The 144,179-nt window shown below is 43.9% G+C and overlaps 4 protein-coding genes across 5 annotated transcripts; 2 read left to right on the top strand and 2 right to left on the bottom strand.

Annotated features, from left to right (window-relative positions):
* Positions 1-70,660: 70,660 nt before the first annotated feature.
* On the bottom strand, positions 70,661-77,466 carry LSM3 (LSM3 homolog, U6 small nuclear RNA and mRNA degradation associated). The gene is made up of 4 exons (XM_065407942.1): positions 77,387-77,466; positions 74,837-74,947; positions 71,434-71,529; positions 70,661-71,075 (listed from the first exon to the last, which is right to left on the bottom strand). Exons 1-4 carry the CDS (start codon positions 77,405-77,407, stop codon positions 70,995-70,997), a joined length of 309 nt encoding a protein of 102 aa, XP_065264014.1. The 5' UTR covers positions 77,408-77,466; the 3' UTR covers positions 70,661-70,994.
* Positions 77,467-78,358: 892 nt separating this feature from the next.
* On the top strand, positions 78,359-97,943 carry XPC (XPC complex subunit, DNA damage recognition and repair factor). The gene is made up of 16 exons (XM_065407819.1): positions 78,359-78,676; positions 82,222-82,429; positions 83,503-83,621; positions 85,218-85,341; positions 86,728-86,812; positions 88,317-88,474; positions 88,696-88,816; positions 90,452-90,541; positions 91,375-92,268; positions 92,777-92,937; positions 93,074-93,155; positions 93,651-93,785; positions 94,470-94,639; positions 95,036-95,129; positions 95,923-96,012; positions 97,731-97,943. The coding sequence occupies exons 1-16, from the start codon at positions 78,562-78,564 to the stop codon at positions 97,941-97,943; spliced, it is 2,859 nt and encodes a 952-aa protein (XP_065263891.1). The 5' UTR covers positions 78,359-78,561.
* Positions 97,944-102,319: 4,376 nt separating this feature from the next.
* Positions 102,320-117,960, bottom strand: TMEM43 (transmembrane protein 43). Of its 2 annotated transcripts, XM_065407631.1 has the most exons (13): positions 117,914-117,960; positions 116,824-116,973; positions 114,960-115,094; positions 113,939-114,033; positions 111,446-111,495; positions 111,186-111,188; positions 109,980-110,049; positions 107,829-107,899; positions 107,491-107,612; positions 106,660-106,734; positions 106,466-106,567; positions 104,560-104,677; positions 102,320-103,162 (listed from the first exon to the last, which is right to left on the bottom strand). In XM_065407631.1, the coding sequence occupies exons 1-13, from the start codon at positions 117,923-117,925 to the stop codon at positions 102,960-102,962; spliced, it is 1,206 nt and encodes a 401-aa protein (XP_065263703.1). In that variant the 5' UTR covers positions 117,926-117,960; the 3' UTR covers positions 102,320-102,959. The 2 variants fall into 2 exon arrangements, with proteins under 2 accessions (XP_065263703.1, XP_065263702.1); XM_065407630.1 differs by lacking the exon at positions 111,186-111,188.
* A 594-nt stretch (positions 117,961-118,554) lies between these two features.
* On the top strand, positions 118,555-140,693 carry CHCHD4 (coiled-coil-helix-coiled-coil-helix domain containing 4). Its single transcript, XM_065407639.1, has 3 exons — positions 118,555-118,699; positions 127,813-127,911; positions 139,523-140,693. The coding sequence occupies exons 1-3, from the start codon at positions 118,678-118,680 to the stop codon at positions 139,813-139,815; spliced, it is 414 nt and encodes a 137-aa protein (XP_065263711.1). The 5' UTR covers positions 118,555-118,677; the 3' UTR covers positions 139,816-140,693.
* The last annotated feature ends 3,486 nt before the right edge of the window (positions 140,694-144,179 follow it).

Below are 144,179 nucleotides of genomic sequence, written 5' to 3'. Positions count from 1 at the left end.
TAAAAGATATGATCGTAACTACAGAATTCTCTTGTAATTCTCTCCTACGCTGGGAATAAATGCGCATTTTGATAACTCAGTTCAGCAGTTAAAGACTTAAAATCAAAACCTGTAAAAGAGGGGTTGGGGGGGGGGGGAGATTTTGAGCCCAACCTGCAACTGTTAGACACACAATTAACCTTATTCAAGCAGATAATCCCATTGAAATCATCGTATCAAATCCTGAGGTTCTTAATTAGTTTTACTAAGTCCTTATTCAGACATAACTCCCAATGACTTGTATATTCATTGGGCCAGATTTGGATCTTTGTTAAACCAATGAAAATCCAGGCTAACCTTCAATGAAGTTGCTGTTGATCTAAACCAGCATAAACGGAGATGAGAATTTGGCCCATTGACTACAGGGAAAACTTGCCTGAGAAAGAACTGATAAAAGCAAAGTGGACCCAATGAACGTTACACACAAGTAAAATTGGCAGGATCAGCTCTTTTGTTTTCCTGGCACTAGTTTAATAATTTGCAGTTGAAAAAGAATCAGAAAACAAACCTTTCCAGTGCAACTGGCCTTGAGCCAGTTATAGTTTCTTTACAAAAAAAAATGGTGTTTATCCAATTGTCATGGGCAATGAACAGTTACATGAATGCTGATACAAGATGTTTTCTTTAATCCAAAGAAAATTCAAACACTGCACATCTCTACAGACAAGAAGTGCAGAGACAGCCTTGCACATTCTGGCTCGAATAGCACAAGGAAGGCCAAATGTATTCAGTGAGTTCCCAGTGTTTTAGAAACCAAACCTCACTACTTTTGAGCTCACTGATTCTGATGGATCCTAGCATGCAAACAGAGTCACCAAGTATCCCAGTGTGCTTCAGAACTCCGATTGACAAGCACTGCCACACCAAGTAGCTACTGATCAGAACTGAGGTTGACCCAGTCTCCATATGCAGCCTTCTGTTTCTACAAAGCATTAGGTTTCCTCCTCTACTAAAATGTAGCCATCTCCAAAATGGAACCTAGTAACTCTTTCAAAGCATACAGCAACACAACAAAGCTGTCCAGGACAGAAGGTGAAGGATACTGTACCCAACTGAAACTTGAGGGGAGTTTAAGCAGGCAGAATGTAATTAACCACTTGGGATTAGCCCAAAACACAGCAGTTTGATTCAATTTGCTACCAATCACAGTGGGCCAACCCCTAGATCCTATTGAAGTCAATGCATATTTCCCATTGACTTCAGTGGAAGCAGAATGTTATTTATTTGTTGCAATTCATAATATCTAAAAAGGAGTCCATTTGCTCTTCTAGCATGACACTCTTTAAAACAACAATACAGAAAATCCAACAGCAACTCACCCAGACAAATTCCAACAGAACTTTATCCCAGTACAACCCAGTAGACAAAAACTTTACCTTCCAAACAAACAATCAACCTATATTAGGCTCTAACCTCTTCAACCACCTGGCCAAAAAGATGAGCCTAGCAGCACATCCTGAAGGTCAATAATCCCTGATTATTTTGCACAAATTAGGCTCAGTGAGGCTAATAAGAATATCATATACACATTTGTAAACTCCAGGCAGTGGACAAACAAAACAGAAATCACCAAAATTAGATCCTGGGCAGTAATGAGTGAATCTTAAGTTTGCAAGTTCAGTTCAGAGAACACCTAAAATTCTTGGGGCCAGCTCCTCAACTGGCATAAATAGGCATCGCACCACAGCCCTGGAGGCTTATCTAAAAGTCACTGGGACTGGTTTGTGTAGAATCCTACAAGATTATGGGATTGCTACTGATAAACTAGATAGACAGATATTGCAAATCAGTCTAGGCTCTTTGGATGAAAGGCACTACATAAGTGATGGTCATTATTTGCTACCTGCTAAACACAGCAGGATATACAAGGACATGACAGGAGGCATGCCCTTCCCCGTGGTGTGAGCAGACAAAGCTGACATGCTATAAATACACAGATGTATTTTTACATTTGTTATTGCAAAGCCAGGATGGTCGTTGGGATGCAGCAATGTTGCTGAGTTTTTTTTTCTAGTTATAATTAGACTCCATTACTGTCCTAATGTAATAGCTGGTGATACAGTCATGTGCATTTGGTTTAAAATTACATGTACTTGAGCCTAAAATCCTGCCCCAAACCTGAATAATTAATCTGACTTTGGAGTGACAGTGGAGCCATACTCCATTTACTGTTACTATACTCTAATGGCTGGAGCAGCCTTCATGGTTCACGTCCTCATCCCTTCCTTGGGAAGATGCTCCTTGTCAGGGATCCTCCGGCATCACGAGCCTCTGCAGAGCTATTTTCTGTGGTATGTAAGGGAGGGCATTCGCCCTGCAAGGGCTCTTGGCTTGCTGACTCCCTACCCCTACACCACGGTTCTACGATGTCTGGGGTTTTCTGCACCTGAGGAGATTAGGGCAGGATTTACCGAGACCAAATGTGATGGGAATGCTTTCAAAATCTAAAAATAAATTACACCTGTCGTTATAAATGATTAGAAGAAGCTTCTAAGCTTAAATCTTGACTGAGCATGGAATTTTTTAAAGGTTTCTTTGCTGGCACTAACCGTCTACATTCCGTGAGCAACAGCATGGGAACCATCCCAAACAAACTGCTAAGAGCTTTTCTCAGGAGAACGGTGACATTGGGCTCTGGGTGTGAAGCTGACAGGCACATAATCATACAAGGGGACTTGCTGGAGCAGTTCCTCACTACAAATCCACAAGAAAGTGGAATTAAATGATTGGAAGTGACAGCTAGGGAGAATCATGCCTGTCTCTGTTTAATCTTCCTGGGAGGATAATGTAACCAAGACAAGGACAGGGAACAGCTTATACTGCTCACCGCTTTGATACAGCTCTTTGGGCAGGGCATTTTTTTGTGGGGGGGGAGAGGAAGGGGATCTTGCATAGTGCCAAGGACATTGCTGATGTTAAACAAATAATAAGCTCACTGCAGTTTAGTACCCATATCTCTCACATTGTTGTTGTTTTAGCCACATCTTCAGCCAATATGCGCCATGATCAGGAAGGCAAACTCTCGCAAAGAAAGAAAGCTGGTTGGTGCGCATTCAACTCTATCAAGGACGTCCTCCAAGGAAAAATCGACAAGGCAACATGCGCCAAGCTCTTGATCTCAACAGTACTGCTGCCATGTTGTACAGCATCAAAACATGGGCGCTGACGAGGATAGAGAAGCAACAGCTGTCTGTCACAGAGAAGGTGATGGAAAGAAGAATTCTGGGGATTTCAATCCATGACCGAGTCCCCTATGAAGTGATCAGATAGCAGAGTGGAGTGCAGGATGTCGTTGTTGAAAGCAGGCACAGTAAAATGCGATGGGCCGGACATATAGCTAGGCTCACTGACAATCAATGGACTGCAGCTGTCGCCAAGTGGTACCCACAGGAACTGAAATGACCACTCGGTCAACCTCCAAAGAGATGGGAAGATTTTATTGTGAAAAAGCATGGCCCCACATGGAGAAGGAAGGCCAGGATAAGAGAAGAATGGAAAATGTGTTGTGATCGGTGTGATCTATACGAGCAGAGGCGTAGCGAGCGCCCTCCGTACCCTCCGACCGGAGGGGGCCCCGCAAGGAAGGGGGCCCCTAAAAGTGGCAAAATAAATACTGCATTCCAGTTTCTGCATTGTAAGGGGCCCCGCCCGGACATATGCTCGGAGGGGGCCACCGTTCGGAGGGGGCCACCTTCTTTGTTGCTACGGCCCTGTATACGAGGACTGAAGGACCGATCGATCAAGGTGACCTCTCACTTGCACACAGAAGCCCTGATTTTTGGTCCCCAGGTTCCAACAATGCTTGTGCAATTTCTCTCTCTCTCTGTCTCACACACACACACACACACACACACAGGTACTTTTGTAAGAGCATGCACAGATAGAAGATTCTAACATCTGCACATCAGTGATGTAATATTCTCATGGAAACCCCACTTGCCCGTGGTGAGGTCCCACTGCAAATCAAATGTAGAAATGTAAAGTCCATTGCCTCTTCAGACCTCACTCCCTTTACTGAGCTAATTTGTTAGAACTCATTAGGATTTTACTCATTCATTCATTGAAAATTTGGAGAGGGTCCAGAGAAGAGCCAAGAGAATGATTAAAGGATTAGAAAACCTGTTTTATAGCTCTAGACCTACAGAACTCAATCTATTTAGCTTAACAAAGAGAAGGTTAAGAAGTGTCTTGATTACAGTCTATAAGTACCTGCACAGGGTATAAATCTTTAATAATGGGCTCTTCAATATAGCTGAGAAAGGAATAATATGATCCAATAGCTGGAAGATGAAGCAAGACCAATTCAGACTGGAAATAAGACAATTTTTTTTAACAATTAGAGTAATTAACCATTGGAAAAATGTACTAAGGGTCGTGATGGATTCTCCATCACTGTCAATTTTTAAATCAAGATTCAATGTTTTTCTAAAGATCTTCTCTAGAAATTATTTGGTGGAAGTTCTTTGGCCTGTGTTATAAAGGAGGTCAGACTTGATGATCACGGTAGTCCCTTCTGACCTCGGAATCTATTAATCTATGAATTAGAATCTTGTTTTCAGTTTTGATCTGAATGGACCACTCCATTGAATCATAGACTGAAAAGGCTGTCTGGGTCATCTAGTTCATTTCCTAATCTATTCCAGATCATTTCCTACAGTATCTTCATGACTGTAAGATGACGGGCTAACTGACCAAGCTCTTTTGCCCAGTCTCTTATAGAGGAACTCAAGGAAAGTGATGAAAGCCCAATCCCTTAGCAAACTATAGTATTCATTTCCTAATCCATTCCAGATCATTTCCTACAGTATCTTCATGACTGTAAGATGACGGGCTAACTGACCAAGCTCTTTTGCCCAGTCTCTTATAGAGGAACTCAAGGAAAGTGATGAAAGCCCAATCCCTTAGCAAACTATAGTATTCCACAGTTAAACTGATTTTATTGCTAGGAAATGTTACCAATGGCTAGCCTAGGTTTTTCTTTGCTCAGCATCATCCCTGACTTCTAGTTTTGCTTCCCGCAACAATTCTTTCCCTTCTTTAATGATGATGCCATTCAGATATTTGTAGACTGTTTTCAAATCACTTCTTAATAATCTTTTAGAGTCTGGCAGTATACGTTTAGCTCCATTAACCTTACTTTCTTTAGCTGCTACTCTGCAAGGTTAGACTCGCCCATCAGATCACTCTCCATCCTGTCCCCATGGTATCTAAACATAAAATTACCATACAACCTAGAAGACACTGCGTAGTCCCTAGGGGCACTTCACTAAAGTCAATGGGCGGACATCAGGAATGAGTCTGGCCCATTGTGAGGAAATCAACTTTGCAATGTAGCACAATGCAGGGGAACAAGCCTAAAGAGATGTTTTTGCTTTTTAGAGAATGACTATCACCAGCAATAGTCAGTTTGCCCAGCCATGCTGCCAGTATTTTCTCTTTGAAACAATTTCTGTAGAGGTATCCCTCAGGAATCATGGCTTTTTCATTCTGATGCCCAAAAAGATTCCTCTGAATTAATTTTTGTAGAATGAAAAGGCTTTTTTCTACTCTCCAATCTCTACTCCTGATATACAGTCTCCATTTTTCTTTTTATATTGTGCTTTTGAAGGATGTTTTCTTTCAAAGGTTAAAAAAATTGACTACACGAGAATGTCACCTTCTTAATAGGGAAGTCTGCTACCAATTTCCCTCCATTGCTATCATCAGTTCAGCTCCACCCGTGTTAACATTGAGAAAGTGTCCCTAGTGGTGATAGAACCAAAGCCAAAATTACTGGGTGAGGTTCTTTGGCCTGTGTTATGTAGGAGGTCAGACTAGATGGTCATAATGGTCCTTTCAGGCAGGCCTTCAAATTGAGGACTCTATGAAAGCCACTCTGACTCAGTGGAAGCTATTGTTACTTTCTGTCTGTCTCCCCTGGTGTTTGCCTAGCTCTTCTTTGTTAACACAACCCTTTGCTGTAACCAAAATGCAGTGAAAACACATGCACAGAGGATAGCAGTAGTTCTTTTCTACATCTGGAGGAGCAGAGGCAGTTTTGTATGCTTGAGGCACAGACAGGTGTGCGTTCTCTTCCTGGGATCAATGTAACTAACAAATTCTATTTGCTTCTCTTGTGAATACACAAATTAAGATAATTGACTCTTTGCTTTGTACTTCTATTTTTATTTGGACTGAGACCAAAGGCCACATATGGGTGTGACCTGAACTCAGTCTCCCTTGATAAACTGCTTTTTATGCCATTCCCGTAATGAATTTAAGACATCAGCTGTTAATACTGCTGTGGCCTGACTGTTTCCTTCCTGGTGTTAAAAAAAGAATTCAGAGAACCCGGTTAATACTCGCAGCTCTATCCAATTTAAGAGGAGGATTTCAGGGCTCAATTACGTCACTTATTGGCTGATTCTGAGCCGGGACTGTAAACTGTGTCAGAACCTTTTGGGTCAGGTGGAATAAAATGATACATATCAGAACATTCATACAAAAGCTCTTATTTACTTTACATGTAATTTTCTGCATTCTCTGTGCTGCCATTGCAAACACCTGCTTTTGTATAGGAATTTGCCACCTAACAATGCAGTTTCTTCTATCTGATCCCAATGTAAAGGCATATTAACAATACTTTGTAGTTCTATAGCGCCTTTCCTCTGAGGATCTAAAAGCACTTCACAAGGTTTAATAATAAATCCATTTTAATGGATGGAAAACTAAGACTCAGAAAGGGAACTTTCCAAAGAAATCTGTGGGAGAGACAGAAATAGAACCTACGAATCTTGATTGCCAGCTTCCTGATGTAAACACAGACCCATTCCCATCCCACAGCAGAGAATAGAGTACAGGAGTCCTGATTCTCAATCCCCTCCTCTAACCAGTAAACAATTTCTGCCAAATGGCATTGTGCTTCTGATAGCGCAGTCTGTTACCAAGGGAGTTGCAGTTCAGCACCCTGGACCAGATTCACCTCTCAGTTATGACAATGCAAACCCTGAGCGACTCCATTGAAGTGAATGGCACTATTCTAGATTTGCAGAGGTGCAACTGAAGGCAGAATTTGCTCCTCTGAATTTAGTGCAAGATCAAGCAGGAGAAGAAGATGGTCTCAGAGAGGAAAAAAAACCACAAATCATATCTTGACAAAAATAGCTTCGATAATTAGCAGAAGGGACAAGGGAAATCACGAGGAAGGCACAAAAGGGAAATTCAAGCATTTCATTAGTGGATAAGGAATCGTGGGGCCTGATTCTGATCATTATTATTTGTATCACAGTAGCGCCAACCAAGAGCAGTGCTTCAGGGTGCTATGCAAACACATGGCAAGAGACAGTCCCTGCCCCCAAAGATCTTATGCTCTAATAGAGAAAGGGCATGAGAAAGGGAGTTTATTGTCCTAACTTCTGAGGCTCAGAGGGACTAAATGATTTGCTCACACAGGACAGCTGTGGCAGAATGAGAAATTGAACCTCCACCTCCTAAATGCTAGACTATAGCCTTACCCACAAGACTATCCTTCCTCTCACATGGGTGTCATTTGGGAGTAATCCCTTGATGTCAGTGGAATGACACAGGTAATAGCCGTGTAAGTGAGAGCAGAATCAGGCCCACGTGCTTCAGAAATGGAAAGTGGAAATGACCAGTTTGGTGATCTTCTGCATCTCCCTGGCCCATACAGGATTGTGTCCTTTAGTATATTTGCTAGGGCTTTACCCACTCTAGTTTGATGTGGATCTTTCACGTGATGTGTGATGGTAAAATATCTTCTTCCTAATGGGAGGTAGAGGGAGAGTCTGGATAAGTGGATGCTATTTCAAGCAATTAGAAGAGGTACTGGAATTATTCCGGTTATATCGACATCATCTCCACTCTGAGATTGCTCAGGGACATGCTATTGGTTTTTGTGGATCCCAAACATTTATAATTCAGAGTTAGTTTAACTGCTTATGAATTTGTACCCAAACTCTCACAGCAGCTGACCACATCTTTTACATTTTTTTTCTGAGCCATCAGGACGAACACTTACATTTGGTCAGCTGGATTAAGCCTTATAAGGAGGTGTCATCACTGAGGTATAAGGAGGTGTCATCACTGAAGTATATTTGATGCAGATTTGCAGTGAAGCATTCTTTGACCCTCTTGAATATCTGAAAAAGCCTGTGTATTGGTGAGTGGCAAGGTTTGGCACCACCTGCTGTTCTTTAATGCAAAGAGGCATGCAAAGGCCTGAGCTGTATTTGTATGTTCACACTGCAGTGGCCATTCCTTGGTTTTGCAGGAATAAGGCTCATCAGGAAATGACTCCAGACATTTTCAGAGCTTGGAACACGCTGAAGTCTATTTTGGATGATTTGAGCGAACCGCGGCCACTGGGAGCTGCAGGCGGCCGTGCCGGTCAATGTAAACAAACTGTCTCGCGGCCCACCAGCTGATTACTGTCCCCTCTCAGTCTTCTCTTCTCCAGACTAAACAAACCCAATTTTTTCCATCTTCCCTCATAGGTCATGTTTTCTAGACCTTTAAATTATTTTTGTTGCTCTTCTCTGGACTTTCTCCAATGTGTCCACATCTTTCCTGAAATGTGGTGCCCAGAACTGGACATGATACTTCAATTGAGGCCTAATCAGCATGGAGTAGAGCGAAATAATTGCTTCTCATGTCTTGTTTACAACACTCCTGCTAATACATCCCAGAATGAGGTTGGTTTTTTTGCAACAGTGTTACACTTGTGATACAGTGGGAGAGGGGAAATATATAAGCCCTCAGCTAATTAAGGCGTTGTTCCCTGTAGACTAGGGTGGGTTGCTACAGGTTAATTGGAGCACCTGTGTCAATTAAGGCCCTGTCAGGAACCTAATAAACCCCCCTGCTTCAGGCAGTCAGGGTGTGTGAGGAAGGAGAGAGGACTGGAGTTTGGAAAGGTGTTGCTGGGACTTGAAAGACCAGAGAACCGAAGGAAGGGAGACTCCCTCCCCCAGTGTCAAGGCCTGAGGGTACCCTACCCAAGGGGGAAGAGGGTAAGAAACCCACAGGGTGGAGAGGGGCTGGGGCTCAGGGTGAGGAGCAAACCCAGACCCCTCCCCTGCTTCCCTCCTCTACCACCTTCCCGGGCCACTAGCAGGGCCCTCGGTGTCCCAAGAGCAGGGGCAAGGGGTGGCATCTTAGCCCCCCACCAGGAAAAGCGTGGGACCCACCATCTGCCATTTTGTCACACACTGTTTACTCATATTTAGCTTGTGATCCACTATGACACCCAGATCTCTTTCTGCAGTGCGCCTTCCTGGGCAGTCATTTCCCATCTTGTATGTGTGCAACTGATTGTTCCTTCCTAAGTGGAGTACTTTGCATTTGTCCTTATTGAATGTCATGGGCTGATGTAGTATGGCAATTCCTATTTCCTAAGATCAAGAATAAAGATTGTTTGGGTCCCTTTATCATCATCATCATCATCATCGTTTTGATGTTAAAAATACGTCATGATATGAGGGGAGAAGATGACCAGAAATTCACAAATCCTCCTATCTCAGCCATGCCTAAGCACGAGGCCTGTAACCTAAGTTCCCTCTAAGCTGCACAGCCGCCTATTAAGCCCTGCGCAGGGGCTCAGGGCTGCAGCAGGGAGAGATGCCTCTGCCACAGCACGGACCTGCCACGGCAGGGAGAGGCGCCTCTCCCCCCCCACAGCCCATGTGCTGCTGTGGGGGGAGAGAGCTGTGGGGAGTCCTCTCTCCCTGCTGTAGCCCCCAGGCAGCCTGCACCCCAAACCCCTCATCCCCATCCCAGAGTCACACCCCCATCTGGAGCCCTCACCCCCCCCCCGCACCCCAATCTTCTGCCCCAGCCCTGAGTCCTCCTCCCACACTCCAAACCCCTCGGCTCCACCCCCACCACATGAATTTTGTTGTGTCACACATCACCTCCATATTGGTGCACATAACAAAATTCATTCTGTACGTGTGGGAAAAATTAGAGGAAACCTGCATAACTCATCATTTCAGTTCAAAATATACCACCAGACATTATCCCACTGTTTGTTGCCACCAATGGAAGTTGGAAATTGACATTGGAAATGCTGAAACAGGAACTGAAGTTAAAGAAAGCTTTGCAAATGCAGAAGGTATTGCAAGATGCAACTGTGATCCTCCTGTGAAAAGCACTCACCCAAATAGTTCTATTGATGTGAACTGGCAGCCCATATATCCAGTACAGCTTGCCATTGTTGACATTCTGAGACCCTGCCTGGTGCAATTTACAATTCTTTTGGCACCATATTTGCTTCCTTTTTTCTGTCTATAAAAGGAATCCCATAGCAGAGATGTATTAGAGGTAAAACTCTGAGCACAGAAGGGTGGGAGTTAAAAATGACGTGCCAATTAGGACGTATATGCCAACAGGTTTGCATAAATGAAGTTCACTTCTGAAAGTCAAAAATGCATGGCATATTATGAGATGAGTTCCTGTTTACATCTCTAGGCAACAAAATAGACAAAGCAAAACCAAGCACAGATTAACCAGGTTCTAACTACATCCATTCCAGCTAAAGCTGGCAAATCATAAAAAAGAGTATATTCAATTTCCATATTTTAGCATTTTTGTAACTTATCTGAGCTAGTCAATTCCATGTTTAATTTTTCTCAAATGAAAAAGGGACATGTTGTTTGGACACAAACGGACACATGCTGGGGTCATGGCATTAGCCTTCTGCGTCTGAGGACCTTAGTTCAAATGCCATCATAGTTCCCGTGGGAAGTGAGTTTCTTAGGGGACACAATGTGGCCTAGAAGACAGAGCACTGGACTAGAACCCAGGAAACCTGCCCCGTATTCCTGGCTCCCCCACTGACCTGCTGTGTGACTTTGAGCCAGTCATTTTGCTTTCTGTGATTTGGTTTTCCCACCGGTAAAATGGGGGTAATGGTACTCAGGGCCGGCTCCAGGCACCAGCTTAACAAGCAGGTGCTTGGGGCGGCCAAGGGAGAGGGGCGGCACCTGCGGCAATTCGGGGGCGGTAGGTCCCTCACTCCCTCTAGGAGCAAAGGACCTGCCGCTGAACTGCCGCCGCCGATCGCGGCTTTTTTTTTTTTTCCCTCTCTTCTAATTGCTGCCGCCGATCGCGATCACGGCTTTTTTTTTTTTTTTTTTGGTTGGGGCGGCAGAAATGCTGGAGACGGCCCTGATGGTACTTACCTCCTTTGTAGAGCACTTGGAGATCTACGAATTGAAAGCACTGGATTAGAGCCAGATGTTGGTATTCTTAGTCTCAACCTAGTCCCCAGTGGACAGTCTTTCACACTACAAAAATCACTCACTGGTTTGCCTCCTTGTGGCAGCTGCCAGTGCAGAAACTCGCTGACTTAGGCACCAAATACAAAAAGGCAACATAGTGGGCATCCCAAGGGCATCTCCTTACGAGATGTGGGCAACGTTTCTTACCCCCTGGGGGGCAAATGAGAACCAGTGGCTGGGACGCTACCTTGGGGGGACCGCTGCACCAATGTGCTTGACAGCAGGGCTGGCTGGGGGACAAGGTCCCCTTTCACCTCAACCTCCGAAAAGGAGACGGATACTAGCAGGCGAATGAAGGCACTCAGAGAACCTCCTAGTGTGATGATTAGCTCCCCTTGCAGTGGGAGCCCACAAGAATTGGCAAAGGATCAATGGGCTCTGAGTGACTGCACTGGGCTGCTCCCTGATGGGAACCTTGGACGTAATTTGAGCACTAAAGTTACATCCTGGATTAAACCCATACCCTGTGTCCTTGCCTTCTTCCGTGTGATGAGCACACCAGTTTGGTGAGAACTGCAGCCTAGGACTGGCATATCAGAGTGCAGTGCAGGTCAGGACTGAAGTGCATGGGTAGAGTTGTGCGAGTTCCGGGGTTAGACTAGCAGGTGGCACTGTGAGACTAGGTTGAGCTGCATTGGCAGAACTATGGAAGAAGGCACCACAGAGCTGGACTATGCAGGAGTATTACAAGTTGGGGTTGAGGTACATTGGTTACAGGGGCAGCGCAGGGTGGCCCTTGTGGGGACTTTAGCCACCCCAAAATTTGCCTTAGCCCTCCCATAGTCATCCCATAGCAGCTGCCGCAATCTGGCCCCCCAGCTCCAATGGCAGAGCAGAGAGAGCTGTGGCTGCTGGCTAGGTGCCCAGCTTTGAAGGCAGCGCTGCCACCAGCAGCAGCGCAGGAGTAAACCCAGGCGGGGGGGGGGGGGAGCAACCCCCAGCCTGTGTCCCCACCCACTGGGGTGCATCACCCAGGGCAGGTGGAGGGTCCAAGGCTCCCCACAGCGGCCCAGACTGACCTGCTGCATCCTGGGCTCCTGCCCCCCGCTGTTGCTGTTGCCTGATAGCTCTGCTAGCCCCAGAGCCGGGTCCCTCCACCAGGGCATTTGTTACCAGCTGCAAACAGTCAAAGGGTGGTGGGGAGCTGAGGAGCAGCTGCAGCCCCGGGGCCTTGGGCAGCAGCAGAAGGAGATGGGGGAGCACTGTGGCTGCCCACACCATGGCATCAGCTACTTCAGCAGCCGCCCTGCACTGCCCAGCTCCAGCTTCCGGCCTTCAACCTGGCAAAGGGGCAGGGCCTTGTGGTGGTGGGGGCACAGCCCCCTCAATTTTTTGCCTAACCCGCTTCAGCCTCCCCACCCCACTGGGGAGAGGCTGGCGCTGCCCCTGATTGGTTCTGTGGATGAAATGAAGCTGGCACTGGGCCTGGCCACACTCAGCCTCACTCTAAATTTCAGGTACTTCCAGGGAGGAAGGGCATTCTTGTGGTAAAGGGACTAGCCTGGAACTCTGGATTCAATTCCCAGCTCTGTCACAGATTTCCTGGGCAAATCACTGAATCTCTGTGTGCCTCAGTTCCCCACCCATTAAACAGGGATATTAACACTCCCTATCTCACAGGAGTCTTGCCAGGATAGATCCATTAAGTTTGTAAGGTCGTCAGACACTACGGGCCATATATGGTAAGTATCTAAGTAGATCAGAAATGGGAAGTACCATGTCACGAGCACTCAGATTTACAAGCTGCACACAAAGAATGAAGCAAAGAAACGAATGGCAGAAAAAGCAGAAGCTAAAAAGTGAATGATCAAAATAGCACAAGAATTACATTAAAACCCAAACCTAGTGATGAAATGACAGAACTACCACAGCATGCAGCAGCCTCTCCCCTGCATTATTCTGTCTTTTGTGCATGGTCTGACCTACTTGGTATATTTTCCCCCACACTAAGGCCCTACCACTAAGTATCTTAGAACCCTCAAATAGCATTCCAGATTTATAATGGCAAAGCAGCTGTCAGCTTTGAGTCCTGCCATCGTATCCCTCCCATCTGTTCATCTATATAGCATTACTGCCAATGAGAGCAGGAAGGCTGAAACTGTATCACATGGGAGGATAGCAACTTGCTGGACATCCTCAGGACCCACAGGGCCAGATGAGATCATTTGCATTTCCAAGGGCCTTGGAATCTTCCCTGTTCTTGAAGAACAGTGGGCAAAAGCCCAACCAGAAGAAGGGACAAAGGCAAAAGTTCAGTGGTGCGACTGTGGCATCTGAGTTAAACAACACAGACATACCCAGTTTTGTCGGGAAGTGGACATTTGACTCCAGCTGGGGCTCAGGATCACTCGAGACCTCCTTAGAGAGGCAAAAGCTGAAACTGTAGCTTTCCCAGAACACTCCCTCCGCCTCCAACCTTGATGTGCTATTAGGTATCAGCCATATCAGTCAACCTTGGCGGTTTTAAATCCATAGGGTGAAATCAACTCAGCTGAAACACAAACTAGCTGAGCAGAAGCAGAGGCTTCTCCTGAATACGTTAATTTGTTAATATTTGTATAGTGCTTTGAAGATGAAAAGGGCTACATTCGAGTTAAGTAGTAGCTCTGGGCACAACCTTGAAGTCTTTACTCAGTACTTACACTGGCAAAACTCCAAATGGAAGTTAATGGCTTGTTTGCCTAAGTAAGGATCGAGTAAGTATGGGGTGGGGGCTTCAGGGTTTGGCTCCAAATGAACACTACTACCTTGCACTTACAGAACACCAAAAGGTATAGGTCTCCTTTCACCAAGGATCTGAAATCACTTTACAAAGATGGGGAAGCAGATACGGAGAAGTTAAGGCTATGTCTACCCTACAGACCTTTCAGGGGCACCGTTGCAGCTGTGCTGGTGTAAGGCCTCCTGTGTAGTTGCTCTATGCCAGCAGGAGAGAGCTCTCCCTGGCATAATTAAACTAACAAGCAGGGGTAGCTATGTCGGCAGGAGAGCGTCTCCTACCGACACAGCACTGTCCACACCAGCGCTTTTGTCAGTAAAACTTTTGTCTGGCAGGGCGATGTTTTTTTCACACCCCAAACCGACAAAAGTTTTACCGACATAAGTGCTAGTGTAGATATAGCCTGTCTTGCCCAGGTTCACAGAGTCTGTAGCTCAGTTGCAAATAGAATCCAGATCTCCTGACTCCTCGTCCCTTGAGCCAACCGCTTGATTCCCATGGTCCCCTTCTCATTTGGAAACCACTGGCAAGGATTAAAAATAAAGAAATTTGTAGTTAGCAAAGTTGGCAGCATCACACATAAGTCTGGGTCAGGACCAGAGTGTGGGAAGAACCCCTGGGATTCCCACTTCTTGGGACCAAGGACATCAGATAAGGAGGCAAATCCATTAGGTGTCTGCGTGGGTGTGACTGGTGCTCTGTCTCCTGCTAGTTCGTTCATGATACAAGTGGAGGAGGCTGCAGATGGGGAAATGACAAGCAGTCGACAGTTGCTGAGGGAATTAGAAGGAGCAGAGGAAATTCCCGTTCTCTACCCTAATGAAACTGTAGAGGCATGACATTACTAAAGCTGAATGGTTTGACGGGGCAAAGGTGCAGCCAGATCCAAGCTCACGTAGGCCTCTTGCCAACAGACTGTGTCCTTAAGAAATAGATGCTTGGCATTCTCAGGGTCCGTTCCCTTACCACCACCACCACCCCCATTACACCAACTGGTCTGCTCCTCCTCTACCCTGCAGCTTCTGCCTCTGGGGGTAGATATGACCAAAGAACCTGAAAACTCTTCCAGGGGTGGGGGGGGGATGAGGGCTGGCAGCAAAAAACTCTTCAGGCTTCATGACTAATCCATCCGATACGCATCCGAAGCCCAGATCCCAGTTCCATCACCCATGCCATAGACACACACACACAATGACTCTGAACTCAGCCTCCCATCCCATGCTCAGTATTTTGATGCTCTAGGACATGCATTTCCAGCAGTTCCTGGAGTTGCTATCTGCTTGTCTTGGACCACATGAAAACTCCTAGTGCCAGTGTAACACATTCTCACAAATTCTTTTTCTGGCAGAACATGGACAATGGAAGGCAGAGATGCTCCAATCAGTCCATACTGAATGCCAGCCCAGAGAACCCAAACTTCTTAAAAGCACACGATACATGCATCACAAGCAGCTGCTCTCTCAACTCCCAGGGTCCATCTGATGTGTGGGCAGCTGCACGATCAGCAGTTGGGGCAGAGGTGACTATGACGCATGATGCTATTTCTGGATTTTGTATTTAACCTCTAGACCTTTGTTTTCTGCAGACCAAATCCTTTCTTGGGGAAAGCTATCACTGAGGTCAATAAGCCAAATCACATAATCTTTGGGCAGTCAAATTCCCTTTGACTTCAGTGGCAGCTTTGTCTGAGGGCTTTTCTACACTGAGGCCTGGTCTACACTATGAGTTTAATTCGAATTTAGCAGCGTTAAATCGAATTAACCCTGCACCCGTCCACACAACGAAGCAATTTATTTCGAAATAAAGGGCTCTTAAAATCGATTTCTGTACTCCTCCCCGACGAGCGGAGTAGTGCCAAAATCGATATTGTCATTTTGAATTAGGGTTAGTGTGGCCGCAATTCGATGGTATTGGCCTCCGGGAGCTATCCCACAGTGCACCATTGTGACCACTCTGGACAGCAATCTGAACTCGGATGCACTGGCCAGGTAGACATTAAGGAGACAGAGGTGGCCGTTCCTACTGGGCTGTTTGCCTGTGGCTGAAAAGAAATCCTTCCCTGCAGTTAGCCAAGCGCGGGGGAGGAGGGGGGGAAATTGGCGCTGAGCTTTTCGCCTTTGGCTAGCAGGGATCTTCCCTGATACCAGCCATGTGGTGGGGGGAGGGGTACAGCGATCATCCCAGATAATTCATGGAGGGCGGGGGGGGGGCGGGGGGTTAGTTTGGTTTCTGCAGGGATCTTCCCTGATACCAGCCACGCGGTGCGGGGAGGGATAAAGCGATCATCCCAGGGAACTGGATGGGGGGGGGGGGGAGAGTTTGTTTTCTGCTGCTGAAGGTTAACAGGAAAACCGCAGCAGTCAACGGGCTTTGCTTGGTATGTGGGAAAGGAGGGCGCAGAAGCCGAAAGACAATGGCTTACCATGGCCGCATGCAAGCCGAATTCTGTTGCCCGGACCTGCGTCTGTGATCTCTAACACCAAAGCCACAGGCACTCAATATTAAGATGGAAAATGTGACCTTGTACTGAAATCACATGTGCTATGTAATGTGAATAGTGTTTTTCACCGTGAAAGAGTATAAGCACTGTTCTGTAAAATGTATCTTTTTAAAAACTTCTCTCCCTTTTTCCATCCCTCCAGTAGCTGCAAATTTTTCAAGCCTCCCTCCTCCGTCCCAAAGGCTATCTCAGATAAGGCGGCAGAGAAAGAGGACGTGAGACGAGATGTTCTCGAAAATAATGGAATGCACCCGCAATGAAAGAGCTCATTTGAATGAGTGGAAGGACACGGTATCTAAGTACAGGAAAGATGCCAGTGAACGTGAGGTCATGAGGGACGCTTGAGATGAGAGGTGGCAGGCTGCAACGCTGGGGCCGCTGCGTGATCAAACGGACATGCTCCGGCGTCTGGTGGAGCTTCAGGAACGGCAGCAGGATAACAGAGTGCCGCTGCAGCCACTGTATAACCTCCCTCCCCCCTCACCATGTTACATAGCCTCCTCACCCAGACGTGTAAGAACGCGGCGGGGGAGGCTTCATGCACCCTCCCACTCCACCCCAGTGGACAGCCCAACCAAAAGGCTGTCATTATATTGCATTTTTTCAGTGGCCTTTTACTTCCCTCCTATCCTCCTCCCAAACCTCATCCGGGTTACCTTGTCGGTTCTCTCCCTAAGTTTATAATCAATTAATAAAGAATACATGATTTTTAAACGATAGTGACTTTATTTGTTTAAAAGCAAGCTGTGATTTAAGGGGGGGAGGGTGGTTTGCTTACAGGGAATGAGTCAATCAAGGGGGCGGGTTTTCAACAAACAGAACTTTCACACCGTAGCCTGGCCAGTCATGAAACTGGTTTTCAAAGCTTCTCTGATGCGCAGCGCTTCCTGGTGTGATCTTCTAATCGCCCTGGTGTCTGGCTGCGCATAATCAGCAGCCAAGCGATTTGCCTCAGCCTCCCACCCTGCCATAAAGGTCTCCCCCTTACTCTCACAGAGATTGTGGAGCACACAGCAAGCAGCAATAACAATGGGGATATTGGTTTGGCTGAGGTCTGACCGAGTCAGTAATGAGCGCCAGCGACCTTTTAAATGGCCAAATGCACATTCTACCACCATTCTGCACTTGCTCAGCCTGTAGTTGAACAGCTCCTGACTCCTGTCCAGGCTGCCTGTGTATGGCTTCATGAGCCATGGCATTAAGGGGTAGGCTGGGTCCCCAAGGATAACTATAGGCATTTCAACATCCCCAACGGTTATTTTCTGGTCCGGGAAGTAAGTCCCTTGCTGCAGCCGTTTAAACAGAGTAGTGTTCCTGAAGATGCGAGTGTCATGAACCCTTCCCGGCCAGCCCACATTGATGTTGGTGAAACATCCCTTGTGATCCACAAGTGCTTGCAGCACCATTGAAAAGTACCCTTGCGGTTTATGTACTGGGTACCCTGGTGCTCCGGTGCCAAGATAGGGATATGGGTTCCATCTATCGCCCTACCACAGTTAGGGAATCCCATTGCAGCAAAGCCATCCACTATGACCTGCACATTTCCCAGAGTCACTACCTTTCGTAGCAGCAGCTCAGTGATTGCTTTGGCTACTTGCATCACAGCAGCCCCCACAGTAGATTTGCCCACTCCAAATTGATTCCCGACTGACCGGTAGCTGTCTGGCATTGCAAGCTTTCACAGGGCTATCGCCACTCGCTTCTCAACTGTGAGGGCTGCTCTCATCTTGGTATTCTGGCACTTCAGGCAGGGGAAAGCAAGTCACAAAGTTCCATGAAAGTGCCCTTACGCATGCGAAAGTTTCGCAGCCACTGGGAATTGTCCCACACCTGCAACACTATGCGGTCCCACCAGTCTGTGCTTGTTTCCCGGGCCCAGAATCGGCGTTCCACGGCTATAACCTGCCCCATTAACAGCATGATCTCCAAAGCACCGGGGCCCGCGGTTTGATAGAATTCCATGTCCATGTCCTCATCACTCTCGCTGCCGTAGCCTACTCCTCGCCGCCTGGTTTTGCAGGTTCTGGTTCAGTATAAACTGCACGATAACGCGCGAGGTGTTTACAACTGACAGTTCATGACTGCTGTTTTGAGCTGAGCGGGCTCCATGCTTGCCGTGGTATGGCGTCTGCACTGTTCACCCAGGAAAAAGGCGCGAAACGGTTGTCTGCCATTGCTTCCCTGGAGAGGGGGGGGGATGTACCCAGAACCACCCGCGACAATGTTTTTGGCCCCATCAGGCATTGGGATCTCAACCCAGAATTCCAATGGAGACTGCGGGAACTATGGGATAGCTATGGGATAGCTACCCACAGTGCAATGCTCCGGAAATCGACGCTAGCCCCGGTACATGGACGCATACCGCCGAATTAATGTGCTTAGTGTGGCCGCATACATTCGACTTTATACAATCTGTTTCCAAAATTCGAATTAATCCTGAGGGTATGTCTACACAGCAGAAAAACCCAGGGCTGCATAGTAATCCACCTCCCTAAGAGACAGTAGCTAGGTCAATGGGAGAATTCTCCCGTCAACCTAGCGCTGTCTACACCAGGATTAGGTTAATTTAACTGCATCATTCAGAGGTGTGAATTTTTCACATCCCTGAGTAACACAGTTATACCGACCTAATTTCCTAGTGTAGACCAGCCCACAGACAAAGGAATGTGTATTTGATTCTCTGATAGTCAAGCAAAGACAATGATGGTCCAAATTTACAGGTAAGTAGTAAACAGGATCATCAAGACAGCAAAGGTGTGGATAGCAGGGAATAGAACAATTTGCATTTTAGCAAACACAAGTGGTGGGGGGGGGGGGGAGAGTATGGAGCCTCCTTCACCACCAGACTCCATGCTTCTTCCCTGTTTGAATAAACTTTACTTTGAGGGGTAACCCTCAGAAGAATTCATGTCAAAGGTTTACTAGTCTATAAAGACAGGAGACCTGAATATCAAGTGATGAACAATTGAATCAACTGATTGTATACAATATTACTGTATTATAAAAGTGTATAGAATGAGGTCTTTTCTGAACGCTAATGACAGACGTGATTAAAATCATTGTGAAAGGTATATAGTACACTGCATAAGGATTTATAGAATCTCATTCATATTGGGCTGTACAGTCTACCCAGACAGAAGGGAAGGTCACAGCTATCTACCTGTCTTCTATGTAAATTAATCATGGTGAAATCAGAAACAACAGAAGCCCTATTTACATAGAAATCATACAGGGGGATGGGGAAGCCCACAGGAAGGGAAGAACAACATGAGTTGATCCTGCTTTTTGAAACAAGTTCACTGAACTTTGGAACATATAAGCAAGGACAGAAGCCATCTTTGGCATCCATCAGACAGACAGACACCATGGAACAGAGATCCTGAAAGCTAAGAAAGATGGCTCCTTCAACCAAGGGGGGGTGGGGCAGTTTGAAGTTTCTGGAACAGAATATAGGAGAGAAACCTCCTTAGGCAAAGAAGACAAGGGAAGCCAGCATCTTGTACTTTTGTGGAAGGTCCTGGCTGAGGGAAAGATAGCCATGGCTGAGAAGAAGAATGACTGAGGAGAGAAGCCATCTTGAACAAAGCCTGTATCTTGCTAGATTAAGTTACAGACTTTTAGATGCATATTTGGTTTTATGTTACTTGTAACTCTTTCTATATCCATTCCTTACACTTGAACTCACTTAACCCTATGTATATTTTGTTAATAAATTTATTTCATTTTTACCTTAAACCAACTCAGTGCTGTGTTTAAAGGGAAGGGTGTATTTACCCCAGTTAAGTTATCAAGCTGTGATGTGTTTTGTCTCTTTAGAGCAGTGTTTCCCAAACTTGGGATGCTGCTTGTGCAGGGAAAGCCCCTGGTGGGCTGGGCCGGTTTGTTTACCTGCCGCGTCCGCAGGTCCGGCTGATCGTGGCTCCCACTGGCCACGGTTCGCTGCTCCAGGCCAATGGGAGCTGCTGGAAGCAGCGCGGGCCGAGGGACTTACTGATCGCTTTCAGGATCTCTCCTCAGTCATTCTTCTTCTCAGCCATGGCTATCTTTCCCTCAGCCAGGACCTTCCACAAAAGTACAAGATGCTGGCTTCCCTTGTCTTCTTTGCCTAAGGAGGTTTCTCTCCTATATTCCGTTCCAGAGACTTCAAACTGCCCCCCCCACCTTGGTTGAAGCATTGCAAAACACCCAAGGTTGCAGGGCAGCCAGTGACAAAATGCCTCACTGGTTTGGATAGCACCCCAGAATGTAACAGTGTCATCTGAAAATTTTAAAAGCATTCTCTCTACTCCATTATCCAAGCCATAAATGAAAATATTGAATAGTCCCAGATTCAGGACTGACCCCTGTGGGACCTCACTAGATATTCCTTCTCAGTTCGACAGTGAACCATGGATAACTACTCTCTTTCAACCAGTTGTGTGTGCACCTTATAGTAATTCTATCTAGACCACATTTTCCTAGTTTGCTTATAACACTGTTATGTAGGACTCTGTTAAAAGCCTTAAAAATCAAGATATATCACATCTGCAGCTTTTCCCTTATCCACTAGGCCAGTCACCGTGTCAAAGAAGGAAATTAGGTTGGTTTGGCATGATTTATTCTTGACAAATCCATGCTGCCTATTCCTTATAACCCTGTTATCCTCCAGATGCTTACAAATTGATTGGTTAATTTGTTCCAGCATCTTTCCAGGTATCGAAGTTAAGCTGACTGGTCTATAATTCCCTAAGTCCTCTTTGTTCCCATTTTTAAAGATAGATATTATGTTTGCCCTTCTCCAGTCCTCTGGGACCTCACTCAGCCTCCACAAGTTCCTGAAGATAATTGCTAATGGTTACAAGATTGCTTCAGCTAGTTCCTTAAGTACCCTAGGATGAATTTCATCAGACCCTGCTGACTTGAATACATCTAATTTATCTAAATATTCTTTAATCTATTCTGTCCCTATTTTGACTTGCATTCCTTACCCCTTGTTGTTAATATTGATTACCTATTAATTACCCATAACTCACTCAATCTGGGGGGCAGGAGGGGGAGGAAGGGAAGTTACTCTCCTTTTCCTCACATGCCTGAAAAGTCTGTGCCTAATGTGAATATTTTGCTGCACAGTGTTTCAAGGTCCTGTTCTGGGCTTGATTAAGTCACAGAAAATGGAATAGAAAATGCTCCTACCCTCCTTAGCCTTTGACACAAAAGGTTTGTTTTGCTTCCAATCTCCCAGCACATACAGTAGATAACACAGAAAACACTCAATATAGTTGGAGTTCATTGCAAGGGGAACGGAGGAGAGGATTAGTGCATAGCGAAACAAAAGCTCACTTGCAACTGTTCCTTCTGCATTGCTTGGTATGTGCTATTTCTCAGCCAGAGTAGGGGGGAAATCATGCGATTAATCGTCCAATACTGGAGTTCAGTGCACAGGGCAAACCCACCTCTGGTGGCCAGACCAGCAATAAGTGGGTTAATATCCAACTCCATTTCCTTTCATCCCTACCTCATCTGCATACTGCTAATCAAAGGGGATGACAGCCTTTCTCCCAGACCGATATAGGCACACATCCACACAGGTGCACTCCCACAGAAGCACACTTACACAACCAGTCATTGGTGTCCACTCCCGCCTGAAGGTACAGGATCCCGCAGGAACACAGATCTCCCTGGGAGATTGTGAATTTAGAGCAAAAGCTGTAAACACAGAGTGCAGACGAATAGTAATGGTCCTGCAGGAGTACTCTGGTATTAATGGTGACAAATGACCAACACAAGGGACCTAATTTTGTCCTCAGATACCTGGTTGTAATCCTTATTGAAACCAATGAAAGCTGCACCTTTGTATCGGAGGGTAGAACTGGGCTACTGAGTTAAAACCCGTGTTTCTATGGGTATATCTGTGCCCAGTATTCGGAAGTCTGTGCTAGAGAATTTAGGCTCAAAAGTTGCATCACTTTCAGAGTGTCATTTTCCATGAGACTTTGCAGGTTACACAATTCCTGCCGACTCTGCACATCTCCTGCGACTCCCTCATGGATCTCAGCAAGGGCCAGATCCTACATTCCTTATGAACCATGAAACTCCCATTCGCTTCAAAGGAGATTTGTGGTGTGCATAATTGGATCCACAATCTGCACCCCTTACATGCACGTATATTCATATAACACTCATATGCGTGCAAACACATGTACACACACACACACACACACACACACACACACAAACATACACTTCACTAGCCCCTTCACTGAATAATGCAGAATTCCCAGGGCTCACAGTTCATTCAGCCTGTTTGGTGAAGCTTACAGTAGCTGTCTTTTCTCTACATGCATTTAGGGCCTGATCCTACAGGCTTAATTCACCCAAGTGGCCCCATCGACTTTACTGGGGCCACTTTTCTATGAGTCAGAGCTCTAGGCTGGGCTCCCACTGGGAACGTACTGTAGGTCTCTTGCAGCCGCAGGAGGGGAAGGAAGATTGTACTCATTCCAAATACTAATTGCACCCTGGTGATTCCTGACTGCAGTTCTTCTGTGCTTGCAAGTTCTCATTTCTTTTTTTCCAAACAGACAATTTAATTTGCCTGAGGGAACCTTTTGACAGTGTATCCGTCTGTAACAAGCTCCTGCTGGGAGCAGCTGGACTTGTACACAAGGATTGGAAAGGCAGACCTTTCCCTTCAGAGAAAGCCAGGAAACAGAAGGTTACTAGCTCAGGACAGGGAGTTCAGGCTGAACTTGGCATTGATCTACGGAGCAGCGGCAGCATCTCTCCACCCTTCCCTCATATTTGGCCTTCAAACCTTCTGGGCTGTTGCTCACTGCCTGAGATGTCATCATGGATGAGTATAACTCTCAGAGCTTGTGCAATTAAATTGCTGCCCTGAATTTGCTGAGCCTACGACACACCTTCTGTGCATGTAAGGCAGGCCGGAGAATCCATCCAAGAAAGAAATCTAATGGAGCTGCTTCACACAGCGAACCAACTTTGGCGCTATAAGAGTAAATATTGCCTGCCCTGTGCTGATGGGCTAGAGCGGGGGAGGGGGGAGGATGGATGACAGGACACACAGGCATCCTTCCCCATCAGTGTACACATAAGGCAGCTATAATTTGGCCCCCAAAGCTCCAGTGCATGAGGAGAGTGGAAGGTCAGCTAGAGCCGACCAAACCAAAGGGGGAGTGTCTGCATGTGGCTGGGCATAGCTAGACCCCAGCACCCTGACCAGCACCCTAAGTGTGGCAAGAATTATCTCACTTTCCCCAGCACCTAGAAGGGTTTACATAGGTACTGCTGCTCAGACAGCAAACTCCAACTCCCGACCAGCCCAGCTCTGCCTCTTACGTGGCATAATTTAGCCCAGTGGTTCTCAAACCATCAGTCATCCTCAGAGCCTGGCCTGGAGGTGGGGTCACAGGATGAACCCAAGCAGTGGGGAGCTGGTGTGTTTGGGTGCAGATATCTATGGGAAGGTCTCTCTCTTACAAAATTGTTCACGTACTTTGAACCTACAGACTCAGCTGAATTCAGCCCCCTGTATCATCAATTTAAGCTCCAGTGTTTTCTGAACTAGCATACAGACCCTTCCCTACCCCCTATGACAATTTGACCTGTCTCTTAGGGTTTCCAAAAGCTGTGATGTGCCAGCACCTGGGTTTCTTATGTAGGTCTGCCACCTGGCTGTCAGAGGGATTAATCAGACTCAGTTTGACCCCTCTGGAGAGAGAGGCTCCATCTGCCCTTGCTGTGACCTTTTAATGACTTGGGCACCAGGCCCAAGTATTTTTGTTCTAGCTTCAAGTGGGTTTATTCATGGCTGATTAAATAATCACGCAAAGTGTTGCTGGTTTAAATAAACATTTTTAGGCCTCTCCTGAATGTGTTCACTGAGTGGATAATAATGATCAGAATACTTTATGCTAATATTGCACCTTTCATCCAATGCCACCAAAATGCTTCACAATCGTGGAACTCATTATTAATATCTTTGTTTTTAGAGAAGGGGAAATGAAGGCACGTAGAGGTGAAGAGATTCAAGCTAAAGGCTCATGAGTCATTGGCAGAGCAAAGAACAGATCCCAGCACTCCTGACGGCCAGTCCTTGGCTCTAATAACCGGACAACGTCACATGCAGAAGCAACAATAGAGCCGCTCAGTCCCCGACTCTGAACTTGGAGCTCCCTGCCTCCCAGGCAATTCCCTTCACTCTCCCTCATCCCTTTTGCTGTCCCACAAAGAGGGACTTTGTCTGTGTTTGGAAGACTGGTGAATAAGGTGACTGGACATTCTGATATTATTGGGACCGTCCCGATATTAGAGGCTGTGTCTTTTATAGGCAACTATCTCACTCTTCCCCCCCCGTCCCCGCCCCCCGGAAAAAAAAAGTGTCCCAATTTTTCGCACTTGCTATTTGGTCACCTTACTGGAGGTGGTGATGTCACATGGGGCATAAATGGGGTAGAGAGACAGCTGCATGACCCTAGATCCTTCCTAGCCCCCAGGGTAAACATACTCTTGTGAGTTAAGCTGTACTGGGTTCCTTGAAAGCTACCTACCATCCTCCCTGCTCCCATGCGCACTGCAGTGGGCAGCAGGAGCTGTTCGAAGGTACAGAGCTGCATGGTCAGGGCATAGCATGGGGGATCAAGCTTCTCTGCTCCCACTGTACTCACATCAGTCAGGAGAGTTCAGTCAATCCGGCCCCATGCAGCAGCCATTGGATGACCTTCCCCAAGCCAAGCAGCACATAGCTTTATGGTGAGTAAAGGAACAGGGAGAGGGTCACAGAAGAACAAGGGTAAAGTCAAAGAAGAATAAAAAAGTAGATAAAAATACATAGGAAAAGAAAGGAATCAAAGAGCAGATACACAAGGATGGGAGGGAGACTCAGAACAGAAATGGTAGCAACTGCCAGGCATTGCATAAAGCGACTCTGGGGGCTGGCCTTTGCCAATCCCTCACAAAGGAGATCTAATAAAAACAAGACAGGGAACCACTGCCTTGGATGTAACCTTGTTTATTCTTTAAAAGACCCATCAATGCTCTTCTTATGCTGAAACTATCACCAGATGATCTCCAAAAATGTCATTTTCCATGAGACCCTGCATAGACAAAGTTGGAGAATTTGTAACTTGCCAGTGTGGGGGGTCTAGGGCCAGGCAGGAGACCCTCGGGACAGCAAAGATCAGACACCTCATGAGCGGGAGCAGGAAAGGTGGCACACTGGGACTGTGACCCTTGTCAGGTTTATAAAATGGTATTGTAAACTGTAGATGTTGATATTGGTGCCAATCAGCTGTCATGAAGGGAGTTAGAGAAGATGTGCACAGCTGTAAGAAGGTGGCATTGATTTTACTTGGTGGAAGCTCAGCATGATGTTCAAGCATTGCATGCTTTGGGGTCTAGCTTGTTATATTATCTTGCCGGAAAAAAAAAAAAAAAAGAGACTGAAGACTTTCTCCTGCAAACAAACCCCAGCTGAGATGGTGGTTTTGCATGTTCTCCATTAACGTAGTCTCATGAGAGGCAGCAGTGTCTGATGGATGCTGAATTTTGTTTCTTCTGCACTGAAAATTGCCTGTGTGTTTTTTTGTCCATAGCTGTGGACACACTTTCACTCATTGGTTAGCTTAAAGCTCTGACATAATGCTAGCTTTGAAAAAAGATACATAAAAAAAAAATTGGTCCTGTCTGACTTCTATGCGATGGCCAGGGTGGGGGTATTCAGTAAATACCAGAAGCCTAATCTGAAGAGACCATTCTGATTAGTCTCAGATCATCCAGCCAAATTCTTTGCTGCACAGTTGGAAAATTAGAAGGAATCCAAGTTTGAAAAGCACAAAGGACTGCAGGGTTTGTGTGTGCTCTATAGACCAGTGTTTCTCAATGACCAGTCTGTGGACCGGCACCAATTCCTGAGATTTTCCTGACATGGTTTAGGGCAGCAACAAGCCGGTCTCTGGTATCAAAAAGGTTGAGAAACACTGCTGGAGACTATAGTGGTGCATTAGCACCAAAACATAAACCATTCAGCATCCTGAAAACCTATCATAATTGTGCATTTTGAGGAAGGGGAAGAGGGAAAGTTGGCATCAGTTCCCTTTTTATGAAACCCAAAGATATTTTATTTTAAATAGGAATGGATATAGAATAATTTGGGTTGAAAAGAATGTCTGGTTTTTGTTCTGTGTTTGTATAGCATCTGGTCTTGACTAAGAGTTCTAGATGCCACAGTAATACAAATAAATAAAAACAAAGTGGGTCATCTAGTATATACCACTGCTTCATGCACAGCAGGAGTGATTTCTTTATCCCACAATCCTCTCTACTATATAGGTGTCTAGTCTAGTCTATCTTTGATCTCCAATTATGCCGATTCCACAATCTCCCTTGGCAGCTTGCTCCATAGACTAATTGTTCTAACAGAAAGGTTTAACATTTAACCCATATTACCTTGCTACAACTTAAGCTGATTTCGTCTTGTTCTCTCCTCATTGGCTAACGAGTACAATTGATCCCACACTTCTTTTGCTCTTTTCAGGAATAATAGAAGGTTGTATATACGGTTTTCCAACTTGCAAAATAATGGACTAACTAGATATTAAATCAAGATTTAATTACAAGATTAATAATTAAATTAAATTAAAGTGAACAATGACTATTAATGCTCTGTGAAGGTTGGGAAATCAAACACCAATGAATCAGGAAATCCTAAAGGGAAGATGCCAAATTCTGCTCTCAATCACTGCACTGTAAAACTGGAGTAACTCCATTGGCTTCAACGAATGGGTGGATTTATAGTGAAGGCATGGCAGCTGGTAGATCTGGATTATATCCCTGGCTGTGGTACAGAGTAACAAAGCCTTATGTCAGGAAGTTATTCATTCAACAAGCCTTTGCTTAGTCATCATTAGCTGTGACATGTTTGTTAGTTTAATTCTCTAAGTCAATGCAGGGCACTCTGAAACCGATTTAAGCAAGTCCACAAAAGGGTGTTGCATCAATATAACTAAATCAACTTAGAAAAATGAGGTCATTAAATTGGTGCAATTTCTGTGTGTAGACTGGGTCTTGGTGAAAATGAGAATGAGGCTCAATGGCTCAGATCTCATGGAAAGGACTCTTTGCGTTCCCCACATACAGTTTCTTCCAATGTCTTCCTTTGGGACAGCAGGTTTGCTCCCTCTCCCCCAAGGTAAGAAGCAAGGGCATCAGCCCCCAGAACTTGGGGAATCCGGCCCAGGCCAAGACCAAGGCTATCCATAACGAGGGGCTGTGTTCTATGGTGCCACTTAGGCCCACTGGTTGTCCCTAGGTTCCTTGCCAGAATGGTACTGGTGGAACCTTGTTGATATGATTCCCCCCAGCTGTTTGCTGCCCCATACAAGAGTGGGGGAGAGTTCTGCAGCATAGAGGGGATGTTTGTTAGATATTAGTCCTCAGGATGTTCATTCCCTCAAAAGGATTAAGTGTGATGATATCCAGATAACTTTTTTAAACAATAATTAAAAACCCCACTGAATTAGGACTTTAATAAATTTGGGCACGTGGACAGCTAACAAGTCTGCATCAATCCAACTTCAGACAAAACTGAGATCAGAATCTGGACTCCCATCGCCAGTGTACATCAGCTTCCATTGCTAATCTATTTCCACACTAATCCTGTGAAGCCAGAAAGAGAATACTTCCATGTCTTAAATCAATCAGATTAAATGTAAAGTAGAGAGATCGAAATTTGTTTTTATCCCTAGAAAAAATGCAATCAGTTGACATGACTACAGACCTCTTGATATAATTTTCTGTTGCTGCTATTCTTTATAGCAAGACGCAAACTAGCTCACACTGCCGTCCCCAGATTTAATATCAATAGCTACTGGAAAGCAGAAATAGACCCAAGTATGACCTGGGATCTGAACATGCCTGAAATTTGGACCTGGCTATGAACTTTCCGGCCATGGTAGTTGGAGTGGCATGCTGCAATGTGGAACAATATAAGACAAAGTCCCAAAATGAGGGACAAAAAAGAATTATTCATGCAGGAATCATAAAATGCTGAGGGATTCCTTCCTCTTCAGTAAAGAGTTCCTTCTACAATATCAGCACAGTGAGTCTTATTTTTTATGTAAATACTCAGCAATAAATATAATATGAGAGCACATCAGATTTGCCTGGAAGGTAGTAACTTTGTGTCTAAAATGAGTGTCATCCCCTGAAATGTAGGACAGCTGAGAAGTAGATTTTGCAGCTCAGGCCCGTCTCTGCAATGGAGGGAGACAGTGTTGATTAGGGCGGATGAATGGATCGCTGTGAACAGATTTCTTAGCAAGCTTCAGCCTTGCAGGAGCTAAGACTGATGTGCTGAGCAAAGCAGGATTACGATGTGCTGTCAATTTTGGGGGTGGGGGTGGTACTTTAATTGAACTATGGTTGTAAATAAGCCAATAATGCTTGAAATCAGTGGTTTTCAACCTTTTTTCATTTGTGGACCCTTAAAAAATTTCAAATGGAGATGCAGAGCCCTTTGGAAATATTAGACAGTCTGAGGACTCCCAGGGGTCCACAGACCACAAGTTGAAAAGCCACTGCTTTAAACTATAGTGCCATTGCTAATTGCCATCTTTGTACTAACGAAACAGGTACTAGACGCATCTACAGACTTTAATAGCCTCTTATAGGTCACATGACAGAAGACATTGCTTATGAATTATTAAAATAAATAGTTCGAGTTTATTTCAAGATCATATAATTGAAAAACTGAATTGTGGGTTCTGAAATCCAGATCCAAATCCAAATCTCAGCTACCCTAGGGACTTGTGTTTGTTCGGGCCCATTTCAGAGTTAGCAGTTAGCCAGGATGATTAGATCCGAGGCCAAACTTTGGCAGTCTGGATATGAATCTCCACAAAGTTTGGAGTGTGGGGGTGGGGGTGGACCCAAAGTTCCGTTTTGAGTCGTCTCTAATCATATCCAGGGAAATTGCATAAAAGAAAGTAATTCCCCTAATTATGCACTTAATCCTCAACCCAGCTCTGGTTGCTTTGTGCTATAAAGAGTAAACAGCTGAGAACTTCCTGGAGAGAGCCATGCATTTCCCACCTCTTCCACCGCCCTCTGACTGCCCCCACCCCTATCCACACCCCCAGCCCCCCCTGCCCTCTATCCAATCCCCCTCCCCCACTCCCTGCCCCCTTACCGCACTGTCTGCTGCACCGGTGGCTGGCGGCACGGCTGCACCAGGACAGGCAGCCCCGCCGCCCGGCTGGAGCCAGCCACGCACCGCGCAGCACAGAGCGCCGGGTCAGGCCGGGCTCTGCAGCTGCGCTGCCCCAGGAGCTCGCAACCCCGCTGCCCCGCACAGTGAGCTGAGGCTGCAGGGGAGGGGAAAAACAGCAGGGGAGGGGCCGGGGGCTAGCCTCCCAGGCCAGGAACTCAGGGGCCAGGGAGAATGGTCCCACAGGCCGGATGTGGCCTGCGGGCCGTAGTTTGCCCACCTCTGCTCTAGGAGATCACTGCAATCACCCACTAGAACTAACGCAGCCCTTCTGGGAACTGGAAAGGTGTCTTACAGCCAACCTCCTCACTGTCTCTCTTGAGCTGTGCGGAGTGAAAACTCAGTGCAGCTGAGGATCTGTTCTGTGTCTATTGTTTGAGCCTTCTCTGCCTCAAACAATTTTCTCATCATTATCTAATGACCTTATTCAGTCTCAATTCATTGGTATAGAAATGGTTTTCCCATGGAATCTCACACCCAAATTGTATTGTCGCAGGTCTCTGCGGACTTGCATTGAAATAGTTTTTCCATGTAAACTGACATTGCAATCCCATTGTCACTTGGCCCGGAAGGTTTGCAGTGAAATAATTTCTCTATTATATCTCACATATTAATGCCATTGGTCCCCATAGATTGCACAGGAACAGTTTCCCATGTGCACTCTTACTTTTTAATGCCATTGTCTTTACAGACTAGTATTGAAATGGTTTTCCCATATAATTTCACACTCAAATATAGCATCATTGCAGGTCCCTGCAGACTTGCATTAAAATAGCTTTCCCATTATAACGACATTACATAGGGGACATTATTGTTGTTGCTGCTGTATAAATGTCAGAGGCAATTTACACTTTTCAGTGCATAGAAAGTCCCAGTCATGGTAAGAGACTGTGTCATTTACGACAAGCACCAATGGTCAAAATATTGACCCTCCGAAAATAGCACCAAGCCCCACTTGTCGTAAACCTTAGCTAAAGCAGCATGGCTGCAACAGCTCCACTTACAATGCAGAGGTGTCAGGCGGTATCTCTAAATGTTCTCATCTTTACCACTCTGATTTCCACCCCCTTCTCATCTCTCTCCTTCTCTCCCCTACTCTGGCAAGCGTTCTCCCTCTCTCTGCAGTCTTTGTTCTCTCTGTTTCTTCCAAGCCTCTCCTCCTCAGTAATTTCTTGTTCTCCACTCAGCTACTAAAACGTTATTCTAAAGGCTTAATACAGCATCTACCAGTTCATTTGCCCATGTTGCTTCTTGCCCTCCAAAAGAAAAGTTGAGGTTAGCAGGCTAAACCACAATGCAACCAACCCCAAGTGGTCAAAATTCTAGAGTCAGCCCTCAAAAATTCATGAGATTGGTTTAAAAATCATGAAATTGTAAATAAAAATAAACAATATTTGAGTTCTTCTGGGTTTTGAGCCATTGAGGAGTCATGTTTTCTAGCTTTTCTCTGCAATCAAAGGGCTAGAAACTTTTCTTAAATGAAAGCTGAGATTCTTACAAAATAACACTACTCCAGGAGCTGGGGCTTTAAGAAAGAGACCAAATATCATGAGACTCATGGTAAAATGCAAGAACTGACCAGACTGAAATGATAACTGTCATTCAGATTGCCCCTCCTCCTCATTCCCTATTCTATCACCTCATCTCAACTCCTCTAAATGAACAAAACGCAAGTGTTGGATAGCTTTCTCTCATTTCCTCCCCATGAAACTCAAGAGGATTTTCCTAGCTCTTAGTTTGCCACCTCTCTTCAGAGATGCTGTAGAACTACAGAATTCAGTTATGCTTCCCACAGAATGTAGCCCCAATTAACCTGAGAGGAGGAACAATGGAATGGGCTTGTCTGTGGCTGGAAAGCTGGCTAACCTTTAGTCAGTGCGATAAGTCTGATAAAATCTGCATTTCCTCCCTACAATCAGCACTCAGCACCCCTGTGTCAAGGTGAATAAAACATCTGACTGCATCATCCAGAACATATTTTGTCATGATACAATGGCATCTACTGGCCTTTTCCTCAGAGAGTTGTAAGGGGAAAGGTTCCTGCTGAGGCCCATAGCAACTGGTAGCTGCTAATACATTTTGTACTACATGAAGCACACAAGGGACCAAAGCCACAAAGCTCAGAGGCAGATCAAGATTTTGGATCCAGGTTTTTTTTTCAATCCATTAGCGAGATGTCCAAGACGTAAAGTTTGGATCTGTATTTGAACATTCCCAAATTCCAGTGAGGTTCTTGTCTGGAGTTCTAGTTAGTAACAGTAATTGTATTATTATTTGTGTTGTAATGACCATCAGCATTTGTTCATCAGCAGGATTTTAACCTAAGACCATAAGATCCACATTGCAGATCTCTGCCACTTAAAACTACAGGAGTAACTCTGTTAGCTGGTAGCAATAGTTGGCTGTTATCCATTAGTGGACTAGCAATAAGGGAGGGCAGTAACACATAATTTGCCCGGATGTTACAATAGCACCCAAAGCACTCCACTCAGAAGCAGGGTCCCATTGTGGTGAGCACTGTATAAGCACTTAGTAAGACATGGTCCATGTCCCAAAGAGCTTATAATCTAATTTAAAACAAGATGCAATAAGCAAAGACAACAAACAATAGGAGAAGGAAGAGGGTAATGGTTAGGGTTGGCTGGAAAACAATAATTCAGTTTCATGAAAAACTTCTTGTAAGGATGATTAAGCACTGGAATAAATTGCCCAGGGAGGTTGTGGAATCTCCATCATTGGGGATTTTTAAGAGCAGGTTAGACAAACACCTGTCAGGGATGGTCTAGATCAAGGGTCTCAAACTCAAATGACCACAAGGGCCGCATGAGGACTAGTGCATTGGCCCGAGGGCCACATCACTGACACCCACCCCTTGCTGCCCCTGGCCCCGCCCCCACTCCACCCCTTCCATGAGGTCCCGCCCCTGCCCCGCCTCTTCCCTGCCCCCATTCCAACCCCTTCCCCGAAGTCCTCACCCCAACTCTGCTCCCTCCCTGCCCCCAGGGGGTGCAGGAGGTGTACAGTGTACGGCAGGGGGCTCAGGGCAGGGAGTTGAGGTGTGGGGTACAGGAGGGGTGAGGGGTGTGGTCGGGGTGCAGGGTGCGGCAGGGGGCTCAGGGCAGCGAGTGCAGGAGGTGTACAGGGTACAGCAGGGGGCTCAGGGCAGGGAGTTGGGGTGTGGGGTACAGGAGGGATGAGGGGTGCAGCAGGGGGTTGGGGTGCAGGGTGTGGCAGGGGGTTGGGGTGCAGGAGGGGTGTGTGGGATGTGGCAGGGGGCTCCGGACAGGAGGTTGGGGTGCAGGAGGGGTGCGGGCTCTGGCCCGGCGCCACTTACCTAGAGCGGCTCCGGGGTGGCAGCGCTGCGCACCGTGGCCAGGGCAGGCTCCCTGCCTGCCTGCCCTGGCCCCTGACCCCGCTCCAGGAAGCAGCCAGAGTCCCGGGGGCAGGGGGAAACGGCACCATGTGCTGCTCTTGCTGCTCCTCCAGGTACCTCCCCCAAAGCTCCCATTGGCCACATTTCCCTGTTCCCGGCCAATGGGAGCTGCGGGGCGCGGTACCTGGAAGCAAGAGCACAGAGCCCTCTACTCCCCCCCCCACCCTGCCCGGGGCTGCAGGGCCATAGTTCCAGCCCCTTCAGGGAGCTGCGCGGGGCTCGCGGCGCCACAGGGTAGGCGGGGGGAGGGGGGGAGCACGGGGAGCTTGGCGGGCCGCATGAAAGAACCCTGTGGGCCACGTGTTTGAGACCCCTGGTCTAGATAATATTTAGTCCTGCCACGAGTGCAGGGGACTGGACTAGATCAGAGGTTTTCAACCAGGGGTACATGTATCCCTGGGGATACATCAACTCATCTAGATATTTGCCTAGTTTTACAACAGGCTACATAAAAAGCACTAGCAAAGTCAACACAAACTAAAATTTCATACAGACAATGACTTGTTTATACTGCTATATATACACTGTTCACTGAAATGTAAGTACATTTACATTCCAATTGATTTATAATTCTATGGTAAACATGAGAAAGTAAGTAATTTTTTTCAGAAAGTGTGCAGTGACACTTGTATTTTTATGTCTGATTTTGTAAGCAAGTAGTTTTGAAGTGAGGTGAAACTTGGGGTACACAATCAAATCAGACTCCTGAAAGGGGTACAGTCGTCTGGAAAGGTTGAGAGCCAGTGGACTAGATCAGTTGTTTTCAAACTGTGGGTTGGGACCCAATACTGGGTCGCAGAATGTAAGGCACTGGGTTGTGGCGGCTCTGATCAGCATGGCCGACCAGGCTGTTAAAAGTCCTTTCGGCGGTGCTGCCCAGCTAGGGCAGGCTAGTCCCTACCTGTTCTGACACCGCGCTGCGCCCCAGAAGCGGGCAGTAGCAGGTCCAGCTCCTAGGCGGGGGGGCCACAGGGCTCCGTGCACTGCTCCCACCCCGAGCACTGGCTCAGCACTCCCATTGGCTGGTTCCCGGCCAATGGGAGCTGGCGGGTAGTGCCTGCAGAGAGCTGCGTGGAGCTACTTGTAAACCTCTGCCTAGGAGCCGGACCTGCTGCTGGCTGCTTCCGGGGTGCACCGCAGTCCGCAGTGCCAGGACAGACAGGAAGCCTGACTAGTTGCCGCCCAAGGTAAGCCCACGCCCCAACCCCATACCCCAGTCCCTTGCCCCAGCCCTGAGCCCCCCGCAAGCGTGGAGCCCCTTCCTGCACCCCAAACTCCTCATCCCCAGTCCCACCCCAGAGCATGCACCCCCAGCCCAGAGCCCTCACCCCCTCCTGCACCCCAACCTCCTGCCCCAGCCCTGAGGCCCCCCCAAGCCCAGAGCCCCTTCCTGCACCTCAAACCTCTCATTCCAGGCCCCACCCCAGAGCCTGCACCCCCAGCCCAGAGCCCTCACCCCCTCCTGCACCCCAACCCCCTGCCCCAGCCCAGAGCCCCCTCCCATACCCGGAATCCCTCATTCCCAGTCCCATCCCGCAGCCCTCACCCCTGCACTCCAACCCTCTGCCCCAACCCTGAGCACCTCCAATACCCCAAACCCCTCATCCCCAGCTCCGTTGGGTCGTGGGCATCAACAATTTTCTTCATCTGGGTCACCAGAAAAAAAAGTTTGAAAACCACTGGACTAGATGATCTCACAAGGTCCCTTCCAGTCCTGCAATTCTATAAAGGTTTCAACATTCATTTTGGTTCCAATGTGGAATAAAACCAAGACTTTTTGAAAATTTTCATGGAAAAAAAAGAGAAAGCAAGAGAATACCCAATAGCCTGGGAATTAGGGCACTCACCTGGCATGGGGAGGACCCACGTTCAAATCCCTGCTCCAAATCAGGCAAAGCACTTCTTTAACAAAACTTTGGTTGGGCAGGTCTCTCAGGTCCAGGAGAGAATATCTGGTCACCAGGAGAGAGAGAAACCCACCCCAGAATAGCCAATAGGCCAGTGATTAAGGCACTCATCTGGAAGGCCCATGTTCAGCTCTAAGTCCCTGATCTGACTCAGGCCCGGTATTGACTTGAACTTGCGTCTCCCACAGCCCTGCCTAGTCCCTAGCCACCAGACTATCCTGGGGTAGGGCCATCTCTTTACCAGAAATTCCATCCTGCACCTGAAAAAGCTCTCTCAACAAACTGGCATTTTCCATTGAAAAAAATTTTCATCAAAAAGTCTGCAGCCAGCTCTAGTAACGATAAGATCATGTAGTTACATGAGTTAGCTATTGTACAGTTTAATGATTCTGAATAATGTCAGCTATCCGTAACTGCTGCTCTACCTAGCCATCTTTCATTGGCTGATTTCTTGTAGGCATCGCAGCAGAAGTGGGTCTTGAGGCTAGACTTCGATAAGGTTGAAGCTTGGTCCTAGTTCTCATATCAAGGCAAATGAGGTAGTATATTTGCCGGGAGAGGCATTCCTAGGAATAATTCAAAGACTCCAAAATTCTCCAAATCCAATAACAGAGTTTTAAGCCATCACTGCACACGCAACCCCAGCCTGTGCTGTGTGTATCAGATGCTCCCCAGGATCTGGCCCATTATTTTTCCACACACTCAATCTGTCCTTTAGCACAAAGTGTACCTTAGGCAGTTCTTATGTTCCATGGAATTACAAATGTGTTCTTAAATCTAAATGTACACATGAATAGCCAGTCGCTTCATTAAGATCAGAGCTGTGATAATGACCTCCCAAGGAATTCATACTGATCACATACTTAACAGGGAGAAAATTTTAAAGATTAAATTATGCACATATTAGCTAATGATCTCTTAAGTTATTCTATGAAGATCCCTTGGTAATTAGAATTAACAGGAGAAGCAGAGCAGGAGAAAAGAAATGTCTCAATGTCACTTCATGCCGAGCATCCAGAAACCCCAGATTCAAGCTACATATTAATTTGGGGGATGCTTACACTATCAACAAAAAACTCATAACACTATAGACTATTCAGACTGGATTTTCAAAATCTAAAGTATTAATATGCTGGTGATTACCTCATTTCATTTCATTAGGCTGAGACTATCAACCTAGACCGGTTACGTTTCACTTATATTTATAGAAAGTTTGGTCCAAATTCTCAGAGACAAACACATAAGGGCACCATGCATACTTTTGCACATGCCTAACTGAGATGTGGCTATCCCAGATGTACATGTATTCACAACCTGATTAGTGCACTTTAAGCAGGTTCGCACTTATTGGAAAAATGTAGGCCTCCATAGTCAGTTTCACTTCCTGGTTTTCATGCACTAGCACGAATCTTTGGTTTGGATTCGCACCACCTCACTGCCCCCTAAAACTGCCCCTCCATTTTATCCTTGAAATTTTAAAAACACACAAATACTTTTCTTTTCATAGGAGGTTTTGTAAAACACTTTTGTTAAAGAGACTAAATCTTGGGCCCAAACCCTAGCTGGTAGCATGTTCCTTTAATTCTGGACAACACATGACATTGTGAACACAAAAGGATCAAGTAAAAACAGAAATGAATAGAACTTGATGCATTACAGCACAGTATCAGTGACTAATTCCAGCTTCTGTAGGCAATGGCTCTGAGATGCTGTCGGAAAACATCAATGTGACAAGCAATATGTTGAGAGTGAATCACAATTTCAGGGTTGTTTGTGGTCATGGAACAGAGGGAAGATACAAAATGTCACACAGGGTGAATTCTAGGCCTGCCTCTAGATAATAAACAATCTTACTCATAAAAGAAAACAAGAAGCTGATCATCTGCCTTTAGAACTGGAGGATCTGAGCTTATAACATCTGTGACACCTGCCGGATGGAAGCTGAGTCCACCAGCCAGAGGAGATGGGCAATATGTCTTTTCTTTCTGAGTCTGTGCCTGTTAAAAGCTTGAAAATCATTTTCTGTCCCACTTTAAAGCTGGCTTAATAATAAGAATGTTACTGTTAATGCATTATAGAAATTGAAGGTGAGAGATCCGTTAGATTATGTAGCCCATCCCCATGCTGCTGCATGAAAGGTTTTGTTTAAATATTTAACAGCAAAATTTTCCTGATGCCAAACTAATATGGAAACTGGTTTATAAATACAGTCCTGTACATCAGCAGCTAGCAGGGACCATATTATTGCTTCTTATACTAACCAAATAAAGCAGGAGTTGGTAAACACCAGGTGGGGCTTAAGAAAGATGCCCCAGGTGGGGCTTAAGAAAGATGTTGAGAAAAAAAGAGAAAATAAAGATGGTAGAGAGCTGTTACATGAGACAAGCGTATATTTACAGTGGGGCAGTCTAATAAACATCCACATACTGGGGCCTGTTGTAATAATTGGAGCATAGCAGGTCTACTTTAATTGTAAGCCTAATTGATGGAAAGTGGTTAAGGTTCACAAATTTTCACATGATTTGTTATATAAAACTGTTTAAGAAAACATGTGAGAAGGAGACAGAAAGACGGAATTAATTTAAACAGAAAGGGTTTACTGATAACACAGTCCTTGAATGGTAAGATTATGAGTGGTAAACAAGAGGAATAGAGGATTGGAAATTAATGAACCAAAATTGGTATTTCAGAAATTAGGCCTAATTGGTGGATGAAATGAGGGGATGAATTATTCCACCCATTGCCTGTTTGGGGCCCTTAAAAAGAGACTTTGGGGGAGAACAAAAGAAGAACCTTTATTTTACCATCACTGCAGCTGCAATGGAAGGATTGTTGCCATGACACCAGATCTTGATATTCCATTGAGCATGCTTGACCATCCTTGCTGCACCAGCAAGGACTCCAACCTGATACATGTGAGAAATCGTATTCTATCTTCCCCTCCCTATCTGCTCCTTTCTGCCTCCTATCTTCTTCCTGTCCTCTCTCTTGGCTTTTCCACTGATCCTGAAATCAATTGTACTGTATGGCACCTAATGTAACAGGATCTGACAACCCCTCACTGGTATGGATTGCTCTCCAGCATGTGACAGCATTACAATACAGTCTTTAATTATATGATCACATACTATTTTTTCCACAGGCCCCCAGCCTGTTCGAAGTGGAAATGGGTGGGAATAAGCAGGAGGGGGCGCAGGGAAACAAGACAATGATGAAAAGGAATCCAAAGAAATGTGGCAGGAAGAGGTGGGGTGACATGAAGAATGGATGGGTCACAGGGAAGGATGTGAGGACAGAAGGGCCCTGATCTGCCCAACCCATCAAACTACACAGCAACTACTCAAATTCTAATTTGTAAAAGAAGAAGAAATGTGCCAAACTAGCACTTATTTAGTGGATACTGAGCAATCTGTCACTGCATAGCTGGGCTCTGGAAGGGGAGGAGCACAGGGCCAAAAAAGGAGAGGGAAAAAAAGAAGGAACATGAACCTATGGGCATGTCTACGCTGCAGCTGGCAGTGAGCCTCCAAGCCCGGGTGACACTGGCATTAATGGGACTCAAGCTAGCACACTAAGGATAGCAGTATGGACGTTGTGGCCCATCTGAATCTCTAGGCTTGAACGCCTGAGCTCTAACCCAAGCTGCAACGTCCACATTGTAGTGCCCTAGCTTGAGTCTGTCTACCTGGGCTGGGAGGCTGTAGTTAGACATACCCCATGACACTTGGAAAGTCTGCATGTGCAAGTGGAAGTCACCCCCAAGTGCAGCAGCCCTGCCTTACACAAGCCTCATGAACATGGATATTAGAGGAATCAACATGGGCAGGAGACTGCTGCTCCCTTTTCATTCTACAAAGTCACCTTGACACACTGTCCTCTCATTTAAAAGTACCTCTACATCGGCCACAGTGGCTTTCCAGATCATGCGCCCATCCCATTATAATGAACAACCTAAAGTAGTCATGGATAGAAAAAAAAATCTGCATGCAGATGAGGCTGTCTTGTTTTGTTTTTTGAGGCTCACACTTTTAAAATTGCAAGCACAAAAATGTGCATGCAATGCAAGTGAATGTGTAATTTGCATGGGCAATTGCCGTGGATACGAGTGATTACCCAACTGGTATATGCAATTGCAGTCATTCAATGTATATATTTTTTAAATCTTTACATATTTCAGAATTTTTTAAAATATCCTTTAAAGTAATTTTAAGGGTTTGTTGTATTGTACAATATTGTATCCCAAACAGGTTTGAAAAGGGCCCTCAGATTAAAGTAATCTTTACCCAGTTCTGCTTCTTTACAAAGTTATATAACATTCTTTATAGTGTAACTGAGACCTTTATTTAAAAAAAAAAAAACCCTACTAATTAATATGACAATTTATTATGTGCTGGATGACATGTATTTCCTTTTAGCTGTTTTGAATTTTCCACCTTTCAATTTAATTGAATGGCCCTTTGTTCTTGCAACATGGGACAGGAAGAATAGAAGATCCTAATATGCCTTCTCTATAATATTCATTACCATAGAAAATCTTCAAATTCTGTCAATAAAAACAGCCATAATGGGTCAGACCCAAAGGTCCATCTAGCCCAGTATCCTGTCTTCCAACAGTGGCCAATGCCAGGTGCTTCAGAGACAATGAACAGAATGCATAAATCATCAAGTGATCTATCCCCTGTCACCCATTACCATGTTCAGAAGAAGTGGATGCATTGAACTAAAGGGAAAGGGAATTGAGATGACAGGGGGAAAAGGCAAAATTCATCACAGCCTTTTTGTCTCAATATTGGATTGGGAGCCAGGAACGTCTATGTTCTAATTCTGGCCGTCTGACACCCATTGTGTGTGCACCACTCTTCTCTAATACCCTGGAATGTTATAGCTGCGGAAGTATTCATCATTTCCCACTCACACAGAGTAAAGGTTTGTGTTTTTGGAACTGCAGATCACGAATTCCAGCTGTGTGTGTGTGGGAGACCACAGAACATTACACAAGCCATTATGCTTCAGTGTATCACAAGTTGCCAGAGCAGTTGTCAGGGTGCTGTTTAAATCCTATCCTCTCTAACTGCCTCCTGCAGGAATTTTCACCCATATCGTGGAATCAAGAATAAGCGAATCCCATGGCGATAGTTGAACATTACACAGCTGACATACCGCCAGTCTTTACCTGATGGCTGCCCCATTCAGTTATATAGCTGATCCACAGGAACAGAGAGGCAGATATACATAAGGGGCCCTCTTCTGCTCCTATTAAAATCAGTAGCAAAACTCATTGATATCAGTGGGAGCACAATTTAGACCTCACTTTTGAACTTTGTGCAACATTGCCATCTAGTGAGTGAAGTATTGGAAACCCAGGCCATGCTTTCTCAATACATTCTTCCATGCACATTGTGCTATGTAGGTAGGATGGAGTGGGAAGACCAGCCACTCACCTGCAACTGAACATGCCTTTGCTTCTTATTTACAGCTTGCATTTCATATCAAACAGGAATTCCCTGCCATTCATTCTCTATTATTCTCATCCATCCATAAAGCTATCTTTGAAAACGTTTTGATTATTTCTGCCTGGAAACAAGCCTGCGCAGGACTCTTCAGAGCAACAGCTCAGAACCAAAATATTCTAAACATTTAAACACTTTCTGTCCCACGAAGGGGTTTTCAAACCACCATGACCAAGGCTTTTTGGTGGGTGTTATGTACAACATATTTGTAATTGGTTGGATGGTTACTAAATTCTGGCTATATAGATCAATGGATCTTAGACATAATAATACAAGTAATAATAGTCCACTTTTATGTAGCGGCATTTCAGGTGAGGACCTCGAGGTGTTTTGCAAACATTAAGCAAGGCTCACAACCTCATGGGGAGCTAGGGAAGTACTGGCGCCACTTTACAGGTAGTGAAACTGAGACTCCTGGCTCTCCCACTCATTTGTTGTGTGGCCTTTGACAAGACAACAGGGCCCAATTTCGGCTGCCCAGCTTGAGAAACCTGATGTGCTGAGTTCTCACAACTCCAACTAAAGTCAGTTGCGGCAGCAGGTGTTCAGCACATTTGAAAATCTGGCCCCAGGTGTCTGAAGTAGGCATACCCAAATAGAGACACCCCAAATGAGTACCTGGGGAATGGCTAAGAAGCCTACCAAAGTCCAGGGATGCTATTAGTGCATTTGCCCAAATCCTGCCCTCTCCACTGTGTTTGTTAATTGAGTGATACCTCAGATGGATTGGGCCCATAAACCTCAGTGTATAAACTTAATGATTACAAATAAAAACAATCACCACCTGCCCAAGATTAACTCAATTGTTTGCCTCAGATGCATCTGATGAAGTGGGTTATAGGCTACAAAAGCTTATCCCCAAATACATTTGTTAATCTCTAAGGTGCCACAAGGACTCCTCGTTGCTTTTGCTGATACAGACTAACACGGCTACCCCTCTGAAACTTGTTTGCCTCAAACTCTGAAAGAGGAACAAACTCAGAATCATCATATCCGTCACCGGAGCATGAAGCGCTCTCTACCTAAACATATCACATCACATCCTAATGCCACAGCTTTATTACAGTGGGGTGGCCCAGCAGGCCAATAAATAATTAAAACCAGTGGGTAGTGCATTCTTCAAAGCAAAGAGGAACTTATTGAAGACACCGTGCTGACAATGTACAGCATGTTCTCGGAATTAAGGGCTCTCCCGTAGGTTTTAGATAGTTTGTTTTAACAGTGGAAGCTCAAGAAGATCTGCTGTTCTTCCTTTCTCCCTCCCTTCTTCCCCCCGACCCTAGGGAACAATGCATTACTAATTAAAAACCACAAAGATCAACCCTAAAAACAAGTATCTGCTGTTGGGCTAGACAGGTTTGACTTTTGAAAGAATTTGATCTGAGTGATAATTACATTTCATTTTTCAATCTGTACATGAATTTAATGCTGGGGAGAGGCACCAGACCGTTTATCTTCCTATCCCTTCACCAGTCCATCCATCAGCATTTATAAAACATTCACGTAGGCGGCGAGTTATATGGGCCCATGGGGCCCGTGCTCCACCAATATTCAGGAACGTGGGCCCGGCTCCACCAATGTTGGGGCTTATATTTTCAGAGCCGTCCCATCCGTAGGACAGACTGGGGCAACTGCCCCAGGCCCTGCACTTTAGGGGGGCCCGTGCTTCAAAGGGATGCGGGGTCCAAGGTGGTCTGGGTGGTTAGCAGGGGGCTTGGTGCCAGCAACAGCTCCTCCCTGCATATTCCCACCCCTGCTCCGCCCCTGCCCCATCCCCACTCCACCGCTTCCCCCAAGTCCCCACCCTGCCTCTTCCCGCCCCTGCTATGCCCCCAACCCTCCCCCATTCCACTCCTTCCATCAAGCCCCTACCCTGCCTCTTTCCAGTTTCCACACCCTCCCCCGAGAAACACTGGGAGCCGGCGGGGCAGGGCCGCATCACTAACTGCTGCCAGCGCCAGGACCCCTGCTAAATCCCCAGGCCCCCTGGACCCTGCATCCCCCTGAAGCGCAGCGCCCCCCCAAAGCACAGGGACCAGGGCGGTTGCCCCAGTCTGTTCTGCTTGGACCCGTTCTGGGCATCACCAAAAATTATACAAACCTGGCACCCATGAATCATGGTAGTGGCAGTTCTACACCCTAAAGTCCTTTGTTTATTCACAGAGCAGACACAGACAGATGCAAGTTTCCTCTGCACACTGCCCCATTACTATACCTCCACCATACCTGGAGAGAGCACAACTAGGTGTGAGTGACCCTTTTATTCCTTGGCCTCTGTTCTGAGGTTGCCCACTGTTTTTCAGACAGGGGAGAGTGGTTGGTATGTGTATGTGAAGGGCTGAGTGCTATTCTGCCATATTTCAGCTGGTTGAGATAACTACCAAAACAAAATACCCCATGCCTTATGGTTGTGAACATTACCCACAATACCAGCCACCAGGGATTGACAAGCATGGAGACTGGCAGAAAATAAACAGCAACTGGGAAATTCACAAGAGCATGGCAAATAGTACAAAACGAACTCAGATCCCCAAAGGAGAAATGCTAAGAATGCAGGCCATATTTAAAGGAGGGGGACTCAACCTTGGGAAGCAATGACTCCAGAAAAAGACTTGGGGAGTCATGATGGCTAGACGGTTGAACAAGAGCAGCTCCAGGTGAGATGCTGTGGCTAAAAGGTCTAATGCAACCTATGGCTGGATAAACAAGGGAACACTGAGGAGGAGGAGAGAGGTTATATAACCTCTGTATTTGGCACTGGTACGATCACTACTGAAATACTGTGTCCAGTACGGGTGCCCACAATTCAAGAAGGATGTTGAAAAATTGCCACAAGAATGATTGAAGGGTTTGAAAACATACTTTATAGTGAGAGAATCAAGGAGTTCAATCTACTCAGCTTATCAAAGAGAAAGTTAAGGAGTGACTTGAGCAGAGTCTAGAAGTCAGGGGCATGGGCAGGGCCTGACCAATTAGCCCACCCAAATCTGAACCTGTATGAATGCCAGCTGAGAAAGTGCCATCCAGCAGGGGAGCCGACCCTTCCTTGGCCCCACTGGTGCTGGGTCCTGCTGGCCCTTCCAGGCAAGTCTCCTTGGGCAGAGTGCTGTGCATGCCCCTGTTCCTAGGCTCTGCTGGCCCAGCCCAACCCACTGGCCTTGGTACTGTGGGAGAAGGCCTTGGCTGGCAGTGATGCTTCCCAAGAGCCTGTGGTTTGGGGTTGGGCTCTGGGGCTTCTGGGCTGTGTTCCTGGCCTTGCCATGGTCTGGCTGCATGCCTGGAGTGAGTCACAGCCCTGTGGGCCTCACCTTCCCCACTAGCTCCCAGCCCAGCTCAGTGGCTTTTTTGGAATGGGATCCAGCTTCTCTTGAGGCAGAGAGGTGCGATGAGCCCAGGACTGGGGGAACGGGACCAGGATCCAGATGCCCCCAGTGCTGTCAGGGCCTTGTCCCATGCCTGGTTCAACACTGGGGCTTGTTGCTGGCCACACTAGTGCAGGCTCCATCACTCTCTTCCCTGTACTGAGAGAAGCTCCCACCCTTCGGGCTGAGGGCTCCTGCCATGCTGATGACACCCCCTCCAAGCCATGTGAGCGCTCCTACTTGTCAGGACGCACAAGTGGGGGGATGCCTATCTCAGGGGGGTTCATGCCAGAAGCCCGGCTGCTGTATGTGCCAGTTCTGGGTCCGGGTAAGGGATCCTTTGGCCTTCTTGGAGAGACAACAAGGTCGTTAGGATTTGTGGATTCCATTCCCTCCTCTATTGCTGGCTGGCTGCGTGTGCTGGGGGCTGGGCCACATCCCTTCTCTTGGCCTCAATTTCCCCTGGTGTCACTGAGGCTGCTGTGGGTGTGGAAGGAGCCAGCCCAAGACATCTCAAGCTTCCTCGGGGCTGTGGCTGTGACTGTGCACCAGTTGGGAGTAGAGTGGAACGGGGCAGCACCCCCATCCTGTGCGTGGTATAGGGTGTTGGGGTGCTCTGTAATCACACCCTGTCTAACCCCGATAGTGTGGCTCATGACGCAGAACTACAGCATACTGGTGACTGAGTGCAGTGCCATGCCCTTCCTGCCCGTCAAGGGAAGGGAACCTGGGGCTTGCTCTCCCTTGTGGCCTGTGCCCCCCACACACCCACATCAGCTGTGTGCCAGTGCTGCCCCTGATGGGCCTGTTCCCTCCACCCTTCCCAGCAGGCAGCAGTGCCTGATGGAGTTAAAAGTCAAACCAGCCTGGGATCATGACTCCCCCAAGGAGCTGGAAAGCCACGGTCTGCATTTCTTGGGCCCAGCACAGTCGTGGCAATAACATGACACCTTCATGGATGGACTAGCAGGATTGGACCCTGTTGTCCACTCTGACCTGCCAGCCGAAGTGCTAGGTTGTGCACTGACTGAGGTTCTCTCTGGGTCTGCAAAGCACGATAGAGCCAGCAGGAAGCAATTACTCCATTTGGGGCAAAAGAGAAGTGTCTATATGGGGCCTCTGTGTCCACAATGGTGGTGTGGCAGGGTACTGTTATAAGGGAGCACCCAGTGCTTTTGGGGGAGGGGAAAAGTTCTTGCCCTCCAATACAAGGGGATTGTCATGGGGCACATGCTACTCACTGCTCAGCAGCACCGCCTCTTGGTCATCTGGGGAATTAGCTTGCCACTGTCCATGTCCTCTCCTGCAGTCACTGAGCCCGTTGCCTCAGTCATTCACTCTGTGGTCCCTTTCTCTCTGGATACGAGCTGCAGTGCCTCTCCTTCATGGCTTAACCTCCGGCCAAATCACGATTGTCCTTCCCTTCCGGGATCTTATCAAAGTCTTCTTCCTCAAAGTCTCAGGCAGTCTCTATCTCCATGATGCTGACTGCACTACTCCTGCAGTGGCTCATAGGGGATCCCAGGCCTGCCCGCTAAACCAAGTTCTAATCCTGGGACCCTCAAACCAGCAGTTCAGGTCTATCACTTTCAGACCTTACCGCTCCTTACTTGGACTGCTTCCTCCCCAGCCTTTCTCTGGCTCTAACTCCCCCCCTTATATCAGGGAGTGTGATTACAGACTGACCTCCCTGCAGCCCCTTCCTCAACTCCTGCCTGTTCCTGCCCAGGTGTGCTTCATTCTCAATCAGTCTCATTGCCCCTTAGCTCCCCAGCAAGTGCAGCCTGAGATTAATTGGCCTCTTTTGCCACTTTACCCCTATCAGTGCTGGTGTGTTAGTGTGTTAACATCACAGAGATGTTAATGTTGTGTGTGTTGCAGAAGGTGAGGCTGTGTACTCCATACATATCCTGGCTAGCCTGTACCAGGTAAGCTGGCCATAGAGTGGGTGGCTCCTGCATGGCTCTGTGGGGCTTGGAGTGAATAACCCATGGTGGATGGTGAGCCACGGAGGGACCGTAGGGCTGGCACCCTGCTGGGGGGGGGAGGGAGCCTGGGGGAGCAGTGATTTAAGGCCCTCATGGCTCATGCTCTTTCTGTGACACCAGACCTTTGGTCATGGCCTAGCCACCATAAATGGGGGCCCATCCAGATATCCACTCCTAGCTACACCACGGCTGTAAGTACCTACATGGGAACAGAAATTTGATAATAAAGGGCTCTTCAATCTGGTAGACAAAGGTATAATAAGATCTAGTGGTGGCTACAAGTCAAAATTAGAGAATTCAGACTAGAACTAAGGTGAAGATTTTTAACAGTGAGGGTGATTAACCATCGGAACAATATACCAAGTGTTGTGGTAGATTCTTCATTACTGGAAAATTTTAAATCAAAATTGGATATTTTCCTAAAAATATGCCCTATTTCAAACAGGAATTAATTCAGGGAAGTCTTCTGGCCTGTATTATGCAGCAGAACAGACTAGATGATTACAATAGTCCCTTCTGGGTTTATAATCTATGAATATATTAAGTGGACTGCAACCCTTTTACAAGCAGGTCACTTTATCAGATGGTAATAACATTAGAATTTAGTGGGCACCCTGCCTGATAGCCATAAGGGAAAAAAAAGTTGTCTATTATCACGTACATCCTATATTATTTTGGAGTAGGCTGATGTGCTCATCTTCTCTCTGAAGATCCTAGTTCGACACTGCAGGTAAATGGGTGTTATTCTTTCAGCTGGTGGTCTTTATTCAGCAAGGTCTGCCTTGGAAAAAAAAAATTTATGGAGATATCCTATCTCCTAGAACTGGAAGGGACCTTGAAAGGTCATCGAGTCCAGCCCCCTGCCTTCACTAGCAGGACCAAGTACTGATTTTTGCCCCAGATCCCTAAGTGGCCCCCTCAAGGATTGAACTCACAACCCTGGGTTTAGCAGGCCAATGCTCAAACCACTGAGCTATCCCTCCCCCCCTACACAAGACTAGAGAATAACACTTCTTATGGAGTCAGAGATGGGAGAATTTTTTTAATAATCATAGGATTTTCCATCTCAGGTCAGACCACTGTCCAGTCTAATTTAGCCCTAAAGAATTGTACTCACCCTCTTGCCTAGGGCAAATACGGGTTATGCTGGACAATAAGTGAATATCATTACTTCCCTTTCCCATTATCATCACTACTACCACTATAGTAAAAATAGGTGAGGAGAGGCTGATCTAGTCTGACATCCTGCCTCTAGCACTAGCCAGTATTGGATGCTTCTCCTTTATGGCAAAGGTTTTCACTTATAGAAAGCTTATAAACATCACATGGAAGGATTTCAAGTGAGGAAACTTATTTTCTTCCTTACCTGCTTCTCTTGACAGGCAGGGATGTAAGCGGCAAAGTCACATGTCCTGATCACTGCCTCCTTCAAGTTAGAAAGAGAGGCAAGGCGCAGCTATTTAAAAGTTATGCACAGCGACGTGACTGTTGGCTTTTTTTGGTAGGACACAAACAAGCCCCCAGTGTACTAGTGCCTCTGAGCTTTTGCCCCTTAGATCCCCAACCAGTTAGTTGTTTCCAGAGCATCTATTACGACTGGCCCTGCTATTTAAAAGTGATATGGTACTGGATAAAATGGGCATCACAAGGGAGCACTGAAGTACATAGAGGGAAATCATGAGGCGATCACTTGCCTAGTTCCAGCCCCTAATGGATCTGACTCTAGAAAGTGTACTTGTCACTGGGGATATAATGAGTGATGCAGCCAAAATGATATGAATGAAAAACTGGTTTTAATAGCTCCAGAAGTCAAATGAAACCTTTGAAACATCCAGAAAAGTTTGGAAAACACATTCTTGGAGCAGATCCACAGCTGCTGTGAATTATAGCTCCACTGACTTCAACAAAGCTATGACAATTCATAACAGCTGAGGATCTGCCCCGATCTTTAATTTCCATTTTAAATTTCACACCTCTATTTACTTCCTGAAATCAGGATGGACTAAAAATAGAAACACTGGGATTGCTTCTTACTAGGTATTAACATAGAGCCTAGAATAATGGAATCTCGATCTTAACCGGGGCTTCTAGGTGCTACCAGAATAAGAATAATAAATAATAACAATAACAGAAAAATGCATGGTTCAGTGGTCTGAGAATAGGACTGAATACAGGGAATGTCTGGCTAATCCTAATCCTGGTTCATATAGTTCCTCCAGTTGTGGCCTTGGGTAAATCACTTAACCTCTGCATCTCATTTCTGTATCTCTAATCTGCCTGTTGCCAAAGTATCTAGGACTGAGTCTAGGAATTCCTGTCTATTCGAAAAGAGCGTGTGAGGGTTAGGCAATGTTTGTAAGGTGCTTTGAAGATGTAAAGTGTAATCGTCTGGGGATTCCTGACTGGGGTGAAATCTTGGCCCCATTGAATTTAGAGGGGTCAAGATTCCACCTCAGGACTTTGTAATACCTAGAGAGTGTCCCTCCTGAGAATCCATCCTGGTTTTACACTTGCTCCAGTGCATGCTGGGACAGGACTTTGGGAGTTCAGGAAGCACTGATGGATACCAATGTCATACAAATAGGATTAACAACGCTCATAAATACAAACCAATGCGATCAAACTTTAAAATTAGGAATTCCCAGTAGCCTGGGACACAACACTGGACACTACCATCTAAGTGTTCAATACTACATTAAATAATAATTTTAAATAATTATTTTAAAGAATATAGGTAATTTTAAGAATACATTTGGACATATATATAATTAAGTGGATTTTTGAAAGAGAAGTTATCCTCAAGAGTAGGAAATGTTGGGAATCACTCAAAAACACCTCTTCAGATGATATTCCCTGCCCTATGTCAAGACTGAAGATGCCCAGATAAGAATCCAAACCTTGATTATCACTCTGGAACTTCAAGACATTTTGAGCATCACTCATGACTAGCCATGGCATCCTACATTCTGCATGCCATTGCATTTACTGTAAGGCAGTGGTTCTCAAACTTTTGTACTGGTGACCCCTTTCACATAGCTAGCCTCTGAGTGCGACCCCCCCTTCTACATTAAAAATACTTTTTTATATATTTAGCACCATTATAAATGCTCGATGCAAATGCTGGGGTAGAGGCTGACAGCTCGTAACCCCCCATGTAATAACTTTGCGACCCCCTGAAGGGTCCCAACCCCCAGTTTGAAAACCCCTGCTGTAAGGGGACAGCATGCTGCAGAAAGCTATGTTGAAATATTTGCACAGATGGATGCAAACATAAAACTTCCTTCCCTCTCAGTGCACAATCTCCTCACTTCCCACTCACAACAGTTCTCTTATTCTGCCAAAGAAACAAGCCAAACAAAGTGAAATGACTATGGCACAGTCTGTGTTAGCTACTGTAGCCGCCTACAGCAGCCTAGTGAATTAACAACAGCCATTTCAGATGAAGGGTAAGAAAACCTGAGTGTACTGCTTTTTTGTGACAGTTTTAGGAGAGTGCACAATTTCCTGGGAAGAAATGAAGAAAAGCAGAAATTAATGCAAATGCTTATGTCAGCATCTGCATTGCACATCACTCAAAAAGGGTATTTCGCTGTTTAGGTAGGGTCTGTTTTTGGAAGTGAAACTTTTTATAGTGATCAATCAGGGAAGGGTTATAAATAAGTAAATTGGATCTATTGGAGATCAACCATGTAGGGTCTGAAACATACACAAGCCAATGGACTTTTCTTCTTTCAGAAATAAGCTGCTCCTATCATGGGAATAGTCTTTAGGGCTTGTCTACATTTACCATGGATTGATGCTGCGGCAATCGATCCACGGGGGGTCATTTTAGTAGGTCTAGTGAAGACTCACTAAATCGACTGCTGATCGCTCTCCCGTCGACTCCGGTACTCCACCAGAATGAGAAGCATAATGTAAGTCAACAGGAGAGTTTCTCCCGTTGACCCAGCGCAGTGTAGACACTACAATAAATTGACCTAAGATACGTCGACTCCAGCTACGTTATTCACGTAGCTGGAGTTGTGTAATTTAGGTCGACTTAATCCCATAGTGTAGACTAGGGTGACCAGATGTCCTGATTTTATAGGGACAGTCCCGATTTTGGAGTCTTTTTCTTATATAGGCTCCTATTATCCCCTACCCCCTGTCCTGATTTTTCATATTTGCTGTCTGGTCAACCTAGTGTAGACCTGCCCATAATGTTAGCTGGGACGGCAGTTAAGAATTAAATCTGAAGAAAAATGTGTATTTTGCTACAAGCCAAACAAATATCTTCTAACTGTACAATAAGAGAAACCAAAAAAGATTCGGAGAGGTGTTGTCTAACTAAAATTTCTTTAGTCATCTGATACAGCAGGATTATAGATCTGACATACAACAAGATCAGGCATCAATGGGACTACTCACCTAACTAAAGACAGGAGGACCAGACCCTTTGATCTGGGAATTGCTATATACATCAATAATACATGCTTAGCAATAAATTATATAATTAAATCTTCCCTTTTCCCTGGTACTTTCAACATTAGCTTCTCCGTTCTTGGTTCATATTTTCAAGTTCCTGAATAAAACACACCAGGCATCTTTGCATCTTCATAACATTTTAAAATAAAGTTCTTACACTTTTTTGCTAGAGATCTATTGTATTTATTTGTTTAACCTAGTTATAAGCCAAGGGCTGAAATAAATCCTGGCTCCACTGAATACAATGGCAGAACTTTATAAATCCTGACATCTGAGAAGTTTCTAAAGAATCAGGTTCATTTTCATCATCCCATCACATGGCTGTACAGATGGTGTGTTGATCAGAGATTCATAGAAGTTATGGGAAAGACTCATTGTTGGCTCACCTAGTCCATCCACCCACAAGCAACGTAGGATTGCTCTCCATAGCATATTCTCCACTGATTTGTTGCATCTAGTTTATCATGTGACCATGGTAATGGTCTGTTCATCATGCAGTTAAGCTGGTGGTTTTCTCAACACCGAAGAGATGTTCAGGGATTAATGTAAGCCCTGGGTGAAATGAAAATTCCTTAGCCTTGGCTCATGCATTGTAAAACTCCCACTGAAGCCCATCTCATTTCAAGTTCTATTTTGTTAAACAATTAAAAACAAAACAAAATCTGTCTTAGGCTGGAAAGTTTTACATTCCAGTGCATATGAAGGATGGCAACGTGCAGCTTGTGGGCCAAATACAGCCCACACACAGTTCCACAATGTGGCAGTTTTAATCTTCAGTACAGAGGAGAAACCCACAGAGACTATAGATCTGAGCATACAATGTTCCATCTTGCTCTGAGCAGGAACAGAGCACTGCATGATGGGCCCTGCAGTTAATGAGTACACTTGCAATCTGCAAAAACAACAAGGAGTCTGGTGGCACCTTAAAGACTAACAGATTTATTGGGCATAAGCTTTCGTGGGTAAAAAACCGCACTTCTTCAGATGCAACCTGCTACATCTTATTGCACTTAGACAACCAAGTACTGCCATTGATTTCAGTGGGAGCAGCATGGCTCCCTAGGTGTGAACCAGAGATAGCTAGCAAGTTGCTCAGAGGGCTCTTAGTTGCACTAAGGCCTGGTCTACACTAGGCTTTTATGTCGAATTTAGCGCCGTTACATCGAATTAACCCTGCACCCGTCCACACCACGAAGCTATTTAGTTCGACATAGAGGTCTCTTAAATTCGACTTCTGTACTCCTCCAAAACGAGAGGAGTAGCGCTAAATTCGAAATGGCCATATCGAATTAGGCTAGGTGTGGATGGAAATCGACGGTAATAGCTCCGGGAGCTATCCCACAGTGCACCACTCTGTTGACGCTCTGGACAGCAGTCCGAGCTCGGATGCTCTGATCAGCCACACAGGAAAAGCCCCGGGAAAATTTGAATTCCTTTTCCTGTCTGGGCAGTTTGAATCTCATTCCCTGTTTGGACAGCGTGGCGAGCTCAGCAGCACTGGCAACGATGCAGAGCTCTCCAGCCGAGATGGCCGTGCAATCTAATAGAAGGAGGGCCCCAGCATGGACTGATCGGGAAGTCTTGGATCTCATCGCTGTGTGGGGCGATGAGTCCGTGCTTTCAGAGCTGCGCTCCAAAAGACGGAATGCAAAGATCTACGAGAAGATCTCTAAAGCCATGGCAGAGAGAGGATACAGCCGGGATGCAACGCAGTGCCGCGTGAAAATCAAGGAGCTGAGACAAGGCTACCAAAAAACCAAAGAGGCAAACGGACGCTCCGGATCCCACCCCCACACATCCCGTTTCTACGAGGCACTGCATTCCATCCTAGGTGCGGCCGCCACCACTACCCCACCACTGACCGTGGACTCTGAGGATGGGATATTGTCCGCGGCAGGTTCCTCGTCGGACATGTTAGCGGACGGGGAAGATGAAGAAGGAGATGAGGAGGAAGAGGCAGTCGACAGCGCTGGCACCGCTGATTTCCCCGACAGCCAGGATCTCTTCATCACCCTTACCGAGATCCCCTACCAACCGTCCCCATCCCTTACCCCGGAGACAGAATCAGGGGAAGGATCAAGCAGTAAGTGCTTTAAATATCTAAACATTTATTTTTACAAGAACTGAAATATTTATAATATTAACAATGGCTGTTTCTTAAAGTGCTTAAATATGTAAACAATTATCTGCAAAAAAACTGGAATATTTACAATAGTAACAAAGGGTTTTTCATGATTTGTCTGCCTTAGGCTCTTCACAATTTAGTCCCAAGTATTTAAAAAATTTTGTACAATGTCCGGTAACTCATGATTATGCTGCCCAAGACGCTCCACTCTTTAGTCCCAGTGCACCTACGCGAAAATCCGGTCAATATGGCCGGGGATGGAGGCGAAATCCTCATAGGAGAACTCCTCGTAGGTCTCATGAAGGTACATTTCCAGCCTGTTCATCAGGTTCCTGGGTAGGGCGATCTTATTGGGCCCTCCGTGGTAGGACACGTTACCGCGCCACGACACCATCAGATACTCTGGTATCATTGCCCTGCAGAGCATAGCGGCAAACGGCCCTGGTTTCTGAAGGCTTTCTCGAAACATCCTTTCCCTCTGGAACTCCGAGATCCTCAGCAGGGTGATGTCGCTCATTACGCCCTGCTTTGAATTAGGGAGGGGAATGTTAGTATTGGGACTGCTTTACAGCCACGCGGTGGAGGGAGAGGGGCAGCATACAGGGATCTTTCCCTGGAACAGCCGCGAGGGGGTGGGACAGGGGCATAGTTCATGCTGTCCTGATTGCTGGCAGCAGAGACTGGCACTGCTTTCAATGTGAAAGGAGGCCAGTGCTACTAGTACAGTTTAAGCAGCCAGAAGTCTACGGCTTACCATGATTGCACGCTACAGAAGTTCAGGTGTCCTGCCACGCTTCTCAGATAACTGCAAGACCACTGCAGGACCCCAGGCACTGAAGGCGAGGGCCGAAAATTCGACCTTGTCCTGAGTGCGCATGTGAGAGGTGCAGTGCATGGTCTTGTTCACAGAGAAAGACTAGGTTCTTTGTACACAACTTCATTTATTTGTCTCAGGAATTCACTCCATTTTTCCCATTCACACAGACACATCTGCGACTGTCTCCCAACCCAGCCTGTCAGCACACTCCCAGAGGCTAGCGCAGATTAGGAGGAGGAAGAAGAAGACGCGGGAGGACATGTTCTCAGAACTAATGAGCTGCTCCCGAGCCCAGGCACCCAGCAGACACAGTGGAGGGAGAACTTGTCCCAAATGCACCGAGCAGTCATGGAACGGGAGGAGAGGTGGCGTCAGGAGGACCAGCAGGCTACTGAAAAGCTGCTTGGACTTCTGAGGGAGCAAACGGACACACTCCGGCGCCTTGTGGATGTTCTGCAAGACCGGAGGCAGGAGGACAGAGCCCCGCTGCAGTCTATCTCTAACCGCCCTCCCCCGCCACCAAGTCCCACACCCCCCTCATCCAAAGTACAAAGAAGGAGGGGCGGCAAGGGCCGTTAAAACTTTCAGTCAACCCCTGCAGACTGCTCTAGCACTAGAAGGCTCTCATTCCCCAAAATTTTAAAAGTCCTTTCCTACACACCTCACAGAAGCCCCCGTGCAAGTTTCAACCCCCACGTTTCATGTCTGGTTCATAATAAAATATTCGTTTCTGTTAATTACTGTTTCCATGATTTTATTTTGGAGGAGAGTCTGTCTGAACGAGGGGAAGGGGCATGGTAATTGGACAGGACAGTCACCTTTACCAGGGTACAGAGGCGGGGTCAGGTCCAGGATCAGGACACATACCCAGTGCAGTGACTAGTGACCCTGTTCAATCTGGGAGGTGGTTTTCATGTTCTGGGGGGGGGGGGGGGTTGCTCTGTGACTTTGTGGCGGGGGAGGGCAGTTACAGATCTAATGCATCACAGAGCCCCGCAGCAGGGGAGCTGCAACCCTCCTCCCCCTGCCAGACAGTCACTTAGCCGACACATACACGCTGTCCCGCCCAGGAGGGCTGGCAGGCTCTGTTGAAACAACCAGTCCACCACTGCGGAACCCGTCATTCCTGGAGTTTAGAAGCATCATTTGCATCACAACACTAAACCCGCACCCCGCCACAATCTGCGTCCCAGGTTTAAAACATTCCCGCGAAAACAGTAATAAAGACAATGGTGTTCATTATCAAAACAGAACAGATTTTATTTTTTGGGAAGGGGGTGAAGGGGGTATGTAACTGGAGAGGATAGTCAACAGTAACTGGGTAAAGAAACGGTGGCAAGTTCAGGTTCTGAGTCCACAAACTTAAAATTCACTGGTGACCCTGCTCAGTCTGGAAACTGTCTTTCAAAGCCTCCCGGATGCACAGTGCGTCCCGCTGGGCTCTTCTAATCTCCCGGCTGTCTGGCTCGGAGTAATCAGCAGCCAGGCGATTTGCCTCAACCTCCCACCCCGCCATAAAGGTCTCCCCCTTGCTCTCACAGAGATTGTGGAGCACACAGCAAGCTGCAATAACAATGGGGATATTGGTTTCGCTGAGATCACAGCGAGTCAGTAAGCTTCTCCATCTCCCCTTGAGACGGCCAAAAGCACACTCCACCACCATTCTGCACTTGCTGAGCCGGTAGTTGAACAGTTCTTTTTCTGTGTCCAGGGCGCCAGTATAGGGCTTCATGAGCCAGGGCATTAGCGGGTATGCTGGGTCCCCGAGGATCACTGTAGGCATCTCCACATCCCCAAGAGTTATTTTGTGGTCCGGGAAGTAAATACCTTCCTGCAGCCGTCTAAACAGACCAGAGTTCCTGAACACGCGAGCGTCATGAACCTTGCCCGGCCATCCAACGTTGATGTTAGTAAAACGTCCCTTATGGTCCACCAGTGCTTGCAGCACCATTGAAAAGTAGCCCTTTCGGTTGATGTACTGGCTGGCCTGGTGGTCCGGTCCCAGGATAGGGATGTGAGTCCCATCTATAGCCCCACCGCAGTTTGGGAATCCCATCGCGGCGAAGCCATCTATGATGGCCTGCGCGTTTCCCAGGGTCACTACCTTTGACAGCAGTACCTTCACGATTGCCTTGGCTACTTGCATGACAACAACCCCAACGGTAGATTTGCCCACGCCAAACTGGTTCGCGACTGACCGGTAGCTGTCCGGCGTTGCAAGCTTCCAGAGGGCTATGGCCACTCGCTTCTGGACAGTCAGGGCTGCTCGCATCCGGGTGTCCTTGCGCTTCAGGGCAGGGGACAGCAACTCACAAAGTTCGAGGAAAGTCCCCTTCCGCATGCGAAAGTTTCGCAGCCACTGGGATTCATCCCAGACCTGAAGCACTATGCGGTTCCACCAGTCCGTGCTTGTTTCACGGGCCCAGAATCGCCGTTCCACAGTATCCACAAGACCTATTGCCACCGTGATGTCCTCGGCACTGGGTGTCGTGGTTTCAGACAGGCGTGTGCTACTCTCGGAGTTCAGGTCCTCACCCCGGTGCCGTAGCCTCCTCGCCTGATTTCTCTCTATCTGCCTCAGTGAAAGGTCGATGATGAGCTGCGATGCGTTGACAACGGCCACAACTGCAGCGATGGTCGCAGCGGGATCCATGCTCGCAGTGCTGTGGCGTCCGCGCTGTCACTGACCAGAAAAGTGCGCGAACTGATTTCCCGCCGGCGCTTTCAGGGAGGGAGGGCGGGAGTGACGGTTGGATGACGACAGTTACCCAAAACCACCCTCTACACATTTTTTTACCCAGAAGGCAATGGCGGCTCGACCCAGAATTCCAATGGGCAGCGGGGACTGCGGGAACTGTGGGATAGCTGCCCACAGTGCACCGCTTCCAATGTCGACGCTTGCCCCGTTAGTGTGGACTGACAAAGTCGAATTACTGTCCTTAGTGTGGACACACACGTTCGACTTTGTAATATCGATTCCACATATTCCATTTAACTAAAATCGAACTACTCTCGTAGTGTAGACATACCCTAAGTTTGCTACCCTGTAGTATACATTTTCACCCTTTAGTCCACTGATTCTTCGTATGTGCTGCAAATTTATGAAGCCTTAGCATGCCAGAACCTCTTTGTTGGTGCACCAGCTTCATCCATGATATTGGTACAGATGTTCAAATAGCATTTGTTAGTTTATTGCCACTGTAGAACCAAAAGGAATGGATAAAAGATTGTAATTTTGTAGGGTCTAAAATACTGCATATTGTAATTTCTCTGCAAATGTATGGGGCTAAAAAAATGTGAGTTGTGGTCTTACAGTATTTTAGTAGTGTGGGAAGAAAAAAATTGTGTGTTATTTTGTCCTTATAACTGGTTCCTTGAGACATTAAAATGCCCATGAAAATTATAAACATAAATACAAATGCAGATTTATTCAGCTTTATTTGGGTTGTTATGGAATCCAAAGTATCAGCCCTCCCGTAAAGGTATGTAAAAAGATATAGCCAAGAGATTACTAGAGATCAGAAATTTTCATCTGGTACTGTAAATTAAATATTATTTCAGAGGTAGCTTGGAGGATACTAGAAATGAGCCTCCCCCCTTGCAAAATTTGGATCTAGATGTAAATTTCCTCAGTGTTTAGAGGTGGTCCAGATTTTCAATTTTGTCCTATCTATATAGAAAATATCTGACATTATGTCAAAAGGGATAAGCAGTTAGACAATTCCTGTGCTGCAGAAGAAGTGTTTTTCACCACTCTCATAGAATCATAGAAATGCAGGGCTGGAAGGGACCCGAGGAGGCCATCTAGTCCATCCCTCTGTGCTGAGGTAGGACCAAGTATATCTAGACTATCCCTGACAGGTGTTTGTCTAATCTTTTATTAAAAACCTCAAATGACAGGGATTACAAACCTTCTTAGGTCACCTGTTCCAGTGCTTAACTATCCTTAGGCTTGGCAGGATTTGATTTTTTTTTTTTTTTTTTTGTAATTTCAACAGATATCAATATTTATTTGTATTTTTTAATCAATTTAAATATTCATGGTTTCATAGGAGGGGCTAAAGGGGGATCCTGGTGCAGCTGTGGGGCCAGTGAAAGTGGGGTTTGCAGGGGGCTCCCTGTGCAGCTGAGGGGCCCAGTTTACCGTATCCCTGCAGCTACTAGGTACAGGGAAGGCTGTGCTCTCCAGGGAAGCGGAGACCCTGTTTGATTACTACTGATGGATTTTTTTCATTGATTCATCAATTTCTGTGTGTGAAATTGATGTTTAAAGATGATTAACGGTACAAATTGAATCCTACCAAGCCTAACTATCTTTGTATTTAGAACGTTTTTCCTAATATCAAACTTAAATCTCCTTTGCTGCAAACTAAGCTGATTCTTCTTGTCCTACCCTCAGTTGACATAGCGACAACTGATCACCACCCTCCTTATACCAACCTTTTACATATTTGAAGACTTATGTCCCACCTCAGCCATCTCTTGTTTAGACTCAACATGCCCAGTTCTTTCAACCTTTCTTCATAGGTCATGTTGTCTAAACCTCTTGTCATTTTTATTGCTTTTCCCTGGTCTCTTTCCAATTGCTTAATTTCTTTCTTAAAGTTTGGTGCTTAAAACTGAACACAGTACTCCAGCTGAGGCCACCAGTGCCAAGTAGAGCGGAAAATTACCTTCCACATCTTACATACAACACTCCGGCTAATACATAACAGAATGACATTTGCCTTTTTCTGAGCAGCATTGCACAGTTGACATTCTATTTGTCATCCACTACAACCCCCAGATCCTTTTCTGCAGTACTGCTGCCTAACTAGTTATTCACCATTTTGTATTTGTGCATTTTAATTTTCCTTCCTACATGTAGCACTTGGCACTTGTCTTTATTTAATTTTATCATATTGATTTTGTACCTATTCTCCAGTTTATCAAGATCATCTTGAATTCTAATCTTGTCCCCTAAAGTGCTTGCAACCCTTCCCAGCCTAGTGTCATCCACAAATTTTATAAGCATACTCTACTCTCCATCAACCACGTCATTAATGAAAATATTGAACAGTACCAGACCCAAGACAATCCCCTGCAGGTCCCCACTTGATATGTCCTCTCAGCTTGACAGTGAACCATTGGTAACTACTTTTTGAGTATGATCTTTCAAGCAGTTGCATACCCACCTCATAGTAATTTCATCTAGACCATATTTCCCTAGTTTGCTTAGGAGAATGTCATGTGTGACAGTGTCAAAAGCCTTAATAAAGTTCAGTTGTATCACATCTACTGCTTCCTCCAGCCACTATTGTGGTTACTCTGTAAAAGAAGGAAATTATATTAGTTTGGCATGATTGGTTATTGACAAATCCATGTTAGCTATTACTTATCTTCCAGGTTTGAACAATTGATTGTTTAATAATTTGTTCCAGTCTCTTTCCAACTTAGGCTGAGTGGTCTGTAACTCCCAAGGTGCTCTTTCTCCCCTTTTGGATGACCCTGTTTAGGACCATGTCTGCCTTTCATGAGTTATCAAAAATAATCGCTAACAGCTCAGAGTGCTTCAGCTAGTTTATGTATACTCTAGGGTGAATTTCATCAGGCCCTGCCAACTTAAGTACGTCTAACTTATCTAAGTATTCTTTCATTTGTTCTTTCCTTGTTTTGACGTGAGATCCTTCTCCCTTGTTAATATTAATTGTGCTAAGCATAGGGTCATCATTATTTTTTTTAATGCAAAGCTGGGCACTTCACTTCAGCATCTTCTATGTGATCTGTTATTAGCTCTCCTTCCCTCATTAAGGGACCTACACTTTCCCCCATTATTCTCTTACTCCTAATGTATTTATAGAACCTATTTTCCTTGCTAGGTGTAAGTCTTTTTTTGCCTTTAGCCTTTCTGATTTTGTCCTTACCTGCTTGTGCTATTCATTTATACCCATTCTTAGCAATTGTCATTGTTTCCACTATTTTATTTTATTTTTTATTTTCAGGTCTGTAAAGAGCTCTTGACGCAGCCATATTGATGATCTCTTATCATTCTTCCTATCTTTCTTTTGCATGGGGCTAGTTAGAGACTATGTAGAAGAGGAGGAGAAAGTGTTGCCCAGCACAATCCACACAGATGTAGCTGGAAGACAGAATTTTCTGCTGTTTCATTTGCATGACAAGTTTTACCACTAACAGACTTTTGATAGACAAATTAACACTTGAAAATTGAGGTTCAGAGTTCTGATTCCAAAACAGATCAGTTACCTTAAAAGAGATCTGCAAAATAGGCAGGGCTAGCTCTTGAACAACCTTGGCCCCAGTACCATGGTATCTGGCTGCCAACTGAAGCTCTAATACAAAATCGTGGCCTCTGTAATTTGTAAGGAGTGTAGCTCCAGGTCCTTTAAATTCCACAGTGACTCACACAGGACCTGATAATGCAGCCCTTACATGTAAGACTCAGTGGGACTCCTCTTGAGGAAGGCAGTGTGGTGCCAATTATGGACACTGGATCTGGGGTCTACTCCCAGCTCTGCCACTGACTCACTATGTGATTTTGGGCAAGTCCTTTAATCTCTGTGCTTCATTTACCCCATCTATAAAAACTGAGATAATGAGGCTTATCTTTGTAAAATGCTTTCATGTTTACAGATGAAGTGTGCTTAAGTCCTCAGTATTATTATTCACATGAGGGCTCGTCATCTCTGTAAACTGGCTGCTACTCTACTCTAGCATTCTTCTGAGCAATCTAAAACTGAGAAGAAACCCCTCCAAGGTACAAGGTGATGGTCAGGAATTGTCTCTATCCGTAGGATGATTTAATACCAAGGCAAGAGGTGAGACAATCTTGCTGCCCCTTGCCCTGAGCCAGACAGCATCAGGCTTGCAGTGTAGCAAAACACAGAGTATATCCCATTCATATGCAAACTCGCAAAAAAAAAAATCTTTATTTGCAGGAAACTTAGGCTAGTGACCCAATGGAGACCAGCCCCTGCTACTCTGCCTGCTATTGCCTCAAACTCAAACCTCTCAAAATCTCCAAGGGCCTGCTGGTCCCTTAAAGTGGAAAATGTTCTGATTAATTCCTCACAAATATCCAGCTCAAACACAAGAGCCACACTGAAGGGAACAGTTATGCAACAAGGCCTTATGGAGGAGAAAAAGTGCTCAAGGCAAATTGGCCATTTACATCATAAATTTTCATGCTCTGTTTGTAATATCTTGCTGCAAGATTTTCACATTTCTGTTGCAACTAGAGATGGGTGAATAGGTTTGGATAAAATAAATAAAAATACCCTACCTGAACCTTCACCCCACACTTAATTTGAACAATTTACTTTTAAAGCTCAAACACATTTGGTGATTTCTGCATTTTTTTTAGGTCATGTGCCCTCAATATCATGGTTTCAAGTGGCAAAATTTGGTTTGATTTCAAATTTCCCCAAACTGCCGGGAGGTGTGTGAGTGGGAGGGAGGGTTGGCCTCATCTCTAACTAGAAGCAGAAGCAGCAAGAAATCTATTCTGTAGTATCAATGGCTCTTGCAAGGAAGCCAGATTTCCAAGCTGGAGGCTCAGAGAGGCTTCCAAAAATCTGGATATTCTTTGTAACTGAAATGCCAGGCTTCAGAGGTTCACCCATCATTAACTATAACCAGAGGAAAAAAGTGTTAAAAGGCTAAAGTGTTAACGAGATATGATGGCTGCTGCCACAGGGAAGGGCTACTTTAAGCACAAGCCAAGCAATCTGAGAGCTGGTTCAATGCATGTTCTGCAACTCAGTGGCAGGTCACATCTCCCTTTGGAGCAGCTAAAAGAAAGTTGACACCTCTCATTCCCTCATCTTCTCTTTTAGTATCAGAAAGGGACTGGGGAGGCAATCTACTGGCTGATCTCTTCTTTAGCAACAGGATCAGAGAAGGCAGCTTATTACATAATTCCTTCCCTTCCCCACTGTGGCAGATTGGAGCCCTGCTTTTGCTTGGGGCCCCATGAACGTCAGACCAGCCTCATGCATCACATTTCAGTGCGTAAGTATTATGTTCAGATTGAGAAAGCAGTTGTGTCTTATGTATATAGTTTAAATAGAGCTTCAGAGATTTGCTTAATGTGATAGATCTAGGCTGCACATGATTCCCACTCCATCAGACATCACTTCTTTGAAATCAATGCAGTGTCCATAGAAACTTGACAAACATCTGCATATTGATCAAGTGCTTACTGATGCTTATGATTGCTCTCCCTTCTTGGCTGCTTATGAGTCAGAAGAGTGAGAAGCACAAATGAATGACTACGTCTGTTGCAATGTAGAATATGCTGCAGCTGACAACACTCTTACTAGCCTTTGGCTACAACAGAAAGAGCCAGAGAGATTAGTTCAATGTTTTTGTTTACTTTCTTAAAAGCTCTTCTGTGTTAATCAGACAAGAGAATCACTAGTATTGAATAAGGTGAAGGATTTGCCTCCTTTTCAAATAGGAATTAGAGATTACAAGATGCTGTATTATACTAAAGGACGCAGCAGCATAGTCCAGTGGATAAAGCACTGGATTGGGAATCAGCAGATCTTTGCTTTCTACATTGACTCTGACCTATGGCAAGTTACTTCATCTCTTTGCGCTGCGGTTTCACCAGCTGTAGAAGGAGAACAACTATGTGGGTGAAACAAGCCAATCGCTACGCTCTCGAATGAACTCACACAGAAAAATTTATAAAAAAAATTTATAAAATTATAAAATGTATAAAAAATTATACGTAACAACCATATCACCTGTGGGTGCATGCTTTTCATACAGCGATCACTCTCTAGCTGAGCTCTCGTTCTCATCCTCAAAGGAGACCTACACAACATCTTCAAAAGATGAGCTTGGAAGCTTAAATTCATAACTTGGCTAGATGCTAGTGTGACAAAGTCAGGCTGGGCAGCTATAAGAGGGTGGTAGAAGGCATATATATTAGCCCCAGAATGATAAAGGCCCTTTTCCCTATAAGTTGAGAAGGGGTTACCTCAGGCTAATTCAGGACTCCCGAATCCAATTAAGGGCTGCCTGAGACCTTTTAAAAACTCTTCCTCAGGTGAGAGAGGGGGCTAGTAGCAATAAGGAAGAAAGGCTGCTCCAGGGTGGAGGGCTGCTCTCTTCCCTACAGGGGAAGCTACAAAACAGACTGACTGTCTAGGGGAAGGGCTGGCACCCCAGGGCCAACAACAAGGCCACCCACCCTAGTGAGGGGAGGGAAAGGTATTTTCCCTTGTCTTCAGTTGGAATTGGTTTCCTTTTGTTTTGGGGTTGGGATATTTTTGGCAGAGGGGCATTCCCTCAAGCCCACCCCAGGCGTCTCTGGAGAATACTGGGAAATAAACTGCCAAGTGGGAGAGTAAACACTGTCCAGAGTGGAGGCCAACTTACTCCAGGCCCTCACTGCCAGAGAGGGAAGCACTGAGCCAGAGGAGGTGCCTTGCCACACTGGATACTAAAAATCATGGACTGAATGAAGACACAGGATTTATGGTTTATCACAACAATCTATAATCCACTTACCCCTGCCCTCCAAACTCCCACCCCCCCATTTCCCCCTACGACTGGAGAGGCATTTGCAGACTACTTCACCTTGAATGGTCCCTTGAAATATGTAAGCTCAAAAGTTTGTCTCTCTGACCTGCAGACGTTGATCCAATAAAATATTACCTCACCCACATTATCACACATGAAAGAAAAGACAGACATGGTAGTTGGCTCTTGGATTAAAGAGTGACTGGAGCACTCATGCCTAGAGGATATCACAAATCTGTGGGCTGCACATATGCAACCACAACGGTTTTCATTTAAGATTACAGATGTGGTTTGGGGACTGAAGCCAGGACAAGCAATTGCCACAAACCTTACCATTTGACCATAAGGAGAATTTCCATTTACCATACCAGTATTAAGTCGTTTAGCATATATGTAGAGCAGCCATTAGAAAGCAATATAACACTTGAGCAGGTTTGAATTGCACCAGTAGAGGGCAATAGGGATCATCTACGGCAGGGGTGGGCAAACTACGGCCCGCAGGCTGGATACGGCCCCTCAGGGCTTTGGATCTGGCCTGCGGGATTGGCGCCGTGGGCCCCGCGCCACTCTCAGAAGCGGCCTGCACCACGTCCCTGCGGCCCCTGGGCCGGGGGGGGGGGGGGGAGAGGGCTCCGTGCGTTGCTCTTGCCTCCAGGCACCGCCACCCGCAGCTCCCATTGGCCAGGAACAGGGAACTGCGGCCAATGGGAGCTTCGGGGGAGGTACGTGGAGGCGCAGCAAGGGCAGCGCACGTGGAGCCCTCTGCCCCCCCTCCCCCAGGAGCCGCAGCGCTTCCTGGAGCGGCGTGGAGCTGGGGACAGGGCAAGCATGCAGGGGGCCTGCCCTAGCCCCAGTGCACACCGCTGCCACCCTGGAGCCGCTTTAGGTAAGCAGCGCCGGGCCAGCGCCCGAACCCCTCCTGCACCCTACCCCCCAACTCCCTGCCTGCACCCCGCACCCCTCCTGCACCCCAACCCCTGCCCTGAGCTCCCTGCTGCACCCTGCACCCCAACCCCCTGCCTTAAGCCCCTTGCCACACCCCAACCCTCTACCCAGAGCCCCCTCCCATAGTCCGCACCCCACCTGCACCACAACCCCCTACCCTGAGCCCCCTCCCATAGTCCGCACCCCTCCTGAGCCCCCTCCTGCATTATGCACCCCTCCTGCACCCCAACCCCCTTCCCTGAGCCCCCTCATGTACCCCACACACCTCCTCTGCCCCAATCCCTTGCCGAACCCCTTCCTGCACACCGCACCCCCTCCCACACACCACACCCCCTCCTGCACCCCAACCCCAGCCCTACATACAATTTCCCCACCCAGATGTGGCCCTCGGCCCAAAAAGTTTGCCCACCCCGATCTACGGCTACTCTAACCAGTACATTATAAGGACCCTGTTAAGAACTATGTTTAATTTTAGTATAGTATCTTCTGTTGGTTTGCACTGGAACTTCCTCTCTTGCCTTAATTAAGCAGGCAACTAAAATTTAGCTTGGAGGAATGTATCATAAACATATCCAATTTAAGACAAATCAGATTAGCTTCCATGCTTATTGTTAACACCTCAGTTCTTCCCCAGAATTCTGCTGATCAGAAGCATGCAACATCTATACACCTGGGAGAGGTAGCAATTTTACTTTAAAGTCCCAGAACTGGATGATCTAGAACATAGCAAATCATTTCACAGACTTTCTGACTGCAAGATCCACAGCCTGAGATGGAAGCCATAGCAATTATCTGAGGCAAAAAAATTAAATGATGTTCCTTTAAATTGTGCCTAATCTGTGTCACTGCTATGTAAAGAAAAAAACAAACTGTCACTTTTGTGATGTTAAAAAGAAACACGATTATAGCAATTAATTGTTAAGGATGAACATGACAAAGTCAGAGTCATCTGATGCAGAGATAATTTAAACAGCAGCTCAAGAATTAGTGCACCCTTTCCCTGGTTCAAGTTTTTTCCCTACAATCATAATTGGAAAGGTCTGGAGGAAGACTGGGTACACAGCTACAGCTAGGCTGATGCTCAGAATTATAAGCCTTTTAAATTAAGAAAGTTTATAAAGGAGAGACTCTCAGTTTCAACAACAACAAAATCAAGATTCTCTGTGATTTACATAGAGTGCATTGGGGAAGCAATTAAGTGACTCATTACAAAATTTTAGACAAGCATTTTATGTTGTTTGGTGTTGAGCGTTGCACTCACAAACACATTTGGAATAATGATTTGTGTAGCATTTGTGGTGATTTTGTTGCCCAAAGATCATAAAATGAAATTAGAGCAAAGGAAAATTTAAAATAGCAAGGAAAGTGTCTCAGTTGTGAGGTCTGTTAGACAGTGAATGATGGAGAATCCCTTAATGCATTGGCACCCTTGACAGCTATAGGATTTTGCACCCTCCCAATCCCAAATTAGAGATCCTCCACCAAGAGAACACCTCCCCCGACCCCTTCCGTGCAGCAGCTGGGTGTTATGACAAAGGTGCAGCAGCTGGAGAGAAATGGCCTGCTACTGGGAGACCAGGGCTACCATGAAGTTCCTTTAAATGAGGAGCCATATGCTGCCAGTGGCTAAGTCTGTGACTACAGTCAGTCCATAAAAAATATCCCCAAGGAAGTGGTGGAAGCCCCATTGGTTGAGTCATTTAAAAGTGGACTAGGCAATTATTAGAGAATATATTGTAAAGAGCAATCCTGTATTGGCAGGGGGTTGGATTACATGATTCAACTGGCTATGATTGGAGGAAGTTATGCTTGTAAAGCACTCTGTTGCTAAGGTGTTAGATGAATAAAGTATAATAATAATGAAAAATTTGTTTTAAATTTTAAGAAACTAGAGATGCAGAATTATTATTTATATAGCATTAGGGTTGTAACAGGTATTAGACTAAGACAAGCTCTGTGCCCCCATAGAGTTCACAATCTAAAATATACAACAGCATATCTACAAAAAAGTTATAGGGCCAGACCCTTAGCTTGCAAGAGTCAGATAAAGCTTCATTGAAGTCAGTAGTGCTATGCCAATTTACTGCAGCTGAGGATCTTGCCCACTGCAAAATATTTCAAACATCTCCAGAAATAAACTATCATTTGGGGTCCAATAATGTTAATGCTTTCTTTTCAAAGTTTAAACTATTTTAGTAATTGCAATACGAATGCGTATTATGTGACTATAAAGCAGGGGTGGGCAAACTTTTTGAGCCGAGGGCCACATCTGGGTGGGGAAATTGTATGCAGGGCCGGGGCAGGGGTGCAGGAGGGAGGGGGTGCGGTGTGCAGGAAGAGGCTCAGGGCAAGGGATTGGGGCAGAGGAGGGGTGTGGGATGCATGAGAGGGCTCAGGGAAAGGGGTTGGGGTGCAGGAGGGGTGCGGAGTGCAGGAGGGGGCTCAGGGCAGGGGTGCAGGAGGGTGCAGACTGCGGAAGGGGGCTTAGGGCAGGTGGGTGGGGTGCAGGAGGGGTGCAGCAAGGGACTCAGGGCAGGAGGTTGGGGTGCACAGGGGTGCAGCAGGGAGCTCAGGGCAGGAGCTTGGGGTGCAGGAAGGGTGCGCCGGGGGCTCAGGTGCACAGGGTGCAGCAGGGAGCTCAGGGCAGGGAGTTGGGGTTCAGGAGGGGTGCGAGGTGTAGGCAGGGGGCTTAGCGCAGGGAGTTGGGGGGTGGGGTGTAGAAGGGATTCGGGCTCCGGCCCGACGCTGTGGGGGGCAATCCCACGGACTGGATCCAAAGCCCTAAGGGGCTGGATCCGGCCTGCAGGCCGTAGTTTGCCCACCCCTGCTATAAAGCATTATATGCACTAAGGGTCAAATTCCCCCTTCTGATTCACACAGTAGGTTTAGATTTCACTATCCTATTATCCTCTATGCATGGTGGAGTCAAGGTAAGTCCTGTGGATAGTAGAAGAGAATTTTGCCCCAAAGAAAGAGCTCATATGAATAAGTTATTACCGCCAAACCTTTTCACAGGATTAGGCAGAATTTTCTGAAATACCTTATTCTGCAGTTAATTGTTTTCCCAAAAGGCCAGGTGGTTCTGATCCAAAGTTTGGAAGTGGGTCCTTCTCTCATTCAAACATATTTAGGTAGCAATGCAAAATTTACCTCAGAAGCAGGTAACTGCACCTCTTTCCTTCAATAGTTTGTTTTGCTCTCCAGGCCACATCATCTAGTCCCTTCCTTTCACCCATCTTTGTTTCCCCCCTTCCTCCCCCATAAAAATTTGGATTATATATTATCTTTTTTCATTTGAACTTTCCATTTGCCTTTCCCATTCTTTTTGTTTAGTATATAAAAGAAACATCCTCTTTAGAAACTTGGAGCACAGCATTGTGCAGCCAAGTGCTTTGCAAACTTCCCTGTTGTGGATGACATGCACATTTCTCCTTTGCTATTCCAGGCCTGAGCCTCTGCATAGCTCTGCCGTTGCAGCACATTAACCCACCTGTAGTATATACCCTTACTATCTATTCAAGCCAAATCTCCCCTTTGCAGGGAGTAGCAATCCTGCCATGATGAGAATGAGGTAACAGGCTTAGCTCACCCAAACTCACATGTAATCTAACCCAGATTTGAGAAAAGGATATTTAAAAGATGAAGGCTACCATGCAGTTACCCTACCCATTGCCCCTCCCCACCTTAATTATATCTCTAAGAGCATGGTGTGGAAACAGAGCCTACCTTAGATACAGAATGAGAAACTCTGTGAACCAAAATATAGACTATACAATCTGTCTGTAGGTAAGAGTTACAAACTGAATATTTAATGCTGGTCCTTCCTCCTTCAATTTAGCCAGATTTGATCCAAGTCACTTTCATTGGCTCAGAAAGAAAATAAAGAACAATATGGTGACCGTAACTGGAAATAACAAGTGTTTGTCATGTTTTAATCAGAATTGGATATAGGCACATTCAGAAGCTTGACCTGTTTCTAATGCTGAACTTTAATCACATCAAGGCTGGTTCTCTACAGAATATTGAAGTCAATGGTGGCAATAGGCACAACTGGCACATGCATGCTTTCTGTGCTGCTGTTCTTCAAGGAGTGTTCAGCAGCAGCTGAGCGGTTAACCACAATTTTTTTTTTTGAAATGGTGGTGTTTCACTGGTACTATTAGCAATGTAGCCAGCCAGGATTTCAGGAGTTTGAATCAGACATAATGCAGGCATGGACAGGAGGGATGGGACGTTGCCCCCCTTCCCTCCTCCCCCAGAACTGCAAACCTTGGGCAGCCATGGAATTTGCCCCCCCCCCACGTGGCCCCATTGGCCTGACCGGAGCTGCCCCCCCCGAAATATAGAAGTCAAACTACACCTATGAATGCAGGGCACATGTACTAAACTGTTTTATACTTACTCTGCCCCTGAAGTCATTTGTGCCTATGTAAATATCAAGACATATTTGGATGTCTAACTCTACTGCTCAGCATAAGTAATTAGGATCACATTTGATGGCAGTTTTAAATTAAAAACAAATGACTAATTTGAGGAGTATAGGTACAGCTCAAACATACATCACTGATAAAATCAGGCAAGGTGAACCAAGCTTAAACCTGAGGGAACAGAGCACCATCTAGTGTTTTGAATGAGTTAAAATTCAAAGATCAGCTTCAAATTAATCTACACAGAAAAATCGCAGGCAGAGATAGTCATGAAGGAAGAAGTAGTTGTAAACCTAATACCCATCCCACACCTCACCTATGGAGTAGAGGCTTTTTGGGGTCAATTGACAGGAAGTGCTGCACCTGTTTTGAAACACCACATTAAATACCAGCAGCAGACAGAAATAAGGCAGAGTTGCACTACACCAGAAGAAGCTATTAAGTGAGGAAGTTTAGATGTTTACATGTTATGGGCATTTCCTAGTCTGCTGTGCTGAATGAGGTTTACCTGTTTCCTTGGAATGAGTTTCTCAAGGCAGGAAAGGTTTGAAAACCACAGTGGAAATGGGGCATATTACCTCCACTGTAGATCAGTAGTAAAAGGAAGCTGCAGCCTCTTCATAAGAGGAGCTCTCCACAACTGCACATAGGAGCAGGGCATCCGAAGGAACTTTGGTGCCACTGGCGTCCTACACCTCATCAAAGGCAATACAGGTAGTGAATGGGAGTCAATGCAACTTGAACAGCATTAACTCATGCATGGATATGAATGTAGGTCATGTACTGCAGCTGCTCTCCTTACCTCACAACAGAATTGACTTAGAGCAGCAGAGCTTCCAAGGCAATAATCAAACAGCATAGAGAGGGAAGCTTGCTACAAATTCACTGGTTCCCTGCTCCACCAACCTTGTTCTGCTCCCTTTCCCTTCAGTAGAAGAGAGCATATAAGGCTACATGAGGTGCCTAAACACAAAAGCATTATTCTTAGATTAACTATTTTTACATGTGGAGAAGACTGGAACAATTTGCTTACCTAGCATGTTTTTTGCACCACATTTTAAAAGTTCTACTGCTTTCAACAGAAGGCTATTATTTGTTAAATGGGATAATTAATGCACTGTAGTTACCTGCAGTAATTTGAACTTTGTTTCAGCAATTGTTTCCATTTCACATAGTTGAAGATACATCTCTCACTGTAAATGTAGGAAAATCATACTAGAGCTCCTCATATTATGAAACATATAGAAAAGTTAAGTTGAGGTATTCCACTGAAACCATAACTGGCTTTCTACCCAGGTTCTCTTGAAATGAGGGGAGCAGAAACATACAGAACAGATGCAACGTGGAGGTTCTCGATCATGCTTGGCATAAAAGGCAGCATTTTCTCTTTTTAGAATACAAACCCAGAAGTAGAGTCTAACACATCTGGCACTCTTATTACTCTGGCCACACAAACTAGGGGTACTGTAGATCAGGAAGGGTGTTCACTTCTAGGAGAAAGCTATTCAGGACAGCAGCTTGTGCTGGCATTTATTACAAACTAAAATGTTAAACATGCACTATTTGAGAAACAGGCACAGTACAGAACCAGCATCCTCAATCTAGCCCAGAGAAATTTATTGAAATGGGAAATATACCCAATCAGGTAGCTGGCATTTTATAACTCATTATAAATTGCATAGATACCTAGCTCTCAGGCAGTCCTTTTCAACAGTAGATCTCAAAGCGCTTTACAAATTTGGTTGGTATCATGATTCCCATTGTACAGATGGGGATTAATGGTCTTGCAGAATCTGCTATGCACTGTGGCTTAAACGAAACCTCAATTTCAGACACAGATGCTATGATTCCCATGTGTCAGTGCTTGCTAGGTTTAAGAGTCTAAAGAAAGCAGGTTCCCATCAGCTACCAGGATCACACTTTCCAAATAGTCTGCAAGACATTGGTGACTACTTATACATATTGGTCAACACAAATGGTTGATGTTCGAGAACAAATCTTGTCAAAACTGATTTTGGATAATAGTTACTAGGGCTGTCCCAGTGTAAAGCAGAAGACTCTATACTTTAGAAATCATGAACTGTATGTGCATACACAAGGATACATGTTAAGAGACTAGGCACAAAACAGCCATCTGTGTCTGACTGATACAACAGCGCCCTGTATAAAGTGTCACTACAAGCTGCAACCCTTGCAAATTAGCAGAAACAAAGATGTAATGCAACATAAAAAAATATTAACCTCCTCCATAAAATAACTATTAAGTGCACTTAATTCCACAATAAGTTGTAACTTGTAAATACGATGCATGTTGAAGAGGTTATTTTTTATATACCAAAAATTGATGACAAATCAATAATCCAAAAGATAAACCATATTTATTAAAAAATTAGAACTCAGCAATTGCCAAGATTGTAAAACTGAAAAGATTAATTTACTGATTTGACAGACACCTGTATTATAGCATTTAAATTTACTCCTTGAAAACTAAACTGTCTCACACCATCCTTTCATCATTTTTGTCGGTTATTTTCAATGATCCACAAGCCAAGTAGGTGCAAAAAACAAAAACAAAACACAAACCAACAATATCATATAAAAATATGCACATAGTTTTGCACAGAAGTGTGATCTGAACAGGAGCCTTATCTCAAAGCGAGCAGCTTTCCAACCAGGGAAAATCCTTTATGGTTTCAGCCAACCCGCAATGGAGGAGCTACGAGCACAACGCCGTCACCTCTGACAAAGAGCATTGGAATATTCCTCTTGGTAGACTAAGTGGAAGGAAAGGAAAGCATGATTTATACAATGCATCTGAGAAATGTAACCAACTTTAAATTCATGTTCAAAGAAATAGATATCAGAAGTTCATAAAAAGCAAGTTTTGAGGAAATACAACTTAGAGTCTTATCCACACACTGAAAAGAGCAATACAGTTAGCAGGCAGGTTTGCTGTAGCTTTTACTTTGATAACAATTTGCCTGAAGTTGCTTTAACTCAAGTCCTGCTCAAATCTAGCTATCAAAAATCAATTTTCATCTGTCAATTTCAAGTTTAACTAGATAAAACATTTAACTTAGAAAGTACTTTTAGTTTTTCTTTTCTCAACCATAAGTACATTTAAACGCTTACTTTATAAATCTCTTCATAGGTTTCCTCATCAATCTCTATTGTTGTCACGGTCTCTTCAACATCACCCAAAATCATATTTAAGTGCTGATCATAAGCCTGTGAGAATGAGACCAGTTTAAATTATTTTCTTTACAATCTGTACCACACACAACAAAAAAGTGTTTAAATATTTGTAGATCAAAGCAGTTCAAATACAAACTGATTAAAATGAAAGTACCTTTTCTCAGTGTATTTCAACTTGGACTCATGAATAATCAATTGCTTTGACCTTCAAATATACCAGTATTTTAACATTAGGGTTAATTTACTAGTGCACTAGTGAACACAGTACAACTTTTATTTTTACACATTAATTTTCTTTCAAATAGTTGTTTCAGCTGTCACATACTTTAACCAAATTATAGTAGCACAGGTTTAAGATTACTAAAGTTATATAGGTAGGGCCCTACCAAATTCATGTTCCATTTTGGTCAATTTCATGGTAATATGATTTTAAAAATAATAAATTCATTGGTTTCAAATATTTAAATCTGAAATTTCAGGGTGTTGTAACCGTGGGGGTCTCAACCCAAAATGGGATTGTGGGGGTGGGGTTGCAAGGCTATCGTAGGGGGTCGAAGTATTGCCACCCTTACATCTGCGCTGCTGCCTTTGGAGCTGGGCAGCCGGAAGGCAGCTGCTGGCTGGGTGCCCAGGTCTGAAGGCAATGCTGCCATCAGCAGCAGTGCAGAAGTAAGGGTGGCAATACTGTATCATGCCACCTTCACTTCAGCAGTGCTGCCTTCAGAGCGCGGCTCCCAGCCAGCAGCTGCAGAGCTTCCTGTAGCCGGGGGAGGTTCCCAGAGGTGGGTCTGACCTGGCCCCGGAAGCGGCCCATGCAGGGGAAGAGGAAGTCCTGTCCCTCCCCAGCCCATCCAGGACTAGCAACTGGAGCCCAGCGCACAGTAGGAAACCCTGGCTGGGGCATCCCCAGCCCTGACTCTACTCAGCTCCAGGTTCAGTGCTCAGGAATTAAAGGGGCCTTGAGCTGGCTGTGTGTGTGCAGGGGTGACCACAGTGCCCTGGGCAGTCGCCCACTCGCCCACCCTTTAGGCCGGCCCTGCCCCCCTTCAAGCGATGACCTCCTCCCCCCGTACCTTGCTACCCTCACTTCTGTGTTGCTGCTGGTGGCAGTGCTGTCTTCAGAACTGGACTCCCGGCCAGCAGCTGCTACTCTCCAGCTGCCCTATGTGAAATCTGGTCTCCACTACAATAGCCAAATTTCACAGGGGAGACCAGATTTCAGTCCATAACATGTTTTTCATGGCTGTGAATTTGGTAAGACCCTATATATAGGGCCTAATCTTGAAGGTTTCACCTAAGCCAAGATCCCCACAGAAGTAAATGAAAGCTTACAAGAGTAAGGCTGCAGGATTGGCAACCTAGTGTGGGTTTTGTGTGTGCACTGATCACAGATTGGACATAAATGTGTGGTATCTGCTCTATTTGCAGGTTATTTTGCCCTGACACCATCTCTAAGTGAAGGAACTCTTTCATGAACTATCATTTTCATGTGTATAGAACCTCACAGTGATGACGTGGTGGATGAACAACAGACAAAATGTTGACCCCTCACTTCCACCTTTAACTATCAGAGGGGTAGCCGTGTTAGTCTGGATCTGTAAAAAGCAACAGAGTCCTGTGGCACCTTTAAGACTAACAGACGTATTGGAGCATAAGCTTACGTGGGTGAATGCCCACTTCGTCGGATGCATGTAACTTATGCTCCAACACATCTGTTAGTCTTAAAGGTGCCACAGGACTCTCTGTTACCTTTAACTATGTAATTCTATTTGAAGTATTCCTTAGAAAATTCAATGAGCTTTTTCCATTAAAAAGCCAGCAAGGTAGAACTCAGCAGTACAATGACATAACGCCTATGTATTCATGAAATAAAAGTTCCTACAGGAAACAGATTTGAAGCTTTCAAGATGTCATAAAAGAACATAGGCAAAGGGCTTAATGTGACCTTTTTAATTTAGTCATTTATGAACAGTAAAAATCCACACAATTATCTCCAGTAGGGATGTAAATACTGTTTAAAAAGTTAACCGTTTAAACGATTTTAAAATATGTCATTTAAACAGTTAACTGTTTAAGTGGCTGGGGCCCATAAGGCCAGCATGGCTCGGGCCGCTCCGGGCAGGGAGTGCGGCTGGGCCTGCTCCGGCTGGCCGGGCCTAACGGTTAAGGCAGTTAACCGGTAAGACTATGCTTACCGGTTAACCTTTTACATCCCTAATCTCCAGTATGCCCACTGAAACTGGATCTACCTGGGGCCAACTCAATAAGCCACATAAGAATTTCAGCTAGCGTAGCACTCAGAAGGCCTAATCAGAGATGACCATTCCCAACACATTACACCAACATGCCATGAACCACACTTGTGCTGAAGCCATGTCAAGGTTATTGTCCTTGGGATAGCCCGTTTGGGACTTTGAAGATGAGGACTATACCACATTGCAGTGTTCAGGAGGGATGCTTTGACAAAAAGCCAGATATCTACTTGTGAGAGCAAGGGACAGGTCATTATCACTGAAAGTTGCTTGAATACAGAATAGACTTCTGTAGGATATCAGCTTGATCCCAAATACCATTACTTTTAGAGAATGTTTCAATACCTACCTTTTATAAAGCTCTTTTCATCGGCAGATCTCAAAGTACTTTATAAAAAGGTTGGTATCATTATCCCTATTTTACAGATGGGAAACTGAGGTATAGAGAGCTGAAGTGACTTGCCCAAGATCAGTCAGGAGGTCAGTGGCAGAGGCAAGAAACAAACCTGGGTGTCTACTGAGTCCCAGTCCTGTGTTCTATCCACTAAGCAACATTGCTCTAAACTAGTTTAAGCTAGATTCCTCCTAAACCATAGATTCATAGATTCATAGATTCTAGGACTGGAAGGGACCTCGAGAGGTCATCGAGTCCAGTCCCCTGCCCGCATGGCAGGACCAAATACTGTCTAGACCATCCCTGATAGACATTTATCTAACCTACTCTTAAATATCTCCAGAGATGGAGATTCCACAACCTCCCTAGGCATCATATTTACCATCATATTGTAAAGACAACTGGTAATGGCAGGAAAGAAAATCCAGCATCTTGTCATTCTAAGATAACAGAATAAAAGACAAGGATTTCTACCTTTTACCGGTACTGGTGCTCAGATACCAAGAAATGCTCAGATAACATGTCAGGCACAAAAGAAATTTCTATACACTTTAAACAGACCTTAAAAATGAACTTGAATGGAATACCACAAAGCAACCAACCTTTATGAGTATAAGTTGCCTGGACTTTTATATCTACTGTTTCATAGTTAAAAGTACACCAGTGTTAAATCTTGCCACAGTGTTTTACTTACATGTAATCTGCCTCGAAGTTCTCGGTCATTCCTCATTTTCACATAGATTCGTTCATCTAGACTGAGTCTGATCAGATCCAGTGGCTCCTCTACAGTATTTGTTGTTTGTTGCTAAAAAAAAATAGAAAGCAGTTTTTGCAATATACACAAAAGCCTCTGAACTTTTATGTTCAAAAGCAATCTCTCTCTCTCAGGGATAGGATAAAGTACCTTTCACCTTCAGGTCAGTTATTTGATCCAGCCCAAGCTGGTAGCAACCAAAAATCATTACCATAGGACGAGCATTTGGTGGCCTGTATGAAGTTACATGAATTTCAGTCCACACTACCATCACAATTGGTACCCTTTACTGGCAGTCTTAGTGGACAGGCCAGAAACCTGAACAGAAAGGGAACCAAATATGCCTTTCACCCTCAAAGTAGAGCTCACATGGTCAGGTCTGAGATACTTTGGCAGGAGATGTAGAGAAGTTTACATTGTCACTAACTATGCTGTTCTCATTGGTGGATAATTATTATTTGTATTATTGTAGCGCCTAGCAGCTCTAGTCACAGACCAGGACCCCTTTGTCCTAGGCATTGTTCAAACAGAACAAAATGGTGGTCCTTGTCCCAAAGAGATAATGGATTGGGGTCTCCGGGGTAAGTGTCCTGTATTTTATATTCCTTCACAATTATTCCTTCAGCTTCACTTTCAACAAAACAAACTGCAATAAAAATAGGAAATATAAAGCCATGCATCTCTTAAGCTTGATAATAGCACTGACAATATTAAGGTTCCAGGAGACTTAAAACAGCACTGAAATGGCACTAAGACCACAAGGAACAATTCAAGTTAGATTTTTATTTTTTAATAAAGCAAAGATCATAGTAAAGACTGAAACAAAGGAAAAAGTTTTGATGTAAAATGCAGTAGTGAGAGGTTAAAGATTTGCTGTTCCATAAGGAACATGCAGTCTGCCTCACGTCAAAGGCTGCAGCTTTCTGCAATTTTTTTATGTCATGCCTCCACTCTGTCATAGAATCATAGAAAATTAGGGTTTGAAGAAAAATCAGGAGGTCATCTAGTCCAACCACCTGCTCAAAGCAGGACCAACACCAACTAAATCATCCCAGCCAGGGCTTTGTCAACCCGGGCTTTAAAAACCTCTATGGATGGAGATTCCACCACCTCCATAGGTAACCCATTCCAGTGCGTCACCACCCTCCTAGTGAAATAGTTTTTCTTAATATCCAATCTAGACCTCCCCCACTGCAACTTGAAACCATTGCTCCTTGTTCTGTCATCTGCCACCACTGAGAACAGCCTAGCTCCATCCTCTCTGGAACCCCCCTTCATGTAGTTGAAGGCTACTGTCCTTTTCCTGCTCTGCCTTAGCTTACTACTAACCCAGGGAAAAGGAAGCATCTCGTGTCACTCTTGAGCAAGCCCCTCTGGCTGAGCTAGGACTGAGGAGTGGTGGAGGCATGCTCTGGAGTAGCGGTCACCAATCTCCCAGTCGATTGCGATCTCCGGTTACAGTGGTCCCCCGTGGACCAGAGGGGCGGTTCTCCCTCCCCACGCTGCTCCTGCATGCAAGCACCACCTCCGAAGCGCCCATTGACTAGGAGCAGGGAGCTATGGCCAATGGGAGCTGCAGGAGTGGTACTTGCAGAGAGGGGCAGTTCACAGAGCCATGTAGCCCCCCCGCCAGGGGCATGTTGACCCCTTCCAGGAGTGGCGTGGGGCCAGGATAGGCAGGAAGCCTGCCTTAGCTTCGCTGTGCCACCGACTGGGAGCCACCCAAGGTAAGTGTTGCCTGGTGGGAGGCCACACCCCAACCTGCCTCCCGGAGCCAGCACCCCATACCCCCTCCTATACCCCTATCCTCTACCCCAGCCTGACCCTCTCAGAGCCAGCACCCCACACCCCCTCAGGAACTCCAACACTCCGCCCCAGCCCAGAGCCCCCTCCCACACTGCAAACCCCTCAGCCCAGAGCCCGCACCCAAACCCCTGCCCCAGCCTGGTGAAAGTGACTGAGGGTAGGGGAGAGCGAGGGAGAAAGGGGGGGGATGGAGTGAGCAGGACAGGGCTTTGGGGAAGTGGCGGGGTAGATCCTGGTTTGCCCCTAAATTCAAAGCGCGATTTGGGGCACAAGAAAGTTGGAGACCACTGCTCTGGAGGGAGCTGTATCCTGCGTTTCTATGCTGGAGGGCCTCCGTTCAGTTAGACAGTGAGCGTCTGAGGCAAGCTGGAGCGGGCTGAGACAGGGGACACTGGGGAGAGTAAATAGTGAGGAACCCCTAGGGAGCCCCCCCGTGAGCCCCATTCATTAACCATCCCAGCACTGTCTGAGGAGGGGAGAAGCTGAGTAAGAGAGGGGGCCGATGGCTACAGTGTCCAGGCGGGAGGGCGACCCCGCTGCGGGGAGGGATCCCCAGGAGAGGGGACCCAGCCCCTGGAGGAAAGGGGGAGCCTCGCTCGACCCCGCACAAGGGCCCAGGCTGGGAAGGGGGCGGGCCCCAAACGTGGCTCCCGCCAAACAGTAAGAAAGGGGCGAGTCGCTCACCTGGTCCACTTCGTCCGCCATCTTTCAAACGCGAGCCCCGCCTCCTCTCGCGCGAATCTATCGCCAGGAGCGCAGGCGAGTCGGCGCGTAGGAATGGAAGGTGGTGACGACACCCATTGCGTGAGGGAGAGGGCGTGGCTCGGTCTCCAAGCGAGGCTAGAGTGGCAGTTGCGCCGTTGGTCAGCCCAGGCTGGCAGAGGCGGGGCCTGGCAGGCGGGGCGGAGCAGGCGCTGTCTGTGCCCCCCAGGCAGGGCGGGGGCGAGAGGAGCTAGGGGTGGGCCCGGGGTTGTTCTAGGTGGCTCCCCCCCTCACCGGTTGTTCTGCCCTAGACGCTGTGGCTCAGTTTCCCCCCTCCCGTCACAGGGGGATGGGCAGGGTGAGCGCTGGCTCCCAGAGGGCGTGGCGAAGACCCACGTTACAGATGGGCAAACTGAGGCACTGCCCGGCCGTACCCACAGGCTCCTTTGGAATTACTTTATAATGGCCTCAGTAGGCGCGAGAGCTGCCAGCGTGGGTCAGCCCAAGGCCTGTCTGCGCCGCAGTGACCGTGCCAGGTGCTTCAGCAGCGTTGCCCCCAGGCAGGCGCACAGGGCATGGTGGTAGCAGGGGACTTGCTAGTGCCAGGCAGCCTCGGGGCTAGAAGCTGAGTGCCCCGTGGAGACAAGTAACTGGCACGTGTGACCGGGGTAGCTCGTCTAGCCCTTGCCCGCAGTCGCTCCCGTCCCGGGGGGCACGTAATGGGGACACGGCGTTCGCCCAGCCTGGAGCACTGGGGCAGAGCGGACACAATGGGAACAACCGCTGCCAAGAAGGGGCAATTAGGGAGCGCTGTCCAACAGGCCTTTGCAGCGCCCCGCACAGAGCAACGGCAGCCCCGCACAAATGGGATGTGACGGGCGCCGCCATCTCCCGCCCTTGCGGGCTGCAGCCCAGCCGGCTGGGACGGAAGAGACGTCAGGCAGAAGGGGAGGAGAGAACAGAGGTAGGAGCCGGTTGTGTCAGCCCAGCCTCCCCTGGGCTTTTCTGCAGCTACGGGAGGCCAGAGGGTGCACATAAGCGTGCAAAGGCCTTGCCAAAGGAAGGGGGCTGCCTTCATCTCCGCCGTGTTTGCTTTGTGTCCCCCACCAGTCTCTGGTTGCGCCCCTTGGCAGACGCAGCTGTGAAGAGGAAACAGCATGGGCAAGAAGCGCAAAGGTTCCCTGCAGCAAGAGTCTGCCAACAAGAAAGTCAAAGGAGAGCCTGCTGCAGCAGCCACCAGGGCCCCCCAAACTCACAGGCAAGAATCGGAGGGTGAGTGTAGAAATAGACTCTTTCTTGGGCCACAGTCTGTTACAAGCAGTTGCATAAGCATCACGGAGAATATAAAATCAAGGAGGAGCAGCCCCTGGCACCAGATTGCAGATTGGGGGAGGGAGATTCATTTGGACGGAGTCAGGGAGATTTCCCCTTCCCCCAACATGCTCCTTTGGAATTACTTTAAAAATGACTTTTAAATGCTCTATCTGTGCTGATGAAGGATTTTTTGTACCATATTTCTATAGGACATTTAAAATCTTACTTGATGTTTTGGACTTTCCCCTCATTTAAATGTTACTGTTTTTGCAAGCCTCTGGCCTGCTGTCCAAAGTGCATTTCTAATTAGATTGTGAAGAACAAACCAAATTTCCCCCCTTAGTGTTCATTTCTAGCTGCATTCATTCTGTGACTTCAGTTTTCCTGTAGGGTTTTTATAGGAGTTTAAAAAAAAAAAGTAAAAGTTTATTTAGAATTGTTTTTGTCTCTATTTTTCTGTTTAAAGCTTAATAGAGCGTTTGGAATATTAAACAGCAGATATACCCCTTTAAAAACACAATCTGTTTTCATAGCCACTAAATAATGTAGTGTTTGTGTTTAACTCCATCTGCTGATATGTTGTCCCTTATACAATATGTAATCATGTGATCATGACTGATTTAGCTTTTTTTGTATGCCTCATTTAAATTGTACAGATGTTACATAAGCAAGATAGTTTCCTCTCTAGAATTGAGAGACGTTCTCAGTGCTGTCAGTAGACAATCCAAGATTTCTAAACCTTTCCTTTGTCATAATGAAAGAGGGCAGGATCAAATGAATTGGTCTGGCAGCTGCAGCTAAGAAGAATGAAAGGTTCTAGGGTGGATTGCGGCTGGTGGCTTTTAGTAAGTGCATGTCATTTCAACAGATCTTTAGGGCATTATCCTCTGTGTAAAATATAAGCATGGAATTCAGGCCATTCTTAATGCAAATAATAGAATTTGATTGTACATCTGCTTGTGGAAAAGGCTAACTGAAAAAAACACTATAAACTCTTAAGGCCTGATCCTATATTTCTTGTGCATCCAACACTCAGGCTCATAATTAATATTATATTATGGTATCTTCTGTTCCTTCACCACATCTTCCGTGTGTATTATTTCTCTCTGGATTTCACATAGGTGTAGAACAGGGGTTCTCAAACTGGGGGTTGGGACCACTCAGGGGGTCGCAAGGTTATTACATGGGGAGGTTGCGAGCTGTCAGCCTCCACCCCAAATCCCGCTTTGCCTCCAGCATTTATAGTGGTGTTAAATATATAAACAAGTGTTTTTAATTTATAAGGGGGGTCACACTCAGAGGCTTGCTATGTGAAAGGGGTCACCAGTACAATAGTCTGAGAACCACTGGTGTAGAAGATGATGTGGTGAGAGTTCCAAGCAGTCTGTATCATTCCTTAACTTGTGAAAGAGACCCTAAATTTTCACAGAGTAGTGTCCTGCTTTTTTGTGACTGCTCTGTCCAACATATTGGATTTGGTCCTTCAAAGTGCTCAGCACCTTTAACTCCTGTTCAGTGAGAGTTGAGGATACCCAAAGAGCCTCAGAAAATCAGGCCTCTCATAAACTCACCATTTAAGAAATAATGGTTTTGGAATCAGTGTAGGCCTTGATAGAATGTTATTGGACCCTGGTGTCTATGTAAAACCCTATTAAAGACAGGAGGCTACTCTGTGGGCCCAGGAGTGTGGTGTTACAGAGCAGTTCACAGGATTGGGGCCTTTGTTTTTTTTTGGTTTTTTTTTAAAGTGGAATGTTTAAAGTACAAAAGCCTCTCTCCTCAGTAAATATTTTCTCAGGGTTGCCTTTTAAAAATTTCATTGAATTTGAACCAATATTACTGGTCTCAGAATTGGGTCCATTGTGGATGCCCACCAACCATTGCAGTATTGCCAACCCCACATGTTCAAAACCATGACTCAGGCCCCCAGAATGCAAGGTATTGGCTTAAAAATCATGAGACTGTAAAAACATAAGAAGGTCTTCTTGTTTGCCTTCTGAAGTGTTGTTGTTATTTATTATTTATCATACATTTGGGTCACATTTTCAAGTTTTTCTTGGCTGCCTATGTTATGCTGGGGGTCGTTCTTGCTTCCATAGCAGTCCAGTATGAAGAGGGTGCAAAGGTGGCACCTTAGACCCCCCTCATCCTCCCTCCGGTGTTGAGTTCTGCTGTGCCTTCAACAGCAGATACTGCAAGACTTGCAATAAAATCATAAGAGTTGGCAACTCTGCTTCTGATATATATTTACAATTGCACTGGTTTGCAATTGCTTGGTCGTATGTGTACTGACTTGAAATAAGAAAGCTTGTTTCAGTAAAATTGATAAACAGAGTCAACAGAGATCTCTCTAGTTTTCTTGCTTCTCTCAGACTTCCAGAAGCTGTAATTTTATAACTGATAATCTCTACTTATTAGGAAATAAAAATTAGGTCCTAATCCTGCAGCTAGCTCTATACATGCAGAGGATCTTAAAAGTGACCTTCAAAGCTTTCCTCAAAGTGGGATCATTACAAAGTAATGAGCTGAATGTCAGATAGCCACAGGCAGAGGAATATTCAGCTAGTAAATTATTGCAAACGTAGCATTGGGAAAAAATCAGCTCCTTCAAAATTACATCGGCTGGTGTTTCTCTGCTATACTGACCCAGAATACATTGATCTGTGGGCCTGATCCTGCAAACAGTTAAGCACGTAAGTGTCTTCATGCAAATAGCCCTATTATTCATGCATTGACTTCAGAGGGGCTACATGCATGAGTAGAGTAACTTGTATATGTGAGTGTTTTCAGGAACAGTGTGTATGTCACTTGGACACCAGCAGCCTCCCTGGAACATGGAATAACCCATAAGGGATTAGGTAACTGGTATTTTTTTCCTTAAATAGAGTGGCTTTGGAAACCACTTATACATATGAAATAACTATTCCTATATACTGGATACCAAATAAAATAAATTCTGTGGAACCATGCCATATTCTAAAAAAGGAGGAAAACCTGGCACATTGCATGAGGGGATTGTGCCCATCAATCCAATCTCCTATGTGTATAATGCACCCATCACAGTGGGCACAGTGGTTTCACCCAGGTGTGATGAGGAAAGCGTCTTGCTATTGTTACGGGAGAATCTTCAGAAAAGAGGTGCTTTAAATCAGTCTTGCTAAATTCCACTTGTCTGGGGAAAAAAGCCTTTTGCAATAGGTGATTACAATATTTGTTTTTCATCCACCATCAAAGGTAAGGGTAGGTATTGTCTTGTGTATTTTGGGCTGCCAAATTTCCCTGATGGGGTTTTGCTTCAAATGCACTTTTTGGAAAACACTTCACATTTGTTATGAAAATATTCTCATAGGCAGTATGTTCATTTTAAGCCTTCATTTTTCCCTGCAGCCTGTGAGTGATATGCTGTCTCCCTTGAAGTTGTTGGGAGTTTTATTATTGACTGAGTTCTGTGGAGCTAGGATTTCGCTCTTTGACATGTATTTTTCCCCTCTGATCCATTGCAGATGATTTTGAAGAGGAAAAGCCCAGTATGAAGAAGAATCTCTCAAAAGTTTCTGGTGGAAATAAGAAGAAGAAAGGAGATTGTGACACTGAAGTTCATAGCCTACCAGGTAGATCTTCAAGGCAAAAAGGAGCAAAATCAGTAGCGAAAGAGGAAAATAACATAGATGTAAAAAACAAAGGGAATCGTAACAAAGGGGAAATGTGCAGGTAAGTTAATCTGCAGCATCAGCATAACACTCTGGAACAATATTGTATTCACTGTTAAATGTGTTTAGTTAGAGCCTGATCTTGCACATACGCACAGGTTCCTTTACTCACACTAATAACCTCATAGTTCCAATATGCACTTGAGCATAATTATTCAGGTGCATGGTTGTTTGCAGGATCAGGCCGTTGGAATTCATTCTGGGTGGAAAGCTAATATTTGAGACATTTCCAAGTTTTAGTGCAAATAATTGTAATTTTATCTGGAAGTTGTCAAGTAATTTAGGTCAAAAATTCAGGTTTGTTTGTCTTTAAATGAGGGTAGGGAGGAGGAATGTAACCTATGACAAGAAGAAATGGGCTTAAACTGCAACAAAGGAAGTAATAATCCTGCCTTCTGTGCAGGGGACTGGACTAGATGACCTATTGAGGTCCCTTCCAGTCCTACACTTCTATGATTCTATGACATTTTGTATTTAAAAATGTCAATAGAAGCTTTTGTATGGACTAATAGCAGGAAGTGAAACTGATCAGTCTTGTTTCACTGGCCAACCTGAACAAAATTTACTAAAATAGCAAAACAGACACAGTTCTAATTCCTATTCTTTTTATACTGATGAGGCTTCAGCAAGGTTAACAGTTCAGTGCATGAATTCAGTAAGGCCATGATCCTGCAAAATGTTATATGGAGACAGCACCTCTGCATCTATGTAGAGCCCCGTTGATTTCCCTGGGATCTTTTGAGGGTGCAGGTATCCATCTCCATGAAGATCCTTACAAGATGGGGACCTAACATTACATACTGCACTGGGAAGAATATTTCCCCATATTTACTGTTCTCCCTCTATTTATGGCAGAGATGTTTTACTTTACAAGTACAGATACATTCTTTGCATTTGTGCTTTGCTTGTCAAATATTTTAAGGCCTTGCAGCTGTTATTTTTAATACAGATACATTGTATTTGTTTTTCTATTATTTTAATGTTGTTTTCCTCCAATTTTTAAACAAACTAGCAAACAAACTACACACTGCAACTCTTAAAGCCTTTTTTTGTTGTCTTTTGTAATCTTTATAGTGCTTTACCGAGCCCCTCTCAGAAGGAGATGACTTTGAAGAGACAATCAACTATTAAAAAAGAAATGGATGAAGATGATGATGGAGATGGAAGTGAGGATGAGTGGGAGGATGTGGAAGGTAGCAGTCTTTTACAGTGGCCTTATCAACTATTATGCTCTAAATATTGTCATATACTGTTCTCAGTGATGATTTATTTGATTTTGGTGCAACCTCTCTTGGATTCAGATAGTTTCTACAGTCACTATTACAGCTATAGATTTTTTTTATTGAATCTCTTATATAAATATTTATAAAGGATCTAATCTAATATACAGATCAAGATTTTGAACATCCCAGTGTTCATGGGTGTTTAAAGATGGGTCCAAACTAAAATCAATATACTTACCAGCAGGTTGCATTTTAGCCTCATATTATTCATGCACAAACAGTGGATAAAGGGGCAGCCTTACCCCTTTTCTGGAATTTCCTTTTCTGCTTACTTAAATAACACAAGGTTCCTAGCAGAATTTGCCCCTGAGTTTAGGATTGCTCCCTGCAGAACCTCTCTGTCTTGGCCCTCATTCAGTCTGCCTCAGAAAGACAGTAGGGACCCTTTTATGTATGGTAGTTGGTGTTACTAAGACCCACCTAGTTTGGCTGCCAGTGTCTGTGAGCAGAACAGCTCTGCATCTTTATGCACCTGATACCTATTAACATGTGTAGCAATGCTGCTACCCAATATGTGGCACTCTGAACTATTTGTAAATATGAAATATCACCTTATGCCGAGAGAAGCTTAGAATGAGTCCAACAGAAGAATCAGACTGTCATTTCCTAGAGATGGGGACTGGGCAAGTTAAGTCATTCAGTCAGATACCAGTTAGTTGGCCATCAAACCAGGCTGTGAAGACCAGAATTGTATTGTATTGTAGCTGTAAATGTATGCCTACTGAAGTGAACTCCCTACTTAAAAACACTCCTGAGTCTTGCCAGTCCTTTTGAACTGATACATTCAGGCTAAATCTTTCACTAAGACTAAGGCAGCAAGGGAAGAGGAGCTCCAAAAGCCAGAGGGTGAAGTCGAGAATACCAAGGCTATGGTAGAATTTTGACATTATTACTGTACGTAATAATATCTGTCTACCACAGGACACATGGTAGAGTCCCAGAACATGTTACTTTAAATAGGGCTGCAGTGCTGTAGAGAAGGCTGCATTCTCAGCTCCTACCTAATGTGGAGCACCCAGTCCACAAAAATATTAATGAAGATTATTTTACAAATAACTGTCTAAATGTAGTGTTCCTGTAAGGTGCCATAGAGACAGATCTGAAACCCAAGTGCTTTGTCCCCACAACAAACGCAGCATGGCCCATAGCAATGCAAAGCTTCCCTTATGCTGCTCCACCAATGTTCCTCAACCCACTTCGGAAGTAATTATTTGTTCTTTTGACTTTCTGCTAAAGTGATGTGATTGTGATGGTAGTGTAGTGAAAGGGAGACCTGTCTGCTAGAAACTGGACTGAGTGAATACCTTGATACTAAAGCGACTGGCATTCCATGAATACCTTCGATACAGAATATCCGCTCATTTAACATAGGTTACTGAAGAGACACCAAATGGCAGCGACTTTTGGCAGTCCAACTTTGGCTATGTTTGAACAGATGAATTTGAGAGGAGAGACTCCCCAGGGCCATTGATTCCATGGGTATTAATTTTAACTTTACATTTCCAGAGCTCGAAGATCCTGTCCTGGATAAGTCAGGAGAAGCTGCTGCCCTTCCTGCACTGATGTTGCCCAGCAAACCAGTTGAGATAGAAATTGAAACTCCAGAGCAGGCAAAGAAAAGAGAGAGAAGGTAAGATCAGTTATACAGGGGAGGCAGCATAGGTCAGTGGGTAGGGCAGGAGTTGGGAGACCTCTCAGGTTCCAACTCTGGTCACTGTCTGGCTGTATGACTTTATCATCAGCTGGGGTAAGTAAATGGTCATAGCTCCATTGACTTGAAGTCACTGGAGTTATGACCATTTACACCATCTGAGGATCTGTCCCCTGATCTTTAGATGTGCTGAGCATCCAAAACTTGAACTGAAGTCAATGGGAACTCAGGGTGCACAGCACCTTAGAAAATCAAGCCCTTAACTTTACTGTGCCTTTGTGTGTCCCCATGTATAAAATAGGGATAAGGATACTTTTGTAAAGCGGTTTGAGATCTGTGGCTGTTGTAATGTAATTATACAGTACTATAACTGTATATATCAGGGGTGGCCAACCTGAGCCTGAGAAGGAGCCAGAATTTACGAATGTACATTGCCAAAGAGCCACAGTAATACGTCAGCAGCCCCCCATCACTTACCCCCGCTCCTAGCGCCTCCCACCCACTGGCAGCTCCCAGTGCCTCCCACTCCCTCCCCGCACCTTCCGATCAGCTGTTCTGTGGTGTGCAGGAGGCTCTGCGGGGGAGGAGCGAGGGCACTGCAGGCTCCGGGGAGGGCACGGGAAGGGGTGGAGTGAGGGCAGGACCTGTGGCAGAGCCGGGGTTGAGCAATGAGCATCCCCCAGCACATTGGAAAGTTGGCGCCTGTAGCTCCAGCCCCAGAGTCAGTGCCTATACAAGGAGCCACATATTAACTTCTGAAGAGCCATGTGGCTCCGGAGCCAGAGGTTGGCCACCCCTGGTATATGTCTCCTTTGTCTTTTCCCATTTCCATAAGATTTTTTTAATTTAGTAGTACCCCGTCCGTAAATTCAGTTAGGAACAGCCCTCTTAGATCCTGTCACAAATTTGGGTAGCCAGGCTAAGAATTTACATCTGGTCTTATAGATCTATGAATACTAGTTACAGGTAGAATCTTGTTACCTGTATGCTGAATTTTTCTTTCCTAATTCACATGGGTATTGGGAGAGATGAGTAGTTAGTTAATGAAAAGTGCTAAATAAATACTAAGTATTTTTTATTGTTAGTTTGCTGTACCCCCTTACACTGACAGCTCTTTAAATTAAGGCACTAAGTCTCAGTAGTAAGGTATGTAGAGCTCACAGTTTTTTAATCACATCTGCACCTCATGACTGTTTGCATAGAATTGACTGAATTCTCCCAAAGCATGCACGGGTCTCCGTGTAAAACCTGGAATTGGTTCTCTGACGCATTCTTTTTTTTGATTATTCATTCCAGGTTTCTGACCAGGACTCTGGTAGGTCCATAGGGCATTACAGCATTCATTTATTTTATAACACTTTGCAGAGAGAAAAGGAAAGCCGAGTTTGAGACCTATCTCCGGAGAATGATGAAACGCTTCAACAAGGAGGTTCATGAAGATATGCATAAGGTGAGGGTCACAGAAGCAACATGGCAGAGAGGGTACAGATCATGAAGACTTCAAAACAGTTGTGGTATGTGATTGAAAAGGCACAATGACATTTAGAGCCAATTCTAATCTGTATGATCCATGGACATGCCTAGAAATTAAAAGGAAAAAGGAAAGCAAAGTTCCAATCAAATTCACATACAGGTTTCTCTCTGACCATCATTTGGAATGCCCTGCCGCTTGGACAATCTGCATTACTGGAATTCAGGAACAAAATAGATGTCAGTGGTGTATATAGGATTAGCTACTGAACTGGGGTGATTCCTGCTTATATTCATGGAGTTAAACTGTTCATCACATTTGGGGCTGGCGATACTGATGAGCACCAAAGGGATTTTGATCCAAATCCTCAAAGGTATGTAGGCACCTAACTTCTATTTACATCAATGGGAGTTAAGTACTTGCATACCTTTGAGGATCAGGGCCTTTATCACCTTCCTCTGGAGCACTGAAGGGTAAGATGGCCTTGTGTTCAAGGCACTGGGGCTCAGGAGATCTGGGTTCAATTTCTGTTTTGACACAGATTTCCTCTATGCCTCAGGTCCCTATTCCTAGATCCAAGGATATGACTTTCCTACTTCACTAGAGTGTTGCAAGAATAAACCCATTATTGTGTAGTGCACAGATATGGTGAAGGTAGCCAGATAAGTACCTAGATACATTGAGTTAAATTAGGAAGGCATATGTACATGATTTTATCATTGTTTTGTTATTGGCGGATCTCCTTCCAGCTTCTGTTTCCGTACTGGCTATGGGAAAAGGGTGGGAAATCCAGTACAATGAAAAGTATTTAAAATAAGGACTAGCTTTTGACTTTGAAATTGTCTTTGGAGATGAATATTGCTTCTGCTGTCAGGTGAAGCAATGACAGTTGTTTCAAATGAACAAGAGACAAAGTTGGTTTTGTATCTGTTTTGTGCCTAGTCCTAGAAAACAAACGATGGGAAGTGTTTAAATCAAAGCTCATCAGTGTTTCCAGATGGTAGATGGATGCATGGCTGTCAAAAAGGGAACTTAACTGGCATTTCATTTTGCATTAATTTCAGGTATAGTTTAAAATCTGCTCCTATTTTAGCTATCGTTATTTCACTTCCCTAATAATTGTGTCATGGAGAGGGAATTGAAACAAAGATCTTAGAACTGATCATTTGAAAGACAGAATTTATGCTGTTCCAACGAAGGCTACAGAAATTGTAGTCACAAAAGGCCACGTTCTCCTCTGGCTTACATGGCCACAACTCCTTTGAGAATCTTGGCATCTCCTTCCTCATATAGCTATCGGGTCAGATTCATGCTGGTATGTTAACTGTAATGGTGTTGCACCTGAATTAATATGGCTTGTTGTATTAGCTGAAGAGCGTTTGTATTTGCCCTATCCCTGGCTGTTGATGGAGGAGTAAAGTCATTAACTGTACCAAAAACACTGGCTGTTTCAATCTTAAAACCTATTTTCTATCTCCTCCAGGTTCACCTACTATGTTTGCTAGCAAATGGTTTCTATAGGAACAGGGTCTGCAACCAGCCAGATCTTCAGGCTATTGGCCTTTCCATCATCCCCACCCACTTCACTAAAGTGCCTGCAGGTCGTGTAGACCTTCTCTACCTCTCCAACTTGGTGAAATGGTAAGAATCTCCCTTATAATCCAGCTCTCTCATGTTAATTTTTGATGCAGCACAAGGAGAGAGATCAAGGTTGATGAGTGTAGTCACCCAAGCTCAAGTGATTTATCTTGTTAAATACTAGTTTGGGGAAAATCCGCCCCCCCCCTTTTTTTAAGGGGGGGTGAACTATGAAGAAGTTATTCAGGAAACTGGACACTAAGGTGAATTTGTCATTCTTCAAGGTTTGTTGCAACCTTCACTATCAACACTGAACTCTCTGTTGATGATCGAGAGAGCCTGCAGTCCACTTTAGAGAGACGCTTCGCCATCTACGCTGCAAGAGATGATGAAGAGTTGGTCCATGTGAGTGACTTGAAGTCTGGAAGCTCCCAAGGTTGCTTGCTGGGTTTGGATGCCAGATCACTGGGGCAGTATTGCTGCTGTAGAGGTCGCAGGTTAGGCTCAAGGGGTGGGGCTGGATTTGAAGAAAACTGATAGATCATCTCTGGGCCTCGGCTTTCTCTTTATTTTTTTCTGTTTTGAATGTAGCCTCTGTGCTTTGAATGACATATGTGCCTTATAACCTGAACAAGCACCCACTGGGGTTCTGCTGTGATTAGGCCCTGGTTCTAAGCTGTACCCAACTGAAGGCCTGGTGATTTTGACCCTCTGTTCTAGGCAATATCCAAGTGGGTTAATGTGTAATTGGTCCTGATGCTGGTGGCTTCACAGATAAGTATGTGCATTTGTTCAAAATCATTACCCCCGAGTCTGCTCTGGCAGTGCAAAGCAACTACAGAGACAAATTAACCAGCTCCCGAAGGATTCCTCTTTTGTAAAGCAATTCCTGGGGTCACACAGCCCCTTCTTGGTCCCTGGTTTAAGGGGTTTACCTGAAAAAAGAGTTGTGATCAAGGTGTCACTGCATTGAGGCAATCCTCAGCAGTCAGAATGACCCCTTGAGGCCAAGGCAGCCAGGTGTGATTTAGAGCAGCCTGAAGGCTTTAACTGACAACTGTTTTTTAAGGCATCTGGCAATAAGTCAGCCTGTGACTTTGGAACTGGGGTAGGGGGGCAAACTAGAGACATGTCTTTCCAGTTCACATAGGGGTTGCTGGTTAAAGAAAAATAATTCATGAGTATAAAACTGAACATTGAGGGAAGGTTTCCCATTCTTTGGGAGAGCAGCATGTGAACTGCCATTTTGCAGGCATTCTGCCCACAAGTCCATCATGGTCCTTGGAAACCTGGGAAATTGCAGCCTTGGTCTAGTTGTAGAATGTCTTCGCTGTGGCTGGAGATGTAGAAGTACCTCTAACTAGGAACTGAGGAATCATGCTTACATACATTGGCGGGAGAGGAGCACAGACAAGGTGAACCATGCCTAAGTTTGAACGCTTCTGGTTTGAATTTATCTGTTCTTGCCCATTTCTGCTGAACTCCCACATAACAAAACAGTCAGCAGGTCACCACTGATACTAGGTTACAGTTACTAAATTACCATTGCAGTGTCCACATGAATGGCAGATGTTTCTGTATAGTAACATCTTGTTAGCATACATAATTTACTCAATCCGTCCTTGAAAGAGGTGCCACTTTGTCTTCTTTAGCTCCGTTTACCTCAGGAATGAGGAACAACGGTTCAGTGTTGGAGCACTAGACTAGAACCTGGGAGAACAGGGTGCAAGGCCCTGCTCCACCACAGACTTCCTTTATAATCTTGGGCAAGTTATTTAACCTCTTTGTGCCTCTGTTCCCCATCTATAACATGAGTATAAACACATATATTGTGAGACATTGACGTTGTGGTAATGGGCGCAATGTAATTACCAGAAATGAATCTTTATCAGCACACATTGAAAGATCTGGATGAAACTGACTTTTGGGTTAAAATCTGGCTCCAATGTGGTTTTAAGCTGGCTGTTCATACTTAAAAAAACCAACCCCTCTCCCCACCCTCCACCTCCAACCTCAAGTCTTTTCTTTTTTCTTAAATAGATGTTTTTACTTATTCTACGAGCGTTACAGTTGCTGTGCCGGCTTGTGCTGTCTCTGCGACCCATTCCCCTGAAAGAGCCAGCGGGAAAGGTAGGGTTCATTGGGATTGTGAAAGAAAGGAATTGACTATTTTAGGGGTCCACACTCTGGCCCAGAGGATGATCGTTTGGAGTCACATGATGTTAATGAAGAAGAAAAAATTAGGCTGAATATCAGAAAAATCTTTGACAATGAGCTATATTAGGGCAGAGTTGCCAGGGTTTACCTTAAGGTGTGATGTTAAACTGATTTAGCTAACAGTAAAGGCTGTGTGGACACTCTTATTTTGGTTTGAATGTCTTATTTCAGTTTAGCTTATACATGTTTCTATTCAAATTAAGATGAATAGAAATAAGCCAGGTTTAAAATGAAGTAAGAGTGTCCACACAGCCTTTGCACCAGTATAAATTAAATCAGTTTAAAGCCACACCTCAAGTTGAACTGGTGCAATTGAGACAAGGATTTAAGCTGTAGAATGTCTTCCACCACTTTTGTTTGGAGACCAAGTTGCTTGGGACTTTTAAAACTAGGCTGGATGAAACACTAGAGTTGGACTGAATGATTGAATAGGTCTTTTCCATCTCTGACATCTGTGCTGGAGACTAATTAACAAGCTCAGATCCTTTAAAGCCAGCCAGCCCGTGTATCTAGCCAGTGTTTTCTTCTCTGGGGTTAGGAACACAGAGCACAGCCTCTTGAAGCCCCCCAAATGGCCCTCCCCAGCTGTTTGACTTATGGTTCCCTAAAACCTGCATATTAACAGCAGTGTACTGTACTCACAAAGCTTTGTTCCGCTTCCACCTACCCCAGTTAGTAGAAGTTGGAGTTTGTCTAACAAACATTATTTACTCTAGAAAAATCAAGATCGCCTCTTTTGTTTTCAGGGCAAGAGCTCCTGCAAGAAGCACTCTGCCAAAAAACCTAAGGCTCCATCAAGAAAAAGCTCCTGCAAAGGAGCCAAGCAACAGGAGACTCTGTCAGGGAGTGAAGGAGCTGACAAGGAATCAAACACCTCTGGAACCAAAAGGAAAAGTAAGTCAAAGGTGATCAAGGATTGCCAGGAACAAAAGGAATCCAGTGATGATGAAAGCAACCTGGGGGAAGAGGAAGGAGCACACAGGCCCAGAAACCATTGCCGACGAAGCGTGACCTTGAAAGTGTCTTACAAAGAGGAGAGTGGAAGTGACGAGGGCAGTGATTCTGAGTTTGAGGCTTCAGAGGAGGAGGACAGTCATTTCTCTGATGAGGATTTTGAAACTGTGTCTAAGAAACAGAAAAGATCATCGGGGCCCCATAAAGCAAGGATAGCGGTTGAAAACAGCAGGAAAACCAGGTCTTTGGAATCAAAGGGGCCCAAGAATTCAGGTGGAAATGAGCAATTGCTGGCAAAAGCAGCTTCTCCAGGCTCTTCTAATACACCCAGGAAGAGGAACAAAATCATCTCTAGTGACGATGATGGGGAGCAGGAGGTGGTGAAAGTGACAGGCACAGATCAGTGGTTGGAAATCTTTGTTGAGCGGGAAGACAGGTGGGTGTGTGTGGACTGCGTTCGTGGCATCGTTGGCCAGCCCTCTATGTGTTTCAAATATGCCACCAAGCCAGTTTCCTATATTGTGGGGATTGACAGCAACGGGCACGTAAAGGATGTATCACAAAGGTACGACCCAGCATGGATGACTTCGACAAGGAAATGTCGTGTGGATCCCCAGTGGTGGGAAGACACGCTGGAACCATATAGAAGCCCCTTTGTGGAAAGAGAGAAGAAGGAAGAAAGGGAGGTAAATGAACACCAGATATTCGGGTCATTTCATACCAAGAGCCAAATCCTGACATCCTGAATTTGGCAAAACTCCCTGGGAGATTTTCCCTGAGAAGGGATGCTGGGATTTGGTGCCAGAATATTTGCTGTATTCATATGTGGGTGTTTTAAATCTGGGATCACTAAGGGGAACATATATATGTTAGTTACAAGAAATAAAATAAAATAGAGGCTGTTAAGGAGAGAATCTGGAGAGAACAAATGCAGAGGACAGACCCATTTGTAATTTGTCGCATAGAACAGCATTGCCCTTGTCGTTAAACACTTTGGACCAAGTTCATCTGTGGTGTAATTCCATCAACACCAAAGGAGATACACCAGGGATCCCTTTGGTCATTTGGATTACCTGCTTTTGTATGGGTTTCTGATTTTTTTGGGATCAAGTTTATAATACAATCTTTCTTCTTTTTGTAAAATGTTGGTGCAAAAGACCATTGAATTCACTATTATTTGCATGGGTCATGCAGTTTCTAGTTAAGCTTCAAGACCAACCGCTGCCGACCGCCATTGGAGAGTACAAAAATCACCCTCTTTATGCATTGAAGAGGCATATCCTGAAATATGAGGCCATCTATCCTGAGACTGCTGCTATCCTAGGATACTGCAGAGGAGAGGCGGTATATTCCAGGTGAGACATACATGCTTGTCATATTGTAAAAATTATATAGGTAGCTAAATTGATTGAACATCAGCAAGACAGTTCTGTGTATTTTTGCAATCCATTGAAAGAGTGTAGACAGTTACTTTTGTTCTGGCCTCTTTAGAGACTGTGTGCACACACTGCACTCCCGGGACACCTGGCTGAAGCAAGCTCGAGTGGTGAGGATTGGGGAAGTGCCCTATAAGGTAAGGGAGCTTGGAATCACGTTATTGCACTGCCCTCTCTGGATAAATAGTCATTGCTTTTATACCTTTTACACAGACAAGATTTGCACTGGGGGGCGGGATTCTTTCTCTCCAGGCTGCAGGGAGCTGCTCTGCTGCTGTGGATCCATCAGCCAGCCATGCGCCAGCTCTAACCAGAACTCCACTATGTGCTCTTCACACTCTCAGGGACCATCCCTGTTTGGAGGCCTCCTGCCTAGCAGAACTGCACTCGTTAGATTCTGTTCAGAGCCTTCCAGGATCCTTCCTTGAATTGGAGGATTTGGCCCCAACTTGCTCACAACGTGCCTAGGTGCATCAAGCATAAGCTATAAGTTACAGATGTCAAAGCTATAGAATGAGCGCTCCTTTCCTCCCATACCCTTCTCTTTCGGTCTCCCAAATAAAATCGGAGATCCCTGATTAGTGTCTGTTTGTTTCTAAAGTGTGACAAATGCAGCCATTGTGTTTACACAGATGGTGAAAGGATATTCCAACCAGGCAAGGAAAGCACGATTGGCAGAGCCTTCAAACAGGGAGAAAGACGATTTGGGGCTGTTTGGCCTGTGGCAGACAGAGGAGTACCAGCCTCCTGTGGCAGTGGATGGAAGGGTAGGCAGGAGGGAAGAGAGGGTGGTGTGTGGGGCGTGAATGCAAAAATCTGGAATGAAGACACAGGCTTTATTTTTCTAGAGCATCTTTATGTGTTAGAGGTAGATCAGTCTGCAGCTTCTGGATCCCAGAGTTCTGGGATTTGTAGATTATATTGGTTAACTGCCCAAATTTTAGTCACATCTTAAGTAGGCCTCTATTTTTATGATTGGAAATAATTATGGAGTTCTGTGCCTGCAATTCAGGGCTTGCAAACATGGGGAGTTATTCTCGATTAACTTTGGAAGTGAATTAAGTTAATTTGGAATAAGGCACTCTTGTTCTGGTGTAAGAGCATCCACCTATGGAGAAAATTGGTAATCGTTAATCTGCTTGAAATTCACACCCCACCATATTCTGGATTAATTTTCATTTTTAATTTTCAAGCCCTTAGTTACGAAGCACAGATGGTAACCATAAACCAGGGTTGTCAGTGTAGTTGCAAAGTGTAGGCCAATGCCTGAAAATATGGCTTGTGTCCTGAATATTAAAGAATTGTTGCCAGAGTGTCGCTAATCTGACATTCAGAATAAGGATAACTAAGCAGACACTTTAATGTATCTATTTCTGAATAAGAGGAGAAATTTCCATTCATCTTCTGACTGAGCATGAGCTTCACTTTTTATTTTCATTTTTCAAAAACAGGTTCCCCGGAATGAATATGGAAACGTGTATCTCTTCCTGCCCTGTATGTTACCAATAGGCTGTGTGCAGCTAAAGCTTCCCAACCTGCATAGAGTGGCACGGAAACTGGACATTGACTGTGTTCAAGCCATCACTGGATTTGATTTTCACGGTGGCTACTCACACCCAGTGTATGTGATGTGCCTGTTTTCTGGTTTGTTTGATTTGTGAGGATTTTGTAAACTGCATGGTGGGTGCTCCATGCTAAGGGGCTATACCATGCCATTTTCACTGTCAGCTGCTGTAGAGGCAGAACACCTCAGAGCAAGCTGTGGCACGTGACATCACAGAATTCAGCTCAACAGCCTGTCCTTTCATTTCCATTAGCAGCTTGCTCTTGCTCTGGAAGAGTAGGGAAACCACCCTTGCAGATGCGTCATGTAAGATACTCTGCTTTCTCTGTCAATACTCAGTAGTCTTCTGTCTATGATGCATCAATATGTATTGGCTGGCTTCCTTTCTTCCTCTAGCACTTGGCCTGTTTTGCGGGTGCATAAACTGATAGATGAATGTATTCTCCTTTTCAGTACTGATGGCTACATAGTCTGTGAAGAATACAAAGAGGTGCTCATCGCAGCCTGGGAGAATGAACAGGCGGAGATAGAAAAGAGGGAAAAGGAGGTGAGAATTATTTTCACAGGGTCTTTATTTTTATATTGAACAATAAGTTACCTTCACTTACAGTTATGTAAAGTAACAGTCAAACGTGGGGGCTATGCAAGCATTAAACACAGAGCTGAGCCAATGTAAATGTGTAGTGGTCACAATCTTACATTTCAATAGAACCACTTGTCCAACTGGATCCCAAAGCACTTTACTCTGTCCATACCCTGGGCTAAATTTTAGGCACAATATAATTACCCAAGTTGGAATTTGCCAGGGAACGAGGGCCAGCATCCCTGCTCATTCAAAAATAGTTATAAATGGCCATGACATCAGTGTTATATTTAATCCAAATGACGGCCCCTCCAGCAGTCCTGGTTAGTGGGGCATTGATTCAGTACTTACTTTGAGAAAAGTGCCCAATTCAGTATTGACTCAGAGCTGAATGCCCCATATCCTGCAGCATCTATTGACATGTTCTTTTGGGGCTTCCTATATAAGTACTGGCCAATCCTGACACTGCTGGGCTTGTGAGATGTGACATTGCAAAAAGCCATACTGGCTGCTGATAGTGAGTAAAATGGTATAAAGTTATATGATGGAATAAATACAATGATTCCTGTACAGATACCTCTTAAAATATAATGATGATTGGTTAATAGTGAATGCTCAGGAGTGATGCAATACATTTAAATTAATATACAGAATTTTTCTGTTTTGTTTAAACACCAAAGACTGTTTATATGGTTCTGAATATATCAGAATTCCTGACTTTAAGGATTTATTTTTTTGAAATAATAATTGCACATAGAAAAGAGAGAAGAGAGCACTGGGGAACTGGAAATTGCTGGCAAAAGGACTTCTGATAAGAGAGAGACTGAAGCAACGCTACTGCAGAAACGTAAGAATCTGTGTGTATATCTGCTACTAGTAAGGACTAAGGAAAATGATAGCAGTAGAATTTGCACTGGATTCTTGAGTCTATTTTTTTTTCTCAGTTCTTACAATCTCTTCTTGCTCATGGGACAGCTCAAATGATTAATGTGAGCAGGCTTTGACCCTTCTGAATGTCAAAGGTGGGGAGGGGCAAGAAGCCCAACTAAATGCTTCCTCGATTCATTTTAAAATATATCTAACATTGTAATTTGTCTAGTGCTCCCTTTGGCCTTTCCATGTGTTAGTTGCAGCCTGTGAAAACACTTCTGGGCTTGTCATAGCAGATGAAGCTAACTGAGCACCATTGCTGTCCTCTCTATTAATGCAGCCTAATTACATCTCTTTCAACACAGCTGCTGGTGGTCAAGATCACTACATGCTTAGTCATTTGATGGATGATGCATGTAATCTTTAGCAGTGTTTGACCCTGTCTTGCTTTATACCCAAAATCTTAAATTTTCAATTGATACATCAGAGAACTTCCAAAATCTCTTCACGCAAAGCTCTCTTCCCCTCTTCTCACACTAACTTTGAATAGGAGCTCATACTGGGTTTTGAACAAGAATTCAGCTCAATCATGTCAGTTGAAATCTCATCCCTATTTAACAGCAGATGAGCACTCCGCAACCAGGCAACATGGTTTTATATTATGGCCCTATTCTTCTGACATATCCACTTCATATTTTGGATTTCTAAGGCTAGGTCTACACTACCCGCCTGAATCGGCGGGTAGAAATCGACCTCTCGGGGATCGAATTATCGCGTCTCGTCAGGACGCGACAATCGATCCCCGAATCGACGCTCTTACTCCACCAGCGGAGGTGGGAGTAAGCGCCGTCGACGGGAAGCCGCGGAGGTTGATTTTGCCACTGTCCTTACAGCGGGGTAAGTCGGCTGCGATACGTCGAATTCAGCTACGCTATTCGCGTAGTTGAATTTGCGTATCTTAAATCGACCCCCCCCTGCAGTGAAGACGTAGCCTTAGTCCAAACCACACATGTAGTTTTCAGAGGAGCAAAGTGACCTGTGTTGGTTTGGGTTATGAAGTGAAATGATTCTGTCCTTAAATATGTTTTTCCTCATGCTTGGTGATAAGTCAGATTTTAAAGCCGGTTTATTCTTACACTTTCTTGACTAGTGAATATTCTTTCTGAACTTGAATTAATGCTGCACTTATGAGACATGGACTGATACTGCTTTGTATAGAGAATTACATAAAATGTACCGCTTGTCTGTTATAGATAACTCCTGCTAACTACAGCAGCATGTTCCATGGTGATGAGACTATATTATGACAAAAAAGGACCCTTAAAAAACACCACCTAGCCACAGTTGCCAACTTTCACTTGGTAAATAAGCACCCAGACTTCCACAATAAGCCAAAAAATCAAGCTAATCCCATTTCAAAACAAGGCCCAAACAAGCCAATCCCTAAGAACCCCAATACTCTGTGACTAGATCCCCCCCAGGGTGCAGTGTGGGACTGTGGTGGGCCTGCACCCCAGATTCTCTCCCCCTCCTTGCCAGGAGCCGATCAAAAAAAAAAAAAAAAAAAAAGCTACAAGCCAAAAACTAGCCAACAACAACTCACAAGCCAATTAAGCCAAAAACAAACCCAATTTCTGTGGGTTTTTTTGTGGGTTTGGCATGTCTGCCCCTAGTATTCTTGCTTATTTTTTCCAGAGTGAGGCATCCGGCTCCATGATGGAGAAAGGAGCTGGATTTTCTTCTGATGAAGAAGGGGAGCCAAGTTCAGAGACTCCAGCCGAAGATGTGGTTGTTTCTTGGCCTCAGAATCGGCAAGTGGATGAACAAAGAAAAGAGAAAAAAGGCAGAAAGAGCAAGCGTGAAAAGAAAGGAGAAGTAGCGCACTTGTTCCCCTTTGAGAAGTTGTGACCAGAACTGAGTGCTAAACCCTTTGCATTCAATTTCCCGATGCAAGGACGAAGATGGTTGGTTTCTTTAAAACCATCTTGTAAATAATTTCAGAGCTAGAAAATGTTTGATGTTTTCTACTAGCTGTCTACTTGGGACTGAATGAGTCATAATTATATAATTAGAGCAAAGAGCAGATGTGGCGGTAGATAAAAATACATCACAACAGGAGCATACCAGCCGGTGTGTGTTTTCAGCCCTCCGGTGTATAAGCATTTCTGGTGGTCAGAGGTGGACTCTCTCCATAGTGTAATCTCAAGCCTCTCTCTCTGATCCAGCATTAAGAGTTCTAAAAATATGAAACTGGATTTATCATTTCTTTTGGAGTCATGGGTAACCTTGTTATTTGTGGAGTTTTGAGGAACAGACTTGTAGATATCATATATCTTCTGAGAAGAGTGACCCATTGCAGCTGTTCTTCCCCTTTGACAAGTATTGTCACCCCTGCAGTATACTTATTTCTGCATCACTTTCACGATCTCCTTCCCCCAAGTCTTGTTTACTGACAAACAGAAGCATGTTTAGCTGCTATTCAGGAGTCCCTTGTGTACTCTATTATTGGCCTATTATTGCTATAGGTAGTTAACCCATATTGTTTCAAATCAGCAGTGCAATAGATTCTTTTATTCACATTTGTAGTCCATCATCACAAGGGAGGAAATGTAAAGAATCAAGTAGCACTTCAGAGCCTGGCAGATCCCTAATATTTACATGTTTTGCAAAGGACAGAGATTTCTTAAGTGTAGTTTTGACTTATTTTACTTTCCCTGCCTCCATAATCCTTTCTAGAGAGAGAGAAAAGTCTTGAGATAATTTGGGACACTGTCATGTTGCATTTTTTAAAGATTTTTTTTATATTGTCACCACCTTATCATTAAACTAAAATAACTAACTTGTCACCCTTAATGTTTATTCACTGTCTGCATATGGCATAGCTTAGACAATGAAAGCAGACAAGGAACGTTTAGTTTGGTGCAAAATTTGCAAGAGCACCATTGCCAGAAGTAAAAGTCCGTGGGACTTGGGCACTTTTGAAACTGTTACCCATTGTTTATAGCAAGTTTCACTTTCTCTGCAGCACAGTGTTGGGTTTGTATTCTAAACACTGTATGGAAATGTTTAAATCCATGCAAACTGTTTATGGGATTTTTAAAAAAAATGAAATGATACTGTAATTATTTTTTAGAAAACCTATAGTTGGGCTTAAATGGACCTAAATTTCTCTTTAAGAAAACTCCTAGTTATGGTGGGAATACAGTAATGTTAAGAGCCTGCTGCTTCCTTGCCTTATGCCACAAGTTCAAACTCATTGTAATCCTAGTGGAGAGGCTAAAAATGCAAGAAAAAAAGCTTTAGTACTTATGTATATTTAGAAAAATATTTTTATACTGAATTTTTGGAAAAAAAATAAAGTGTTTGCAAAGATCAATCTTGTGTATGGTCCCTCTTATTTCTATGGGTCATTTATCTGTATTCCCAATGAACAATTATTAAAGGAAAAAAGCAGTGACCTCAGGTAGCTTAGTTATCACACTTTTGTATTACATCAGCAGTATCACTAGTCCTAAGTGTTCAAAACATGTAAATTTGGGTTTCTTTACATTTTGCTCTTGAAGCTTTTAGGGTTCATATTAAGCTTTTTTTAAACGAAGATTAAAAACTTTTTTTAAATGAAAGCTGAGATTCTCAGGTAATTACTTGACTGCAGATGAGGCTTCAAGAAAAACTCTACATATTGCAAGATTTGACAATACTGCAGTAATTACCAGAGGGCCCCTTCAGGGTCTGGGTCCTCCTGTGCAAATACACTGAAAATGGTTCAGGGTATGAGCATGTCCTCATATGTAAGGGCCAGAATCCAACTCTAACTGAAATTTTGGAGTCTTTCCATTGCTTTAAATGGGTCTGAAATAGAGTGACAGCTAGGCATAAATGGAAGATTGAATTTTGGACTGTATCACGGGTGGAGGTTCCTAGCCTGTACAACCAGCATACGAGAAGTTTTATTGCTGCAGTTGTTACTATAGAAACCTTGGTTGTATATATGCAATGAAAGCACCAATTCTGGCTATGCTGCTTAAAAAGAAAATGCACCTTCCATTACATGGAGTTTTGCTTCACGTTATTTGTGTACAAAGTAAGCTATTGGGGATCCATACTTAAAATTGTTCTGATTGTAGAATTAAGCCCAAAGCCCTTAAATATTTAATCCAATAGAACTAGAACCATTACAATAGTTCTAGTTCCATTGTATAATGCCTTTCAAAGAGTTGTGGTGGAGATAGAAATGTTGCTGCAGTTAAATAAGGAAATGTATGCCAAGGTTTAAGCAACTTGCTCAAGGCCTCACAGCAAGTCTGTGGCAAACTAGGAAACAGACCCTGTCTCCAAGTTCTAGTGCTCTTAAACCACTCCACCATGCTGCCTCTAGTACAGATAAAGTACCTTACCATGGATACTAGTAATTCAGGTAATATGAACATGCCTCCTGCTAGGTTAATATTTGAATGCAAATCTACAATTAAACAGTTGCCTTTTTCTTCAGTGTAGTTTTAGTAATGAGCTCGTTTGTCTGCAAGCTGTATGTCTCACTGTATTTAACAGTCTCCAGAAGAGTTTGGACCAGCTGTGGTTACAGCATCTTTAGCACCAAAGCCCAGTTACAAAACCCAAACACACACTTAACCATCTGAGAAACTTTTTTTAATAAAACATACAAAAATTAAGCACTTTGACAGAAAACTGTTTCAAGAGTCTCCATTGTACAGTAGCTGAATGCTGGTTGGGGTTTAAGTTTTAATATATGGAGATATACCTATCTCATAGAACTGGAAGGGACCCCAAAAGGTCATTGAGTCCAGCCCCCGCCTTCATGAGCAAGACCAAGTACTGATTTTTGCCCCAGATCCTTAAGTGACCCCCTCAAGGATTGAACTCACAACCCTGGGTTTAGCAGGCTAATGCTTAAACCACTGAGCATTGTTAAACACATTGTTCCCTAAAAGGAAAACACAATTTGAGGTACTGGAAGATATACTGCAATGATTAAATAGCAGACAAACACTGCATAAGTTTACTAATAGACTATTTGTATATCCAGGCAACCTGCCTAAGAGCCTGTTCCAATTGACTTCATTGGGAGTAGAAGAGGGTCCTAGAGACTTGAAACTGAACCAACACTGGCTGGATACCAACAGGAATAAAAGGGCACCACTTCACAATGATTATTGTTCATTCAAGAAGTAGCAACTGCCCAAAGTTATATTTTACAAGCCATTCTATTTTTTAATAGTTTTGTGCAAAAAAAAAAAAAACCTTTCACAAATTGCCCCATCACTAAAGCCTTGAGAATCTTGTACAAGATGACTACATCTTGTAGTCAACTTTTAAATAGTCCTTGGGCTGTTAGATAAGTTACTAATGCTAATAAATCTAGTACCTACAGAAACTGATTTTAAAAATCACATGGCCTGATTCCTTAAACATGTCACCTGTATGTGTTAAGTGGATTTAAGGACTATGCCTTTCACATTCCTCAGCTTTGGTGTAGTTTCTCCTGTATAAGATCCCAAGCAAGCAAAATCCCCTTCTTCATCCGTTAGATATATTCAAGTAAAATATTGTAGTAAGGGGAAGGAAGCTTTCTTGAAGTTCTTAACTGGACTTTAAGGGATAAGATTTTGAAAACCAAGGTTGAGGTCAGTGAGCTGCCACGTTCCCGCTTTGTGCATGGAATTAGGTATTCTTCTTAAACATCAGTTGTGCTTACAAAAGTGGAAGCACAGGAAAAGGCAGGCTGAAAGACAGCCCCAAGTTGTTAGAAGCAAATGTACTTTTAAAAATAATACAGAAGGGGTTAGCAGAAAAATGTAAACATGAATCAGTGAGAGGTTAGATGTGGAGTTGCTTCCCCCCCTAACATGACACAGCTGAACATTTAGGTTACTAAAGTTTACAAAACATTAACTAATTTTGTAATGATTTAATTTCAATTAAGGTGTTTAAGTATGAGGCAGTTGCAAACCCTGCAAGAGAGTGTTTAAATCCAAACACTACAGCTTATACAAGTACTCAGTTTGTCTCTGATGCATCTTTCATTAGCCAAATGAAGTGAAATAAATGGGAAAACATTACATCAGTTTTTAAGTACAGGAGTTTACACTAGTTTTACAGGTTACATCAGTTCTTAGTTTCAAGCTCTTACGATTTTTGACCTTAGACTATCCCTTTAAGCAGGTGGAATTTGAAATCAGTTTTAAAGTTTTACAAAACAAGGTAGACATGCTAGCAACTTGAAGCTGTCTCATTTGGGCACCCAAAGGGTTCTGAGTAGGTGAAGGCTTTCTGAAAATCGACTTGTTATGTTTTAAAGGGGCCTGAGCAGCCAAAATCACTAATTACTTTTGAAAACCTTACACATTATACATGGCTTTCTAACTACTGAAAACAAATTAAATACATAACACAGCTTTCACTCAGATGCAAGCAGCATTTTGTCTATGAACACGCATTTCAAAACATTGTCAACGTAAGTATATTTCTCTGTGTACATAAGAAAATAGAGGGAATAGTTAAATGAGGCAGGCACACAAAATCTGCTAGAGATTGCACATCATGGATTGCTTAATTAAATCTGTCCCTATTTCCGTGTAAATAGCACACACCATTGTTCTTTTAACAAGTAAGGATTGGCAAATAATTAAGTAACAAATGCTGTTTCCTCCTCTAAATACACAGAATATCACCCACTCCAAACTGCAGCTTCTACAGTTACATTTTCTCATGGATGTATAATAAGCATAAAAAAAACTGCATCTTGGTCTTCTACTGGACTCTCTGGTGCAGGGAGTCAAGATTCTGAACTGTAATGTGCCTTAAGCATGTTGTAATAGCTTGAAACATGATAAATGCACTGGGCTTCAAAGGATTAAAAAAACAGGATCCAAGTGCAAGGGAAAAAAAGGAATTCTTCCATCTTCACTGATGCTTCTTTGGTGGAACCCGGGATTTTGCAATCACAATAGGAACGGCAGACAGCAACCCAATCAGTAGAGCCCATAGTGGGCGGTAGAAGAGCCACCCCACAGAAATAGTTAGCAGGGAGAGTGAGGTGGCTATACAAAAAGCAAAAGCTTTAAGTCCAATATTAACCAGATCTCGAACAACAGGAAACCAATCCACTGTGGTTAGGAAGAAAAATTAAACAGAAAATGAAACATTCGACAATGTGAACAGCTGTAAGTTTTAATACTGCTAAAAAATTGTGGTTAGAGTCCCCATACAGCTGCCAGTGAAATCAACGGAAAGACTCCCATCCACTTCAATGAACAATGGATAAGGTCTTTCCACAGTCCTTTCAATCAGAGGATCTCAGATCACTTTACAAATATGGACAAGGAAAGCAACTGCATCCCAGAGATGTTGAGAAGGGTCATTCCCCTTCTCTTCAGATAGGGAAAGTCAGGCAAAGTAGTTAAATACCTGTTCCAAGATACAACAGTAATTGTATGGCAGAGCTGGTAATAGAATCCAAAGCCTCCTAATGGCCAAGCCTGTCCCATATCTAAATTAAATTAATGGAGGTATCCTATCTCCTAGAACTGGAAGGGACCTTGAAAGGTCATCAAGTCCAGCCCCCTGCCTTCACTAGCAGGACCAAGTACTGATTTTGCCCCAGATCCTTAAGTGGCCCCCCTCAAGGATTGAACTCACAACCCTGGGTTTAGCAGGCCAATACTCAAACCACTGAGCTATCCCTCCCCCCTCTACAAGGCCATCCTTCTGCTTATGTTTAAAGTACATAGGATAGATGTGTGTGAAAGCCACAAGAGGAAAGACTAGGTATAACTGGTCACATTTCACTGAGAACTGGAAATTGCATAAACTTCCCTGAGGAGTCTCAAGTACCATGAATGTTTTTCTCAAAATATGGGATAGATGTTATTTCAGAGCAAGAGGTAGCTCTGGAATTCAATTTATGCAAGTTTAATGTAAAAAACACTCTTTTGCCAAGTTTCTTCTTGTAACATTTGCCTTAAACTAAAATACAAATAATTCAAGCCCATCTTTTTGTTCTGTGTTTGTACAGCGCCTAGCACAGTGGTGGCCTGGGACTCAAGGCATTACTGCAATACAAATAATCACAACAATTCAGACTTCAGACATGGCAGTTCAGTATTTGGAAACAATAGCAGGTCTGATAGAGATGCATGGGGAAAGTCTTTAAAGAACCTGCCCAGCTTGTGTTATCAGTCTCTGACTTTGGTAAGCACCCGCTGGGGACTAGACTGAGAGACGAGACCATGAATTGTGACCTAATCCACATTCTAAATTACATGGGTTCAAGTCTCAAAGTTCTGATCCAGATTTCATACACCCACAAAGCAGACGTTTGGATCTGGGATTTTGGGTCTGATCATTATCGATTTAGAGGCCAATAGCAAAGTTCAGATCCCGATTCAAATTCTCCTCCCCCCAAAAATTCATTTGTGTGTGTCGGTCATTTTATCATTAGGATCCAGTGTTTTGAGTCAGGTCCCATCTCCAAACCGAGCTCTGTTTCTAGTAACAGACTTACCCAAAGTGTAAAGGATTCTGGTCATAAGGTTGATGCCTACAAACATCGCCAGCCAGCCAGCTGCACGGAGACCCCAGGTCTTCATGGTGTTACTTTCATGCTCTTTTTGAAACACCTCCTGAAACCCAAACACTGTTACACATTGCCAATTTCTGGGTTCCTCCAAGCCCCAAATCCTGCTGCTTCCTGAACCTTATGAATAAATACATCACAGCTGATCATGCTTGGAAATATTAATGCTTCCCAAGAGATACAGGGCCATTTGCAATACTATCTTGGCTGCTAAAAGTGTGGCTTTTTTTCCTCCCTCAACAGCAGCCCAACATGTTACAGCAGTGGCCAAACGGCAGGGCCAAGGGCATCTTTGTGGAGTCCTAACTTGGTCCCCAAAATTTTCTGTCACACCTGTGACTAAAGGTGAGGACACACCTGAAAAGTGCACAATTGTTGTTGCTGATGAACTCAAATAAGGAGCATCCATTTCCCTATCAAGAAAGAATCAGATAACCATTTAATCAAAAACTAGTGTGCTTACACCTCTGTAAAGATTGCTGCCTTCTCTCTCTCCTTATTCAAACACATGCACTAAAATCAGCAACCTCCATTGGGACCAGGGAAAATTGTAAAAGAGCTGCATATTAATTAATTTTGTTGTTTTTATTCAGAAGAGATACGTGTGTTTTGCTGACTAGAAATGTGGGCATGTTTCAAAAACAAGACACTGCCTAGCAAACAGTTTTAGTAAAGGAGATTTTCAGAACCACATGTACTACATTAATGAATTAAGTTCACACATGCTTTGAGATGCTCTGCAACTGCTTATAAAGATTTTATAGTAGTAAGACACCTCCTGGAAACTACTTGTATCCTGTTTGGACCAATTTCTACATTGGTGGTGTCTCTGTTTCTGCTGAAGTAAAAATATATTAAGGTTCACATCTTACAATGAAAGTTGTTACTATTTCTTATCTCTTTCCAGATCAGCCTGAAGCAAGAGCCAGTTCACCTGCTTTTGGGAACTCAAATACTTGGCATCAAGGATCTTTGCAGCAGGGCACAAAACAATCACTAATGGAAGCCAACCTGCCAGGGGAGTAAGTGAATCACCAAACTGCTGGAACATGCAGGGTTTATTGGAACCCAGTTAGTTGCCTGAGGGTTCCTACCCAACTTTACTAACAAATTGTTTTTAATGTCTAGGTCCCTTAAAAGGGAAGGATTTTGGAAGGGGTGGGGGTGGAATTACAGGCTTTAATTAAAGAACTAACTTTTTAAAATATCACCTTTAGAAAGTATTTGGGTGATCATGAAACAAACAGATGGCAAACAATGCGGTGGGGGCAAAGAATTTCCAACAGAGTTGTTGCAGCTGAGTTGGTCTCAGGGCATGAGAGAGGCAAGGTGGGTGAGGTAATCTCTTAGGTCCACTAACAGACATTACTGTACCCACAGTCACTCTCTCATTTACAGCAGAAGTAAGCAGTAGCAGAAGGAAGTTATTTTGTGTGGTAACTTTAGCCACAAATCACTATTTAATGAGCAAGAATGAAACAGCCAAACTGGCTACTGCTAATAGGGTAAGAGTACACAGAGTTTGCATTCTTCTGAGACAGAGCAAAGGTTAGGCATACACAAAGACCAGGGTGGGGGGGGGGGATGAGGGAGGTGGACACAGGCTCACAACTTTCTTGCCCTCTAGCAGTGAGATTAGAGGCAGGAAAGGCAATACTCAGACCAGATTTCTCCTGTCCAGTAGCAGACTGGTAACTTACCACCCGATCTTTCCCCTGCAAATGGAACGTGAAGAGGGAGGAAACTCACTGTCCCATTCTCTGCTTCTTGCTACCTCCTCCAGTTTCAATGCTAGCTGTCTCCAATAGTTTACTCATGCTGCGGGATAACTCACCTCAGCAGAGAGATCGCCAGGATAAAGAATCTGCAGAATGTCTCCAGACTTGGTTTGGTACGAAACCAACTGGTCCCCTCGCTGACGAGCAATCACGGTCACCTTACAAGAGGCAGAGGAACCAATCAAAGAGCTTTACTTATTACAGCACTGGGGCCTTAGGGAGAAAATTACTGGAGAACCTGAAGATTTACCACATCTGCTGGGCCCCGGTGGGACTTGTCTCCACTCAGACCCGCATAGAAGAATGAAACACGAAGGTCTCCCACCTGAAAATAGGGAAATCATCATAAGTTAATAAAGATTTACTTCAACAAAAGATTCCCAGCGAAGCCACTCTGCACGGGAATGTCATGGGAGGATGCTGTGCCATAAGGCTTTGCACCAGCATGTGAGACAGCCAGGTAGATTCCTGGGTTGTGATTTTTCCAGGCTGGGTGGGCAGAAGGGGAGGGCTGCAGAGACAGCACAGCTCAAGTCCCAAAGGAGAGCAAGCTTTATGCCACTTTCCCCTCTGTCTGATTTAGGAGTGGCAAGGATGGGCTCCCAAAGAGAGTTACAGTTAGCGCTCCTCAGCCGCAGGCAGGCAGTGCCAGCCAGCATCGACCTGGCTCACTCATTACTGCGCTCAGTTCACTTGCGCTGAGCAGACCTAACTCAGACAAGACCAGTTAGACACCGATGAAACCCACCTATGCGAGAATAGCATTAGCCCTGGTCCTGTTTCTTTAAATTTAAAAGCATCTTCTTAGCCTGTCAGTCTAAGACAGGAAGAAGACACTCAAGAAGAGAAAGAGGAGGGTGAGGGCAGGATCAGAAGTTCCTTTGATATACAGAAATTAATCACTCTTCCATTAGCTCTGCAGTCAGAGCTAAGTTGGCAAACTGCTCAGCACTAGGACTGCCATTGATTTCAATGGGAGACGAGAGTGGCGTGCAGCTTGCAGGATAAAACCCTACTTTTTCTTCGATGAATAGATTTTAGTTGCTGCCTTGATGGTCTTTGCAAAGCCCCTTCATCTTACTTCTGGACGCCCGGGATTCTCGCTGTGATAAAAGTAATCTCCTCTTCGAGTAATGTCAGCATGCGGATCCTCCAATTTCGACAGGCTCATCTGCTTAAAACTGTCAATTTTCTCAACAAGACCTGAGCAGAATAAAGAGCCAAATGTAGGTCTCAGGTGGCGCACTGACTTCAGGATCCATTTTGTTAGCCCTAGACAGCCATTTAAAAGTCCGCCATCCCAAAAGATAATGAACCAAAAGCCATCCGCAGTGCAACGCCAGTGAGCTTAATGGTGTTACACCATTGATGTACTTGACCCAGTGTGTATTTGTTATATAAGTAAAAAACATCCCTTACCTTTTGAAAGAAAGAAACTGCCCACCTGGACGTCAGGAGCAATTGCAGTGAAAGATACCACAGCCATGGCACTTGGGGGAAAGAAATAACCTCTGTATAAATTCTAGTATTATGAGCACACTCTTGACCAACAATATAGAATACACAGAAGCACAAAATACTGTACGCATGCTGATAGAGAGACAGACAGACAAAGACCTGTGAGAGTGAGAGTGTCCCTGTGAGTTAAATAACTGCCATGATGTAAGGATAAATACATTAGAAGATTGTTAGGTGCTCAGATACTACAGTAATAGGACCATTAGTAGTTACTAAGGTTAGAAGGGGCAATTATGATCATCTGGTCTCATTCCTGCATAACACAGGTCAGAGAATTATACCAGGTGATTTTTCACATCTAGCCCATAACTTCTAGTTGAGCTAGAGCATCTCTTTTAGAAAGCCATTTAAGACTTCACATGATGAAGAATCCATCACATTCCTAAGTAACTTGGTCCAAGAGTTAATTACCATTATGGTTTAAAAAATGAATCTTATTTCAAAGTCTGAATTTGCCTAGCTTTAGCTTCCAGCCACTGGATCTTGCTATGCCTTTGTGTCTGGTAAATTAAAGAGCCCTCTATCAGAAATCTTCTCCCCAAGTTGGGACTTAAAAACCATGATCAAGTTATAGTAGTAGCTGAAGCTCCAGTAGTTCTGGAAGCACTTACACATGTGCTTAACTTTACTACCATAAATAGTTCCATTGATAACTCAAGGTAGTAAAGCAAACAAACATGCATAATAAGTGTTTGAAGGATCAAAGCCCAAGATACATATAGAGAGAGCACCCTATAAAAGAAAGAATAAATTCAAAGACCATATCTTTTCCCTACAAACTGTTTCTTAGAATTTGAGTCTCTTACACTTATAATAGCTAATGAGGGGATAAGGCACTTTGACACATTTAAAACCGACTTGAAAGACATAGGTTCCCATCAGAAAGGCATGAACTGTAAATTTTAGTGTTCAAATTGGTGGGTTTCAGTCAGGCATGTAACTCATTTACAATGGCATTCACAGCTTTTATGGCTTGCACCATTTGACTCTGGGCTGCTACATATTTTATTGTTATTCCTGTGGCAGCCCTACAAGCAGAATGTGATTTGCTTTCAAATAATAATCTTAATGGTAGATCTGGTTGGAAAATGTCAATAAAAAAATAAAGGAAAACTGACAACAGTCCCTCCACCCTGCCATGTTTTCTGACCAGCTCTAAGTTATTCACATTGCTCATGGTGCCAATTTGTTAAAAATACATTGAATATATTGGAAACAAAATTCCACTTGCATAAAAATGCTTCAGTTTATGGGACATTTGTGAAAGTCCAGATCTCCAAAGCAAAGACGCAGAGATTTTGCAAAATCCCAAATGCCCGTTTTCCCACCTATCCTTATAGACATTCTTTGCCACATCACACCACTGGAAAATGCTCAGATACTACCATGTTTAGGGTAGTATAAGAACCTGTATGTAATATTATTTGTATTACCATAGTGCTTAGGAGCTTCTAAATCAGAACCCCACTGTGCTAGGCACTGTACAAACACAGGACAAAAAGAAGGTCCCTACCCCAAGGATCTTACAAGAATAACTCAAAAGTTAATAACTCAATAAGTCAAAATGTGGCAGCAAGGAGTAATTAAAAATAAATTATGCCTTGAGTGACTGACACAAACCAATCTGTGATCTTGCATATGCGCTGTCAAAAGATGCGTGCACTATTGCATCTGGCATGACAATCACACGGGATGTCATTCTATTTTTGTATTTTTAATAGCTCCATGCTTCACTGATGGATTATGAAAGTCAGAAAGGAATCCTTTCTAGTTTTCATACTTGGAGGCAGCACACTCCAGGGGCACAATACAGTTGAAGTCAGGAAGACCCCCTGCCTATTAATTATTATCTATAATATAAATAACTTAATCTTGGCTCCACTGTTGATTCACTGTGGTACCCTTGAGCAAATCCCCTCCCGCGCCGTGTCTGTACCTCAGTTTCCCCACCTATAAAACAACAATAATTTTCACTACCTCACAGAGTGCTGTAAGGATTAGTCAGTTAGCATGTGTATCAAATTCAAAATATTATATTAAAGTCAGAATTACCTGGGGTTTTTATGGCCAATCTCTCGATCAAAGTTTCTGCTGTTCACAACTTCTGATTTCCATTCAGTGTCTAAGGAAAATGGGACAGAAGTTGGGAAGAGAAGAGTTAAAAACACTAAAATCAGGAATGTTCTGCTTAAATGCCACAGATGGAGACGACAAGCTTTAGGCAAGGTGCCTTATACTTGCAGTAACAGTCTTTACACCAAGATGTACATTTAAAAAGGTTTCCTATATACACCTACGTCTCATGACATATTTATAAAGGAATGGAAGGATTTAGGGAAAGACTACCTGGTGTGAAATCCTGGCTCCTCTAAAGTCAATGGGAGTTTTGACACTGACTTTAGTGGAGCCAGGATTCCACCCCGGTTCCCATCACTGGATGATTTCTGGCTGGCTGAGAAGGGATAACTGTTCTGCTGGAACAAGCTGGTTCAGTGTGGAGATCCAGCAGACAGAGAGGGGAAGAAGCCCCTGTAGGACACAAAGTTGTGCTACTGTCTTCACCGCAAAGAAACACAAAGCAGCTTCTTGAGATGCTCAGTATCTGGCAGCTTCCTTCTTACTCCTGCAGCATTATAATCTCTTCCCTCTTCTTTGTGCAGCTCATCTGCTAAATAAGGAAAGCTCCATGTTTCCATGCAGGGACAAAGACAAAGCAAGGGATCCACATTAAAGGGTGAAGTGGGGGTGCTTGCATGGAATGCTCTCTTGTGTGACCTACTGACAACTATTGGATGGAACACACCGGTCCAGTCTATATTAGTTCCCTTCTAATGTAGGGCAGCTCCTTTAGCTCACAGCCACCAGTTCTGGTCCTGATATATCTCCATATCAGGGAGCTCTATATTCCAATAGGCTGATGGTATTTTTTATAATCATGCACATGCATTGTTACATACCCACATTACATGCCCATGTGCTTGAATCAGGGACAAATGAGGCTCAGAGACTAATCTCCTGAGATGTGATGACTCAGAGTCAGAGTATTTATTTTCTGCCATCGGGTAGCTCAGAATAAGAGGAAAATAATCCTCTCTACTGCTTCTGCCAGATGTGCATTATAGTTTTTGCCAAATGCTTGTCAAAAGGCGGAGGCACTCAAGATACTGGGCGTTTCCACTGGCTGACACCAGTGCCTGAGCAGTCTTTCAATACATTACATATACAGTATGAAGTACACATGCCACTCCTCCCAGTCACCCGCTCTGATTATCCAAGCCTGAAGACATTTTGGGATTTCTAGGTTATTCATGAACAGCGTCCCAGTTTGGTCCTCATCTCAATTACCTCATGGAACAAAGTCTCTGCCATTTGCTAAGGGAGCATGGAATGAATCTTTCCCTGTTCCTCCAAACTCCTTTCCTCTCTTCCTAGTAGGGCACTATAGGACTTATTTTTAAATCAGCATGCAAACCACATTTTGAATTCAAAGGGGGAGTACTGTGCATTGATAAACTTACTATAAGAATATCTTGTTTCTTTCTTAACTTCGCCATTCTCCTCATATTCTCTGCAGAAGAAAACACACACAGCATGAAGGTCAGGACAGGGCCCACCGCACAAGTGAAACTTAAGGAAGCCCATGGGAAACCAAGCACAAGCCAAACTTATCTTTAGAATGAAGTGAACATTTCCCTAAATAATGGATTCTGAACAGCAAGGTCAGGGGGGAATCCTGCAGACAGGTATCATGAAGTGGCACACACCCTGCCCTTCCCATATAGCTAACTGGAAGGGAGGTGTCCACTAGATTAGTGGTGGGGAGCCCGATATGGGAAGGACTGAGAACCACTGCCCTAAACCAAGGACTCTTACTGCCATTAGCATCATATGCATATTATAGGTAGTTACTGTGATGGCAGTGTGTAGAGTACAGACACCTACTCTAGAATAGAGACAGTACCCAGCTAGCACAGGTATACATAGCGGAGTAGACAGTGAGGCACAGCTTTGGTGAGTAGAGTAGAGATTCCTACATCCCTGAACCCTACAGTATATACCCCACACAGCTCTATACCACACCCAACCAATGCCTCCCATGTCTACACTGCTGCCTCCCTGCTGCCAGAGCCTTTCCCTCCTGCAGTGAAAGGCTCCAGCAGCGGGGAAAGGCTCTGGCAGAGGGGAGCTGACAGATCCTTTCCCCGCTGCTGAAGCCCTGGACTGTGGCGCGCTACACACTGCAGTGACAAGTGCGGATGTAGCTGCCTTTCACTGTGGCGTGTAGCTACATGTGTGGTGCCCGTACTTTACACAGTGCTGTAAATGTAGACACTCTCTAAATTGGGGACCTCTTGTTTTCTGCATCTTCATAATTTTCTAGATGATTGTTTTCTGAGTGTTATAACAGTTTCCCAAATAGTGAGTCCTGATTCCATACCCAAAGCTACAGACATCCATAACAAGTTTTTATGATAGCAAATTATGTTGTTGTTTAAATGTCAGTAAAATAATCAGTAAATAATAATAATAATGCTTTGCTCTTCTATTGCACCTGTCAGCAAAGCAGCTAAAAGACCTTTCCTACATTCCCTCTTGAAAGCTTCACAGCCCACTGGGACGAAGGTGCCACTAAGATTATTACAGGCAAACTCCAATGAACTGAAAGTTTTGGATGACCCCGAGACATTCAAGAAACTGGAATTTACAGAAATTAATTTTGGTTTTTTATATGACTGTTGAAATTGGGGGGGAGGGGTAGAAAAAGTTTGGATAATCCAAAATTCAGATACTGTTTTTCTCGTGTAGCCATTTTATAGATGGGCGAATTGAGACAGAGGAAATTAAGTGATTTGCCCAAGGCCACATACTGAGTCACGGCTGTTGGCAGGGCTGAGAATATAACCCATGAATCTGGATTCCCAGGCCTCTGTTCTAACCAGTATATCATACTAAATATATTTTAAAACATTTTAGGTTATGTTAAGATCATGGTATTGATTAGACACTTTCACAGAGTTTAAGGCCAGAAGGGACCCTTAGATTATCTAATCTGATTAAGTTTCACCTAGTTACCCATTCACGGCATTCCAGCCAATGATCAAGGGCTGTAGTTTACCACAGAATTCACATCTTAAATTGTGGGTTTTACTTGTTCTAAGAAAGTTCATCATCATCAAGGGGAGGAAAGGAAGAATCCATGTTTAACATGGAGAGGTTTCCAGATCCAGCAGAAGCCATTTAAAATGTGTTTACTTTCTGGCAAAGGAGGTCAAAAATGAGCTTGTGCCTCCATTCTCGAGTTTGAGAGTTCAACAGTGGAGAGGGTTCAGCAGGGCGATACCAGAAAGTGTTCTCTACTCTGCAGCTAGACTTTGCACTTAAAAAACTTAAGACATCAGGAGCAAATGCTTCGAGATTATGGGCTGCAAAATGATCAATGCAGGGAGAAGTCCTAGGCAATACTGAGCCACAGAGACTCATGGAAGTCAGCAGGGTTCCGCAGGGGCACATCCACATTGATCAGTCTGTACGATCCTTAGTGCCACTTTAAAAAAAAAAATCATTGATTTCTATACTTTTTAGAAAAGTGTATTCAACCGTTTTTGTAAATTATTATAAGTTATGCATGTGTGGATTCTACAGACATCAACAAATTAATATTCCAGGAGCCTATGGAATTGTATCAGAAAATAGAAGGTAAAAGCCACAGCTGTATCTTAGATTTCAAGAGGTCTGATATAGTACTATATGAGGTTAGGGGATGGGGAAAACATTTCACATACTGCTGGAGGTTGTTGGGATTCTCCTGCAATTGGATCCACCTGCATAGAGCTCATTACAGGATTGGGGCCATAATCACTAAACCAAAATTAAATGAAATTGTGAAAACCCAAGGGCTCTAGGGCCATCACGTTATCAAAAAAAAAAAAAAAAGGTAATTAGCCAGTGCCTTTTCCTTAAATTGTGATTGGATTCTGGTAAGAAGTCAAAATGATGAGCCTATGACTTACTTGGAGTCTTCATATTCTACCCATTGATACATTTCAACCTGACGTTTCAGTTTGACAGCCTGGATGGAGAGCCCATAGCTGGGATCAAACAAAGGCTATAGGATATAAATAAAATACAAGTCAGTCTAAAAAGCTGCATCTCAGACAACTCCAAACTGCATTTTTTCATTATTGATTCTAGCAGAGCAGATCTTGTGAATTTATCTTGGGGAGAGCTCACTTTGTGATGAAAAAGTAAAGGGGATGTCATGTAAAATTTTTCCTTCAAAAACACTCTGAAATAAAAAGAAAAAGGCCCCAGTGACATACAGCAAGACAGATGATGGAATAAAAGTATAACAACACATCAGGAACAATTATTTCTCTGAATTTCTAAGCTGTAGCTTCTTTCATCTGAGGATCTTGAAGAATTTTACACACATTAATTAAGCTTCCCAAAACCACATGATAAGAACGTATCTCCATTTTGTGGATGAGACACCACATTTATCACTGTAAAAAGTATGTGAAATTTCATGAAGCCACAGAGATATCTCAGTGATGGATAGGATGTAAAAACCCTATTTGCTTATACCACTGGTGAATTTGACCTGAAGAATCCAAGACAGCAAGCCATTGGCACAGCAAGGAAATTGAGCCAGGATTCCTGGTTCTCACTTCTAACCATTAAACCATGCATGAACCCATTTGAAGAGAACCTTTTATTCTTTTCTGCTGACCGCTATTCCATCACATTCTCGCTTGCAAAAAGAACTGACCACAAACAACATCACTATCTCTGGAATAACCCAGAAGATGCACAGCCTCTGCAGCGTAAGATCCTCAGGACTTTGTGTCTTCAGGAACGCACAGCTGGCTCCCAAACACACAGCACAGGAATGGGGAGGAACATTTCCAGATGGGAGGTTTACAGCCCACAGTAGTATTTCATATCAAGCAAGTATAGGTTTAATCTGGCAGTAAAGAGTTTTCCTTCCTTTTAGTTCATGCATTATTTTCAAACCAACTATTGTTTATTTACCTTTGATGTTCTAAGGGCACCTGACAAGTGCACTAGTTTTCCCTCATTCTGTTGAAACACGCTGTGAATATTGTCAAGAGGGACCACGAGAGAAAGCCCCTCATCAAGGGAAGTGGCTGTCTTCAAAGCTCGTCCCTGTAGTCAATTAAAAGAGAAAAAAGAACATGTGGAGGTACAGTCACAGAGGGCCACTTTGTTAGTTTAGTAGGAGTTGGGGCCACAGCTTCCATGAAGTGCTAATAGGTTCAGCCTCCATGGATGTAACCACGGAACACATCTGCACTTCCAAGCTGTCACAATCTTATGTCTGATACTTAAGAGAGTAGTACTTATTTGTGAAACTAACCCCACCGATGTTAATGGAACTACTCATGTGCACAGGGATTACTCCCATGAGTAAGAGTTTGTGGGATAATTAGACTAGCAATAACAGGTGGCACCCTTAAAAAAAAACCCCACTTCCCACACATGTAGTTCTACTGAAGAAAACAACTGCTCTTGATTTACACTAGCATGAGAGCTCAATCCAGCAATCCTTATGCATGTAACACTCACAATGACTTTGATGGATGTTGCAGGCACATACAAGTTGCAGGCTAGGACCCTAAAATTACTCTCTCTCACCTTTTACCTTACCTGTTGTTTTTGAATAACTGTAATGGTGATACCATCGTGACTCTGTTCCACTGTCCAATTGTTCTGATTTACTATCTAGCCATTTTTTCTTCCCTTATTTTCAGATTATTGTTCCTTGTCCTACAATCTCCTAAACCTGTGAACAGTTCCCTTCCTTCATTTATATAGCGATGGTTAGAAACTGTAGATGAAAATCTGAAATACAATTTCACAAAATTCTGCTCCCACCCCAAAGTTTCCAACCAGCTCTAAGTATAAATACCTTCAGGATAACAGATTATGGCCTCAATCCCGCAAACTCTTACACATGCACTTAACTTTACTACCTATGAGTAGTTCTGTTGATTTCAACGGGACTTCTCATGGTAGTAAAATTGAGAACATAATCAGACTAGGAATGAATTAAAATAGACAGTTTGACATAATGCATTAAATAACCTTAAGGATAATTTATCTGCCCAGTTTGGCTAGATGTATTCAGTTCCTTTCATGTAAGTAGAATCAAGCTAACTGAAAATTTAGCCTTGCAATATACCAAGAGAATGAGGAAGCAATGAGAGAATAAAAACCAGGCTGGATAAAAATGATCACCCCGCTCGCTAATGGTAAGCCATTTTCTGAGACTGGTGAAACAAGTCAGCTAGACAACCTCCAATTCCCATATTCAATAGTGCTTCATTCTGTGCTCCTGCAGCACATCAGCTCCCTCCTCACTACAACTGCCTCTCAGCTGTGCAGCACGGAGCAGAAATTATGTACACAAATGAGGTGCACTAGCACATAGCACACACATGCAAGTCCATGCAAACTCTTCCAATCACACTTGTCATGTGCTGTTGACCCACCTTTCTCTGCACTTCCCAGTCAAGATCCATTGGCAGTGGAGTGGATTATCTTACTCAGTCATATTCTCTCTCTACTCTCCACACTCAGTTCTAGATAAAATCTCCATATATGGCTCTACCATCCCATCTCATATCCTGCTGTAACACTCCCATCTTCTAGGGGGTGTTACAGGACCAGCCTGCAATTCAGGCTCTCCACATACATGCCACCTCTCTCACGTGTAAATTACTAATGAATCCTGGAGACAATCTGAACAGTTCAGCAACATAGTGTTACAAACATTTTAGCAAGAAGAGCTTTGTCTTGAAGAACACTGGACTTTGGGCATAGAGGTAAACATGGACTTGAAAAGAAATTCAAAGGTCAATAGTGTTTCACTTACCTCATTGGTAAAAAGAAGGTAGAAAGAGAGAGAAAATGCCGCAAGTCCAATTAGCATCCCTCCAGCAGTGTCACTGAGTCTCTCCAGAAACCCTGGCTTGGGCTCACTTGTGATTTTAACATTTTCTTTCTTGCTGCTTGTGTCAGAGAACTGGCAAAGAAAAACAAACACTAAATAACTTCTTAGCTAAGGCAGAAATTGCTGTGCCACTCACGGGGGCCCCTTGTTTAAAAGGCACATCTCCTGATTTAGAGCAAACCTGATCTCTCTCCCAGTTAAACATTTGTCTCATCTCACTTTTATTACTTTTAGTTATTTATACCAGAAAAACTGTAAATAAACTGAGGTTTATTGAATGAGGTAATTTACACAATAATAGTCCGGTGTATTCTTTAAAGCTTCCTGAGCTATGTTTTGTTAGGTTTCTCATTTTGTGTCAGTAGCACATATTTGGGCGTTGGCAGGTTAAATTACATTCCTGGCACCTCTACCATATAAAAGTGGAGCTGTGACTAACAGACAATATTTTACATTACTATGGAATAACTGACAGTATTTTTCAAAAGTAAAGACCACTCTCCCTCTTATGAAGCATCTTGGGCAATAAATGGAGACAGCTGATTTGATCTAAACACATATTATTCTATTGTCTTCAGATTAAAAGCAAGATAATATTGGAGTGGAGGCACTCGGTAGTTATATTGGTGGTGAGGAATAGCTAGAAACAGTTTTATAATTGCTTTAGGTAGCTAAATAAGATTTGCAGGTTTGGGGATTTTTTTAGAAAATGCTCAGGAAGGGAGTGACCATCCCACCACTTTTTGTTCCAATCTGAGCATTGCATGTAGGATATAAAAATTGGGTTATAGCCAAACTGCCTCTTACAACCACACACACACTTCCCGCAGCACCACGAAGCTACCCAGTTAAAATACAACACGGTAGAGAGGCGGGGAGACTACGAGGTGCCACCGCGTCCCGGAGGGAGAAGCAGCCAGCGGGCAGGAGCGGGGGTGACAGGCAGCGCGGGGGGTGGTAACGTGAGTTATTCAAACAGACGAAGGCTCCCCACCCGGACTCACATACTTACATGCCCGGACATCTTCAGCCTCAGCCGGGCGCGGCTTAAGCCCGGGCTAACGCAGCGGAGACGGACACCCGCGCTGAGCTCGCCCCGCCAGGCTCCCAACCCGGCACTGCCCCAGAGACCCCTCCACTGCCCCGCTCCCCGATGCACAGACTCTGAGCGCAGCGCAGCGCGAAAGTTGCCGCCCTAGGGACACACGGTTGCATATAGAACTTTAGCCCGGCAGCTGAGCCCCAGGGCAAGGCATGCTGGGAAATGTGGTTCCAAACTGAGAGTTGGCGTAGGGCATGCTGGGCAATGTAGTTTCAAGTTTTGTCGCCGTGGGGCATGCTGGGAAATGTAGTCCATGCGTTGGTTCGGGCAATCGAATCCGAGCCCTGACAGAAGCTCGCTGTCACAGGGCACGATGGGAAATGCAGTCCTGTGTCTGTAAGAAGCGCGGCAAAACCCAAAGCACGCCGGGATAGGCAGAAGGGTGGCCCGCAAAGCTCCTGGTCTTTGCTGCGGCCCCCGCTTTCCTAACTGCTCCTCCGTGGAGCTGCGGCCGATAGAGGGCGCCCACTTCGCAGCCATCAGGGTCTTGAATACGGCTCTCAATCAGGCGCGGTGTAGGGCAGCCCGGGGTCCTTCGGGGAGCGGGGTGAGAGGTCGCAGTGTGGTGCGCCGGCTGCCGCTGGTTCAGGCGCTGGCGGGGACGGACGGGTCGCTGGCAGGGTCAGTCAGTCGCCGCGGGCCGGAGCTGCGGAGAGATCACCCCATCCCTCACCATGTCCTACTGCAGGGAAGAAGGTGCGTGGCGGGGGGGAAGGGGCGGGTGTGTGTGTCCGTCCCCGTCCTGTTCTCAGGGGCAGGTGGGGCCGGGCCGGCGGTGGTTTGGGGGCTGCGGGCTAGTGGAGGGTGGGGAGGGGCTGGGGAAAGAGAGCACTGGAGGGGGAGGGGAATCACAGCAACGAGGGACCCAGCGTGGGGTAGCGGGCACCCGGAGCTGCCTTCCTGCCAGCACATGGGGATAGGCGGCCCCCTGCACAGCCATCAAGGGCAGTACTCCTTCGGGAGCCATAATTAACCCGTTGGTGCAGTGCGGCTAGCCTCAGGGGTTATACAAATCAGGAGCCTTTTCTCCCTCCGTGTTTGCGTTCTGGTTTTTGAGCCTTTAGGGCTTGCTCGTGTCCCATTTTTATGCTCCCCCACCCCCCAGTCATGACAGCTAGGGGCTTCTTTTATAAAAAATACAGTTGAATCTCTTCATTCCAACAACGGCGGTGTTAAGAAATACATCAAATATCATGAGATTTGTGTTAAAATAATGAGAGTTGACAACTCACTGGCACAAGATGTCTCTGAGGCCAAGAGTTTAGTAGGCATCAAATAAGGCTTAGGCACACATACGCAGGGTAAAAATACCCAGTTATGTTAGAATGTAATACATAAAACCCTTGTACTGTGCAGCATACGCCATTTTATAGCAGGGGTTAAGTAAGAACCTACTTTCAGGGCTCATCTACACGGTGCCTCGGGGGCTTGGGTGAATTCTAAAGCCTGCCAACATTCTGCCTTCAGCACTTTAGGATTCACATCCCTCTAGTGTGCATTGCCACCCTGTGTAGATAAGACTTAATTGTCCACTGTCAGGTTACCTTGTACCTTCCTGCGAAGGGCTGGTGCTGTCTGTGCTGGAGATGTAATACTGGGTTATATGACCACTCATTAAATTTGGCATGGTAATTTCTGTGTCTTGTAGCCAGATTGCACTGTGGTTGTGCTAGAGCTCACTATCTGAGTTGGGTCAGTACTCAGATGGGAGAACAAGGAAAACCCCAAAGCTGCACAGGATGGTGTGTAAGACATACTGGGAGCATGCCTGTTTGGCTCCACATTGACTCGGATATCCTAGGATGGTGCTACTGGGTACAGTGCTGTATGAGGCATTCCAGAGACCTGATCACTCATCGCTAGGGTTGCCAACTTTCTAGTTGCACAAAACTGAACACCCTAGCCCGCCCCTTCCCCGAGGCCCCACTCCTGCTCATTACATTCTCCCTCCCTTGGTGGTTTGCTCTCCCCCACCGTCACTGGGCTGGGGCAGGGGGTTGGGTTGCGGGAGGGGGTAAGGGCGTAACTGGGAGTGTGGGCTCCAGGGTGGGGCCAGAAACGAGGGTTTCAGGATGCGGGAGGGGGCTCTGGGCTGGGGCAGGGAGTTGGGGTGGGGGGGGTGAGGGCTCTGGCTGGGGGTGTGGGCTCTGGGGTGGGGCTGGGGATGATGGGTTTGGGGTGTAGGAGTGGGGCTCCAGGCTGGGAGGTGGTGCTGAAGGATTTGGAGTGCGGGTGGGGGCTGTGGGTTGAGGCAGGGGGTTGGGGTATGGGAGGGGGTGGGGCTGAGGATGGGGGGTTCAGGGTATGGGAGGGAGCTCTGGGTTGGGGGTGTGGGCTCTGAGGTGGGGCTAGGGATGAGGGTTTTGGGGTGCAGGAGGGTGCTCCGGGTTGGGGGGCACGGGGTTGGGGTGTAGGCTTATCTCAGATGGCTACCGGTCAGGGGCACAGCGGGGGTGCTAAGGTAGGTTTCCTGCCTGTCCTGGCACCGAGGACCACGCTGCGCCCCGGAAGTGGCCAGCAGCAGGTTCGGCTTCTAGGTAGAGGCTCACAAGCAGCTCCGTGTGGCTCTTGCTCGCAGGCGCGCGCGCGTGCACACACACACACACACACACCCAGCTCGTGTAAAGTGCAGAGCTGGTGCTCGGGGTGGGGGCAGTGCGCAGAGCCCCGTGGCCTCCCCGCATAGGAGCCCGACCTGCTGCTGGCCACTCAGCTCTGAATGCAGCACAGAGGTAAGGATGGCAATATCACAACTTCCCTACAATAGTCAGATTTCACAGTTTGTGGCATGTTTTTCATGGCCAGGAATTTGATAGGGCCCTATATATCACACCTACTGCTTCACTGCTATTCACTAGGCCAGTAATCCTGTCAAGGAAGGAAATTAGGTTGTTTTGCCATGATTTTTTCTTGAAAAATCCATGCTGGTTGTTCCTTATAACCCTGTTATCCTCTAGGTGTTTACAAATTGATTGATAATTTGTTCGAGTATTATTCATGGCTGCAAAGTTTGCTTGACAAGGTGGAGTGTTTGCAGTCATGCACTCTACAGTGTTTGAAATAGCAGTTGCCATGCTTCACACATTTAACTGGTATATTTCAGACACATCGAAATGAACATTAGTAAATGTTTCACCAAACCATATACATCTTGGGATTTGTATGTGTCTGCTGATGGCAATCACGTTACCAATAGCCAGGAAAGCCTTAATTTCTAATCCCACCCTCCCTGTTGACTCACTGTGGTAGCTTCATGGAAATGTGAGACAGAAGAGAGGCTATCGTATATCACCCTTTCTCTTCCCTCCTAAATGAAGGATTGTTTCCCAATGAAGTTTCTGACACTCCTTTTGGGAGACTATTCTGCAGTCTCATAGACTTCAGTTAGAAAAATTTACTTTGAGAGTCATCCTAAATTTCCCCTAAACTTTCCATTACTCTAGTTGTATACCCTTGGACCATCATAGTGAGTTCTACCTTCATAGTGTTTACACCCTTCAAATCTTATGCAGACTGTATTTTTCTATCCTTGGTAGTGTTCACAGCACTTCCCAATTTAATATAATCTGCAAATTTAATATGCTCTTTACTTGGTCATTTAGATCACTAACGAAAATATTGAATCCATCCCTAATACAGACCCCCTCAATAGCCTACTAGACATTTGCCTGGAATTCAACACATGTGCCATTTATCAATACCCTTTGTTTGTGTCCCTTTAGCCAACTCTCAGTCCATTTGATGGTTTTGCTCTCCAAGCCAGTTTTGAATTACTATAAGTTTTCATCTTCCCTGATCTTCAGTGAAGTGAGCTGTGACCTTGGATTACAAATTAAGAGCTGACAGTTTCCTGTTTAACTAGATTTTAAACAGGATATATACAGAACTGCACCTGAGTTTTAGTTCTTATGGTAACTCAATTGCAAAAATAAATAAATTTTGACAAGTCACAGTTAAGACTGCCTAAAAATGCTACCTGCCCTGTAGCAAATTACCTTACATGCATGCTAGAAAGACACTTCTCCCCTGTAGAGCAGTAATTCTTCTAGGTCACCTTGACAGTAGCTGTGCCTGCCAAGATAAGACTAATCACTTCGAATGCTTCAGGGCATAAGATAAACTCCTTCCTAACCCCTGTGGTGTCTGCCCTACATCAACCCCCAGCTCCAAACGTACAGCATTGTGCAACTCTCCTCCAGTGATGTGCACCTTAATAAAATCTGGCTACAACTGATTAGATATATTATGGGGTTTTCTAGCTTCCTCTGTTGGAGGAGGAATATTGGGCTACGTGAATAAATGGTGTCATGTTGTACATAGTTTCTTAGTAATTGACTGGTCATTGTTTTTTCTGTGCTAAACTTTAACCAGTGCTAGCTAGTTAATATTTTGAAAGACTATTAAAAAAAAGTTATCTGGTGTTTGACGTGTGGGAAAGATTAGTGGGAAGCTAGTTACTTTGCTTTTAAATTATGTTGTATCTGCATATGTGGCGAGTGCAGAGGGGGTTTGCAGGTGTTCTTAGCAAGCCAATGGTGCCTTATGGCTTTGACCTTTAAAGTTCACCTGAAATTAGCCAAACATTTGCCATTTTTAGCTGCCTTAGTATATCCTAGCGGAAATCCTGCCTATATGCATCAAGAGAATACGGTTTGGGTCCTGTCTTTACTGTCTAATGAGACACTAAAGTCCATTGCGGAGAAACTAAATGAATTCTTTGCATCGGTCTTCACGGCTGAGGATGTGGGGGAGATTCCCAAACCTGAGCCATTCTTTTTAGGTGACAAATCCGAAGAACTGTCCCAGATTGAGGTGTCATTAAAGGAGGTTTTGGAACAAATTGATAAACTGAACAGTAATAAGTCACCAGGACCACATGGTATTCACCCAAGAGTTCTGAAGGAACTCAAATGTGAAATTGCAGAACTACTAACTGTGGTATGTAACCTATCATTTAGATCAGCTTCTGTACCAGATGACTGGAAGATAGCTAATGTGATGCCAATTTTTTAAAAAGGCTCCAGAGGTGATCCCGGCAATTACAGGCCAATAAACCTAACTTCAGTACCAGTCAAATTGGTTGAAACTATAGTAAAGAACAGAATTATCAGACACATAGATGAACACGATTTGTTGGGGGAAGAGTCAACAAGGTTTTTGTAAAGGGAAATCATGCCTCACCAATCTGCTAGAATTCTTGAGGGGGGTCAACAAGCATGTGGAAAAGAGTGATCCATTGGATATAGTGTACTTAGATTTTCAGAAAGCTTTTGACAAGGTCCCTCACCAAAGGCTCTTAAGCAAAGTAAGCTGTCATGGGATAAGAGGGAAGGTCCTCTCATGGGTCAGTAACTGGTTAAAAGATAGGAAACAAAGGGTAAGAATAAATGGTCAGTTTTCAGAATGGACAGAGGTAAATAGTGGTGTCCCCCAGGGGTCTATACTGGGACCAGTACTGTTCACATATAAATGATCTGGAAAAGGGTGTACACAGTGAGGTGGCAAAGTTTGCAGATGATACAAAACTTCTCAAGGTAGTTAAGTCCCAGGCAGACTGTGAAGCATTGCAAAGGGATCTCAAAAAACTGGATGACTGGGCAACAAAATGGCAGATGAAATTCAGTGTTAAAAAATGAAAAGTAATGCACCTTGGAAAACATAATCCCAACTACACACATAAAATGATGGGGTCTAAATTAGCTATTACAACTCAAGAAAGAGATCTTGGAGTCAGTGTGGATAGTTCTCTGAAAACATGCACTCAGTGTGCAGCGGCAGTCAAAAAAACTGACAATGTTGGGAATCATTAGGAAAGAGAGAGATAAGACAGAAAATATCATATTGCCTCTATATAAATCCATGGTATGCCCACATCTTGAATACTGCGTGCAGATGTGGTCGCCCCATCTCAGAAAAGGTACCAAAAAGGGAAACAAAAATGATTAGGGGTATGGAACAGCTTCCATGTGAAGAGAGAGTAATAAGACTGGGACTCTTCAGCTTGGAAAAGAGACGATTAAAGAATATGATAGAGGTCTATAAAATCATGACTGGTATGGAGAAAGTAAATAAGGAAGTGCTGTTTACTCCTCCTCATAACACAAGAACTACGGGTCACCAAATAAAATTAATAGGCAGCAGGTTTAAAACAAACAAAAGGAAGTGTTTCTTCACGTAATGCACAATCAACTTGTGGAACTCTTTGCCAGAGGATGTTGTGAAGGTCAAGACTATAACAGGATTCAAAAAGAACTAGATAAGTTCGTGGAGGATAGGTCCATCAATGGCTACTAGCCAGGATGGGCAGGAATGGTGTCCCTAGCCTCTGCTTGCCAGAAGCTGGGGAATGGGTGACAGGGGATGGATCACTTGATGATTACACTGCTCTACAGCCAAAATGCTTCTGAAATAAATGTAGTCAAACTTTACTAATTCTGGGTCACTGAGAACGAAAATGATGCTTAAAATTGTTGATTGGCTCTAGTTTTCAAGATATGCTATTGGGTCAGTATATACGACCCTTGACTTGGGAATGGCGGAGGATAAGTGAGTTATAAAGGGAAGGGATCTCAATTTAAACCAGAAATGACTAAAATACATCTTTGACTGGATCTATGAAGAAATCTATGACTGGGTTTGGACAGTACTTGCTTTTTAGGCAAAACAATGAATGATGCAATCTGAAGCTGGTATTGCGTCATACCTGATATGAATTGCATCATGTTATTCCTAGAAGTCATGGATGATGCAATCATAAAGAAGCTTACATCTCTCTGCTGAACAAATTGCCCTATATCAGCTCTAGAAATCATACAGGGTCGTGCTCTCTTATTTGTCAGTGTTTGATTTTGCAAAGGGACACATTTCTGTTTAGCCAAAGTGAGCAGAGATGCCTCGTACTTGTGTGAGCAGTGCAGATAACTTCTGCTATGTTTGTGGTGAAGTGACTTTTGCATTACAAAAGCGCAGTATAACCACTATGGTTAAGAAAGCCTATCACCTTTATTTTGGCTGCAAAATTGGAGATCAGGACAAGAGGTGGGCCCCACACATATGCTGCAACACTTGTGCAACAAATCTTCGCCAGTGGTTGAACAGGAAAAGGAAATCTATGCCTTTTGCAGCGCCAATGATTTGGAGAGAGCCAACAGATCATACCAGCAATTGTTACTTCTGCATGGTGCCTCCAGTTGGGAAAGGTGTGTCAAAGAAGAAAAAGTGGACTGTGCATTATCCAAACATTCCATCAGCTATACGCCCAGTACCCCACGGAGAAGGACTGCCGGTTCCTGATGCACCAGAATCATTCTCACTTGAGTCAGAAGAGGAAGAGGATGAAACTTCTGGTCCTGAACCATCAATGTCACAGGACCCACATTTTCTCCCATCCTCCTCCTCTGAACCACACCTCATAACACAAGGTGAACTGAATGACCCTGTCAGAGATTTGGAACTACCCAAGAGTAAGGCAGAGCTGTTGGGCTCCAGACTACAGCAGTGGAATCTCCTGGCAGGTGATGTTAGGGTTTCCATGTTCCATGACCGTCAAAAGGATCTTGTCCCATTCTTCTTCATGGAAGGTGATCTTGTAGCCTGCAACAACATCAATGGTGCGATGGCAGCCCTCAACATCGTTCACGATCCAGATGAGTGGAGACTGTTCATTGATTCATTGAAGACGAGCCTTAAAGCTGTTTTACTGCATAATGGCAATGTTTTGCCATCAATTCCAGTTGGTCATGCAGTCCATATGAAGGAAACCTATGACAACATGAAACAACTTTTGAGGTGCATACACTGTTGTTGGTCATAGTTTATGCACCTCAAAAGTTGTGGCACCTCAACATCGGTGGCAGCTTTGTGGCGATTTGAAGGTTGTTGCTCTCTTGCTTGGTCTGCAGACTGGATACACAAAGTACTGCTGTTTTCTCTGCGAATGGGATAGTCGTGCAAGAGATTCCCACTACATCAAGAAAGATTGGCCACTCCGACAGTCATTGGAGCCTGGGAGGAAAAGTGTTCAGCATCCACCAATTGTTGAATCAAGGAAGATTTTGTTACAACCCTTACACATCAAGCTGGGTCTGATGAAGAACTTTGTCAAGGCCATTGACAAAACACAAGCAGCTTTCAAGTACCTCCGTGGAAAATTTCCAAGGTTAAGTGAAGCTAAGATAAAGGAAGGTGTCTTTGTTGGTCCTCAGATTCGTGAACTTCTTCGAGATGATGCATTTGACCATGCACTGCGTGGCAAGGAAAAGGCGGCATGGAAAGCCTTCCAGTTAGTGGCAATAAATTTTCTCGGAAACAACAAGGCAGACAACTACAGGTTGTTGGTGGAAAACTTCCTCAAGGCATACAAAAGCCTTGGTTGCAACATGTCACTAAAGATACATTTTTTGCACTCTCATCTAGATTTTTTTCCACCGAACTGTGGAGCAGTGAGCGATGAGCACGGCGAGCGATTTCACCAGGACATTGCAACAATGGAGAAACGCTATCAGGGCAAATGGAGCCCATCAATGCTTGCAGACTATTGCTGGACAGTGACAAGAGATGCTCCATTTAATGAATACAAGAGACAAGCCAAGAAGCGCCGAGTAGACACTGAATAGGACTAAACTATGTACAGAATAGTTTTTTGCCTTTTGTTTCATAATAAATTTTATTTATATAACCCTTTTGCTGATTTTTAAAGTGTTACATAAACAGGACAGGTGAAATATTATCATGTAAAGCAACCATAAACACATGAAAAGACCTAGGTTTACAATTTATGATTAAAACTCTACTATCTACACAATATACATAGACATAAAATGTAAAAACTTAAATATCTTAGAAACAGTAGCCAATCAGTTGTTTTAATTGTCATATTTGAATTCAGCACATCAAAATACATAATAAATAGCACATTTTATCTCTGAAGCAGACGACTTCTCAAAAATTGTAGACCAGTGTTATCTGTTCTGTTCATTCCCTCTGAAGCCCCTGGCATTGGCCACTGTCGGAAGACAGGATACTGGGCTAGATGGACTATTGGTCTGACCCAATATGGCCATTGTTATGTTCTTTTATAACTTTAATTCTGAAAGGTTTTTTAGCATAAAGGGTCCCTATTTTTTTATTGTGGTTCCTAGGTGTCACTGAAATACAAATAATAGTGGGTCCCAGAGTAATTTCTAACCCCAATTCCATGAATCCTAGCAGTTGACTCCGAATCTCTGATAGATGGACACCTATGGTAGCCATGAATCCCTTCAATGAGGACCCCTCTACATCTCCCCTGGCATAAAGTTCTATTGCCTAACTGCGCTTATAAAGATGTGAATATTTTTCCTAAATTACCCTGCTGTATCTTAAGCTCATTATGTCTTGCTCTGTCCTTGTTGATTAATTAGAATAATTGATCCCTGTCCTCTTCATACCATCTTTTATGTATTTGTAGACAGTTATCCTGTCTCGCCTCAGTCATCTTTTTTTCTTGACTGAACATAGCCTGATTCTCTTAACCTTTCCTTTTAGGTCTTATTTTCCAAAACCTTTTTGTCATTTTTTAGCGGCTCTCCTCTGAACACTCTCCAATTTGTCTTTTTTAAAATGTAATGCCCAAAACCAAACACTGCTCCAATTGAAGCCTAACCAAGGCCAAGTAGATCAGACTCATTAGCTCTTAAAATGAATGCATCTGTTTACATGCACAACAGTTCAAAAGCTTGTACTGTGCAGCGGCTTGATAAATGGCTTGTTTTGTCTCAGCTTAATCCTTTTTCTGAACTCTTGCTTTTTGTCTTTCCTTAAAATGTTAGGAAAAGACAGAATTATATTTGTGACCAAAGAGGACCATGAGACGCCAAGCAGTGCAGAACTGGTAGCAGATGACCCCAATGACCCTTATGAAGACCAAGGTCAGTAACATTTGGTAAGAGGATGGTAAGACATATATTTAACAATCTAATTTATTTGTGTGGCTCCCATTCAAATTAGTGGAGTAGGTCTTCAGAGAATCTCTAAAAGCTAGGTCAGTCTTTTTCCTAAGGCAGTACCATTAAACTTACTCGTAACTTTACTTTAACTTACTTTTTACTTTTAAACTGAGACATAATCCTTGTCTATATGTGTGACGTTCCCCTTTGGTGTTATCTGGACCGTTGATCTGCTAGGTCACTCCAATCCTTGACTCTGGGAGCCAGCCTGACCCCGCTCTGCTGTGAGAACCCCCACTCCTGGGCTGTTCACACACAGCATCTAGTATATAAGCTGCTCCTTGGATTGTGCAACCAAATGACACTAGCCAATATCTCTGGCCCCAGACACAACCCTAGGAACCTCCGTCTTGCAGTGTCCAGTTATGCCCGCTGGACGTTGCAAGCTTATATGAGTTCGTCAATTTAACAAAGAAATTGATACGCACCAGGCTTGTTATCCCAAGGGGAGTCTCTGACATGCTTCAAACCAAGCACACTGCTTCAGGTAGAATAAACAAACAGATTTATTAACTACAAAGATAGATTTTAAGTGATAGGTAAAAAGTCAGAGCGGTTACCAAAATAAAATAAAACATAAACACGCAGTCTAAACTCTCAACCCTATTAGACTGGGCAACATCTAGATTAAGCAGTTTTTCTAACCCCACTGGATATTGCAGTCCTTAATATACAGGTTTGTTCCCTAAACCTGGGCCACTCTCCTCTGTTGCAGTCTTGTCTTCTTCTCAGTGTCTTAGTTGCTTGCAGCAAAGGTGGGAGCAGGAGAAGGGCCCAGTATGTGTCCACTCTGTCTGTTTTATACCCTCAGTCCATGTGCTTGGGGAGCACAAGTCCAGGTATGTCTGGGGGGCATTGCTGAGTCTCTCCAAGCAAGGTTGAGCAATTCCCCTGGTGTGGCCTCATGCAGGTGAGTCATTGCATTGTAGTTCCCTTGCTGGACAATGGCTGTTGATGGGTTGTTTGACACCCCGCCTGGGTGTTGGTTACTTTCCTTGCTGTTGCCTCTGGGGAGCTGATATCTGGCTGATTCCCCAATTTGCAGCATGTTTTAGTGACTACCATACAACACAATTCTCATAACTTCATATGCATTAATGATACACATATATGGATAGAGAAATGACTTTCAGTAGATCATAACCTTTCCCCTAATACCTTACACGGCATGCTTTATACATAAGATCACGATTATATGAAAATGAGGAATAGGGGGTTACAGTATGCTCCCCCAAGGTATAGAATGTCATAGTATGACCATAGTTTATTTGCCATTTTGGCAAACAATCAACAAACTTTCTGTAATTCCACAATTTAATTCTTTCTGAAGAAACCAAAGACAGTTAATCATGTTTTGAACAGGTCTAAGAGGAGGAGTTAACAGTTTAATTCCATACAGTAGCTTAGTGTTTCTGTAACTTCTTTATTCTGCATGTTTTCTAATGGTCCCACCTTCAGCCTCAACTACTTCAGTCCCTCTCCAGTCCTTCAAAATGTTTAATTCTGCAGTCTATCACACATGCAGTTTGTTGCAGTAGTAGTCTGAGATTTTTCAGAAATCCCAATTAGTGTGAAAGTGACTTACACCCATGACCTTGTCATGTTCTGCACCCAGTAACCCATTTCAACAAGTACTAAAACTATTTTCCTCCTCCTGTCACATAATGACAACTCTAAAGGGATCCAATTATCACTAATGCCTTAAGAGGCAAGTAACTTAACATTTGCAGTTTGGAACTGAAGTTTGCCAAATTATCAAGCAAGATAAACCAGTACTGATGCTAAACAGTTCACATCTGCAAGTGAACAAATTTAAGAACTCTCTGCTTTTACTATTGCTATTTATTATCTTTTTGCGAGACAGAATAACAGGGGATTAAGCCTTGTAAAATCATGGTTGCCTTGGGCAAGTAATTTTTTTTTTTCTCTTAAAATCGGTGAGTAAAATATCTTAGTTTATAGTCATGGTAAAACCTGAGTGGATAGATTTTGACCCAGGCTAATAAATGTCCATGAAAATTTAAGACTGGATTTGGGATTTATTGGATTGCTTTTATGTTCACCAGGCACAAAGGCAACTGTTTGTTTCCATTTAGGGCCTCATATTTCAATCTCATTTTTAGAGGTGCTGAGATTCACAGCTCCTGTTGAAATCAATTGAAACTGTGGATGCTCAAGCAATTCTGAAAACTGGTCGCTTTTATTTGGGTGCATGAGTTCAGGTATTCCAGTTTGAAAATTTGGCTATAGTGTCTACTTCAGTTTGCATGAATTGAGGCATACTAAGTCTCAAGTCTTGTTGCCTCCAACTTTGACTGAAGTTGAGCTAAGTTGTTTCTTTTCCCAGTTGAAAATCTGTTAAACATACAATAGTTAGCAGAAACTCTGCCCCAGCATTGTAATCTCTAGGGGGCAGTATTCATGCATCATTTAGCACCCAGAAAAGGATATTGGTGATGCTATGTTAACAAACAAACATACAGTACACAGTCTAATTTGAACCATCTTGTCTTGTATAATAAACTCTTTTTTTTGTTTTCGTACATAGATTTGTGCTAAAATGAGCATGCATCATCTACCTGCACAGATTCTGAACCTGTTTACAGCAGTATTCAGAGTGAACAGTTGTATCTGACCACATCCTCACCTTGGATCCTTTGACTTTTGTAATGATCTAAATGAAAATTGGGACAAGGGATTAGAGAAAGCTTTCATGACTTTAGATGCCACATGTATGTCAGGTGAACAGATTTCTTTCAGGTAGAACAGTAACTTATCAGACTCCTTCCCATAGCATGCTTGATTCAAAGTCAAAAATTTCTCTTGAAGCTTAGGACAGTATGGTGAGAGATGCTCTGTACCCTACTCTCTCGGCCATCAATCAGTTCAGCCACTCAGAAGGCTGCTAGAATCTATGAAGTGAAGCGATATTCTGGGGCATTGCTCAATAAGGATGTGATAGCATATGTATGTTAGAAGAACATTTAACCCTGATGTGTGTGGTTGTTTAAACCAAGACATTATTAGTATTAGCCCAATATCTGGGAATTTAAGACTGTGTTATGTTTAGGGGGTAGGTTGAGAGAACAGCCCATGTGGAACTTCTTGTGAAAGCTAGTAATAAAAGATGATTAAACATAACTTCACAGTAACAAATAAGTAGAAACAGACATTCTTACACAGTACTTGATGATATACCTCAGATATGGTGCTCAAAATAAGTTTAATTGGCTTTCTCAATATATGGGACTGGCAGGCTTGGTGTGATTGAGGTTAACCGTACACCCTTTCTGAGATGAAAAGAAATAGCTGGTTCCCCCCTTAAACTTTCCAGTGTGTGTGTCTTATTTCAGAAAGATGTGTAGAAGCTAAAGTTTAGTGTCTGTCAGGAGTTCCTTTACCCCTCGTATTTTCAGGCAGGATGTGTTATTGGCTAAGAGCCAATGCTCAAACAGCAGATTTGTTTTCACCAATCTGCACAATAAGATTTGTCAGCATCTCCACTTTGAAAGCAGTGCATCAGATTCTAAAGATTTCAGGTAGAATCTGGTACTGGCCATGAAATCCAAACGGTATTTGCATCTGTTTTCTTCTCAATTTATGTCTGTATATACAACTTCCTGACTATAGAGAGGAGAATAGAGCCCACAGTATCTACAAATAGTCAGTTCTGTAGTACAGTTGACCCTTCTATGAAAAGCATTTTCTGAGAGAAGTTTATCTGATCAGCCAGTTATTGTACTCTCTGGGGGAAAAACAATGAAGAAACAGATTTAAATGCTGTCTCAAACATTTTAGAAAAAGCTGTTTTCTCTTATAGTGTTAATAGCCTGTGATGGGTGATCTTTTCATTGATCAATATGGTGGTGATAAGATCCCAACTCCCTTCTGCCTGGCCTGTCTCTCTTCTGCAAAACTAGACTGCCGAAAATAAAGATCCCACGACAACCTCACATCTGGAGAATATAAGCCCTTGGAGATGTTATAATGCATTTTAACAGTTCATAGAATGAAATATCACCTTAAGTGGTGTGCAACTGAACAAAAAAGACTGCTGCTTATATTGGCAAATTCTAACATTCATGCAGTCTTGGGTTATAGGAAGTTGCTTCAAGTCTTAGAATATCTCCCATTATCATTGTAAAGACAGTGTGTTGGAATTTTTTTAAAGTGACACTTCTGTTCTGAACTGGAAGTCATGTCTTCAACAACCAGGGCTTCTCTAGTAATGGGGTGTGTGAATGTAAACTTATCTCACTGGAACTGAGCCACAACAGTTCATGATATTTTGAGTTATTTTAATAATTATGGTCAAGCAAGCCAGTCAGGTTTGCTGTATTGTCAGTGCCAGATCAAAAGAGGGAAGAAAAGGATCTCTTGGCATTGGTGTGACGCAGATACAAGTGATTCGAACATGAACTCTGAGCATAGTTCTTCTCTTGGGACCTGTAAGGACAAGTTGCTTTGTTATTCTTTCATGGCAGTGGTTGCATAAATGAAGTTAGCATGTCATAGAATCTAGTTCCTTTCCCAGTTGGACAGCCTGGGCAGAATTTGAAGATGGCCAAGACAACTCATCTGGAAGGGCCAGTGAAATGCCATGTTTATGTTGGATGTGGAAGGGCTTTGGTGGGAGGGAGATATGTATCCTCTCACAAAGCAGTAATTCCAGCACTTTAGCCCACCAGCTAGCTGTACTCTGGATTTATATTCCCAATTTGGCCTTTCCAGGCCTATTATGGGTAGGGGAGGAGAGAGAAAAGGCTAGAAGCTAGTTGTGTTGGGGAAATCTTGCAATGAAAAGGACATCTTATCCCTGTCCTTTCCATTAGAAATGCATAAGATCCAACATGAAAATGGTTTTTGCATTAAATACTGTAGTATGGTTTTTTTGAACATGCCATGAGTTGCTGCCACAATTTAAGGGTTTTCTCAAAGTTTCTCACTTCAGCTCTCCAAAGCTACAACACAGCAAATCAAAAAACGATAAACAATTCACATATCACAGATTGCAGTTGTATCTGAGGGGAGGGAAATCTATGGAGGGGAAAGATATGGGCAAAACATTTTGAAGCATTGTAGGGCAGAAGCTCTAGTTTATTGTGCGATTTTTATTTAAAAGAAAATTGGAAAAGTCTTTAGCCGTTCATAAAGTAACATGCAGGTTTTTTTAATTTAGCTTATACTTTGAACAGGAGATCTGATTTCCAGTGTTCAACTTCTGTGGCATAATTCACAGTAATGGCCCTTTTGATCTTTTTTTACTGTACTACACACAGAATAATCACTTTTAAGGAGGAATATGCTTATTATATAAATGCCTTACTCTGCACTGAGTCCTAATATAATGTAAACCTTTAAATTTATGCAGAATGTGAGCATTATTTTGCAGGCCTCCTGACACTTGTTATTACAATGCAAAACAATTGTTGTAGCGCTAGTTGTTAAATTCCTCTTTTACATCAAAGATTATCTTTATTAAGTTTCTGATCAATAGATTGCTTAGGAAAATCCTAATTATCGTGTTGTTTCTCTTGGGTAAGATCATAGAATATCGGGGTTAGAATGGACCTCAGGAGGTCATCTAGTCCAACCCCCTGCTCAAAGCAGGACCAATCCCCAGCTAAATCATCCCAGCCAGGGCTTTGTCAAGCCTGACCTTAAAAACCTCTAAGGAAGGAGATTCCACCACCTCCATATGTCTGGAGCCCACTTTCTAAGCCAGAAGTATTAAAAGTACAATGGGCAAAGCTACAGCTGATTCCCAGCTAAGTGGGATGGCAAACTGAGATAGATTTACATTACAGCTTTTAGAACATAAAAGCTGTACTAAAGTTACATTGTGACTCTCATTATAACATCCTCTCTTTGCAGGGATGGGCCGGGAAAATTGCCTAAGAATCTCTTCATCTGCTTTTGAATTACAGAAAGATGAAAAAATATTTTTCGCAATTTAAGACTTTGCTTTTTGCTTCCACGGTGCAAACAGATGAACATCACAGGTGTTGAATTTTTCAGGGTGACTATTCCTAACTGAGGACCTGTTTCTATTACTTGCAAAATATATATATAATTTAAAAATTAAGAAACCTCTTATAATTGTTTTTAAATATTTTGTGCATGCCAGGTGACTTTTGTGAATGTTACAGCACTGTTAGCATAACTAATGTTTTAAGTAGAAGGCATTAATCACAAAAGATTCTCAATAAATAGATTTCAGTGTAGAAGCAGGTTCTGTATTGAAATCATTGTCTGGTGGCAGGAGTGGTTCCCAAAACTGCTAGTGAAGGCACAGGCCCTTCCCTGAAACTTCCCATTATACAACAAATGAGGATAATAAACAGACCCCCAAAAAGATGTTGGTGGAAGGAAAGGATACTACAAGATCACATAGAGTACATGTCTTGACAGTTCCATTAACTTTAGAGCTTTTGTGGGTTTTTTAAACTTTCTATAGGTGAGACAGTAGAAGTGAGTTTTGAGGATACATTTAAATGGGGGGGATGATTTGACTTCCTCTTTGCACTGCAAGAGACAATTGTGTGGCTTTCCAGGCTTGCTAAAGAAACTAGCAGAGCTTGTAAGCGCCCAGTCTTCAATAACGTAATTTTGAAGGGCCTACAAGTTCCTCAAGGCTAATTGTTTTGGGGGTTTCCTGAGGTTTTTTGAATGGGGAGCATGTCTGAAGAGGATTGAGAAACTGAAATGTTAATATTATGAATTTAAAATGTTCAAAAGTAAGGAAGTTAAAACAAAGGTTCTCTTAAGAATGCTAGTTCAGCATCATTGCACCTTTTGCAATTTATACTCCTGTGTTTTAAATATGTACAAAACATAAATGTTAAGTGTCCTTATCAAATATACAGGATGTGCCAAACTAATCTTTACTTCTTGCATTCTGGGTATTTTAAATTTGTAGATTCCAATGCCAGAAGGGACCATTGTGATCATACAGGCTCACCTCTGTATAACACAGGCCATAGAACTTCCTCAATATAATTCCTAGAGTAGATCTTTTAGAAAAACATCTAATATTAATTTTAAAATTGCCAATGATGGAGAATCAACCATGACCCTTGGTAAATTGTTCCAAGGTTAATTATACTCACTGTTAAACATTTATGCCTTATTTCCAGTCTGAGTTTTTGTCTAGCTTCAACTTCTGGCCATTGGATCATGTTATATGTTTGCAAGATTGAAGTACCCATTATCAAATATTTGTTTCCCATGTAGTAGTTATAAACTATGATCAGGTCACCTCATAACCTTCTCGATGCTAAGTTAAATAAATTGAGTTCCCTTAGTCTGTCACTATAAGGTGTGTTTTCTAATTCTTTAATTATTCTCATGGCTCTTCTCTGAACCCTCTCCAATTTATCAACACCCTTTTTGAACTGTGGACACCAAAACTGAACACAGTATTCCAGCAGAGGTGTCACCAGTGCCAAATACAGAGGTGAAATAACTCTCTTCTACTCAAAATTCCCCTGTTTATGCATCCAAGAATCGCATTAGCCCTCTTGGCCATAGGATCGCACTGGAAGCGCGCATGCAGTGACTCTATCACAACCCCCAAATCTTTTTCAGAGTCACTGCTTCCCAGGATAGAGTCCCCCATCGTGTAAGTGTGGCCTACATTCTTTGTTCCTAGATATATACTTAGCTGTAGTAAGACGCATATTGTTTGCTTGTGTCCAGATTACCAAGTGATCCCATTCGCGCTGTATCAGTGACCTGTCCTCTTCAGCATATACCATTCCCCCGATTATTGTGTCATCTGCAAAGTTTGTCAGTGATGATTTTATGATTTCTTCCAGGTCACTGATAAAAATGTTCAATAGCCAACAACCAATCTTTGTGGGACCCTACTAGAAACACATCTGCTGGATAATGATTCCCGGTTTGCAGTTCGAGACCTATCAGTTAGCCAGTTTTTAATCCATTTAATGGGTGCCAGGTTCGTTTTATATCAGTCACATTTCTTAATCAAAATGTCATGCAGTACCAAGTCAAATGTCTTAAAAAAAGTGAACAGAATGTTGGGAATCATTAGGAAAGGGATAGATAATAAGACAGAAAATATCATATTGCCTCTATATAAATCCACGGTACGCCCACATCTTGAATACTGCGTGCAGATGTGGTTGCCCCATCTCAAAAAAGATATATTGGGACTTGAAAAAGGTTCAGAAAAGAGCAACAAAAATGATTAGGGGTATAGAATGACTATTGTATGAGAAGACATTAATAAGACTGGGACTTTTCAGCTTGGAAAAGAGACGACTAAGCGGGGATATGATAGAGGTCTATAAAATTATGACTGGTGTGGAGAAAGTACATAAGTGTTAGTTACTCCTTCTCATAACACAAGAACTAGGGGCCACCAAATGAAATTTATAGGCAGCAGGTTTAAAACAAACAAAAGGAAGTATTTTTTCACACAATGCACAGTCAACCTGTGGAACTCTTTGCCAGAGGATGTTGTGAAGGCCAAGACTATAACAGGGTTCAAAAAAGAACTAGATAAATTCATGGAGGATAGGTCCATCAGTGGCTATTAGCCATGATGGGCAGGGATGGTGTCCCTAGCCTCTGTTTGCCAGAAGCTGGAAATGGGCGACGGGATGGATCACTTGATAATTACCTGTTCTGTTCATTGCCTCTGGGGCGCCTGGCATTGGCCACTGTCGGAAGACAGGATACTGGGCTAGATGGACCTTTGTTCTGACCCCATATGGCCATTCTTATGTTCTTATAACACTGTTGGATGATTTAAAAAAGCTAATGCCCAGCAGAATGCCACTTAAAAGCATTAATAAAGGAAATACTTTAGAGGTGCAGTAGATAATAGATATACAAGCTCACATTACAAGCCAACTACAACAAAAGTCAGTATTCCAAGAATGAATTTGTAATGTTAAAGGGAGTCCTAATGTAGATCTCTGCATCTCTGATACAACCTAATTATAGGCTCTTAAGTAGGTTAGAGAGGACAAAACAAGTATTGCCATAAGTGCAGACATTTTTATTTGTGGCTGTGATATTATCAATTTCCGGTAGCTAAGAGGGTTTAGGTTGGATGAGCTCTGCAGTTAATTGCCAGTCTAAGCCCTGGACCTGTTATGATGCAAATTGAGTGGTTTTTGAGTGAGCCTCAACTAGTGCTTAACAGTAGGTCTGGATTAGAGGATCAATGTGCTGCAGACTATCTCCAGAAGAAAAAGTGCAACTTTCTATTAGTTCAGAGATTAAAAAAAAGCCAGTCCTGCCCACTTGCTTCATGTAAAAGGATGTCCTAGGTGACCCTAGAGGTGTCTTCCAGTTCTAATTGGGTAGAATTCTAGTTGATATACTAGATCACTTTTAGTGTAGGGAGACTTTTCTGTGCCTCTAGTCCACTGGGAACAAAGCTCTTACTCTTGTTCAGCTTTCTTTTAAAATGTGGTTTCTGTGTAGTTGGTATTAGAAGCTTGTGTCTTCTTAATGGGGAGATTAGTGGAGTTATACCTATTTGTCTACTTTTACAATATCCAGGAGTATGTACCAAAGATTCATGTGTGGAAAGTCATAATTTACAGTTGAACTTTCTGTGTCACCATGCAGTCTTGAGTTTTAAAACTAATAATTTCTGTTTCAGATTGAGGATTATATGACAAGGAATTTTATTACTGCAATGCCCTGATCAGGTTAATTTCAGAAAACTTTTTCGATGCTCTTAAAGTATTTGAGACACAACCAGTCATTTTAACAGCTGATATTCCGTAATGTCCCTCAGTGACTTCAAATTCTAGTTTGGTCTGTTTACAAAGCAAAACCATATTTCTTTTACACTGCAAGATCAACCTACGTTCTTTCTGCTTTATATCCTCCCTAGCAATAGAGAGTCTGCAACAGGCTATCCACATTTTTTATGACCTCCTGCTTCTCCCCTCCTCCCCCCCTTGGATCCCAGCCATGGTTTGCCAAAGATGATGGACTGTACTAGCTATATCTTATCCATGAAAGAGATTTTGTCCAGCAGGATAAGTGACAATTCTGTGAGCGTGTCCAAAAGACCTATGCATGACAATGTTCCAGTCTTTGGGTAGTAAATAGCACTTCCAACACAGAAATGGTACGAAGGGGACTGTGCAGTTTACTACTAGGCTTGGTGTAAAGCAGATAGTAAGAATTCAGTGCCTTCTGGGGTGCTGAACCAAACGCACTTTGCTTCAGTTGTAAATGCTGTTTTCTTCTGACCTGATCTGGTTGAATGGAAGTGAACTCCAGAGACTCTCAAGATTCTTGAGCAAAAAATAGTAAACGTTTTAAGTGTGTATACTACAATGAGTGCTTAGCTATTGTTTTTCCTACTTTGTTCATTTTTGTTTTTAAAAATAAAACATGAATTGTGGTCCCCAAGCACTTGGGGTAACATAACTAGTAGGCCCAGTGCAGAGAGAATCTTCAGAGATTTTAGATGTTAAAGGCCACTGCCCTACCAAATTTCAAGTCCCTGCTACAAACATGGGGGTCACTAGAGCTTTTCAAAGAAAAAGTCACCCACATTTTTTAACATGGGCAAAACCTCTTTTCCTAGCCTTATTCTCAGCAATGGCTGAAGCTTTATGGCTTAAATTTTCAAAAAATAAATCCGACAGAGGCAGACACTCATTAAGGAAAATTTCAGTCCAAACAGTAAAGTTTGGCAACATAATAAGCGACTGAAAACAGGGTCTTATAGCGGTAAGTATTAGGCAACCTTAAGTTATCTTCTTGGGGGATGAAGGCTAGTAGCACAACCTATAATAACATCAATTCACTTTATTTTATTTTTTTACAAGCTTACATTTCTTGATCTTGTTAAACTGTTTAACTTCTTGCCTTCACGTTTTGTGTTTTCATTCCTAGAATAGATCCAGATATCTTTCCTGTGATGTTGTCATTGTGTCCTCTTTTCCTTATCGAACTGTCTGTACTGGGCTATCTTGATTATCACTTCAAAAGTTTTTTTTCCCCTCTTACTTAATTGGCCTCTCAGAGTTGGTAAGACAACTCCCACCTTTTCATGCTCTCTGTATGTGTATATATATCTCCTCAATATATGTTCCATTCTATGCATCCGAAGAAGTGGGCTGTAGCCCACGAAAGTTTATGCTTAAATAAATTTGTTAGTCTCTAAGGTGCCAGAAGTACTGTTCTTTTTGCGGATACAGACTAACACGGCTGCTACTCTGAAAATTGTCTTCTCTGTTTCCTTCTCTATGATTTCTTTATTTTCCCAGAGACTGAATTGGGCCATGAACTAACCTCTCCTCTTTCCCTTTCTCAGCAGTGAGTCATACAGGTCAAAGTTGAGGCACATTGGCTAGGCAATACAAGGGTGGCTTGTATTGCCACTGTTGATGCTGTACTGGTTTTGTGGATGTAATAAAGAACCTCAGACTTCAGTGCTGTCACCCAGTACATTTCATAGAACAAAATTCACCTAAAAACCAAGAAGACAACCTATAGGACACCTAATTTTTATTCTGTCTTTTGTCTTTTTGTTCAGGATTGATATTGCCTAACGGAGATATCAATTGGAATTGCCCGTGCCTTGGTGGAATGGCTAGTGGTCCCTGTGGGGAACAATTCAAATCGGCCTTTTCCTGTTTCCACTATAGCACAGAAGAAATAAAGGGATCGGACTGTGTGGACCAGTTCCGTGCCATGCAGGAGTGCATGCAGAAGTATCCAGACCTTTACCCTCAAGAAGATGATGAAGAGAAAGAAAATCTGAGCAAAGATTTGGAAACTACTCCTGCAGAGGCTGCGGTAGCCAAAGAGGAGAAGGGATCTAGCTAATGAAGATGCATGGAGGCTCTTGTCTCCACTCCTTAAAATCAGAGACATGGACGTTTTGAAAAGTGTCTGTCTTTTGAGTCTTCAAGAAGTGTTTCACCTTTAATGTTCTATACACTGTATTGTATGAAATAACTTATTACAGGAGCAGAGACCTCAGCCCTGTGGTCTTGCAAGTAAACACTGCAGGAAGAGCAAGTATATATGTAGGTACTGTGTAAAATGTTAGTGGGTACAGCCACTGCTTTAAAAAAAAAAATTCTCCAGTTCTCAGTTTGCATATTGGGTTGAATAATGTCTGTAAAAGTATAAAACATACTTTTTTCAACCAAAAAGTTCCATTAGCCAGTGTGTCAGGTCTATATCCATTTCAGTTCATTCTGATCAGTAGTTGTTCCTTTTCAATGTGTTCTATGCTGTTGATGGGAAAAGCATTTTGTGGAATTTTTTTAAGCTTCTCTGCCAGAGAGTAGCCCTTAAAAGGAGCGAAGCTTAGAAGTTGCAAACTCCATAATTTCAAATGGCACTAAAAGATATTGGCTGCATATACTACTGATTCCAGGTAAAGATTTCCTGAAAACTAAAGTTAAAATGTGTGGCTTTTTAAATTTTATGAACTGAATATGGCTCTTGCCTTTTGAAAATGGTGGTGTGTTGAGCAGTTTTTGATAAAACTATCAAGTGAATGGGAAGAATGCTGATCACTGTGTTCCGTTGTTCTGAAAGCCCTGCTTTTGGGATCCCTCTGTTAGCGCCTGTTCCTTCTGTATAGACACGTTCTTACAATATGCCATTGACAATAAAATTGAAATGTTACCCGGAGTAACACCCTCAGAGCAGATACTGTGACTTGAGCACATATTAAAAAAGCAAAATCTTTTTACCTTGCTTAGAAGCCTGTTTCGTTGTTGTTGTTTTTAATTAGTAGTGCTTGGATTGAAAGTAAAGCCTGACATTCTCTTATATTGTAAAGAGATTTTGAACTCATCTGAAATTCCTCTTAGGTTAAAGTAGTTGACTTTTGTATTTACCAGGTGTATGGCTTATTCCTTCTTTCTCTGAGAAGCATGAGCAATGAAAGCACCTCCTCAGGCTGGAGTGGGATGGGTACAGGACACATCTCAGAAGTCCATAGTGGCTATGAAGCAACAAGAACCTCTTGCCATAATCCATGAATCATGTGAAGTTAAGTATATATAAAATGAAAGATATGATCTGCTTTAGACTTGTATATGGCCAGTCTAATATAAGAATTACATTGGATTACAACTTGCAGGTCAAAGGGATAATACATATACCACCCTCTCCACTAGCAAAAAGATGGCCATGATAGTCAGTGTGATACTGAAGCCTTGGGTAAGATCCCTTTCATAATATGCAAGTACTATGTGTAACTTGCCTTCACACTCATTAATCAGTTGTCACCTAAATATAGCAAAGTACATTTTACAATAGCATTAATTCTCCCCAGCAGGTGTGATAATGTTTAGAGACTTGCCTTGGTGGCTAAAAGCCTTTGGCTTCATCTCTCAACACTGCTGAGATGCCCTATATCAATACTTTGGTTTAGTGTTACTTGCTTATTAAGTTATTTCAGTGTAAATGGACCTATTTATTCTCTTCTGCTAGCCTCTGAAGTGCTGTCTGCACTCTTTGAATTTCAGTAGTAGTTGAATCTTCATCCAGGATTAGGCAGTTGGTAATAACTCAGTCCTAGGGGGATGGATAGCAAGTACTCTGGGCAGACTTTGCATTTAAAAGAAGCAAAGTGTGCAAAAGTTTCAGTCTGTGCATGAAACAGTCAGCAAAACAGATGCCAAATTAACAACTGAGAAAGTGGGCACAAAAGTGACAGTGATAAACCTTGATGACTAGGCAATTGGGCCATGGAGAAATGAAATCTCAGGCAAACAGATAAATACTGAGCACTGATAACGAATCATGTGTACCTGAACCTTTGTTTTCAAAAGGAAACCCAGCTTGCGATTTGTTAAAGGAATACCACAGTGTGAAGGAGTGCTCTGTTCTAAGAACTGCTTGCCTGTTGTGCTTGTGTGGTGTGCGTTTCTTTCCCACGCTGCCTTGTCACCTTGCTACTTTAGGATTTATTATCTGTAACTGAGTATTTGGAGCATCTGTGTTCTGAATACAGAATGCGTGAGTTCTAGCCTTGTATTTGTGTTGCATCTCAATCCATACTTCAGTCCCTTGTCAGCGTGTCCCATATTGTCAAAAATCATTATGTATTTGTTCTTAGTTGTGCCTTCTGTATGCTGTACAAACAGGAAGGAGCATATAGTCCTTTCCTCAGAGAGCTTACACTTTTAATTTCCTAACCAAAACAATGTCAACTTTCGGTATACAATTTTACAACTAAGAGTAGATTAAAACTAAGTTGCCTCCTGCTATTTCTAATGGCATTCTAATGCCATTTCCATTGTTCATAATTTCTTGTTCCAGACTGTGTGCACTGTCGATCAGTTACCGTATTCTACCCCAGATCTGTCTGCATTACACTGGATGATGAAAGGATTCTTGTATTTACACCATATAGCTTAACATACTTTAGGGTTCCTTTTTGCCTAAATTATTTGTAGTGAGAGAGTGCCTAGGAGTCCCCGTCATGGACCAGGACCCCATTGTGCTAGGTGGTGTATAAACGGAAGAAAAGGATGGTCCCTGCATCAAACAATCTAAGTAAAAATTATGAAAGTTTCTATATGTACACAGGATGTGTAGATAGCCAGCCACTTTGAAAACCTCTTGAGTATTTTATAAAAGGGAATTCTGGAATTGCAGGAGATGATGGTTTACCTTTTAAAGAGAACTCAATAGAAGTTTCATTCTTAACCAAAAATCTAGAAGTTAGTGGCTAAAATAATTGAGCCACCACTCATTTTTCATACTGTCCCTTAAAATGCAATTACACTTTGAAAAGTGGCTTTAAAAATGGAATAATGACATTTTTATTTTTCAGTGACTTGCAGATCAGTTCTGCTAATTTCCAAAATTTTCTTTTTTTTTGACCATTTCTAACTGCTAGCTCTACAAACTTCACTTGAGTCTGCTAAAAGCTTATTTAGTGGAGAGTGATGCACAAGCCAAAATATAGTATGCAGTTCATTCTGTGTAGGTTCTTGCACTGCTCTCGTCATGGTATGTGGGCACAGTACTCTGCTGTGTTAACAGGAATAAAACAGTGTAAAAAAACCTTGCTTTTGGGATTTAAAATCCATTAGTCATATAATGTTTTTTGCACTTTTATATAAGGTGGTATGGGGACTCACTAACAGAGCAGATGCTTAAATATTACCATTTTACAGCTGAAACAATTGAGGCACAGAGAGGCTAGCTGACTTACCCGTAGTCCTGTTGTCACTGGTAATTGCAACTAGAATCAGTCTCCAGAACAGTTCTGTCTTCTGATTAGTATCCATGTCCTTAGAAAAATTGTATGAAGATGCTGCCTGCTCAGGATAGGAAGGAAACTTCCTAGTTTTAAATGGCTGATTTCCACTTGATTATCTGTTCTGTTCATTCCCTCTGAAGCACCTGGCATTGGGTCATTTTCGGAAGACAGGATGCTAGGCTAGATGGAGCTTTGGTCTGACCCAGTATGGCCGTTCTTATGAGGAGAGGGGGACAGATAAAAGAAACAACTGAGTGTTACTGGGCTAGAGATTGTTGCTATAACCTTTCCTTTACTTTATATGTTAATATGGGTATTTGTGCAAGGCTGGTACAACTCCATCATACTACACCTTCATCAGTACTACCTTTTGTTGGTGCTGTTTCTCTTTTTATAATGCAAGTTCCAATTTAATCAATCAAGGCTATTTTAACAAGTAACAGATGATAAAATGCTTCCCAACATTATGTGGCAGGCTGTTGAAATTGTAGACAAGAGGTCATTTTTATTAGTTGCCGGAGATGGAATGTAAACCTGCATGTGGCAAATATTGCTGCTTTTTCAATTTCTTTTGTTTACTACTTTTAACAAGATGTACTGGATCTCTGCCACAAACATATCTTATTTTTTTTAAAGTGGCAGATCTTCAGTGTCTGGTCTTGGGATATTCCTGAGTTTGTTTTGCAGGGGCCTAAAGGAACTGTGGACAAGTTCTATGTAAATGTATTGCATTAGTTTCACATTTATCTTGATTAACAAAGTAAAGAGCTTATGAGTCAGACAGTAAAGAAGATGAAGTGAAGCTGCTGATCTAACCTACACATGAATAAAGATTTATGCTTGTCCACCTGGACTGCTGACATCTGACTTAGGGTTTTAGGTATGACCCACTTCCTTAGTGTCTTTCTTGAAAAATTATTTTAAAATATAATAAACAATTACTGATTCAATTAACCCT

Source organism: Emys orbicularis, chromosome 7 (assembly GCF_028017835.1).
Source record: "Emys orbicularis isolate rEmyOrb1 chromosome 7, rEmyOrb1.hap1, whole genome shotgun sequence".
In the NCBI taxonomy this organism is placed as follows: domain Eukaryota; kingdom Metazoa; phylum Chordata; order Testudines; family Emydidae; genus Emys; species Emys orbicularis.
The sequence above is the reverse complement of the archived record's forward strand: the minus strand, read 5'-3'. Positions and strand labels throughout refer to the sequence as shown.

Excerpts from the sequence above, each read along its gene's own strand:
- LSM3 (XM_065407942.1), bottom strand. The coding sequence starts at position 77,407 with ATGGCGGACGAAGTGGACCAG. Across the intron at positions 74,948-77,386 it reads TGGCGGACGAAGTGGACCAG|CAACAAACAACAAATACTGT; the intron begins GTGAGCGACTCG and ends ATTTTTTTTTAG. Across the intron at positions 71,076-71,433 it reads CCTATGAAGAGATTTATAAA|TCTACCAAGAGGAATATTCC; the intron begins GTAAGCGTTTAA and ends CCTTCCACTTAG.
- XPC (XM_065407819.1), top strand. The coding sequence starts at position 78,562 with ATGGGCAAGAAGCGCAAAGGTTCCCTGCAGCAAGAGTCTGCCAACAAG. Across the intron at positions 88,475-88,695 it reads CTCTCCAACTTGGTGAAATG|GTTTGTTGCAACCTTCACTA; the intron begins GTAAGAATCTCC and ends TCATTCTTCAAG. Across the intron at positions 92,938-93,073 it reads GGAGAGGCGGTATATTCCAG|AGACTGTGTGCACACACTGC; the intron begins GTGAGACATACA and ends TGGCCTCTTTAG.
- TMEM43 (XM_065407631.1), bottom strand. Across the intron at positions 114,034-114,959 it reads GTGCCCTTAGAACATCAAAG|CCTTTGTTTGATCCCAGCTA; the intron begins GTAAATAAACAA and ends TATATCCTATAG. Across the intron at positions 104,678-106,465 it reads CTGGCGATCTCTCTGCTGAG|GAGGTGTTTCAAAAAGAGCA; the intron begins GTGAGTTATCCC and ends TTTGGGTTTCAG.
- CHCHD4 (XM_065407639.1), top strand. The coding sequence starts at position 118,678 with ATGTCCTACTGCAGGGAAGAAG. Across the intron at positions 118,700-127,812 it reads GTCCTACTGCAGGGAAGAAG|GAAAAGACAGAATTATATTT; the intron begins GTGCGTGGCGGG and ends TTAAAATGTTAG. Across the intron at positions 127,912-139,522 it reads TGACCCTTATGAAGACCAAG|GATTGATATTGCCTAACGGA; the intron begins GTCAGTAACATT and ends CTTTTTGTTCAG.